The 122,724-nt window shown below is 37.2% G+C and overlaps 7 protein-coding genes and 1 long non-coding RNA gene across 15 annotated transcripts; 2 read left to right on the top strand and 6 right to left on the bottom strand.

The window, feature by feature from the left end:
• Nucleotides 1-10,020: 10,020 nt before the first annotated feature.
• LOC127953254 (zinc finger BED domain-containing protein 4-like) lies at nt 10,021-11,824 on the top strand. Its single transcript, XM_052552264.1, has 3 exons — nt 10,021-10,330; nt 10,711-11,678; nt 11,781-11,824. Exons 1-2 carry the CDS (start codon nt 10,093-10,095, stop codon nt 11,469-11,471), a joined length of 999 nt encoding a protein of 332 aa, XP_052408224.1. The 5' UTR covers nt 10,021-10,092; the 3' UTR covers nt 11,472-11,678; nt 11,781-11,824.
• Nucleotides 11,825-18,339: 6,515 nt separating this feature from the next.
• Nucleotides 18,340-21,676, bottom strand: LOC127953258 (uncharacterized). 2 transcript variants are annotated; one of them, XR_008153125.1, is made up of 4 exons: nt 21,531-21,676; nt 21,117-21,194; nt 20,914-21,023; nt 18,340-20,821 (listed from the first exon to the last, which is right to left on the bottom strand). It is a non-coding gene; the product is annotated as an uncharacterized LOC127953258 (long non-coding RNA). The 2 variants fall into 2 exon arrangements; XR_008153126.1 differs by having other exon boundaries at nt 18,340-21,023.
• A 1,963-nt stretch (nt 21,677-23,639) lies between these two features.
• LOC127953247 (ubiquitin carboxyl-terminal hydrolase 31-like) lies at nt 23,640-44,969 on the bottom strand. 2 transcript variants are annotated; one of them, XM_052552251.1, is made up of 17 exons: nt 43,357-44,969; nt 40,902-41,039; nt 39,383-39,477; nt 39,208-39,300; nt 34,812-34,947; nt 34,406-34,553; nt 33,565-33,739; nt 33,286-33,397; nt 33,056-33,150; nt 32,606-32,683; nt 31,516-31,645; nt 30,654-30,773; nt 29,683-29,908; nt 29,416-29,574; nt 28,177-28,329; nt 27,992-28,024; nt 23,640-27,905 (listed from the first exon to the last, which is right to left on the bottom strand). In XM_052552251.1, exons 1-17 carry the CDS (start codon nt 43,882-43,884, stop codon nt 26,404-26,406), a joined length of 3,921 nt encoding a protein of 1,306 aa, XP_052408211.1. In that variant the 5' UTR covers nt 43,885-44,969; the 3' UTR covers nt 23,640-26,403. The 2 variants fall into 2 exon arrangements, with proteins under 2 accessions (XP_052408211.1, XP_052408212.1); XM_052552252.1 differs by lacking the exon at nt 27,992-28,024 and having other exon boundaries at nt 43,357-44,967.
• A 2,973-nt stretch (nt 44,970-47,942) lies between these two features.
• On the bottom strand, nt 47,943-58,362 carry LOC127953256 (BTB/POZ domain-containing protein KCTD5). The gene is made up of 6 exons (XM_052552267.1): nt 57,979-58,362; nt 56,149-56,257; nt 55,885-55,976; nt 55,309-55,404; nt 51,738-51,863; nt 47,943-50,082 (listed from the first exon to the last, which is right to left on the bottom strand). Exons 1-6 carry the CDS (start codon nt 58,198-58,200, stop codon nt 50,053-50,055), a joined length of 675 nt encoding a protein of 224 aa, XP_052408227.1. The 5' UTR covers nt 58,201-58,362; the 3' UTR covers nt 47,943-50,052.
• Nucleotides 58,363-59,924: 1,562 nt separating this feature from the next.
• Nucleotides 59,925-79,352, bottom strand: LOC127953250 (3-phosphoinositide-dependent protein kinase 1). 6 transcript variants are annotated; one of them, XM_052552257.1, is made up of 15 exons: nt 79,205-79,352; nt 66,783-67,004; nt 66,511-66,553; nt 66,280-66,417; nt 66,024-66,168; nt 65,830-65,927; nt 65,481-65,556; nt 65,322-65,390; nt 64,816-64,912; nt 64,553-64,726; nt 63,450-63,530; nt 63,019-63,215; nt 62,653-62,710; nt 62,326-62,478; nt 59,925-61,416 (listed from the first exon to the last, which is right to left on the bottom strand). In XM_052552257.1, exons 1-15 carry the CDS (start codon nt 79,226-79,228, stop codon nt 61,309-61,311), a joined length of 1,683 nt encoding a protein of 560 aa, XP_052408217.1. In that variant the 5' UTR covers nt 79,229-79,352; the 3' UTR covers nt 59,925-61,308. The 6 variants fall into 6 exon arrangements, with proteins under 6 accessions (XP_052408217.1, XP_052408220.1, XP_052408214.1 ...); XM_052552260.1 differs by lacking the exon at nt 63,450-63,530 and having other exon boundaries at nt 59,925-61,401; XM_052552254.1 differs by lacking the exon at nt 79,205-79,352 and having other exon boundaries at nt 66,783-67,098.
• A 6,722-nt stretch (nt 79,353-86,074) lies between these two features.
• Nucleotides 86,075-90,369, bottom strand: LOC127953255 (uncharacterized). The gene is made up of 7 exons (XM_052552266.1): nt 88,881-90,369; nt 88,684-88,792; nt 88,360-88,526; nt 87,736-88,276; nt 87,543-87,630; nt 87,326-87,410; nt 86,075-86,676 (listed from the first exon to the last, which is right to left on the bottom strand). The coding sequence occupies exons 4-7, from the start codon at nt 87,875-87,877 to the stop codon at nt 86,194-86,196; spliced, it is 798 nt and encodes a 265-aa protein (XP_052408226.1). The 5' UTR covers nt 87,878-88,276; nt 88,360-88,526; nt 88,684-88,792; nt 88,881-90,369; the 3' UTR covers nt 86,075-86,193.
• A 1,308-nt stretch (nt 90,370-91,677) lies between these two features.
• LOC127953251 (interleukin-21 receptor) lies at nt 91,678-98,362 on the bottom strand. Its single transcript, XM_052552261.1, has 8 exons — nt 98,187-98,362; nt 97,743-97,866; nt 97,407-97,515; nt 97,065-97,261; nt 96,376-96,521; nt 96,038-96,288; nt 95,052-95,145; nt 91,678-92,984 (listed from the first exon to the last, which is right to left on the bottom strand). The coding sequence occupies exons 2-8, from the start codon at nt 97,843-97,845 to the stop codon at nt 92,295-92,297; spliced, it is 1,590 nt and encodes a 529-aa protein (XP_052408221.1). The 5' UTR covers nt 97,846-97,866; nt 98,187-98,362; the 3' UTR covers nt 91,678-92,294.
• Nucleotides 98,363-100,298: 1,936 nt separating this feature from the next.
• On the top strand, nt 100,299-115,422 carry LOC127953257 (SUMO-conjugating enzyme UBC9-B). The gene is made up of 7 exons (XM_052552268.1): nt 100,299-100,509; nt 102,531-102,625; nt 113,496-113,579; nt 113,818-113,890; nt 113,987-114,096; nt 114,395-114,474; nt 114,568-115,422. Exons 2-7 carry the CDS (start codon nt 102,560-102,562, stop codon nt 114,626-114,628), a joined length of 474 nt encoding a protein of 157 aa, XP_052408228.1. The 5' UTR covers nt 100,299-100,509; nt 102,531-102,559; the 3' UTR covers nt 114,629-115,422.
• Nucleotides 115,423-122,724: the final 7,302 nt, after the last annotated feature.

Raw genomic sequence — 122,724 nt, 5'->3', positions numbered from 1 at the left:
TTTCATTTCTGTCCCATTTTAAGACAGAGTAATTAATAAATTAATTAAATAATTAAAACAACCCCGCATGGTGGGTAAAAACGTTTAACCCAACCAGCTGGGTCAAAATAACCCAGTTATTTAACCCAGCGCTGGGTTGCGAAGTGACCCAAGCTGGGTCGTTTTTAACCCATCATTTTTCAGAGTGTAGAAACTGTCTCTGTAATAACTGTACTGTAAATCAAAGTCTCAGCTAAAGTGCAAATTAATAATTAGCACTATGACTGGCATGATGTTAGTCATGTTGTTAAAGCTTTGGGCTGGTGTTGTTAGAATCGCAGGTTCAGTTCCAGGTATGGATCAGTGTGAACTCCAAAGTTACTGAGGGAATTTCACCTTCATTGTGTTCAGCACTCAACCCCAGATTGCTCCAGAGGGACTGTTCCTGCAATTAGCAAACTGCAATTTACTTTGGATGAAAGCATCTGTTACATGACAAGTAATGAAATGAGATACAAATGCCCTGTTCAAAAAGGAGAAAAACAGCATAACAACTGAGTCAAAACATGTTTCAGGTGTAGCAAAGATGCCAGTGGCATCTGTTGTTATGGGACCTGGCATTGAAGTTTCTTGAGAAAGACAGTTTGAGTAAAGCGTTTAGTTAAAATTATACCATACAAGTGTTACCTGAATTAAGCCTAATAATTCAGATAGAACCGTATAGAAATGTGTGTGGCCATTGTAATTTGACAACAATTCTGTTTTTAGTTCTTGCAGTGTTGTTAAATGTGTAATGTCTTAAACCATCCATCATAATCAAATCAACTAGCTGTTTAATTTGAGAAATTAACCAATCAGATTAAAATCGAGAGTAATTACAGATATTGTTTGTACCGATTTGCTTGAATACAAACTATCTTCTAGTCTAAGCCTCAGATGGTCCTTGAACATTTCTTGAAGAAAGCACTGTGCACTGTAAAAAAATATTTGATTTCAAATTATTACAAGTAATATTATCAATTAATTAAACACATAAGAATTAATTAGAAATAATTAAATGAAATGTTAATGATTAACCATTCAAAATTTGTAAAAAATATCGGTTTCATTGGACAAAAAAAAAACAAAGAAAAAAAAAACAGGCATGCAAAAACGTTATATCACGTCAACTTTTTTCACAAATATATGTTTTTGTTTATTACAAGGAGATCATACTGGTGGTTTTTTTTTTGTTTGTTTGTTTGTTTGTTTTCTCAAGCCCCAAAAAAATAGTTATTGAAGACACCTGATGTTATCAAACAGAATCACTGAAGGAAAAAATAAAATTACTATTATGTTACCATTATGGTGATCAGTGCTTAGACCCATTAGAATTGTAATTAACAGTCCATCCATAAAAATAAAATCTAGCAAAGCACAACATTCCATAATGAAATTCCCCTTAACAATAGCTAATGCTACACAAATAATGCACTCTATTGTTACAGAGCTTCATGGTTATCTATTGGTACAATAAAATATCTTACCTGTTTAGTTTTACTCTTTTCAGTGGTATCTTATGCCACCTCTAAAAAGCCAGGCCATTGTTGATTCAGGTTTTTTTACGGATTTACGTAACTTTCACTCTTTGCTTGAAGGCTCTTTCCTGTCAGGAGTTTCTTTGTTTTTATAACCAAAGCATTGTCAGTACTTAGTTCTTGCTCTTTTTGGCAACTACAAAATGATTAAATGTAAACTATCAACACCATACATGCCCCTGAATAGTCGGAGATCCATAATATAAACACTATAGGCTTACCTATATAGGCTTACCTCATATATATATATATATATATATATATATATATATATATATATATATATATATATATATATATATGAATTTGATATGTAATATTACTTAAAATGCTTTTTTCAGTCTGCTTGGATTAATTTATATTTATTCAGACTTGTTAGAAGGTTTGCTTCAGTTAATTTGGCACGAAAGAACAATTTGTCAAAGTGTCAAGGTTATGTTGAATGTAGATATATTAGATATGGACATTAGCAAGGATAGATTTTACGACATGAAAGCATATCCATGTCATTTAAAAGCAATGCACTTGTAAGGTTGAGACATTAATAAAAATATTTAATTGTTTTTGAAGAGACAGTGCTAATATGGCCTGATTTATTGCCTCTTTGAGCTCCTGTTCTGGTCCTGAAGAATTCAGCAGCTGCATCCTAATAGAAGTAATGAGAAATCCCTCTTGCTGACAAATCTATTAAAGCACCAATTTACTTTCCAGAGCTGCTGTAGGTGATATTTATGATGCAAATGTGCGAGGGGGAGACAGAGCTGACGACCAAGTCATTAACAGTAAATGTATCTGCATTTGCATTTTGAGTGTCTCAGTTTAAAGATGATTTTTAGACACCCTGAGCTTTTATCTCCTTTATATTCCCCCACAGGCTTGGTGGCAAGAAGCCCTTTAATGACAACCTACCATAACGTAGGTTTGCTTCATGAGTGACAATGAGTTTAAAGGCAGTTTTCTCACTTAGACAGGCTGTTAAACGGCAGCTGTATCAAGGACGCTCATTTGCATATTATCACTTAACAGTTTTTTTTTTAAAGATTATTAGCTATCTATATATACATTTACACAGTTTTCACATAGTGATGCATTAATTTGGTCATTAAACAGCAAGTGGGTGAATGAAATACACATTACAGCTATGTACCATAAGACCTGAAATTCTGTGCATTTATTATATTTCAGAAAATGAAATGAGTCAGTGAACAATACAGAGTGAACAATACCCAATTCAACATCACCTTAATCCCCATGACAGTTAATAGGGTTAATTAAAAAACAGAGAACAAAGACTCTCATACCCATTATCTGTACCGGCTAAGCTCTGAGAAATATTAGAAGAGCCTGAACATATTCGTCCATAAATAAATAATGTTGAGGGCTGCTTGTGAGGGCATCTGGCTCCCCAGCCCAATATTAGCACTCAAGGGGCTATGGATCCTGATAAAGCTCTATTCTGCCTCCATTATGACTGCATGAAAATGAAACTGTCCATTTAGGAAGGCATTGAGAGGATGGGGGATGGCTTAGCTGTGGTCTTAGATGTGTAATAATGTTCGTTGCCTGTTGCAATACATTTTATCTGTAAAGTAATTGTGTGATTGAACAAATAAAACTCAATAAAAAGGACAGCTGGCTCGACTGCACGGTCCAAGATTAACTTTTTGCTACACCTGCCAATGGTGGGTGAATTGAGAGAATTTGTAATAAATGTTCATATGTGTGTGTGCGTACGTACGTGCGTGCGTGCGCGCGCGTGTGTTCAATTCAATTCAATTCTCGTTTCTTTGTAGAGCTTTTAATGATACAAATCATTGCAAAGCAATTGACCTTTTCATTGCTTATTCTGTATATTATTGTATATATCAATAATAAATGTAACTCTGTTGTTACATTATACATGTAACTATTTCCAACATTAGTGTCAATAATATATTTAATATTATTGCAATAATATTGTATTTTTTAATAAGCACATATATTCCAAATACGACAAAATGTGTGCAAATTTTAATAAAAATATTTGCAAACAGTTCAAACTGATTACTTAGCAAAAATAAATAACAAAATAATCATAAAAAAAATTATTTACCCCTCTAAATATAATTAAAACCTTTATTTTTTAACTATTTATTTAAAGTCACCATTGGCATCTTTTAATTAAAAATAAAAATAAACTCAATTTATTTGCTCATTCAAGCACATTTCCTCTCACATTTGGATCGTGGCAAGTGTTCATTTTGGAATCCACTTCAGCCTCTTCTTTTCTTATGATGTTAAATCTTTGCAGTGTTCCAGGTGCACCATTGCATGACCATGGAGACGTTACCCTGTTATGAGCAGTGCAAAGATTTCTATATTAGATGCCAAGGATATTAGGCTACTGTATATGACAGGAAAAAAACAGCAACTGCGTTTAAAGGAGGTGGTGGAATGCATAAAGAGAAAAAACGTGTTTACTCCAGCTATCAGCCTTTGTTTGGAATTATATTAATCAAGTTGTGAAAGTACGAGAGCTGTAATCTGACCTAATTGACAGGTGCAGAAGCTTCATTAAATCTGAGTGAAAGCTTCAGAAGCAGCAATCAAAGCAGACGGCATCTGCTGTCATGATGAATGAATGTGCATCAGTTCTCTGCAGTGATATATATCAGTAGGACTTGTGAAATGCTGTAATTATGCATGGCCGATCAAAAGCAAGTCCATCCCTCTCTCGCACAAACATACACGCTGTCATGATTGTTGCATGAGTCTCTGAAGATGAGATTTGATCCTAAGTAACTGTGTTAGGCTGTTCTACATGCATTAGGCTTTCCAGCATATAAATGAAGGCTAGTAGAAACGCTGTTTGATTATTGATCGTTCCCTTCTTTGTGTACAGAAAACGCACATACTGTATATATAAAACATTGAACTTGTGCACCACTCAGGACCCAATTGAGAATGTCTGTAAAAAGTTCAATTCAATTCTTGATTTCAAATTCAGTCAGTAAACAAAATGTCATCTTGTAGTTTGAATTAGAATTCAAAAGATATAGTAAAATCCTGTCATCACGTACTCACCCTGATGTTGTTCTCAACCATATGAATTTCTCTTTTCTGTGGAACATAAAAGACATCCTGAAGACTCTGCTGGTCCATGCAATTATAATGAATGAGAGATGAAGCATTCAAGCTTCAACAAGGACATAAAAGCAGCATAAAAACAGTCCATATCAACTCTTCTGAGCCCATACGGTAGCTTTGTGTGATGATCAGATTGGAATTTAAGCAGCTTGTGCTGAAACTATTAGAAACCAAGTTGATTCTGCAGAACCGGGTCGATCTGATGCATAAACAAATCACTTAACCCTGTTTTGTGAACTGGATCAACTGATTTGTAAAAAGAGACATTAAAATAATTATTCATTTACAAAATTTATGTTTCTACTATTCTGAATGCAGGAAGGAGAAGGTGGATTTTCAGTGAAGAATATCCTTTAAACATTATCTACACGAATGTTTGGAACAACATGAGAGTAAATCATGAAAGAATTTACATTTTTGAGTAAACTAGTATAATAAAAAATGAAAAGAAATTCAAAAGAAATTCCTGTAACCAAGTGTAGTTTTAAAATTATGCATGCACACCATTCTCAAGTTTGGTTTCGGTAAGATCGTGTTTTAAAAAAATTCCCTATACATACTAGTGATCGACCGATATTGATTTTTTATAACCGATACCGATACCGATTATTTGTATGTTTATGTACCCGATAACCGATATGCAGAACCGATGTTTATTTACTGTTATACTTCTGTTTCTGACAATTATTACAACACAAATGAGCTGAAAAAAACATTTTATTTATAACAATCACTCCCTCCTTGCATACAAAAAAACAAAGCATTATATTTATACACAAATAAATAGAGGGGTCTGAGTCCAAAAAATTTAAGCGCACCGTTACTAAGTGTCTTTGTTTTAAAATAAAAGCTTTGATGAGGTAAAAAAATAAAAACAGGTAAAAAAATAAAGCACAAAAATGATTTTAACATATTGGTGGGGGCGGGAGTGCTATTTAGGAGTGCATAGCTATTTAGTAGTGTAACTTAATACTCCCAGTTAAGCAGAACTAGGTTTTAGTGTAGAAAACAGTCTTTCAGCATTCTGCCCTGTAAGCCTGCTTCCTTCAAAAATTTTATGCAGTGGCCGTGCTTGAGGCTTCCTGATCATCAACCCAGTCAGGTGCTGAGCAATATGAACGAACTTTTTTTCCCGAGACTATATAAAGTTAAACAGCACTTGTCAGTTGGCATTTTATGATCTAGATTCAATCTAACGTTAGATCATGAAATGCCAACTGACAAAGTGCTGTTTGACTATAATTTAATCAACCGCGATCGCGCATGGAGATAATAAATAATTAATTTCCACAAAGCGGTATATGTAGCCTTTGGGCCCTATTTTAACGATCTGAAACGCATGTGTCAAAGCGCGAAGCGCAAGTAACTTTGTGGGCGGGTCTTGGCGCTGTTGCTATTTTCCCGGCGGGATAAATGGCTCTTGCGCCCGGCGCAAATCTAAAATGGGTTGGTCTGAAGTAGCTTCATTATTCATAGGTGTGGTTTGGGCATAACGTGAAATAAACCAATCAGAGCGTCATCCAACATTCCCTTTAAAAGCAGGTGCGCAAGTTCCATTATGGATTGCTTGACGGGTTTTTTTCAGTTTTTAAGTCGATTTTTTTTCCTGGTTCTTGACGGACAAACCAATTTGTCAGATGTCCTCATATACATATATGTCTTGCCACTATTGGGCAAACAGGTCTGATCCTTAATTACTACAATTAGCCTGAATAATTTGTAAGCTAGATTTATGCCTATTTTTTCACATCTTCGTGGCAAACCACAATGATTTCCGTCATCTCATGTGTTATTTTTTTTTAAGTGTTACAATTTATGATTTGCAAAAATAACTGTTGCATCTGTGTAGATTACATGAGCAAAGTGTATGCGCGTTGTGCACGCTATACATTATGGTCAAGCATACGCCCTTAAAATAGCATAATGAACAATGCGCAACGCGCCACTGACTTTAGACTAGTTTTTTTCTGGTCAGTGGCGCAATCGTTTAATGGAACAGCAAAATAGCACCAGGGATTGTTTGCGCGGGAACACGCCTCCTTTTTTGCACTGAACCGCCCAGGGAGCGCAAGTTCATTCACTAGTTTAGCGACGTGCTTCTGTGGAGGGAAAAGCGCGCTTTGCGCGGGTGCAAAATAGGAATGACACATGCGTCGGTGTACAAAGTCAATTGCGCTGGGTGCAAGATAGGGCCCTAAATGTGTATTAGCGAAATAATTGTTATGTAGTAAATGATAATATAATCTAGGGTGTTTAAACAAGATAATCTTGTCAAAAGTTTCATTCAGTGGCATTGCTTGAGGCTTCCTGATCATCAACCCAGTCAGGTGCTGAGCAATATGAACGAACTTTTTTCCCAGAGACTATATAAAGTTAAACAGCACTTGTCAGTTGGCATTTTATGATCTAAATTTAATCTAACGTTAAATCATGAAATGCCAACTGACAAAGTGCTGTTTGACTATAACTTAATCAACCGCGATCGCGCATGGAGATAATAAATAATTAATTTCCACAAAGCGGTAGGCTATATTTATATGTGTATTAGCTAAATAATTGTTATGTAGTAAATGATAATATAATCTAGGGTGTTTAAACAAGATAATCTTGTCAAAAGTTTCATTCAGTGGCCGTGCTTAAGCCTCCAGATCATCCGTCAGTTGCTAAGCAATATGAACAAACTTTCTCTTCTAGACTAATGGTGAGCAAATACAACAGATAGAGAATTAAATTCAACGCTTTTATTTTCAACATGCACTCATTCATATCTGTTTTATTTAATTCATGTAAAGATACGTCTTTATTGGGGCAGGACATGATGAATTACACTACGTGACTCAATGAGTTCGTCTCAATTGTTTAGAAACAAGCTGCATAAATTAACTATATCAGGAATTTATGTCTCAGATCTCATTTGTGCATGTCTGTTATGTTAAATAAAGTTGATTAATTAAAGCAAACCAAGTAGAACATATATTTACCTGTGCACTGAGTTGTTGTTGACTGATCTCCTCAGACGCCCGGGCTGCAATGGCGGAAATCTCAAAACGGCCACAAGATGGCACCGTAAATCGGCGAATCCGATATTACAAAACCGATACCCGATTATGGAAAAATGCTTAAATATCGGGAAAAATATCGGTAAACAGATACATCGGTCGATCACTAGTAATGATTGTAAATGTGTAATGTTGCATATAAAAGTGAAGTCAGACATGAATGCGAGTTGCAGTTGATTGCAGAGGGAATTTTTGGACTTATTTATTAGTTCCTGCTGAGAAATGAGATGGTGACTTTGTCATGGAGGCTGAAGGTCAAGAGCAACTGGACTAATTTCCAATGGTAATGCTTTTTTTTTATTATTATTATAATTTTTTTTGTTATTGCTAAAATCTTTGTTATAAAGTTAGTCATCGTTAATTATTTTGGGAATTAATTTCTCTGGCAGCAAAGAAATACACAGAAACTAATTGGCCAAACGTTGTCTGGAACATATAGCAAGTTAACTTCTTGATCACATAGTAGAACAAAATCACAGCATTTTTTCTCTTTAAAGCTGCAGTAGGTAACTTTTGTAAAAATGTATTTGTTACAGATTTGTTAAACCTGTCATTATGTCCTGACAGTAGAATATGAGACAGATAATCTGTGAAAAAAATCAAGCTCCTCTGGCTCCTCCCAGTGGTCCTATTGCCATTTGCAGAAATACATCGCTCCCGGTGAGAAACAACCAATCCGAGCTGCGGTCCGTAACTTTTTTCAAAATTTCAAAATTAACAAAATGTATATAATAAGCGAGTACACCATGAATCCATTTTCCAAAGCGTGTTTTTAGCTTGTCCTGAATCACTAGGGTGCACCTATAATAAGTGTTTATATTCAGACTATTTTAGATTGCTTCGGGGGTACCGCGGCGGAGTAACCCAGTACCTTTGTGATTCTTCATAGACATAAACAGAGAGAAGTAGTTCCGGCTACGAAGTTCTTCCGAAAGACACAAGCAATTCGAATTCTGACTTCTGCGACTCTTTTTTGGGTCGGCCGGTTTTCAGCATTTTCATGTGTCGTTTGTTGTGTAGTGTTCGTGCAGTGTACAAGGGGAAACGAGAGGCGATTAACCTCTCCCGACCGGCAATCAGTTGGTCGGATGGATTTCTGACATGTCAGAAATTTTGGTCGCCTCTCGTGAGGTATCGCACTATTGAAGCAGGGCTACGAACCGATTTTCCGCATTTCCCTCACTGTGCGTGCGCAAAACCATAAACGAAACCATGGTGACACGGCGTGTAGCGTGGACTGAAGTGATGGAGGGAAAACTTGTGGAGTTATGGCAAAGAAAAAAAAAAAAGAGGGAAGACAACGCCTGCTTACCTCCAGTTCACGTTGCAAAATGGATAAACCATATTGGCCACGGCCTCCGAGCCACCTGCGCATCTAGATATGCCTACCCCTTTTTTTTCTTTGACAATTCAGCACACAGAATTGCGCATATCACCAAAGCAGTGTGTTTATCCTGGGAAACCATGTTTATTCAGAAACCGTCACAAACATCCGGGTTCTGAGGGATCCTACGTGTTGATTCGGTTGATTCCTCAGGTATAGTGTGAGCAGTCAAATCGCAACTCGACGATCGGACCGTACAGTGAGCTCATGAAAATCGTGAGCTTTGGCTTTACATCGCAAGCGATCTACTAGTACAGTGTGAGTTGTTACTAGGGATGGCTGACGCGAAACTAACGTTTCGACACAGTGTCGAGATCCCGAAGCGTAGATGTTTCGAAACACTGCTCCGAACTGTGATTCAAAACACCCATGTCACGTGACTATGGCTAAACGAAGCTTCTGCGTGTTTCATAAGTGTCTCGACCGACAGGTGGCACGCTTGCCGAGTCTGCGTTTGATTGACAGGGGCGGGAACAAACCACACAATCGCACATCTGTCTCAACTGCCACAAAGTTTAAAAGAGGAGTTAATGCACCTTCACCTCGTGGGTTTTTGTGAGAGGAGAAAGATTTTGAGATAGCGTTTACGATTTATTGACATTTATAGTGCGATTTAGTTAGTTATATTTAGGTTACATTTAAGTTAAATATATTTACTGATAAACTAAAGACAGTGACAGATAGTTAGGATAGATATAGTGACACATTTATATAGGCTAAGTTAGATATTGACAGATAGCACAGTAGTTAGAGATATAGAATTTAGATAGATTCATATATATATAGATAGATAGATTCATAGATATATAAATTTATATATAGATTCATATATTCATATATATATATATATAGAGAGAGAGAGAGAGATTCATATATATATATATATATATATATATATATATACTTTCATAAATATATAGATTCATAGATAGATAGATATATATAGACATTAATAGAATAGATAGAAATGGAGGCTCCACAGAAGAGATGCCGTAAATCTGTGGTGTGGGAGCATTTCCATTTGGAAACCCCAAATAAAGTGAGATGTATGTATTGTGATAGGCAGCTAGCCTACTTCAACAATACATCATCCATGATGCGCCATTTGAGGAGCACTCATCCTGCCATTTTGCAGTGTGCAGAGGATGGTAACATTCCCCCTGTACCTAGGCCTGCTACTGACACTGCTGGGCCATCTAAACAAGGTATACATTGTTTGATATAATATGTACTTCATGTAACACTGTTTAGAAAGTCCATAGTTTTAAATAGACTTAGGCTTGTGTCCACCAGCCTTACAACTTAACGTCAATCTTTTCCAAAACTCCCAATCATGTTGAAAACAGCTTCACTCTGAATATGTAAATGTAACATCTCACAAACTTAGTCACTGTATTACATAGATATTTTTATAGGCTTGAAGACAACATTTTGGTTTTCCTAATTGTTGTAATTTTATATTGTATTTGATCTGTCTTTGCACACTGAGCATAAACTTTTCCAAACTTGAAAAAGCTTTTATTTTTTTTGAAATTTAGTTTTGTGAAAGTACTTTTAATCTTTTATCTTTATTTTCTTTTAAAAGGCAGACAGAGGGAATTGGATGAGGCTCTTGTAGACATGGTGGTAAAGGATTTGCAGCCCTTCACTATCGTGGAGGATGAGGGTTTCATGGCTTTTGTGAACAAACTTGATCCAAGCTATGTCCTCCCATCCCGGAAGGCACTTAAAACGATGGTAACCGAAAGGTACAACATTTCTAAGGAGAAGACAATGGAGGACCTAAAAAAGGCAGATTTTGTTAGCCTTACAGCTGACATGTGGTCCTCCATTAATATGGACGGATACCTTGGTGTTACTTGCCACTACATAACACCAGAGGCAAAGCTGGCAACTGTTGTACTGGGTGTAAGGAGGTTTTACCAAACACACACAGCCCAGCATCTCATGGAGGCTAAAGCTTTGCTAATGGCCGAGTGGGGAATAACCACCAAAGTTCAGTGTATGGTGACTGATAATGCATCCAACATGATCTTAAGTGCCCAGCTACTGAACCTTCGGCATGTCCCATGTTTTGCCCACAATTTAAATTTAATTGTAAAAAAGGCCCTAGATCAAACCCCACTCATCAATGAAATACGACAGAAAGCCAGAAAGATAGTGGGGTTATTTAGATCCAGCTGCAAAGCAAAGGACAAGCTTGTGGAGATGCAGGGCTTGATGGGCAGACCAGCTCTGAAACTGATGCAGGAGGTGGACACAAGATGGAACAGCACTTACGACATGTTGCAGCGCTTGTATGAGCAACGAGAGCCAGTGGGTGCAGAGCAGCGCTATCAAATTTAAACAGTGATACTGCTCCGCTGACAAGTTTTGAGTATAACATTATACAAGAATCATTGTCACTACTGCAGCCTTTCAAACTCGCAACGACAGAGTTGTCAGAGGAACAGAGAGTGTCTGCTTCAAAGCTCATACCACTTTACAGGATGTTGCAGCACAAGCTATCGCAGAAAAAAGGCCAATCAGCACAGGAATCAACTGCACAATTAGGTAGGCCACAATGACCATACTACTGTATGTAATGTATTGGCCACAACTGTCATATTATTTTTTATCAATATAACCAATATGGTTTGCTTGTGTTTTGAACAGGCACACACCTGCAAGAAGGTCTGCACTCAAGATGTGGTGGGTACTAGTCATTCAGAGCCTTGGCTCTGGCTACACTGCTGGACCCAAGGTTCAAAAATGTGGGTTTTGGAAATCCTGCCAAAGCCCAGGAGGCTGAAAAGCAGATCACACTGGAGTGTGCTTCGCTGATGCGTTCAAACACAGCAACTCCTGGAAAGCAGTTTCACTCTTCATCTGACATTATGGAGTTATGTCATCTGAATAATTATGTGACTTATACTTCATATATGCTGTCAGTTTAGACTTAGTAACTAATTGTTGTTTTTACTTTCATTCAGAGCCACAGTCAACATCAGGCCCATCATCATCATCATCAACAACAACATCAACAACAGAAACCCAGGACAGTTTATGGGAACTTTTTGATAGTCGTATCCATGAAACCCAGGCGATACACAGTGCCACAGCAGATGCCACAGTAGAAGTTAAAAAGTACCTAAAAGATGCATTTTTGCCAATAACCCATGATCCACTAAGTTACTGGAAAGAGAGAGCTGTGATTTTTCCTCATTTGTATGTCCTTGCTAAAAAATATCTATGCATGCCAGCAACAAGTGTCCCTTGTGAGAGGATTTTTTCTAAGGCTGGAGAAATTATCAGTAAAAAAAGAAGTAGGCTAAGCCCTTCCACAGCAGAGCAATTAATATTTTTGAATAAAAAAAAAATTAGACCATTGTGGATTTATTTGTTTTATTCATTTTTCATGACCAAAATAACCTAGTTATTATTATGATATAGGATTATATAGGATATTATTATAGGATTTTAAAATATCACCACATTAACGAAAACAAAATATTTTTATTTATTTTTAAATGGCTTGTTGTCAAAGTTGTTTCAGATAACATGGGCAATTGGCCACTAGGTGTCACCGTGGAGACGGGTGTCGGTAAAGTTTCGAAGCCTCGAAACAAATACGGCACTTTGCTTCAACTGTTTCAGTGTTTCATGAAGCCTCGCTCTGCCCACCACTAGTTGTTACCTTGCCGAAATCACACAGTGTATGCCCGCCTTAAAGCAGTGGTCTAAAACTCAATTCCTGGCGGGCCACAGCTCTGCAGAGTTTAGCTCCAACCAGCTCCACATCACACCTGTTTGGAAGTTTCTAGTAAACTTGAAGACCTTGATTAGCTGTATCAGGTGTGTTTGATTAAACTGTGCAGAGCTGTGGCCCTCCAGGAATTAAGTTTGAGACCAATGCTCTAAAGCAGGGGTGTCAAACTCAATTCCTGGAGGACCTGAGCCCTGCAGAGTTTCGATTCAACCCTAATTAAACACACCTGATCCAATTAATCAAGTCCTTCAGGCTTATTTGAAAACTACATGGTATGAATGTTGGAACAAAACTCTGCAGTGCTTCGTCCCTCTGAGTTTGACACCCCTGCTCAAAAGGGTGAGTGAATGATTGCTAAATTGTTATTTTGCATGAACTGTCCCTTTACATCAGTGGTTCTCAACCAGAGGGCCGGGCCCAGGGTCTCAGCACACTTCCAAGGGCCACAAGATACCTTATAACAATTAAAAATAATACTAAGTAATACAGTAGCATTAATATAAGAAAACAACACAAAATCAAGATGCAAGCTAAAATCATATTTCTTTTTGTAGTCAGTTCAGTTTTCTTTCTTTCTTTTTTTTAAATAATAAACCAGGGTTCTCATGGTCCTATGAAGCGATCAGAACGAGTGAATCTTACATTGATGTCAAGTAGTTACATCAAGCTCATAAATAAATAAATAAATAATATATTGGCACTAAAAAGTTTCACTTGTGCACAATAACACCAGGCATATGTATTAAGAAAGTTAATAGTGTGGATTTTGATATCATGTTGACTTCATGTCCACCCAGGCCTGGATACATTCCCCGACTATCAATTTCCTGTCTGCCACTTTCTCTTTCCTCAAGTGACTGTCATTCCCTTAGTAGAGTGATGTGAAGAGTAAGAGATACAACAAGAACAAAACACCCAGAGCATGGCCACAGATAAAGAGGTCTGGGATCTGTCTCTCCTGTGGTGCGATGAGGTCAACTGGGCCGACAGCTTTTAGATTGATGCAGGACATCCTCTCAGACCACCGCAGCCCACTGGGCGAGAAAGTGTTGAACAAAAACACGCGGTAAACTGAGACCCCTGCAGGGATTTCTGGACACTAGACTCCCTGTGGTCTTGATGAGCCTCTCGCCTGCTTCACACCCTCATCCTCAAGGATTGTTTCAGGACATTCATCCTCTAAACCATCAGAAAACACAATGTGAGCGTGCAGGAGGGAAATATTTTGGGGGCCATTGTTCTTGTTTTTGAGATGACTTGCTATAATTTCCTTTTCTTTCGTGTCTGATGATATCTGCAGAAACAAAAACAGGGTTTATCTGGCATGGAAACAAAAGCACAGTGTTTGACTGAGATCCCCATCGCAGCAATCCAAACCCAAGCTTGATTTTAATATAGATCTTTGGGGTTCATGTACTCAACCATTAAGCAGAGCTCAAATGCCATATGATTTTATCACTCCTCATACTGGATGAGTTGCTCCAAGATATTGATACTCAATCTGTTTCACTTCATCTAGCATCCGGAGGTTTTTCATTTAAAATGATTTGCTGTAATTCTTAAAGCCTGTCTTAGTCATTGTCAAGATAGTTTTGTGTGGGCAAAAAATTATATTTTAAGAATTAATGCTGCCCACGTCTCACGGGATGTTAAACCACAAGAAGACTTGGTTAAAATACATATGTTTGTGTGTGACACTAACAGTTTAAACATAATGATAAAAAAAAAAAAAGATTTCTCTTTCAAATAAATGTTCTTTTGAACTTTCTTTCCATCAAAAAAATCCTAAAAATGACACAGTAAAAAATATTTTCAAAATTGTAAATAAAAAATAGATTATTGGAGTATGTTTTACAAGAAAATGCTATTTCTTCAAGAAAATCTTTCCACTTTAAAATGTCACATTTACTTGCCATTTCTTTTTCCAGCTAAATATTAAATAGCTCAACTGTTTTAAACTGTGATAAAAATAAGAACATATTTTTTCACTGCAAATCAGCTATCAGAATGATTTCTGAAGGATCATGTGAAACTGAAGACTGGAGTAATGGTGCTTTGACATAACAGAAATAAATAACATTTTTAAAATAAGAATAAAGTATATTCAATATTCATATTTAACAATTTGTTACTGATTTTTATCAAATAAATTCAGCCTTGGTATGTATTAGTGATCGACCGATGTATCTGTTTACCGATATTTTTCCCGATATTTAAGCATTTTTCCATAATCGGGTATCGGTTTTGTAATATCGGATTCGCCGATTTACGGTGCCATCTTGTGGCCGTTTTGAGATTTCCGCCATTGCAGCCCGGGCGTCTGAGGAGATCAGTCAACAACAACTCAGTGCACAGGTAAATATATGTTCTACTTGGTTTGCTTTAATTAATCAACTTTATTTAACATAACAGACATGCACAAATGAGATCTGAGACATAAATTCCTGATATAGTTAATTTATGCAGCTTGTTTCTAAACAATTGAGACGAACTCATTGAGTCACGTAGTGTAATTCATCATGTCCTGCCCCAATAAAGACGTATCTTTACATGAATTAAATAAAACAGATATGAATGAGTGCATGTTGAAAATAAAAGCGTTGAATTTAATTCTCTATCTGTTGTATTTGCTCACCATTAGTCTAGAAGAGAAAGTTTGTTCATATTGCTTAGCAACTGACGGATGATCTGGAGGCTTAAGCACGGCCACTGAATGAAACTTTTGACAAGATTATCTTGTTTAAACACCCTAGATTATATTATCATTTACTACATAACAATTATTTAGCTAATACACATATAAATATAGCCTACCGCTTTGTGGAAATTAATTATTTATTATCTCCATGCGCGATCGCGGTTGATTAAGTTATAGTCAAACAGCACTTTGTCAGTTGGCATTTCATGATTTAACGTTAGATTAAATTTAGATCATAAAATGCCAACTGACAAGTGCTGTTTAACTTTATATAGTCTCTGGGAAAAAAGTTCGTTCATATTGCTCAGCACCTGACTGGGTTGATGATCAGGAAGCCTCAAGCAATGCCACTGAATGAAACTTTTGACAAGATTATCTTGTTTAAACACCCTAGATTATATTATCATTTACTACATAACAATTATTTCGCTAATACACATTTAGGGCCCTATCTTGCACCCAGCGCAATTGACTTTGTACACCGACGCATGTGTCATTCCTATTTTGCACCCGCGCAAAGCGCGCTTTTCCCTCCACAGAAGCACGTCGCTAAACTAGTGAATGAACTTGCGCTCCCTGGGCGGTTCAGTGCAAAAAAGGAGGCGTGTTCCCGCGCAAACAATCCCTGGTGCTATTTTGCTGTTCCATTAAACGATTGCGCCACTGACCAGAAAAAAACTAGTCTAAAGTCAGTGGCGCGTTGCGCATTGTTCATTATGCTATTTTAAGGGCGTATGCTTGACCATAATGTATAGCGTGCACAACGCGCATACACTTTGCTCATGTAATCTACACAGATGCAACAGTTATTTTTGCAAATCATAAATTGTAACACTTAAAAAAAAATAACACATGAGATGACGGAAATCATTGTGGTTTGCCACGAAGATGTGAAAAAATAGGCATAAATCTAGCTTACAAATTATTCAGGCTAATTGTAGTAATTAAGGATCAGACCTGTTTGCCCAATAGTGGCAAGACATATATGTATATGAGGACATCTGACAAATTGGTTTGTCCGTCAAGAACCAGGAAAAAAAATCGACTTAAAAACTGAAAAAAACCCGTCAAGCAATCCATAATGGAACTTGCGCACCTGCTTTTAAAGGGAATGTTGGATGACGCTCTGATTGGTTTATTTCACGTTATGCCCAAACCACACCTATGAATAATGAAGCTACTTCAGACCAACCCATTTTAGATTTGCGCCGGGCGCAAGAGCCATTTATCCCGCCGGGAAAATAGCAACAGCGCCAAGACCCGCCCACAAAGTTACTTGCGCTTCGCGCTTTGACACATGCGTTTCAGATCGTTAAAATAGGGCCCAAAGGCTACATATACCGCTTTGTGGAAATTAATTATTTATTATCTCCATGCGCGATCGCGGTTGATTAAATTATAGTCAAACAGCACTTTGTCAGTTGGCATTTCATGATCTAACGTTAGATTGAATCTAGATCATAAAATGCCAACTGACAAGTGCTGTTTAACTTTATATAGTCTCGGGAAAAAAAGTTCGTTCATATTGCTCAGCACCTGACTGGGTTGATGATCAGGAAGCCTCAAGCACGGCCACTGCATAAAATTTTTGAAGGAAGCAGGCTTACAGGGCAGAATGCTGAAAGACTGTTTTCTACACTAAAACCTAGTTCTGCTTAACTGGGAGTATTAAGTTACACTACTAAATAGCTATGCACTCCTAAATAGCACTCCCGCCCCCACCAATATGTTAAAATCATTTTTGTGCTTTATTTTTTTACCTGTTTTTATTTTTTTACCTCATCAAAGCTTTTATTTTAAAACAAAGACACTTAGTAACGGTGCGCTTAAATTTTTTGGACTCAGACCCCTCTATTTATTTGTGTATAAATATAATGCTTTGTTTTTTTGTATGCAAGGAGGGAGTGATTGTTATAAATAAAATGTTTTTTTCAGCTCATTTGTGTTGTAATAATTGTCAGAAACAGAAGTATAACAGTAAATAAACATCGGTTCTGCATATCGGTTATCGGGTACATAAACATACAAATAATCGGTATCGGTTATAAAAAATCAATATCGGTCGATCACTAATCATTACCCAATAGATTAAATCAAGTCCTGATAATTTTTCTCTTGTTGAAAATCTGTTCTAAGTTTCATGTTGACTTCCATGACAGTTGAAAAATATTAAATAAAGCAAAAAGGGAAACGCAAATGTGTTGCACAATGCATGGAAAGTAAACTTTTCACATGCATACACAATAGAGTCTAATCAAAGATCTCAGAAGCACACCTTCAAATACCTTTTAGAAAACAGCCAGCCTCCCAGTAATTGGGGCTCATCTCCACAAAGCTGTAAATACACAGTTGCTCTGGATCTTTTTGATAATCTGCAGCTGTAAACAGCATCACACTGGTGACCTTTAGCAGTGTTTGTTGTGTGCATGTTAAACCCAAGGTCCTCTTCCTCTCACTCTGATGCTCCTATGCTTGGCTCTGAATAGTGGCCCTCTATGTCTAGCCTTGGAGGAATCAATTATTATTGATTTTCTTACAAAGTTCTGTTCACTCTCCAGGGCCGAGTCAAAGAAAGGGGACAAAGGGGATGAAAACCACTGGTGAATTACTAAAGTAACCTGCTTTACTGTGGGAGAAAGAAATTATTGAGTGCAAACAAGAAGAGCACAGGTGAATATACGTAAATGACGCCATATGCACCACTTAAAACCTCTCTTCGTACTGGAGTGGAGCTAAACCATATGCGGCTGCTGTCTATCTTTCTTTATTGAGCCACCATGGGAAGAGATCCAGACGATGTCTGACTTGTACTATTGAGAAACCAAAGGGAACAGCAGCAGTGTGCAAGCATACTAAAAAGAGCTGTATTTCTCAACTCACAACAACACAGTCTAGTTTCTGACATTTATGTCGTTCCAAACTTGTATGAATTTCTGTAGTACACAAAACAGAAGTTCAGCAGAATTTTCACGCTACCCTTTAACGTATAATGAAAGTTAATCATGACCCTGTATCTCTCGTATCTTGTGCATATTCAAAAACTTTGTGCATCCTAATGCTATCACATACAGGTGCATCTCAATTAATTAGAATGAGGTGGAAAAGTTCATTTATTTCAGTAATTCAACTCAAATTGTGAAACTCGTGTATTAAATAAATCAGTGCACACAGGCTGAAGTTTAAGTCTTTGGTTCTTTCAATTGTGATGATTTCTTGATTAAACAGATGCATTGATTTTGGTTTTCAAAAGACACAATGGACTGTATAAAAACAGAAACGGACTGTATAAAAACAGAAACAGACTGTATAAAAACAGAAACAGACTGTATCAACTTAACACTGGACTTCAAGCAACTTGGGCTATGAGCTTCCCCACCCTTCCTCCAGACTCTAGGACCTTGGTTTCCAAATGAAATACAAAACTTCTTGTACTGACCCTGAAAAGAGGACTTTAGATCACTGGGCAACAGTCCAGTTCTTCTTCTCCTTAGCCCAGGTAAGATGCCTCGACGCTGTCTGTGGTTCACGAGTGGCTTAACAAGAGGAACACAACAACTGTAGCCAAATTTCTTGACACCTTTGTATGCCTTGACCCCAGCCTCAGTCCATTCCTTGTCAAATTCTTGAATCGATTTTGCTTGACAGTCCTCATAAGGGTGCGGTTCTCTCGGTTGGTTGTGCATCTTTTTCTTCCTCACTTTTCCCTTCCAATCAACTTTCTATTAACCAGCACTCTGTGAACAGCCAGCTTCTTTGGCAATGAATGTTTGTGGCGTACCTTTAGTTTCAATTGATGGAATTTGGCACTGTTCAGGTTAACCAAATCAACACATCTTCAATCGAACCTGCTTCAAACATATTTGCCTGAAGGTTTCTAGTGATTCTTAAGACACTGGGTGCTTCTCAATCAGAAGGCTCCATCTTAGTAAGGCTGCAGTCTAAGCTGCCACATCACCAAGCGCTATAGAAGGACGTCTCAGTTTGAAGGATCCTTAGTAGGCATTCTTCATTTCATGTCCTTCATTCACCCTGTTTTGCAGGGTACATAAGGTGTATCTCTCAAGTCCTTCAATCACCCACAATTCTTTGCACACATTCAAATTCATGAAAGCTTCCCGAGCTTGTCCACTTTCATTTTCATTTCATGTAATGCAAAAAAAAAAAAAAAAAAAAAGATTTTGTAGATTAAGATATGTTTTCTGTAATTTTGTTGTAAATTAACTGCATAATGCTAAACGGTGCATAATGTAAACCATTGAGAGACCATAGACAGTTCTCATTGCATGTACTGCATTAAGAAAATCAGTTAATATAAATATTTTTATTTTTTATTTAAACTATTAACCAAATTATAATTTAGTAGTATTTTCATGTTGTTACCCCTCTGTCAGGGGTCTGCTCTGTCAAAAGCGAGTTTCTGCTATGAGGGGGTGGTGTTTGGGGTGAGACTTGGCAACCCTGCTAGACTGTCTCGTTCTAGTGTTTAATGCTGAGCAGGACTCTAGCCTTGTAGCCTCAAAAGGACTGTTCTTGGAAGAATGGCTTGAAAAATACTACATAAATTGTTCAGTCCATTTTTATAATACAATAACAGACATTTTTGAAGCTCAATAGCAAACTGCTGTTTTTCATAGCAGAAAAAGAACAGTAAAAAGAAATGCATCCAGGTCTGGAATGACATGATTGAGTAAATGATGACAGAATTTTTATGTCTTTTCATGAACGACCCTTTATCCATGGTTCTCTAGATAATTTAACAGCTACTATTGTTGGTCATATTGAAACAATTCTCAGTTTTCCTGTTCCTCTAATGAGACCAATGCATTATCTTTCTTAGCGCAGTTGCAGTTAGAGGTCAGCGTTTGCACAAAGGGGCCTCTGTTGATCGGTATTCAACACATTTTTCATCATTTCATTGTCCCTCTGCCCTTGACTTGGTGTGGCGTAAAATGGAAAATTTGCATCTCAAAGGTAAATAAGCATAATATGATGGTCTTATTTATTTTCACTGCTTTCATTGAAGTTAGATGTGAAACAGTTAGGAACATTTAGGTTTGCTCCCTACATCTCACATCCGGCAACAGATATCCTGATCATGTTAAATGTGCAATTAACCCAACAGTCAGGAAAGCGCATACTCACCTCACAAAAAAAAGGAAAGGAACTAATGCGCAAGACTTCCGAGGCAGATTTAAGGCTTCCTCTTTCAGGTCTTGTGGGATGTGGACTGATGCCACAGACAAAGCAGCGCTGCAGGGGAATAGAGGAAGTGACAGACGATATCACCTCGCGGGCTGAGCTCTAATGGCCTGTGAATGACTCTCACAATCCCCACTACTAACTGTCATAATTAGCCAACACGATCGGGCTGAAGGGCGATGAACACAGTCTTCATCTGGCCTGTACAGACTTTGGAGTGCAGGTCGAGCAGGGGAGGGGTAGATGCCTGGGGCTGTGAGTGAGGAGACAGTATTAGACTGTGAACATAAACAGCTGGGTGGGATTTGTAGTGATGCAGTGGAGTCAAATGTTGTGAGATGCCTACCTGCTATGAGTGGTGAAGGCTAAGCTGGGAAAACTTTGTTGGAAGCTCCACATTAGCTCCTGCTGGTAGATGTTGTAACTACACCATATGGGCAAAAAGTGACTTTTTCCAATGACGGTAGAAAAAAAAGCATCTGTATTCTGATTAAATACCTTTGTGAAACATAACAATGGTTTTACTGTAGTCAAAGTGTAGTAACAAAGGTTTTATTTTATTTTTTACATTTTTTTTTACTAATTAATCGACTACCATTTGTTTAACCAGTTTCACTATACATACTATGGTTAGTGTAGCAGAGTCATTTATTTATGATTACCATGGTTTTATTTGTAGTAAACCATGGTTAATTTTAGTATGGGTGATTTTGTAAAGCAACTGTAAGTTGTTGTTTCTTTCGCTCTCGTTTTTTCTTACCTTGAGGTATCAGTTCTTCTGATGTTAACACTGATTTCTAACGAGGCAAATGGCATCTGTTTCTTTCCCACACTCCACCCCAAACGTCTGTTCTGGGAGTAGTTTGGTGAACGGGTACTACGAAAAGCCGCCAAAAGACGAACTGCTTTACGGCAGCAACAAACAAGCGTGCAGAGGTCCACTGTAATCACGACAGTATTATATATTTATTTATAATAGATAAAAAAACATAAATAGGCAAAACTATATACAATTGCTTTAAATATATTAATAAATGTTCATTAACAAATGTATATCAAATAATATATATCTTTATGAATGTATTCGGTAATATATATTATTATATATAATATAATTTTCTTTCTTTTTTCTTTTCTTTTTTTGTCGTTTTTGTTTAAATAATGTTTTCTGCACTGCCAGTAAAACAGTTTTGCACTGTGGTTCAAGCCACATCTTGTTCTTATAAAAGCATAAATACAGATCACGTATTTAAGTACAGCTAAGAAGTTCCTGTTGCAAACATGATTTTTGTTTTTTATACCGGGTTATGGCAGTTTTGTTTGGTTACTTTTGTGGGCCCAGTCTTCTGCTCGTCTATATTGGATGTTTGATTGTACCAGAATTGTCTAGAAATGCTGTGCTGTTGAACAGCTCGCTAGGTTTACAGAGTCACAGATTTTTAAAGCTATAGGATATTCCAAATCTCAAACTAACAATTATCAGAAAAACTATACTTAATGGCAAAACATAAAATGACACAAAAAAGTATTAATGAGGCTCCTCCAATCTGTAAATCATCTATGAATTAAACGGTGCAAAGAGCACTTAGGGTGAGCCTCTTTCTAGACTGTGTAAATGAATTTCGCAGATGTGAAATATTCAGCAATGCATTTGCACTCAACACCCAGGGCACTTGTCAGTCCTCAAAAATAGCTGCTAATGATAACAACACTCCGAAGAACAGGGCTGTTCACTAACACAAATGGCTGTCAGAATCTGTAATGAAGAGGGGAAAAAAGGAGCGAGATGCTGATGATGCTGTATTAAAAAAAGCAAACAAAAAAAGACGGGAAAAGAGAGAAAGGCGTTTGAAATGCAGCACATGGTAATAAATTAAGTCTGCTGCTGCTTCTGAACGCCTTGTCGACGAAGTTTGCTTAGAGACAGCTTTCACCTCTGCTGAGATACGTGGAAACTGAGTCAAGTTAAGCTAAAAGCAAACAATAAATATTGTAGTTGTCCCTGGAGGCTTGGGATGCTCTGGGAGGGATAAGCCCTCAAAAAATGTGCGCTCGGGTTGAAGTGTAGCCTATATCGAGGCCTCACATGAAATAATAGCTTTGCTTTCTCTGCAGTGAGAAAAAAAAAAAAAAAAAAAAAAAAAAAAAACATTTTGGCCGCTGTTCTAGCAATCACACAGAACAACATGAGCTTTTCTTAGACCGAGAGATTACAAATGTGAACATGCACCTGCCATGTGAATAATTAAAAACATTGTTTGCGACTTTGCGTTAACTTAAAGGGATAGTTCACCCACAAATGTAAATTCTTTTATTATTTACTCCAAACCTGTATAAACTTTTACTTTTTCTGAAACTAAAGCATTTTAGTTCTATACTGACAAAAATACAATGGAAGTCAACAGATACCGAAACTGTTTGGTTACCAACATTCGTCAAAATATCTTCTTTTGTGTTCTACAGATCAATGCAAGGTTTCACACGGGTTTGGAATGACATGGAGGTGACATAATTTATGACATAATATTCATTTTTGAGTGGATTAACTTTTGAAGACATGACTGGGTTTACATGAAACTCTTTCTCAAACTACAATGATTCCATTGGTACTCATTTTCATTACGAGTACCTAAATTTATAATTGAAAATTAGTTAATTGCCAAAGGCTAGAAGTCCTCTAAAAGGGGTCTAGGATTACTTGTTTTTCCCTAACAGGAAATCTTCTGTATTGCTGCATATTTCTGAAAGCATGGTGGAAAGCCCCATCTTGTGGTCAAAATTGAATATTACACTGCGTGCTAGCTGCAAAGAAAATTTCAAACCCAAGCTAAGCAAATAAAATGAATCAAAGTAATTATTTTGAGGACAATTTTGAGGTTGGACCTCTAATGCAGGTCTATTTTTTAATCATAATTCAACCGCCAACATACATTTGGGAGACAATGTTATGAAAACAAATAATTCTTCAAAGAAATACATTAAAAATAATAACAAAAAAATAATCATATAAAACAAAACAAAAAAGTGCATACACATTAAACATACAAATAAATTAACAAAAAAATTTTGATGCAGTCTCATGCAACCAAACGTTTACATGGTTTTTCTTTTTTGAACCAAATATTATTTTCCTCTTTTGGTTGACCTAGACTGTTGTTCATATAGTAAAATAACAGCCCAGTTATTAGCCAACCAAAGCATGTTCCAGTTCATGAACAATACATGAAAACTGCTCTGGGTCAAGAGAAATCATTCAAGTCCAGTGTGTAAACCAAGAGCACGCACATTATTCCATAAGACTGATACAGCTTTGTTATGATAAAATCATCTGTCCTATCCAAACACTTGATAAGACCATGTCAAATTAGCACTTGAGCCATTGAAAACATCCCATATGCAGTGAGACTATTGAGAAGGTAATAGCTCTTCTATGAATTCATGGTCCAAGAGCTTCACAACTTAAAACATGGAATGACATGAACAACAAAGTGAATTAAGTGTTTAGTGTATCAGCATTGCAAGCGATGCAGGACTTGTGTGCACTGATTGAATGCTGATGATAAAGTTACATAGCTGATATAAGATACAACATTCCCTACATACTACATGTGAAAGCATGAGCAGACCACATCATGCCAGCGAAATGTGAAAAACCAAAATATGCTGTGACAAAAATATAAAAACTAAATTTATCACATGGAAATAGGGAGGTATTGCGCTAAAAAACAGCTTATGAATTAAAATAATAGTTTTAATAATAAAAAAGATGGGAAAATACAATGCCAATTGCTAATTCTGGAATACATAAATTATTAGCTTTAATCATATGTTCTCATATCGCAATATTTAACAAATTTAAAGTTGGACAAGTGTGCAAAACAGCAAGAAAATGGAAACAATTCATGCTCGGTTTAAAAAAAAAATCAGACATTAATATCTAGACTCGTCTTGTTTAGCAACAGTTACTTGCATAGTTAAGTGCATGCATAAATGTAATCATGCAATACTGCTTTTTACAAATACTTTTTCAGTGCACACACAATATGGGCCTGTCGCAAAAAAAAAAAAAAAAAAAAAAATGAAGCGTGCTACACATTAGGTTGATTACTGAATTATCTATTTTAAGGTAAAGTGTACTGAAAGAGATGGGTTTCTGAGACCGAAAAGCAGCATGAAAATGAGAACTGTTCAACAATGGAGTCAGCAGCGCTTGGATTAATGTTTTAATTACAGGGCAGCAAGCTGAACAGCGGCTGACGTAATGACACCATTATGCAAATGTAACAATAATGACTTGCTTAACCTTACATTTCTGCTGTCGTACATAACATTTTGATTTAGTCCAAATAAACGTATCTGAGCTAAATCAAGAAGAAAATATATTTAGGTGAAGTTGATAGTGTTAACAAGTACGCAAAATAAAGGCCTTTTTTTTTTTTGGCACAAAAAAAAACAAAAAAAACAAAAATTAAACCCGCTATTGTGGTGAGCCATTACAGTCCAGAAAATACATTTTGTATTCAGTATTGATATTTATAATAATTTGTTTCTAAAACAACAACATTAACCAAATACAGAAGATCATATATCTGTTCTCCTACAAAGTGTTAAACTATTGCACTGGTTGTCCACAGATAAATATGGGAGATAAAAACCACTGCGCAAGGGTTTAACCCCAGCTCAGAGCAAGCCAAACGAAAACCGCTCATATATGTTGCCATTGGATTTGGTGGGCATGAAATGGTTCAAGTATGATTATGTGGCTTTTAAACTTTCATTGTAAAAACAAAGATATACAAAACAAATACATGCAGGGCTTACACTGCCTCCATTAATATCCAGATAAGTACATCACACAGCGTTTATGCTGGAATAAACAAAATATTGTTCGTTTAAAGATTGTCCTCCACTAATTTACCATTCAAAAGATCTCAATCATACAGCAGCAATTCAGCTATCGGCCTGTAGTTGGCATTGTTGCGCATAATTATTAATTAATTAATTAAGGGCAGTAATGCTACTGGAACACTTGTAAACGCTCTCGAGTACAAAAGAAAAAAAGTTGGGGTAGGAGAGCAGGCTTTGAGAGGTACCAAAGAGATTGTTCTGACTGCAGATCCCCATTAAGTCTTCGGTCGCAAATTCGGCCAGGTTTCGTGATGTAACTCTTCTCAATCTCATGCTGTATCAGTGCCAGGGGAACACTGGACTGTAAATAGCACCAAGTGTAGATGTGGAGTGAATAGGTACAGTACTCCAAGGAATACAGCAAGAATCTAATTTCATCCTAAGTGACTTGTCCAAATAGAAAGGAACGGTACCAAGTTAAAAAGTATTGTACATAGTATCCATTACATCTAAGCATTATTCAAGGGAGAAAAAATATATACAAAGTGCTAAGTTAAAACATTCCTATTCAGAGTCATGAACAGTAGTAGATTCATATACCATACCTTGCCAGAGGCACCGATTTGGTTCCATGACAGGATAGAAAGGCGCTTTCTGATATTTTTTTAAAACATATTTTCTTTGAGAAAAGTAAATTGCAGGTATATACTATATACTTTATATTCTTCTTAGGCACATCAAAAAATAGCTGCATTACAGAAAATAATGGAACTGCTTTTAAAATTTCATTGAGGCGTCTGTGTTGGACGTGCAGAGGATTGCATGCTGGAAGAAAGCTTTTTAGAGGATGAGATCTTTTCAAGATGCCTCTTCCCATTGATGGGAGACTGAAGACTAGTCTCAGAATTGGAAGACTTGGACTTGCCCACTTGTAAGAGAGAGCGTTTGTTGGGGGTGGAGGTCTTCGAGGACTCTTTCTCATTGGCGGCAGCCTTGCAGGAGCGCGGCTCTGGAGAGACCTGCTGGGAAGAGTTCCCGGAGCCTTCGCCCTCTTCAGCATCGAGTCTGCACTGGCTGCTGGACTTTGCAGTCCTCTCGACAGCCTTCTTGGCGAGAAAAGTGGTCTTACCCAATTCAGCTGACCGCCGATTCTCTTTCTGCCGAAGTGCGCTCTTAAAGAATGAGAGTCCCTTGTCTTCGGATTTGCTGCTGCGGCGGAGGTCTCTCGAGGAGACGCTTGGGGAGCGCAGGCTGGTGACTGAGGAGCTACTGCTAGAGCTTCTTACCGGCCTCCTTTCGGGCCGGCTCACCTCTGCAGTTTTAGGTTGGGATGTTCGCAGGGTGGCACTGACTCTAGACTTCTCTGCCAGAGGACTGGTGTGCGCCAAATCCTTGCTGGAGCCTCTCTCCACCAGCTTCTTCTTGCCAGACACTGAGTTCCTCTCAGCCACCGAGGAACTCTTTTTGGATGTGGGCGAGGGAGAGGCAGACGATTGGGGTGTTGAAGTAAGGGACGGCTTCCCCTTTGTGACTCCAGACACTGGAGACTCCTGTGCCTGCAAAGACTCTTTCCTTCTGGAGGGCGTTCCTGAAGGTGTACCCTTGGTACTCTTGGGAGAATCGCTCTTCTCTTTTAGATTGGTCGCTTTGGTGCCCTTCACTTGAGGGCTGGAAGACACTTGGGAGGATGGAGACTTGGTGACAGAAGAGGTGCTCTGGCGCTTCTTGGAGGGCTTCTCTTGGTCCCCCTTGGCTTTGGTGGAGCTCTTCTTGCTGGAGCTCTTCTCATCTGCTTTCTTCACTGACCCGGAGCTCTTATGCTTCTGCTCTTTGGTGAGCGTTCCGAGAGCATTCTGGTCCACAGCATTAATCTGGTTGTTGTTGTCAATGGGCTCACCTTTAGAGCTCTTCCGGTCGGACTGTGTCGGAGCTCTGCAATAGGCCTCGTCTAGGATCCGTTTCCCACTGCCTTCATCACTGCCATTTCCCTCCATCATGGCCAGTGGGGCCTTACTGCTGGGCTGACGCTCATGTCTGCTGTAACCGCCGAAGCAAGACGTGGACACTTTGTCGTCACAAGTTTCACCTATCCTCTCGAGAGGAGGGGAGGAGCGCGAGTCCAAAGAGAATCGCGAGGGTGAGTTGGATCTCATTTGTAGTTTCTGTGACAGGGACCAGGAAGGTTTCGACCCGTTTTCACTGAAAGCCAGAGGGCTGGTAACCGACGATCTAGAGGACAAGCTCTGCCGCTGGATGCTCCTCACGAAGGGCCGTGTTGAAAATCCTCCTAAACAAAAAGAACAGGGAGATTTAAACTAATGTGCTGATACCAGACCGAATGAAAAGAGCATTGGCATGCAGTTTTGTCTTAACTGAGCAAGGCGGGAGATCCTGTGTTAGTAAGCGCTAAAGGTACAAGAGAGAGAAGACATGATAAAGAAAGAGTAAAACACTGACACAATACACAGAATAAGAGGACACAAGGAAGATGAGGACAAAATACGGTACTACTCAGCTTTACATGAGGCATAAGGAAGAGGCATAAGGAAGCTCCTCACCATCATCTTCACTGCGATCAACCGGAAACTCCACTGACTCTGCCAAAGAGATCAGAGATGTGCGTCTTGAGGAGGCTCCGGAGGCCAGGCTGGGCGGCCTGCTGCCCTGAAGCCGGTTCACCCAGTGTTCACATAAAGATGAGCTGGTGGAGCCTAAAAGGGTTACACAAATCCCAAGTTTAAGTTTAAACATCCAATTTACACCCCTACAAACTATACCCAACAGCTGATTTCACTGAATCAACTTTGAGTTCATTTCATTCAACTACATCACACAATACCCTGTGAAGTTAAGTTTAGACTTTATGGATTAAGTTAAGAGTTCAGTAAATCATGGACAGATGTGATCACAACAAACCATAGTGCTACCTAACAGCATGTGCTATAAAAGAAATACTAAGGTTTAGATTTAGATTACCGTATTTTTCGGACTATAAGTCGCACCTGAGTATAAGTCGCATCAGTCCAAAAATACGTCATGAGGAAAAAAACATAAGTCGCACTGGACTATAAGTCGCATTTATTTAGAACCAAGCACCAAGAGAAAACATTACCGTCTCCAGCCGCGAGAGGGCACTCTATGTTTATTAGGGTTATGCTAAAGGAGCAATAAGCAGCATAGAGCACCCTCTCGCGGCTGTAGATGGTAATGTTTTCTTTTGGTTCATTTCTCTCGGTTCATGTCAAATTAATTTTGATAAATAAGTTGCACCTGACTATAAGTCGCAGGACCAGCCAAACTATGAAAAAAAGTGTGACTTATAGTCCGGAAAATACGGTAGTAAAACTAATAAAAACAATAATAAAAGCACCCTTAGAGTAATTTACAATAATATTTTTTTTGGTTCCTCAGTATAGAAAGACAGTGAGAGATGTTCATTGTTTGGTGAACTGTTCCTGTAAAGTGCTCATGAGACTGATGTCAATTCTATCATGGTTTTAAATCACAAATCATTTTCTAACTTTAGTCTCCGTAAATGAGCCGGAGGATATGTCTAGACAGTACATCAAACTATTTTAATTATCTGTACTTTTTATTTTATTTTTCTCTGAAATGAAATCAGGCTCTACTAAAATTCTCATCAAAGAGTGCCGTACTAATATGAAGCAGTATCATTGGGCTGGAAAAAGAGGGTCACTTGGTTCACATGCCAGCACCTTCACAAGCTTCCTAAATGAACAAGACGAATGAGTCAGCAAACTGTGTCAACCCAAAACTCAATAAGGAACAAGAGTCACCTGCGACAGAGCTGTTTGCCGACCAAGAGGGGATAGTTGTCCTCCTTTGATAGAACAGAATGTATGCGGTTTGCTGACAGACATCCTCGTCAGCTACAGGCTGAACCTCACTGTCATCGAAGCAATACCATTGCCCATCAACGGAGTTCTTACAGTATGCTGTTAAAATTTAAAGGACAGGGACTGAAATATCAAATCCACTAGTCAAGAAGGTAATACAATGAAATTTTGATGTAAATCCAAGCACTTAAGTTCATAATGCATTACCTGTGTAATGCCCTCCATGCATGTTGCCATGATGGTTACACACAGCATAGAGGTCATAAAGGTAATCATCTGGGTTACGGCCAAGTCCGTAAGGTCGCCTCCATGGGGACCAGTGGGAGGGTAAGCTCCAGCTGCTCTGGCTTCTCTTCACCACATGAGGCGCCATATCCATGCCAATCAAAGGAAATCGGACCATGTTTTGCATCTTTACCCTCCTGTCCCCTTCCTTAAAAAAACACAAGGTCCACACATTAGTAAACCATTTACACACATTACGCATTAGTAAGCAATTTACACACATTACGCATTTTTTTTCCAAAGACAGTGAACCGGAATGCTAACACACAACTCTCCAGGAAGACCTTCATGATATTTAAAGGATCGCCCCATGGTGGGATTCAGATTTTAAGATACTATCCAAACGTTCACCACAGGCCACTCTACAGGCCTGTTTACACCTGGACACTTCATGCATTTTCTCTGATCGGATATCTATCCGTTTTGTTAAAACGGTTCCATTTACACTTGGCCACATAAATGTGTCTTTGTGTCTTTAATTCCTACACTGTTTAACAGAGTTCACGTCAATGAAAGCAACAGATATGCATGGCAGTTTATTCATTATCTAATTTCTAGACGAAAGATCGCAAAAGAAGAGGGAGTGGCATCAGCACTGGAAAGATAAGTTTGTCTAACTACTTTTAATGAGGATGATTGTGTGTTGAGTGTCTGTGACTTAATTTCATAATCTGGAATGTGTCCTAGACCACCTCCTGAAGTTGTTTGAGCGATGGGATTTAAATCTGTCTTGAAAGCATTGCGGACGGCATTTACACCTGGTCTTTTCACGATTTGATAGCCATCCAATCAGAAAAAATGCACAAAGTGAATAGGTTTAAACAGGCCCCATCACACATACGCATGCAGAGAGCACCAGTTGTGCAGGGAAGGTGATTTGATCAATACAGCACCTGTCTAAACCTCTTGAGGTGCAGTATGAGAACATCCGGCAGGGTCCACAGGCTGAGTTTGATCTGCCCCTGTTGCAGTTGCCTGCAATGGGGGCAGCGCCAAGCATCATCTGGGGCCAACTGGAAAGCATACAGGAAGCAGACATAAACAAAATCAGTCAGAGAGGTTTTACATTTACAAATCTGGCTGTTCCTTCATTTTCCTTAAAGCACAGCCAGTTCCAAAACCCTTCCTTAGCTGCCCAAGGCCAGCTCTGGCTAACCACAGTGTATATTTATACGATATGTGGACCGGTTCCAGGGTTAAAGATGTGTTCGCAAAAAAACTAGCAATTTTAAAACAGCACTGACAGCAGAAATGGAGTAAGACTGACATATGCACCCACAAAGGCAGCTCTGGAGAAGTGGAAATGCAAGAACTTAAAGGGGCGTGAGGGCTCTTTTAAAGGAATAGTTCACACAACAAATCAAAAGTCTGTCTTCATGCCTCACTCTCATGTCATTCAAAACCTGTATGACTTTCTTCCATGAACACAGAAGGAGAATTTCTGAGCTGCTCTTTTCCATACAAAGAAAGTGGATGAGGGCTGTCAAGCTCCAAATATGACATTTAGACATCATAAATCACCTCTTGTGTGAGGAAGGGAAAAACATTTAAGTCATTATTCATTATAAATCTTGTTCGACAACCTTGGACTTTTTTCATTTTTTATTGCACGGCTTAGTTTTGAAACTTCTCCCTTTTTTAAGTCAAACAGGTTTGGAAAGACATGATAGTGACTGCATGACAGAGTTTTGATTTTTGGGTAAATGGATCCTTTGTGGAGGTTAAACTTGCATGTGTATTATGCCAGCCCTTTACCTGCTCCTCTTTGGTGTAGAGCTGGAAGCACTGAGCGAGGGTGCAGGCCTGCGGCTGATGGTGCTGCTCTCTGTGCAGATACACACTCTCAGCATCAGGGATGTACTCTTCCTCAGTGTGTCCAAACAAACTGCGGGAATCAGAAACCAGTCAAGCATGTCTGCGATCCTCTCTGTCACTTCAACAGACATATTTATTTGATCTCTTCAGGATATTTTCTCTAGCAGTCTGCCAGAAAATGTTTAAAACATGCACACATGTGGTCAAGAAACTCCTTTGACACTTACAGTGTCGAACTTCAAAAAATGTTTGAAATGACCCTTCCTTTCTGGCTGCGCTGAAATGTCTTGCTCGGAAATTTTTAGCAACACATTCCGCTGTGGAACTGATCTTACCACAAACTATATACAGGAAGTGTGCAGCAGTATAACGTTTCCGTGCATTAGACAAACAAACAAATAATTAAACCAAGTGGCATCTAAAGGGCTCCTTCATGTTTTTATTATGTTTTTATGCAGCGTTTGCCAAACTTTACCTTCAACTAAACGCATTTGACCTAAAATATTTATTTGAATTACTCTCTATATAATATTTAAATTATTTAACAATACACTTGCATGTTCATGGTTAATAGGAAATAAAGGGAGATATAAAGAAATAAAATATATAAGAAATAAAATATATATAAAGAAATAAATATAAAGAAATATAAAGAAATAAAATATATATATTTTTAAATAAGTATTTTTATTTATATAAAAAGAAAATTTTATATATATATATATATATATATATATATATATATATATATATATATATATATATATATATTATTATTATTAAAAATGTATCCGTTTTAATTTTCATTTAATGATTAAATTATTTTAAACTTTTCATCAACTCATGAACACTCGCAAACTTCCAGGGGTTTTCTAATCCCAGTTTGGGAAACCCTGATCTAATGCAATGATGTTCAGCAATTTTTAAGCGTGGTTAAACTGTCTAAATATTATTTTGGGGCCACTGCAATAAAAAAAATTTAAAAAAAATACTATAGATAGGTTATAAATTATGGCTCCATTTTACTTACTATTCCTTGGTCTCTTTGTCCCACTCCACTACAATCTTAACATGAGGAGGTCCACCGGGCCCACAGGATTTATATGCTCTAAAAAAAAAAAAAAAAAAAAGATTGAAGGAAAGGCATGATGTTTGCCAAGAAAATAACAAATTGAAGAATCAAGCTTTGTAGTATTTTGTTTTATTACACGTGTTAAATTCAATGATTACAATAAAGCAGTTACGATAAACTTTTCAGCTACACTCATTAATTCATCTAACATAAAATAAAATGTCTTTGGTTTGTGTAGTTAAAAATGCTGTTGTAATAAATGTATTGACTATCTGGTTGCCTGTGGAAGAATGATCTACAGTATGTGCACTAATAGTAGAACAATATACAGGTCTAAATCAGTCAGCAGGGCATCTAAAGTTTAAGCTCACAAAATATACTCTGAACACATGGTTATGCATTACAAACCTTTCCACAGTGGGGTGACATAGTGGCTGTTCCTCCTGTGGCAACAAATATGTGATTCCAACTACTCCGACCACACGCAGACTAAAGGGTCCAACCTAAAATCACCAATCCACTTTGTCAGAAGTGTAAGTTTTATGCAAGGGAAAAAAGTCATTTAATTGTACTGACTTCGTAAAAAAAGCAGTATTTCTCAAGACCTGTATTTATCAACAAGTAGAGGTTTCACTGACCTGAATGTAAACCCCTGGCCTTAGGAGGTGACGCATTTTCTCCAGAATTTCTTTCTGTAACACATCCCATGTCACAGTGCGCTCTAGATACAGTACAAACGGAAGACCGAACCTGCAACAAACAGAAAGTACTGTATTGATTTTCCAGTTCATGCCACATTGCAGTCTTATATTGTATATAATGAGATTACTACATTTTCTCTATGTACTGTAAGATATTGTGTCAAAAATAATGGAACTTCAACTCATGTGAGCATGTCGGAAAGACACTGATTATACCTCCGTCCTTGATGGCCAGTGCAGGCTCGGTTACAGATCAGCAGAATCATTTTCTCACAGCCAGTGTTTTTGTTGGGAGAAGCTGGATTCAGCGCACCCTGCATGAAAGACGGCGTTCGGCTGCTCTCCACTCCAGATTTCAAATTGTTCTGATTCAGATTAGCAAGAAGGCTCCCTGGAAATGGTTAAAAATATTACTTGCATCACTAAAAACAAAAAAAAAATTGCTTTTATGTTCTCAAAGACAAAGCACTACCTTTAGCTCAATTTCCCACATTACATTTTCAAGTTTCAATAAATGGTGATTGCTTATAATTAGGATTATTTGATACACATTCAGTTTTTCTTAAGCCCAAAGTATACTTCGGTTTTTAAATGTATGCTAGGGTTTGCGTACAGTTGCGTAAATACTGTTAAGAGTTTTCTAACCACATATACTCTGTATGCTCAGCATGCACATGTGCCTTGAGTTTTATTTTTATTTATTTTTTTGCATTAATTAGTTGTTCCAAAAGGGGACAACACTGGCCCGGCCGAATTGTTTCACGGTTGAAAAAAAAACAACTGATTACTGGAGATGGTGACAAGAATTAGACGCCCACCTAGATGAGCAACTCTAGTTTAAACAAGTACAAAGACATTTTCATTGGTCAAATTCTGGAGAGAAATGGCGCAGACCAACACTGGACAAAATGAAAACTTTCTAGCACACGTGTGTTTGCGTATGCTATCAAATAGAGAGTGCTATGAAAGCAAGTGTGTTTTGCCGTACGCTAAGCGTTCGCGTCAAAACTGATGTATACTTTGAGCTATAACCAAAGTGCAATGCATGAAAGAGTACCTCTTTTAGAGCGAATGTTTTCTAATCTAAAAGTCTCAGGGGTTTCAAAAGCAAAGACTGAGTCACTTTCTTGAATGATATCAAGATCGTCGTCATCGTCACAAAAGGAGCGGTGGAAACCGTCGTAATACATTTCAGTCAGGACAAACTGCACAGACATAAGAGAGACGGATGGTCAGAAGTGGTACACACTCAACATCTCGGTAAAACAAGGCCAACAAACAGGAAACGGCTTTGGTTGATGACGTTATGTTGGGAAGACGAACATACAAACGGCAATCGAGCCTCCATCAGTGTCCACACCTCAGTTTTAATGGAGAATCAATATTGAATTCAGGGAAACAGTAGAGATCTTAACACCAAGACCGGAATTCGATGCAAAATAACATCTCGGTAAAAACTGCACCTGGTCTGGTGGGATCTTGGTCTCACGTGACACGGCCTCTCTCAGTCTGGACACAGTGCTGTTGAGTGGTACGGCCACACCGATCCTCATGCAGTGAGAGTACTTGCCTTGATAAACCACAGTCACATACAGAGGCCTGAGGGATGCCAAATGATACAACAAATTAATGAAGCAACCAATGGCACAACAATGAAAGGTCATGCATCACCCCATGCAAACCTAAAGGCTCCACAGATATATGAAAGTCATATGGGTTTGATTTAGGCAATACGGCAATTTTCAATTTTGGTTGAACTATTTTTTTTAAAGACTAATGCTAATGCAACTACATTCATCTATAATTCGGGTGTGGATAAAATTAATTTAAAATACAAGCTGATACAACGTAACACGCTACTTAAGATCCTTTTACAGCCTTCAGCAGCCCGTAAGGACTGAAAGCATTTGGAAATGCTCTAACGATGCTTGATCACCTCTCTAAACGCATTAGGAAGCAAACCCATCTCTAAAGAGCAGAAGCTGTGTGCAGTGGCCCCAGAAGGCGAAGCAGACTAAATCAACAACTCTTCATCAATATGTGCCCATGTGAAGAGGCATATCAGGGAAGCATGGAGAATAAATGGCCTATGAAATAATACGCAGAGATAACAGAACTTGCTTAGCATGGATAAACAGAATTAAGGAGAGGGCAAATGAAATCTACTCCCACAGACTGTGACGGCCAGGGCAACTATCGCTTAAGTCGCACATCGCTGAACTACCAGACGAAGTTTCCTTTTCCTCAGATCGGTCATTCTTCATGCTGGGAGAGCATAAGCTCCAAATCTAGTCTTTCTCTGCACTAATGTTTTTTAGAGCAGGGAGATGCCGACAGTGCAGAAGGGGTCAAAATAACCCCCGATTCTTCTTTATGATGATGTAGAACCTCTTGGATTAGGGATGATATGAAGGCACCGGCAGGGTTTTACTCAATAACGATGTGGAAGTGAAACCTGTCCAGCTATTCTACTCTCCCAGGGACTATTATTCGCTGGTTCATCATCTCTGCAGTACTATGAGGGGCAGGTGTGCTGTAAATCACTTTCTGTCTTCTAACACTACGGCTTCTTTAATCATTAATGTGTACTAATGAATTCAGCAGCTTAAAAATGCCTTTGGATTAAACCAAGTGCACTCCTTGATCAACCACTACACTGGCCTCCTAAAAATAGCATCAGAGCACCTCCGGAGAGAAGCAGAAGAGGAGGATTATTTGAAGGGAAAAGTATATATTTAGCACCTAAAACAAGGAGAAAGTAGCAACTTTGGAACATTTTTATGTTTATGAAGAAATATTGTGAGTGAAAGTATATAGGTATCCATGACATGCTGAAATCAATATAAAAAATATTTGATGCAAACTAAATACAACTCCAGTAAGTTCAAGGTGAAGCACTAAAATGACTAATACTGAATTTGAAAAAAAAAAAAAAATTCTAAATATACAAGAAATAAGCACAACATTTTTTTTAAATGAAAACAAAAAATACAAAGTTTATTCAAAATATTAATAAATACTATAAGCAGTTTTAGACAATGAGAGGTGTTTCACTTCTTAACCTTGCCAGTGTACATTTAAATGTAATCTTTCATATATCATATCATCATATCCACATTAACTTGGTAAAATATGTAGCTTTAGGATGATATTGTACAACTTAGGTATTTATAAAACAATATTTTACATGAAATAAACATGACAGAAATATCCAAAGGAATAAACCCCCCCTAGAAAAGTAGTCCTGCCTCAAATTAATGGTTCCTGTCAAATATGAGATTTACACTTTTTTTTTTTAAACCATCCAGTTTACTTGCCCCATAGACGTCTACTGTAAGCGTATTTTTGTATATATATATATATATTTTTTTTTTACATCTTTGTTCAGAAATTATTTTCTAGTGTAAACAATGATATTGATGCTCTCAATATAGCTGTATTTAATTCTGAATTCTCAACAAACAAAAAACAAAAAATCATAATCAAAGAATAAATACCCTTCGGTTTAAACGTCAGTAAAGTATTTATTTATTATTTACTTTTTTTTAAAAGAAATTAATACTTTTAACCAGCAAAAATGCATTAGATTGATCAAAAGTAACCGTGAAAACATTTATAATGTTACTAAACATTTATATTGTATATAAATACTGTAATTATGAACTTTCTTTGCATCACAGATTACAGGGGAATAAATTACAGTTTCCAAAAAAATATTAAGCAGCACAACTGTTTTAACACTGACTGTTTTGAGCAGCAAATCATATTAACATGATTTCTGAAGGATCATCTGACACTGAATACTGGAGGGAGGAATGATGCTGAAAAATCAGCTTTGAAATCACACAATGTAAAGCTGTGCTAACATGTAATATTGTTTTCACTGTATTTAAAAAAAAAAAAAATTATATATATATATATATATATATATATATATATATCAGGGTATATGCAGGAATCTTGAAGTTAATTTTAATACCTTTTCAAGACTTTTTCCAAGACCATCTCATTATTTTTTAATACCTCACCGCCACTTCAAGCTGTAACCATTTACATCAGTGATACTTTTAACGTAACAGTTTTAGTTTGTGATAAAGACTATAGACCACTCTGATACAAAAAAAATCAAATAGGCTGGGATAGTAAATCAAAGCAAAGTTTATAAAAAAAAAAATAAAAAAACTTTGCTCCACCCACAACAACAATCATGCTGACATGTGCCTCAGTTCTTCTGATTTTGTTCCCAGCAGCTCCGTGCGTTGTAATACGCACTGGGAACGCCAGAGCGTACTTTGTGGTTTTGAACTTCCGCCCGCCTGCCTGCTCTGGTGATCTCAGAGGCAATTTACAAACACACCCACAATAGCCTAGTTTATGTACCTGTTAGGACTGGGATAAACCATTATTTTTTAAACGATTAATCTAGCGATTATTTTTTCGATGCATCGATTAATCTAATTAATTTTTTCAGACCGATTCGATTTGGATTATCTCCCCATTAATTGACTACTAACAATTTATACATGTTGATTTACATATCTGAATGAAAAAACATGAATTCCTTAACATTGCAATATATGTTTATTGCTCTTAACATTACAAAATAAAAGCCTGACTAAGAATGCATTACTTGGCACTTGTATAGAGATAGGATTCAATAAACCTTCAAGCCTTGAAAACACGTAGCTTACTGAAACAAGCTTACTGAACACATAGGGCCTAGCTTACTGAAAAAAGTTCTTCTTTCAGATGAAAATAAAAACAACTTGATGTCTAGCATTCAATAAAAAGGTCACCCAAAATACTTGTTTAGAGCAATTTAAAGAATACAGTAACCAATGTAAACTTGAGGGCTTTAAGCTAATACAGAGTGCTTTTCCAAAAAAACTAATAAAAAAAAATTAACAGTGGGAGCCAGCAGCCTGTCATGGAGAGAAAAAAATCTCTGAATGCTCCATGTGAAACATTGGCGTTCCGCCCTTTTTCTAATGATTTTGGAGGGAGAGAGAGAGAGAGAGAGAGAGAGAGCGTATATTCAGCGCACATAAGGTAAACGTTTTGCAAACTTTTTTTAGAGAAATAAAAACAGGTCGACGAATCGATGCGCATATTTTGCGTCGACGTATTTTTTGCGTCGATGTCATCGATGACCTCGACGCGTTGTCCCAGCCCTAGTACCTGTTCGTTTTTTTAATAAAAATGACTAAATTCACACACTTTTACGATGTTTTTGGGACTCAAATTTTGAAAGTATTTTTTCTGAATTAGCGGTCTAACAGTTTAAGACTTTATAAAGCCGTGATAAGACTTTTTAATACTTTTTAAGGGTCTTAATTTTCCCAAAATTGATTTATCACCTTTTAATACTTTTCAAGACCCTGCGGATACCCTGTATATGAATATTAATAAGTAATATATACAAAATGAGCATAATGAGCACTACATTCAATTACATTGCAACCCGAAATTTCAATCGGTGGTGTATCTATATAGTTACTACTGAGTGACAACATGTTTCATAATTGGTGATAATCTGTGGTTGGGCAGTGTTACAGATCCAGCCCAAAATATAGTTAAGAATCAAATGAAGCCATTAGTTTTCTATGACATGGAAAGTGAAAGTACATAGCAGCCTAAATTGACAACATCATTCCAACAGTCGTGAAATCGAACACTTCATCTAAGCTCAGGTGTCTGAGCATATTTCTTAATATTCATCCTACCCCTGTTGATCACTCACGCCATTAATAAAGACATGACGGCCGTTCAATCTGCCTTCACGTCTAAACCTACAGATGAAGCATGATGCTGTCACACAGAAAGGAATTAAAGGGCACTCTCTCTGACATCAGTACTCACCGTGTATGAGGTAATGGTATTGGGAGTGAGATGCAAAGAAAAGGATCAAAAGTGTTGCTCTGTTTCTGACAGTGCGGACAGGTAAGTGAGGATCTGGAATCAACAGAGGACACAGTGAGAGATTTCAACGAAGACTAACATTTAAGATTTACAGCTGACTGACGGTGTTTATTACCTGTACTGAGCTTGAAACAGCTCTTGAACAAAGGAGCCAGCTGAAAGAGGAGGTGAAGGTCCCTCTAACACTCCACCGTCTTCCTCAGTTGGAGGCTACGGTGACAAACATGAGAATGTTAGGCGCTTTTTAAATATACTAACACCAGTAACTCGTAACAAGCCAACAGAAGGTCAATTATTAAATATGCATGATAGACTTACATGTCATGTATCAAACAATAATAATAAAGAAATACTAAAATTTGTCATTTATAGGCTAAATTACAAGTCAAGTACATAAAGCAGGGCCATAACTACAGAACCATTCCTAAAACTTTTGAAAACATGATATGATCGCCACGAATTGTGGCAAAGTAAATTCTCCAAATATTACACTTTGTTGATTTTTTACTTGAGAGTTATGAGCTACAAACTGCATCATATACACTAAAATTCAGAAGTTTGGGGTCAGTAAGATTATTATTATTTTTTTTTTTATTCAGCAAGGAAGCAGTCAGTTGCTCAAAAACTGAAAGTAAAGACATTTATAATGAAGATGAAAACATTTCCATTTTTAAATGCTTTTTTTTCTACTTTATACTAATCCAGAAAAAAAGTGTATCACTGTTTCCACAAAAAAACATTAATCAGCACAACTGTTTTAAACATTGATAATGTTAATAATAATAATAATAAATGTTTCTTGAACATCAAATCAGCATATTAGAATAATTTCTGAGGGATCATGTGACACTGGAGCAATGATGCTGAAAATTCAGCTTAATAAATTAATAATAAATTACATTTCTGTTTTTACTGATCAAACACATTCAGTGTAGTTAAGAAAAAAAAATCCCATAACACAATAGTACTAGTATATTTGCAATTAAACCGTCTAAAATGCTGTGATTTAAACACACTAGCTACACAATCCAAGTGTACAGAAGAACTGTTGACAGAAGTCAGATTAAAGGTGCATATGATTATGCTGCACCGTAACAGAGCTTGAGTCAATAAATAAAACCCTGATACACTGCCGACAGTGTAAGTGATTAATAATTTGAGAGATTGGCGTTCATCTATAAGTTTAAGATTCCAGCTAAGCATCTCGCTCCTCAGAGCAGCGCAGTCAGTCAGCCAGGAAACTGTCAGCCTTGTGCTTCTCTGCACTAACCCCAGGCAACCACAACATACATCTAAATCAGTCGGACAAGCTGAAAGACCTCATGCGCGTATGCAAGTGGCTGACCCTGTCCAGGATACCTCAGGCTGTAACAGAAACCGAACAGGCCATAGGATGTGACTTAACCTCACATGCCTGTTCTGCTATTTAAACGATTGAAATCCCTAGCTTTAATGGAGCTGCTGATATAAATGGCATTCTGTGCAACCTCTGTAAACAGCTGGAGTGGTTAACGGGTCTCCTTATTCAGCCGACCTTAAGAGGTGAACGTACTGTGGGACAACTTTAGACCAAACAGCCAAACATTCGGTCATTAAACCCCAACTGTGTCCGTTCAGGGAGATATCAGCCATACCTTTATAGAGGCTCTGATGTTAGGGTGCACAAGATGGTTGAGGTCTTCATGGACACGGTCCAGGAGCCAGAGAAGGAACTCCTGGGCATCGTGTTGGGCATTTCCTCTGTACTGAAGGGCACTCCTGGCCACTGCATTCTACCACAACACACACACACACACACACACAGAGAGAGAGAGAGAGAGTGAGTATTAGTCGAGTTTTGAACAATGAGACATGAATGTTTCTAATCTACAGAAGCAAGATCACATATGGAAAACGTATATTTAGTGTTGACAGCTGTGCTTCTTAGGGATTCACTATTTTTTTTTTTTTTACCATTTAAAGCCTACCGAATCATATTTTATACAAGATTCAGTAAGGGCTCTAAATTATCAACATGTTCAAACCTTGATGACTGATAATAATTTCATAATTTTATTTAGCAAGAAAAAGGTCTTTCTGTATAATTGTCAATATTTCTGCCTTCAGGTTGTGTCTTTTCGCTGTGAAATCTTTAATGATTTTTAGGAAGTTAATGAACATTTAAGATGGACATTTATTGGACTGCGGAAACTTAGGTTTACTTGTCATTTTTAAGAGAAATCATTCAATTGTGAGTATCAGATAAGAAACATCAGGCTTTTTGAGTAATGCTTATTTGTACATTTCTCAATCAGAATCGTAGTTTTGTAGTTTTTCTTTCCTTGAACATGAGCTTCATACTGGTAAAAAACTGAATGCACTGTAAGTCACTTTAGATAAAGGTGTTTGCTAAATGCATAAATGTAAATGTCATATTCTCACGATATCATACTATGTGTTTTATAACATAAAAATCATATGCAAACTTTTTGTTACACGCTTTGTAAAATTACAGTAAACCATTGTAATAAAAATAAAAATAAACAACTGAATTTTTTTTTTTTTTTACATGTCAGGCTTTACAGGGTTAATATGACACTGAATAAAACTCATATATTCTGCTCCACCAGCAGTGGACTGAAATAATGCCTAGGCACCACTTAATGCCAGGGTTAACCAAAGGGAAACAAACAGGCTGCCCAAATTCTTGTAAAGCACTTTTCCATGAAAACTACCAATGGCTTGCTTATGGTTGTAAAGTGGGATAGGAGAAACTATTTGCATTTAAACCTTAAAGCAGACTAGCAACCAACAAAACGTCATTGCAAACATAATCACTGTTTGGAAGAAGTTCGACACATTTCCATGAATCACTTCTTGCGAAAAGTGTTTCCAATAGTTTATTACAGATTAATAAAACTACTAATTCCCCGTTATAAATCTGATTCTCAGTTCAATGAATCAGCAAGTCATTGACCTGCTCAAACCGGTTCATTCCAAGTCGTGAGTCGTGAACAACTTTGTGAAGCGGGGATGTTGAATTCCCACCATTCAATGTGAAGGTAGTCTGGTTCGATAGTTTTCCTGAAAACAACACTTTTGAATGTGTTATTAATTTCCTCTTGCATTTTGGTAAGTGCAGATGGCTTAAATATAAACCCAACTGTATCAAAAGGTGTAACTAGGTGAAACTCTTATATAAATCTTTCAAACTGGTTAATAACAAGAAAGCCCTTAAGTTGACTTTTCTCTTGGATTTGTTACATTTCATTTAAAAGCCCTATTTTATTTTTTTTAAAACATCTCATGTATTTATTTTATTTTTATTTCTGGTTTAGCAGATAGGTAAAATGTGACCCTGGACCACGAAAGCAGTCAAAAGAAAAAGCTTAAAAAAAAATAACTTCCCAATTCCCATTGATGTATGGTTTGTTCAGAAAGTACAATATTTGGCCGTGATTCAACTATTTGAAAATCTGTAATCTGAGGGTGCAAAATTTTTTTTTTTTAAATAATAATAATTTCAAAGTATTGAGAAAATCGTCTTTAAAGTTGTGAAATTAAGTTCTTAGCAATGCATACTAATCAAAATTTAAGTTTTAAAATATTTACAGTTAGAAATTTAAAAATATCTTCATGGAGCATGATCTTTACTTAAAATCGATAATTTAGACCCATACAATGCATTGTTGGCTATTGCTTCAAATATACCCTGCTACTTATGACTGCTTTTATGCTCCAGGGTCAGATATTCTTATGTGACCTAACCACAATCCTCTGTGACAACTTACTTTAACGTATGTTTCTAATAAGTTGATCAAAACTAGTAATTTTCCGTTATATGTCTCGGAGAATTATTAAACTGGCATTTCCGATTATTAGTTCAATGAATCAGCGAAGACGATTTAAACCAACTCGTGAACGACTTTTGTGAAGCGGCTAAAGTGATTCACTGAAAAGATCCGACTCAAGAGAATCATCAAAACATCCCTAGAGGAGTCATTCATTTCCTCAGGACTCATATCGGTTAACGTTAAAACTCTTTCATGCGTTACAGCAGACAGTTAAAATATCCCCACGACGTCACCACACTCGTCCGCGTGAACTCACTTTGAAGTCTCGGCTGTGCTGCGGCGTGTACTCAAAGGTCCACAGGGCTCGGACCAGCCCCGACAGCTGCTCGGTCACCTCTCCTCTGTCCGGAGCGCCCTTCCTCTGCACGACCCCGTTGGTCTTGGGCTTCTCGTCGTCCGTCTGGTCGCCTCGGTACTGCTCCAGCGCCAGATACTCGGCGAACAGCTCCGTGTTGCTCAGGCACTGCAGAATAGCGTTCATGAAGCACGTATTGCCGTGGTTCTTCAAACCGGCCACCCCGGGGATTTTGTCCCCGGCGAGAAACCCCCCGCAGTCGCTGTCATCCGACGCAACGGATCCCTTGCCCTCTTTCTTGAAGGCCGTGAACCCCCCATCGTCCTTGTCGCCCTCGGGCGCGTGCAGCTCCGATCCGAAATGAGAGAGCGTGGAGAGGGTCTTCAGGACTCTGCTCATGAAGCTCCCCACGGAGCGCACCGAGCCCCGGCGGAACAGCTTCTTGCTGAAGCCGGACTTCTTCTCTTTGCCCGAAGCTTTGCTGGACATGTTTGGAGCGTTTAGGGCATCCCCTCTCTTCCCAGCGGGAATCTAGCTACAATCGCTAAAGCTGGCTGCTTATTTAGAGATCCACTCAAGATCTGGCATGTTGTCACATCACAAAGTCACGGAGAGCTAGCTAACCGGAGGCAGTGCCTCTGTTATACAAGCGTTTGCTCCAGTGGCACAATCCGAAGTTGCCTTGAGAAAATGCATTGTGAGACGCGCGCGCCTGCCACTTTTTTTTCCAGATATTATAAAAACCTGTCAAGTTGGCAGTAACCCGGCTATTAACTCGCTGTGCATCTATAACACACTGTATATTAATCGCTCACTGGATGCACCCTGTAAAAAAAACTGAGGGTTTGCATGCTGTTTCTAATCCAGTGAACTGATTTTTTTTTTCTTACTAATGAACACGGTGGCTAGCTAGGCCTGCCCTGGCTAACCGTTTGCCGTGTCAATGAAATGACGGGCAAAAGTGAATTTCTACCGGAGACCATCGCGTCTAGCACCAGCATCAAAGTCAAACGCGCCGGAGCGCCACGCGTGCTGATCAAACGCTGTAGGCATGCAGATCACTGTCATAACACGGGACAGTGGTTAGCTCGCGCTGCTAGGGCGCTAGCCGATGCCGCTTCTTCATGCATAATTGAGCGATGCACTGCAACTCCACCCAGGCAATGACGCTCCGACCGCTAAATATGATGCATTCGTGCTCGGCCGAGATGCTTGGGCTTGTTTGTCTGTTTTACATCCAACAGTCGCAGCGACCGCTATCCAGCGCGAGACCGACGCTACAGCAGCAGATGCGCGCGAGCCAGCGAGAGATCGGCGTGCATCACAACTCCCAAAACGTTTTCGCGTGTACACAGTTTTCTTCTGGTGTCCGGTGGGTTCCGATCGTGAAAGTGGTGTGTCGATGGGCCGTCGCGTCCTCGAGCGCTTTAGTTACTAAAATCACTGACACACTGCAGGGCGGCGGTGCGCCCGTGACGTCACAGCCCCGCAGTAACTACTGTCCGGGTGTTCATGGTTTGGGGTGTCCTCCTCAACCTTTAGAGAGCCGTAGAGCTTAGATTCAATACTGTGCAGTGCACGACATAAAAGTGTTTTAAATCAGTTTACTTACTTTTTATCTCCACAGTCCCCCAGTAAGCTCAAGTAGCCCTTAAACATGAAATAAGTTCCTTTCATTAATGTTATTAATTTGTATTATCCTTAATTACATTAGCTATTATTATTATTATTAGCTAAGTAAATCGTGACATAATTAAAGGCGATTCAATTTAAATGTTAATTTAAAGGAAAACTTTTATCCATTCTGAGAAGGGCAATCATTAAGAAAATTTGTGAGAAAGATTTTAAATTTAACAAATTTTCCTTCAAATATTATTTTTGCTTTGCAGCAAAGACAGTGAACGGACTGGGACTCTTAATGTGAAGACTGTATGTGTTATCCTTGTGAGAGGATCTGAAATCTGAAGACACTGAGGCGGTTACATTAGACACAAACCTGTTCTGGATTCATTTAAAAACCTTGTCAAACAGGATTTTAACCCAACTGACTTTTATGCTTTGGGAAGTGTCCTACTGTACTTAGTGGATTTGCATAGTATATTTACCACATAGAGTATTTACAGAGATAATTTCATATTTATTTTTTCTTTATTTAATTATAAATAAATGCCTAAAAAAATTATGCCAAAAAATACAGTATACTGTAGCTGCAAAGTGAAAAGTTCTACTTATGTAAAAATGCTGTAAAGTGAGGATTCTTTCAAAAAATTTGTATCAATTAACTAAATTATATCAACATTTAGTTTGAGCATCCTTTGTGTTTAAAGCAGTTTTTGTCCTCAGTGCACGTGCGTAGAGTTTTTCAGGGAGCATTGCAGGCAGGTTTCTTGAAGTGTCTTGGGAGCTCTTCTGGATTGAATCTTTCTCAGTTTGGTCTGTTCACGTCATTCCTGACAGACTGATAGTGAAGAGATCAGATCTCAGTGTGCAGCAATGGCTGTTGTCAGACAAAAATCTCACTGGATTATTAAAATTAATGGCAAACTGAATGTTTGGAAGCAAGCCTTTGAAAAACACAGCGTCTCAAGACTTTAACACTATTGTTTGTCTATCTATCTATCTGTAATATGATTGATGTCGATACGATTTATTTAAATATTTATATACTTTTTTTTTTAAATTATTTAATTCTTGAATCTCTAGTACAAATACATGTAGTACCAACATAGAGTACCAAGTGTGACCCATCAGGCATTGCTCCTGGCCTGCCTCCACAGCTGATCCAGTTGTTACACATTCAAGGTCGTTTGACTGAGGTCTGGTGTAACATGAGAGCAGCATCTCAATCTGGCAGAAAGCTCTCTGCTCTTCCCCTGCAGCCCATCCATCCTCCATTACACTCCATCTCCACACAAAACCCTTCTCTTCTGCATGCCCATAAAGAATAGCTGGGATGCTCAATATAGGCCACATATTAAAAATGCATGACCTTTAATGACTGTTCATTTATATCGTCATTGCTTTTTTCCCTGTGGATTGTGATAATTCTGTGGATTCTCAAAGCACCGTGTAATGTACGCCATCCCAGATCAGAAGCAGAAAATGACTCCTTTATTTCAAAGGCAAGTCGTTTATCATGTGAACAACATGAGATAAATGACTAAACATAAAAAAAGATATATGACATATGTAAGCGCATTCAGAATGCGATCTCACGAGGGAGAGCTTTCTTTACCAACAAAAGCTTGGTTTTCCTTACATACCTGGCTTTGAATCAGCCTAAGATGCAACCGGGCTGTCCTGTTTGGGCAACTTCTCTAATGCTTAGCTCCCCAACAAATCTATTCCTTCTCTAACATTTTGGCCAATAGAAATCTGAGCTTGGTGCAGGTTGTATGGAGGGATTGGCTGGCTTGTTGCTAAGAGTCAAAGTGCAGTAACTCATCAGAAGGACAGTGCATTCCCACACTGCTGAATAGAGCACGCACCCAGTTAAGCAGAGACACATACACAAAGGCAGACAAGCGTGTCGCAGCTTGTTGAAATATCATGGGAAATTGCACAAGTGCACCTGCTACAAGCTCCCTGGATGTGCATGAGCAGAATGATTTGTGCAGTCAAAAACATAGAAAAAGACACTACAAACTAGAATTTAATAAGTTTAATAACATTTTCTTTGCCATGTGCATACATTCAAGAATTAGCAAAAATATTTATAATGTAAATATTCAGATTCCCAACATTATCTCTCTCTCTCTCTCTCTCTCTCTCACACACACACGTATATGAAATATATTTGATGTATACAGTAAAAACAGTATAATTGTGAAATATTATTGCAATAAAATTAGATTTCTATTTTAATATATTGTATAATGTAATTTCTTCCTGTGATGCAAAGCTGAATTTTCAGCATCATTACTCCAGTCTTCAGTGTCACATGATGGATCAGAAATCATTCTAATATGCTGATTAAGACATATTTATTATAATCATCTATGGAGACTTTTGTTGTTGTTGAAACCACGATACAAATTCAAAGGTTTCGGATAAAAAAAAAAAAAAAAGAAAATTCAATAGGGTTGAATAATAATCAGCATATTAGAATAATAAGGCCAAGACACCTATGAAAAAGAGGCTAATCTAAATATTTAATCTCAGAAAGTTTATTTTGCTCAATAAATTTAAGGACAATTTACTAAACATTTTGAAAAACAATTAGAAAATAATTAATTACTTTTTTAAATATACTTTGTTTTACTGTGTTTTTGATCAAATAAATTCTGCCTTGGTGAGAATAAGATACTTTTTTTCAAAAACATCTTTATTATGCCAAAGTTTTAAGCGGTAATTTAAAACGGTTTACAGATTAAAATGCTTGGCTGCTTATTGTTCCAATACCCACAAATGCCCTCTGCTGTGCTAGTTGTGTCACTACAGCTAAAGACACTTGAACATTTCTTTGCATTCAAGCCGGGATAAAGAAAAATGCAGAAAGGATGAATATCAGTATATTAATAAATAAATAAAAACACACAGAAGAAATGTTTCAGAATTCAAAAGTGTTTATTTAGTTTGACCAGGTTCTAGCATTACCATCATATACATTTTCCCCAGTCGTAACTTGCAATTACATATATAATATACTATGTGAATACACAAATTGTAAGCATAAAAAAATACAAATACAAAAACATGTTATAGGGTAATAATAAGTATAGGAACAGCAGTGACAAAGTGGAGCAAAAGCCAATTCAGTCTACTTTTGCCCGTTTTCAAAATACATTTTGCAGATTGCACGCTTTAAATGGAGAGAGAAAAACAAATCTGAGGTGAGATGCCACCCTCAGAAAATAAAAAACGAACTCACCAGGGCCCATCAGAAACAAGTTTAAGTAAACAGGCAAGTGAAATGCAGACCGTGGCTGAGAAAGTCCAGCAGACATAAAGGAGAAGTGAGATCGGTGCATCAGTGTGCGCATCCTACTTTATCCACCAGGAACTTGGAGGCAGGACATGAAAAAACAAGTTTAAGGGCTGCAGTGCCCTACACAGTGATGACCATCACTCTCCAGTGTCACGGCCTGGACGATGGAGCCGTTTCACTCACTGAGCAAGCAACTTAACACTCCACCCATACGAATCCAAACCTCCTCTCTAGCTGCTAAGACACAAGGTTGACCTTATCAACTAGCTAACAGAGAGGATATGTAAACATACAGGTCTTGAAACCAAACTAGAATGTGATGTCACATAGTCAAGGTAAGTAAACGTGTGGTATTATTGTTTAGAAAACACTAGCATTGTAAACTTCGCCTCGATCAGGCAATATTAAGAGATCGGATGAATCTCTGCAAAAAATTATAGCTTGTATTCCACTAGTAAAAGCCCTTTGTGTGTGTGTGTGTGTGTGTGTGTGCGAGGATTAGGAAAAATAACATGCACTGAATATGATGCTCTTTAGTCTATATACAGGATGTCAAATAGATATGCTTGAAGCCTAGCAAAGTGATGCGTTACTTCCCTGACTAAAATTCGGTAAATTCTGATCTTGTGTAGGTTTATTAAAGGCAACATTGTCAAAATGTTTTTAAATAAACTACAGGATTATGTATATTTGGAATCTAGTTTCAAAAAGCTGAAGCAAATGAAGAACTGCAGTGTTAAACTGTGTAGATGTGAATTTTTCTCTCTCTTCTAGAAGTGCCCGTTCTGTCTCCATCTCTTACCAAAGTGTCAACAAAATAAGCCCTACAACACCACTAATTAACAGTCGCCGTCATGGAAGTAAAGCCTTGTTCGAAACGGTATTGCCAAAACGAATCAGACCGAATGCCTTCGTGGCTTCGCCGTAATTCTCCAATTAAACCAAATCTAGCTCTGTCACAAAGTCAACAGCGTAAAAAAATTGTTCCAGTTTATCCGAAGTCCAAGTAGAATGAATGTGGGGAGGAAGACAAACTTTTTCTGTTCTGTTCTGTTTTTAACCAACTCAAGGCAGCAGCAGTAAAACCTCCCAAAACGTGAGGTAACTTTGAGGCAAACTGTTACGGATGGGCTTTCACCCTTCTGGTATAAAAACTAACACTATACGAGTCAAAAAAAATTCATAATCCCATCTGTTCTTACAAACACGCTGAAACAAAAACCCTTGCTGTAAAAATCCACTGTCCCTCACCTGTCAGTGTTACACACAATCCACCTCAATAATGTAATCTCAATCAAAAAAATACTTTTTACTTTTTTTTTTTTAAAACTCCACTCTCTTAATGATAATTTTAAACAACGAGGTTTAACTTTCTGGCATAATATACAGTTTTAAGATTTTTTTTCTTTTTCTCAAATGACATGATAAACAGTAAGAGACCCTGAGTAAACATGATTGGACCAGGCGTGATCGAGGCCCTTTTTGCTCAGCTTACTAATGACATGCATATTCCTACCTTTCAAACCAAACAATTCGGAAAGATCTGTCGATGTCAAGAAACAACAGTCTGGTTTAACTGTGCAGGCACAAACAAGTGTCGATGAATCTAAAAAAAACAGAACATCCATTCCAAATAGGTTGTCATTCCGCTTGACAATTCTCTCTCTGTGTGATATGGTGCGTGTCGTTCTGCCTGGCAACTGCAGGACCAGAGCGTTAAAACAGCCGTTTCACATTCGAGAGCCTTGTTCTTGAAGAATCTGCAGGAGAGGAACCACTGTTAATAGATGGGTTGGATGATGAAAGTGAGCATGTCTAAGTAAAACAGGGAAAGGCATTAACTATTCAGTATATGATTTAGAATTATTCACAGAAATAAGGGACAGCTCATTTCTGTGAATCAGTTCAACAGTGATTTCACTTAAATGTTGATGGAAACACCTCCATAATGTATGTGTATATATATATAGGTTTAAAAATATAAATCTTAAAAAAACATTCATTTAAATAGTAAACAAACACTTAAATAAAATATAATAAAATGTATATAAATACAAAATCTCTCAAGTGCCATGATACCATTATAATTTATATTGATTTTCAAATTCATTTTTATATTGTTTTAATTTAAATTCAAGTTCAAGTTTTAGAAATGTACATGATTTTTTTTTATATCTATATAGCTTTTATTCATTTTTTTATAGTGATTATAGTAGATCAAGTTAAACAAAACTAAATTAAAAATGGTTTCAGATGATTTGAATGTTTTAGTTAACATAAACCCAAATTAAAAATATTCAATACAAACTGAATATTATAGTTAATTAAAATGTTTGATTAAAAAAAAAAATATATATATATATATGTGTGTGTGTGTGTGTGTGTGTGTGTGAATGGTAATGAAGGATCAAATATCTTTGTTTTAGGTTTATTTGCATCATTACAAAAAGTACATTGTTGTAAAGATTTAATAATAAAAGAAGAAAAAAAAACACGTCTTAGAATATATTGAATTAAATTAAATCTCTATATTGTAAGAAACGGTGTGGAAAAGAAGCCTTGATTGTTTTTTTACTACGGTGTTTTGCTTATTGCTGTAAACATTTTTGGCTAATGGCAGTTTGATCGAAAAAGTTAATTTAACATTAAGGCATTGCAGAGCAAATAAATATCAAAAAGTAGACTAAACCTCTTTAAAAACCTGAAAATGTTCCCCATAATCACCAAGCCCTAAACGTGAGGCCTTTGCTTATTTTTACGAGCGACTGTGTAGCCCTCACAGGAAGCGTACGACAATGGCTTGGTGAAACCTCCCAAAATGTTTATTACTTTGCATAACCACTGTTGACCTGATACAGCATTACACTATCACAAAACTACTGAAACAGAGCCAATTGAAGCCATAGATGATTTTCAGAAGCGGACCTTGATGCTGCAGCATCTGAAGGGGAAGCATTAAATATTGAGCAGGTTTTCCATCATTATCTGGGATCAGAAAGCAGACTAGGTGAGCTGAGGATATAATTGTAGGGCTTTCTAATAGGCACGAGTACAGGCAGACAGCATGCGTCAAACTGAGCATTAGTAACAGAGATTCAGAGAGCGCCACTGCCTTCAGCATTCAGCAGAGACCTAATTATCAGCTTAAGTGAAATGTAAATGATGCCTCACCAAGAAATCAAATAAAAATCTATATCCACATCCTCAGTGTGCACGGCATGCATGGAAACAAAACACTCAGGCATGAACACATTTGATCTGGTTAATCAGCTCTTTCAGTACTGTTATAGCATGTGACCAACCGAAGAGCAGAGCTGGGAGATATTTTCTTACGATATGTGCATAAGTGACTATTTCTGTCCAGGCACGAGGGAAGAGCGCACCAGAGACTATGAAAGGGTTCTGTCAGCCTCACCTTGGCCTTTTCACTGGGCTCGCTGTTTGTGCCGTATGACTGATTGTGCAGCTCCTTGGAGACCACGCAAAGGAACTCTGCTTGATCCTCATTTCCGTAGTTGTACGAAGAGCCGATACTGACCAACTGGTGGGAGAAAGGAAGAAAAACCCATGACAACAGCATTTCCATAGTGAACCCATTTGACTACATAAGATGTAAATACAAAATACACTTCCTAGTGATATATTGTTGTTGGTGGTGATAGTGTGTAAAAGAGCACATGTAAAGCATCCTATGATGCATATATATATATATATATATATATATATATATATATATATATATATATATATATATATGCGCATGTAAAGAAAATTCAAATTATTCACAATCAATCTTTTGTTTAGACCCTGAACAGGAGCATCAGCATCTCAGGACAGCCATCATTGACTCTACTCGAGCACTGATGCTTTTGGGGCCCTGTCCCAAATGGAACACTTCATGTGCACTTGTGGACTTACAATGGCCGCCACGCGCAGCGGTGTCCGTTAAATCCGTAAGACCGTAGGGTGTCCTATTCTTCTTTTTAGCGTTTAAAAGGGTACTCACTAGGGTTGTCACTTTTGTGAAAAAATCATTTTCGATTTTTAAGACATAAATGTTCATTGAATCGACTGTAAAATTGATTTTCCATGCCTAAAAAAAAAAGTTTCCTTTTTCAACGTCAAATAACGGATGAACGTAAAGAGAGTGCTGGAAACGTACAAGTCAGCAATATTTCTTATGACATGAAGTTTCGCGCAGAATAACAAACGGCAATGAGGCGAATTCACGTCTACCGCGCCGCGAGACCTCAATACGCATGTAAACGCGTCTTAACCCTGACTTAACATTGAAACCATTCGTGCCAGACGCTCTATTCGCGTTTGGTGTGAACTCAGAAAGGTCGCTTTCGACGTCACTGGGTCTTATAGGCGCGTAAAATTGCTGGTATTTTATATCTAGCTTTCGCAACGCATACTGCACTTTTGGATTTCTTTATTTTATTTTTCTGCTTGTTTATGAGTTTTGTTACATCTATATTTTTTAATTGTTTAATTATTTTAAATTGAATAGTGTACATATTTGGTTAAAATCGATTCCCTATTTTCAAAACTTTTTTTGGTTGGTCCGATCGATTGTGCAATCGATTTTCGAACTACTCACAAGCACTCTCTTTTGCTGCCTTTATGCGACTTCTACCCAACAGTCAAAGCACCATTATGTCATGAAAGTGCGGACTCCGAGGAAGACTGCAAGGGTTTAGAGGTGCCTTTTGGAACAGGGCCTAACTCTTCATTTTCTAGTGAGCGTTCAGATTGAGCCACCAGACGCTCCCCTAGATGCTTCACTACAGATGAACTCATTTGAGCACCTAACCCCACCGCACCACAAATTATAGCTCGTCCCTCAAACGCCTCAAGCGTAAAAGCTTCACATGGTTTCTGTGCCTTAACCTTCCACCACATGAGCATGTATATGCAAAAATAAAAGCAAACACTATTTAGCATGCTAGTCAAATAAAAGCAAACTTCCAATAAGAAAATCTTCCACTGCTCCTAGATTCCCTTAAATGATATTGATCTCAAAACGAAACATTTCAGACTGCACTCTCATGACAACATCACATTTATCAAAGCAAATATAATTTCTCACTATACAAACATAATATACACTTTTTTTCACACCGGATTTCACACACTATCGCGCCATTACGTAGAGGATCACATACGTAAACAACATATGCAATGTTCGCAGATATATTGTTTACGTTCAGATCAAAGTGTAATCAACTTGTCTACGAATGTGATACTCTACAAAGTGGTGCTATAAGGTGATGTGAAGGAGACAAATTGTGGAATTAAGTCATTATTTTTTGTTTTCTTTGCGCACAAAAAGTATTCTCGTAGCTTTGTATTATACTGATGTTACATTTTTGAGCCTTGATCGTGACAGGATCCTTGCTGTCTATGAGAGGGTCAGATGCATCAAAAATATTTTAATTTGTGATCTTAAGATGGTCTTTCAGGTCTTTCAGGTTTGGAATGACATGAGTAATTAATGAATTTTCATTTCCCTTTAAATTGTGAATTAAGAACACATTAAGGTCAAAGCAAACATTTAGCTTATTATTTATTCACTTTTTAATGCCATGCCAGCATCAAGGCTAATAATCAACTTATGATCAATGGTAACATCTAATGTTGATGAAAACAACAACCCAACACTGTATCTAATGCAATTTCTACGCACAGTGTTTTTAAAAGGTACATTTACAAGGAATGCCTGGCATTCTGTCACTTACTGCTGCCCACATAAGGCAACACATCAAGACGAGCCAAAAGCAGGTCAGGAGTGCACACACACCCCTCACTCACTGTGCCGGGGAAACCCCTCCTGTACCACATGGTTCATAGATTGACTAATACCACCTCCACACCACAGGAAGACAGCAAACTTTCTATTCGCGACAGATTTTGCTTTGAATTTTCAATGGATGGCTGTCAGTGCATATAAACCTGAGCTGATTTAGTTCACGTTTTAAGAGAAAGCACATAGCACACTGAACACAAATTGTTTTGCAAACTGGTGTAACCGTAGTAAAATTAGCATCCCTACATTTGAATCCGTAAGTTAACTTCTAACCACTGAAAGCAGCAGAAGCACTCATTTAAAACACTGGCTTTAGATCATCCCAGACATCCAAACCATTATATTTAAAGAACAGCATATTAATGTAAGTTGTTACACCCCGTCTATAACAGACACAATTGATTACCACAGATATATTGTTTACATTCAGATCAAAGTGTAAACAACTTGTTTACAAATGTGATACTCTACAAAGTGGTGTTATAAGGTGATGTGAAGGAGACAAATTGTGGAATTAAGTCATTATTTTTGTTTTCTTTGCGCACGAAAAGTATTCTCGTAGCTTTGTATTATCACAATTGATTACCACAACAGCTGGAGTCAGTCCATACTAGAAGCTGCAAGCTATTGTACATTGTTCACTAACTTACTAAAATAAATGATTACTTATATATGCACAACTAAGCTGCAACAACTGATACATTTTAAAGATCCTATGCCGGGAACTTTAAATATTTCACATACTTTTGAAAATCCAACGTTTAGTCGATCCTGATAAGCGCTTGACATCACAGTTGTAAACATGATGGCTTTCTTCTTTAGGGAGGGGGTTTGGCGGCACGTCATCTTTGTTTCCAGGCGGAACGTAAAAGAATGCGACACACACATCTCCCAGAAATCCTGTAGAATTCTACCAATCTGATGACGACTTCGAAACTCCTGAAGTGTTTCCACTTTTGTGTGCCGTATGCATCAGACATTTAGTCAACGGTCCGTGGGCATGACGTCTGAGGCTGAGACTATGGACCTTACTGTAGTATATTTAATCTATAGTATATTTAATTAAAATGAATAATATCAACCAGTAACCAATATTGTACCGGTATATTGTGCATCCCCAAATAAAATTATACGGTTTTCCTAAAAAGCTGAAACAAGAGAGTAATCCTTTAATCACCTGTTCAAACTTCCAGCCATCTGACATGGTGGAGACCATCTGTGTCAGTTCCTCCTCCTGACACTGCAGGACTCTGTAGACGTGCTTCACAGGGAGCTGAAGACACACGAAAAGCATATAAGATGTACTCATGTAAAAGAAAGGTCTTCTTTTGAACGCTTAAAGAAAGTTACATTTTTTTCTGACTGATTAACATGTTTGAAATCAGTGGGCCTCATTTATGAAACATGACCAGAACAAATGTGTTAATAATCGGTTTAATATATAAAGTCTTTAATATATGTGATGTGATCTGGGAAAACCCGTCGGTTTCATGAAATTCGAAAAATAGGTTGTATGTAAATTTTATGTTAAAACTAGGGTTTCACTCAATTATTATTCTATAAAATATCTCTGAAAATATCGGGGCAAAATTCACCTGTTTAGTGCAAATAGCAATTTATTGCAGCAAAGACTGTGTCTTTCTCTCATGTCAAGAAACAATAATTACAATAATATATTTAAAATCTTGTTAGATATGTAAAGTAGCATAACAAAATCAATCAATATCTCATTCAAGCTCCCAATGTGACGTACCTGAGCCGTCTTACAATCCCTCTCCCTGATTTTGTCTTTGACCATTTTAATCAGTGAAGTGATATTGTAGAATTCGGCCTCTTCCAGCACGCCTGACGGATGAAACAGATGAAATATTGAATCAAAAACCACATATCATACACAAAAACAGCTTCATGTCAAGAACATGTAACAAACAAGTTTCAACTGAATTTAGCTGCCGATGAGAAATCTAACACCATGTCAAGACAGATTTTAAAGCTCTTGATGGCATTCCCATCATACCTTCCTCTGCTAGGCCTCGGTTCAACACCAGCTTCCCGTGTCTCAGATAGTTGAGCACCGGACCAAAATAAGTGGGGTCGCGGTCTATCAAATAAGCACCTGTTTCATCCTGGTTGATGAAAGAGCATTGTTAGTACATCTTCTCCAAATATTTTAAGCATAATAAGCATAATTTATTCAAATGTGGATTATTAAATCAGGCTTAAATGAGTCAGCAGCTCACCAGAACTTTTGTTTAAATCAGTATCAGTACTGAAGAGTGTCTGTGAAGACAAGGTGTGGCTGGCATTTAACAAACATGCTGCAGAGCCCATAGGGACGCTGATCCATCTCTAGCACAACATCATTACCACGGATCAATACTGAGGTCGGAAAAGTCAGCTTTGTTCACTCAGACAAAAGCAACTGGCAAATGAAACGCAATTTCTGTTTTGTGATGAAACCTTCTTAACCTGTAAGAAATATTTTTGGCTTCGTCTTTGCAGCGGCTTTAAACAGACGTTGCCTTAATAAATGATGCATACTGACCTTTAAAAGTTTAAAAGCATCCAGGCGAACCTATTTCTTCTTCTGTCACAAAGAAGAAACTAGACGATTTGTTAAAAAGAACAATATGCTTGTTTGGCATGATAAATAATAAAAATCTGTGCACTTAAAAATGATTAGCACTAATTAAACCAGTTTATTTAGTTGCCAATTCTATTCTGCCTCTCAAGTATAGCGTGTTTTAAGTATTAAAAGAGTTATTCATGTCATTTGGTTATTCATGTCATTATTTAGTTTCCTTTTTTTTTTTGCTGGCAATTAAAAAAAAAAAAAAAAAAAAGGAAAGTCTAGCAAAAATATGTTACGGTTTACTAGGATAATTAATATTAATACAGTTCATATTTTGTAATCTGATGAGCATTAGTAAAATAGTTGAATTGGTTTAGAACACAATTCTAACACAATAGTTCATATATCCTTGGTTAATTCAGATAAACAGTAGTATTAATACTTCATATTTTGGTAATACTACACATAAGATAGCAAAAGACAATGTGTCTGATATAATGAACTACTAATTTACCGATAAGCGTTTAATAATCTTGTTAATTGTCATACATACATTATTATGAATTGTTAGCAAATGTGAAAATATACAATTGTACACATAAATGTACAATAAATGCTGTAAAGGTATTGATTATTATTAGTTCCTATTAATTAATGCTTTTAATCGGAGTCTTCTGAAGAGTTACCAACATGTAAAGAGTTTATTAATCAGATAATAGCTAGTCACTTAAGTTAGTTTCTAGACGGACAGACGGTTACTAACAAAGCCTAGTGATCTTAATAATATATAAAGTTAGTTTGGACAAGCATTAGTAGTTTGTAATACTTTTGGTTTAGCGAGACCACCACTAACGTTAGTATTCATTTATACAGTTAGCACTTTACACGTAACGTTAACGTAGCTTGCAAGCGTTTAACGTTACTAATAAAAAAAATAATAATAATAAACGAGGTGTTCTCATATTGCAACATCAAAGGCTCAGACGATCTAATGCCATTTAAAAAATATACACATTTAACTAGCTCTGACTTTATTTGGCGGACAAGCTACATCAAGTGTTATCAGTTCACGTTAGGCTAAGCTAGTCAGCGGAGCTCCATTCACTGTGACTTCACCAGCTAGCCGTCTAGCTACAATATTAAAATACACCGATATAACGAGATGAAACACTACAGACCCGTCATTTTGAGTTTTTCCAGGTTAACCGAGCTGTTTAAAGCCCAGATACGCGAGGTGTCGGTTAATGTATGTTGTCATGCTAGCGGTGTAAACACCTTGTCGGAGTCGAGGTCGGGGTCGGCCTGGCACAGACGGTACAGGAAAGACTTCGGGTCTCTGCACAGCGTTTGTGTCGTCGTGAGAAAGTACGTGCCGCCGACGTTCAGACGAACCCATTTGGACGAGCCTCTTGCAGACGGCTGCAGTCTCTCTCCGGGAGAAAGAGCGGGACACTTGCGGGCGCTCGAGCCGCTCGGGTCAGGGCTCTTCTCCGCCATCCCTCCTCTGCTCTCCCGCGGACTGCCTTCCCTGATGATGGAGCTGAGCGAGAGCAGGAAGTGTGTGTGGAGTCTGAGAGCCGTTGTGCCCTCCCATCCCAGCAGGTTCCAAACACACAGTGCTGACTATCCAGACCGCGCACTTTCGGCACTCAAGAATGCCCTAGAGTCCCACCTAGATAGGCAGCTCGGTAAATTTTGACACGCAAACATGATTTTTTAATTCAAGCTGTTAAGACTTTTTAAGACCCTACACGATTTTTTTTCTCTCTCTTTTCCTTCCATCCACCCCCAGACTTCTTCTTTTTTAGTTCTAAGAAAGTATGTAATTAAAAAAGCAGAGGTGCACTGACAAGGATGTCAATGCTTTGGTAGATCTTAAATATGGCCATTGTGTTTTAGGGTTAAAGAAAATGTGTCAACTTAAAATAAATTGAAAAAAGATAAGAGAAATAAAGTCAAAATTCTAAGAGTCAGTTATGAGATAAAAAGTCATAATTATAAAATAGAGGTCGAAGGTCAAAATAGAACAAAAACTATGCGATTTTTCATATTATATAATTATGAGATTAAACGTTGTTATAAAAAGGCAATTAAAACAAACCAAGTCAAAATTAAGATGTACTAAGTCATAATTGATACAAGACAAAATGATGTGGTAGAGCTGTAAAAATTTAACGGACTACATTTTGACTATTCATAATTTTATGTCATAATTATGATTTACAAAAGCAATATAATTTTTCTTATTCTGTGAGAACAGGCTCCCAAAATGAAAAAGGTAGTGTTTCATACTTTTCTGGAAATTGACAGTGTTATTTACTTTATATACTCTATGGGACAGTCACATGCAAAATATCTTAAATTGTGTTCCGAACACGAACAAAGCTTTTAAAGGTTTTGTCAAAGATTGTGTCAAAGCACTTTACGGTATTAAATAGGAAATAGTGTGTCAATAATGCGAAATGACAATAGTAAACACTCAATTTTCAGTTAAAGACAGTTCATCGTTGAATTCAGTGATGTCATCATCCAGCATAGTTAATTTTAAAGAGTATCTGTGCAATAAAATCAACGATATCGCTGGATATTAGTTTGCATCGAATAAAGACTGTTTTTAGTGAGCCACGCGAAGACTGATAATACAAAACACAGTACAGTGAATAGTAGGCATTTATGGGAAGTTGTGGCCTAGTGGTTAGAGAGTTTGACTCCTAACCCTAAGGTTGTGGGTTCGAGTCTTGGGCTGGCAATACCACGACTGAGGTTGCCCTTGAGCAAGGCACCGAACTCCCGAATGCTCCCCGTCACTGCAGCATAAATGGCTGCCCACTGTTCCGGGTGTGTGTTCACTGCTGTGTGTGTGCACTTTGGATGGGTTAAATGCAGAGCACCAATTCTGAGTAAGGGTCACCATACTTGGCTGTAAGTCACTTCACTTTATTTTTGCTACAGTATAAAGTGAGATGTGTTTCTCATAGCTGTTGTTTTTCTGTGTAGGAAAGCCTGTGGGCGTTCTCTTACTGTATGTGTTTACCTAAAACCTGTAAAGCTGAATAGTGAGTTCATTCGGTATGATCTCATTTCAGCAATGCAAGATGTTGAGAAATCTAAACAGCCAGCATGCATGAGAGAGCCAAATGGACAAGGCATGGAAAGTCTTTTGGGAGCGGTTGTCTTAGCACTGCTGTCTCACACATGTCAGAAACACAAGCAGAAAGATCTTACTCTTCATATACACTTTTATTATGAGACTTAGCATGATTTTTCTCCTGGACAATCTTCAGTATCATTAAGGTGCACAGATATCCAAGGGCAAAAACGTTGAATCTGATATAATTTAAGTGACCTGATTAGGACATATACAAATCTTGCAAAATAATACAGCCATCATTTACATTCAAGAGGTTTACATCTCAATATTTACAACATGTGGCCCCTGAACATGAGTCAATTAAAATCTCTTAATATTAGAATTTAAATTATATATTAGGTACTACAGGCTGAGCCACTGCCAGCAAATGCTCTTATACAAGAATAAAATTATACAAGGTGCAAATCCAGTAACACTGTGTTACTTTCTGAATAGCTGTACATCACAGTTATATTCGATGACAAACCTAGTCGTGTTATAAACACACGATTGAACAATTCCTCAAAAAATGCAAGGATAAAACACAACAGAAGATGGTAAACACACTTCTGAGCTCGGTTCTCACTTAGTTACAGCATTTTCGTTTGTCTGTGCTGGACCTACATCCTTTTAAATGTACAATAAAGTGATCAGAAATTGCTTCTGCAAACACAGCTCTTATTTACGTTGCAATCCTCTTCCCGGCTCAATTCCCGTAGGTATAACACCATATTTACACTGCAAGAGAATCACCCGGCACCACCAAACGTGACTGTTGACAGCCATCCGCTTTTGTCGCTGCTCGCTTGCTGTGTATACTGGGTAACGTACCTAGTCAAGTACTTACTTTCAAATCAAAGTATAATATAAATCAAATATAAACAGCAGATTTAAGGAACCCAGTGCAAGTTTCACATCTGAAACCACTAATAAATCCACTGCTGGGTACATTTCAGACTAAATATAACGGCTCAAAAGTGATTCTTTTTCAGATGATGATAGTTGCATGAAATATGATAATATAAAGGTGGACAACATGACTTGGAGAATAAATATAAATATATTAATGATATGTGTATCAATTTAATATGTACTTGACCTGTAGGATCATTTGAGTGTCCTCTATAGCTATCCTTATTATTTTTTAAAAGGCAACAGATTGAGTGTTTTTTCCCCAAGCTCTTGTGATACTTCCTATATATACACATGTATACATATCTACATACACATATATGGTGTACAGATTGTGGATTTGCTGAGTTTGACTAATCTTTGATTTTATATTACATCTGCTAAATATGCCAAAAACACTAAGAAAAACATATTTTTACTTCAAGAAGGAATACTGATGCACTAGTCCCATAAGTACACAGTTGACTAGCTGATTGATAGTTGAATGGTGAAGGACTCAGACCTTTAAGACTTGCCTTGACTCCAGTGGTCTTCTGACGCCCCAGCATGCTGGTAGTTTCTTATTAGTGATATACTGTTCCCCACACCTCTTGAATCTTCTTACACCATTTGTCCGCATTACCACTGGGATCCATGAGATAATATGTCCTGTTTGGCTGCACATGAGAAAACTATGAAAAGATTTAGCAGTATTAAGTCCCAAGAAGTACCATGATATTACCATGTTTCTCTCTGGATATGTAACCTTGGAGCACCATGTTAATACTACGTCATATAAATTACATTTACTAATCATTCAGTATGATGCATTTATCAAAGTATGATACATTTAAAGAGACACTTCACTCCAAAAATAAAATTTAATGAAAATGTACTCTCAGGCCATCCTAGATGTAGACGAGTTGTTTTTTTGTTTTGTTTTTTAATCCAAACAGACTTTTAACATTACATCACTTGCTCACCAATCGATCCTCTGCAGTGAATGGGTGCCGTCAGAACGACATTCCAAACTCCAACTCAACTCCAGTTCATCAATTAACATCTTGTGAAGGGAAAAGCTATGTGTTTGTAAGAAACAAATCCTGATTCAGACCAGATTTTCACTGGAAAAAATATTATGGATAAAGCACTCATATTTTAGCGGGAAGCAACATTTTGAAGTTATAACCTCTTAATGATGGATTTGTTTCCTATAAATAAATGACGTTTTTGCTTCACAAGATGTTAATTGATGGACTGGAGTCTTGTGGATTATTGTGATGTCTTAATTAGCCATTTTAACTCTCATTCTGATGGCACCCATTCACTGCAGAAGATCCATTGGTGAGCAAGTGATGTAATACTAAATTTCTCTAAATCTGTTTCCGAAGAATAAACAATCTCATTTCCATCTTGGATGTCCTTGGGGGTGAGGGAGTACATTTTCAGAAAATGTACCTTTTTGAGTTAACTATTCATTTGATACCATCCATAAAGCTTCTAGTGAATGCAATATTAGTCAAATAACTGTAACATCATAGCCTACAAATAAATTCTAGAAATATCTATATAAAACTACTTATGTATCTTTATTAAATTACCGTATGGACAAAAAATGTCTTAAAATTCTTGGCCTCGGGACGCAACTCTGGAGACCATGGAATTTCCCCCTTTAGTATTTTATTGACAGGATCCACATAATATAGATGTGGCCCTTCTGTCAGTAAAAGCTGACGGCGTCGAGCAAACAGTCCCTGTCAAAAACCACAAGCAAAAAAAGGGTAAAAAACATTTACTGTCATTATCAACTACAGCCAAAAGAGGGTGCTATTTGTTTTTGTATTCAACGCTTTAAAAAAGAAAACCATGCACCTGTTTTTCACTCTAGGTACCATAAAATATAAGAACTAAGGATAAAAATATTTTACCTTTCGTTTGTCAACTGGTCCCATTTTATATATCAAGTTATTTTCAACAAATTGGTGCCTTTAAGACAGAAATAAAAAGGAGATGTTAATAAAACGCTGGCATTTAGTCCTACTTGGTGTTGTTGAAAACAGAACTATAATGATCAAGAGTTCATTTTAATACATGCAATAATAAAAACCTAACAGGAAATGTAAGAGATAAAAAAAGATAATTATTAGCACATATACACGCAACCCTTTATAATCTCTATTACTATGTGTAATAACTAAATGAATGTGGTTTTAAACTGCACTGTCACTTAATATTTAACCAGAATGAATGTTTATGAGCAGGAAAACTAATTTCTGAATGAATTTATAACATACCAAGGGTTGCCACTAGTTTGCTTCTGCAGCAGAAGTCGTTTCTCTTCACTGGAGAACTGCAGGTCCAGTTCAAAGGAGTTGTTGTCCAGGTCATGGACATACTGCTCAATATTGCTGCAGGATCTCAGTGGGACGATCTGAGATGAGCTGGATGGGACCACCCGCAAGCTGCTGAACTGACTGAGGAGATCTTCATACTGCGGGATTCAAATAAAACAGCAAATCAGTACACAGTGAAAAAAAAAACAGCGAGCCTGCATTTATGAGCTCGCAATTTGTACTATTAACCAACTTTAGAAACTTAAAAATGTAACTTTAATTTAACCTGAACTTGTGGCCAATTTTACATTGTATCAAAGAGTGAAAAAGAAAAATAAATGAGAAAACAAAATAGATGGCAGGGCTTGACTTTAGCACCATCTCTAGCTCACAGCAGGTTGACGGTCAGATGAGAGGGTATAAGGATGTTCTGCACAACCCGTCAAGCTGACGTCATTAGAAGAAACACCATTCTAGATGGGAAGCATATTTTTAGATTTTGACGATATTACAAAAACAAAGTCATTTTCATTGGATTAACTTGCACAAGACTATTAATGTGTGCTAAGTAAATAGGATCAATTTTGATTTCATCCAGCCTTAAGAGAAACAATGTTAGCTGTAAAGTGTAACCCAGTTTTTATAGGTTTAATAAGTGATCAATTTTGATTTCTTAAAACATAATGCATGAGGTTATTTTCAAAAACAATATAAAGCGAAAAACTAAATAAAACAAAAACACAATGCAACAAAAAACATCCAAACAAAAGACAAAACAAAGAAACAAAAACAACTACCGGTAAATAAAAAAACAACCAAACGAAACACAAAACAAAGAAACAAAAACAACTACCGATAAATTAAAAACAACCAAACAAAACAAAACAAAAAAACAAAACCAACTACCGGTAAATTAGAAACAACCAAACAAAACACAAAACAAAGAAACAAAAACAACTACCGATAAATTAAAAACAACCAAACTAAACACAAAACAAAGAAACAAAAAAAACTACCAGTAAATAAAAAAACAACCAAACGAAACACAAACCAAAGAAGGAAAAACAACTACCGGTAAATAAAAAAACAACCACACAAACACAAAGTAAAGATACAAAACAAAACCAAATGAACATAAAACAAAGATACAAAAATAATAAAATAAAAAAGCATTAAAACCAAATGAAAAACAAAAGATACAAAAAAATTAAGTAAAAATCATAACAAAACTACCAAACTAAACAAAACAAATAAACAAAAATAACAAAATTCAAAACAAAAAACAACCAAACAAAACACATAAACCAACAAACAAAAACAACAAAATAAAAACCATAACAAACCATAACCCAAAAGTAAACAAAATAAAAAAAAAAACAACGGAAAAAAGAAGAAAAGAAAAACTACAAAAACAAACAAACAAACAAATCAAAACACTGTATATATATGTAATTTTGTAGTATTGTGCATAATGGATATGATAAATCTAACTAACATTGCCATAGTAGTCTTCATCATCTTCAGCCATGGCTGGTAGGTAAGGGGTCAGCTTGGGTGGAGTCTGAACCGGCAAGTTCTCCCATGAGATTGTCTCAAAGAACATGTGGCCTTTCAGTGGATTGAACCCACCCATTTCTTCACATCCTAGCCGCTTTCTAGGGTCCAAAGACTGAAATCAGAAGGAAAACAATGAGTGTGCTTCAACATAACTCGTGTGGCCTGAAAGTGATGATAGGTAATGGAAACAAAGATCCTTACCAAGAGTCGCTGTACCAGATCTTTAGCTTTAGGGAAGAACTTTTCAGGAAATTCATATTCCAGCTTTACTATCTTTTGGAAAATCAAGTACTCATTCCTATTGAAAGACAAAAGTAAATGACTAACTGAACTCAATATCAACGGAATGGTTTGCAGCCAAGAGCTCTGAATCAGCTGAGAGAACGAAAGGGTTAAGTTAGTCACGTGGTTGAGTGTTTTGTTTTTAACGGCTGTCCAAGCCAATTTATTGGTTGTAATGTAACCAAAACGGCAAGTGGGTCATGTGACCCAGTGGTTGGGGTTTCCTCAGAAGCCCTCTGTACTGTCTACACAAACAAGTCATAAACACCAAAGCCAACACTTCCTGTTATTTCACACCATGTTTTTTTTTAAACTGCAATTACAACAGTGATCAACCACCAGCACTTCAGCTGAAGTGCAAAGCATCATCACCACATTATTTTGAATGTTTAATTGAACTGAAGCTAAACTGATCAATAACTTACCCGGCTCGAAACGGAGGTAAACCAGCCACCAGCTGGTAGATTATACAACCCAGTGCCCAGAGGTCAGAACTAAAAGAGAAATATCACAGAAAATAAAACAATTTCAATGCAACTTTTTGAAATCTTAATCTAGTAATAATGCACATTAAATCCCCAAACCTTTTGCTGGCTGATTTTTCAGTCAGCAGCTCTGGAGAAACATACTGTGCAGTGCCAACAAAAGAATTGGCTCTTGCTGTAAAGACAAGTCTTGATATTAAGAGCAGATTTAGGTGTGCAAAACATCATTACATATCTTCAGGGGCCATAACTGTGCTGACAACTCATAAATGTGCACAAAGAAAAAATATAGTCCCATATTTATGTTATTTGAGAGTGTATCTACAGATAACAAATGTTTCATGCCTGACCTACGAGGGGGTTGAAGGAAGTTAACGACAGTCGTTAGGAAAAAACAACAATCAGAGCAAAAAAAAATTCAACAAAATATTTAATAATGGTGCGTTACTTTGAACGTTGTCTGCTGACAACTGTTTTGCTGTCCCGAAATCCGTGATTTGAATGTGCATGTCTTCGCTCAGTAAAATGTTCTCTGGCTTAAGGTCCCTAAATAAAAAATTTTAAAAGATTCAAATGAATATTTAAAAAATGCATTACGAAATTATTCCTAGGGTCATATTGTTGGTCAAAAGTGTAAATTACCTGTGAATAATTCCCATTGCATGCAAATACTCGAGTGCACAAACTATCTCAGCAGTGTAGAATTTTGTGCAAGTCTCATCAAATGAGCCTATTTTGCAAATGTATCTAAGTAGTTCTCCATTCTTTGCATAACTGAGGGCGAAATCTGATGGATTAGAAGTTAAGAACATTTTAACAAAGTAATAATGAGTTTCACAACTGATTTAATTTCACAGTCTCACAGCTCAACACTATAGTTTTACTCTGAAAAGGATACATAATTTATGGGAATCTTGAAACGTGAAGAAGAGCTTTACGAAAAATGGATGATCTATGCTTGACAATATATCCTTCTCTCTGATCACATAGTGTGCTTTATTCTCTTTCCTGATGTGATTTTTCTCTAAAATCTTCACTGGAAAACAATTGTACATCAGTTTAATTCATTGATTTACGATCATATAAATATATGTATATATAAAATTTAAAACAATATAATGCCCATTACTTGCATATTCCTTTTCTGTGGCCAGTTCCTTTGCAAGCACAACCTGCAATTAAAATATATACAGCTTTTACAAAAAAAATCAATGAAGCCATTGTAAACTTTTACTTTTATTCAACTAACAAAAATACTAACTAAACTGGCTATTTGGACCCACCAAAATAATATAAATCTGTTTAAAAATGGTTAATTATGAAACAAGTATTAAACATTTTATTGCATTTTATTTAGAAGTCTTCTGAAATGCAGGCTACTTAAACAAAAATTGTACCTACTGTTGAGAAGGAACCCTCTCCTAAAATTTTCCCAAAGCTGAAATCCTCCTTCTTGCGTGATTGTGGAGGCTTGATGGTAGATGTCTTTGGCTGAGCGCTTGCCTCACCCCCGCGGACCTCCATACTGAGACAATGAGGAAACCTGGAGTTCAGCTGAGTCCTTACCATTGAAGAAGCATAGGAACATAACACCACGCTAGGCTTGAGGGGAGCAGCATCGTACTGAATGAGCAAAACACACACAGAGAGCAAACATAGCACAGACTCAGACATGTGGCTGCATATGCAATGAGGAACAAAACCACCTTGGAGGCAGTAACCAGCAGCTGATAAAGTACAGTAGAGCTTCCGCAGAGGGGAGGGCTGTGTATGTTTTCACCCACGATTACGAGTACACACGTTCATTCACTCACACCTGCCTTTGTTTATGCTGCAGAGAATGCTAAATATTTACCCTGGTTAAGTGTAATGTAGATAGACAAGAGTCGTGTGGATTATTGTGATGTTTTTATCAGCTGTTAAAACTCTCATTCTGACTGCACCCATTCACTTCAGAAGGATCTATTGGTGAGCAAGTAATGTAATGATCCATTTCTCCAAATCTGTTTTGATGATGAAACAAACTCCTCTACTTGGATGGCCTGAAATTGGGAAACCCCATATTCAGCAAATTTTCATTTTTGGATGAATACTGGATGCTTACTTTAAAAAACATCCAAGCCACTACAGTAGAATTATTTCTTGTAAACAAATCTATCAGGGCTCGCAAAATTGCTGGCCTGACATCCCAGGGCTATTGTGTTTTCCAGTCAGGCTACCAAAATGTATGGCCGCCCCGCCCAACGCCCTATCTTGAATAATGATATAAAATTCCTATCTTGATTTGCATTGTTCACTCGCTTGTAGGGGTGAATCGGATCATAGATGATCATTTGCACTTGTTTCTAAACCAATTTAAACATTCATGCGTTTTAAAACATTTGTGTGCATTCGGAGCTACACGCTGGTTTCTGAGAGAGTCGCGTTTCTGCGGTGCCCTGAGTTGACATGGTCGTTTAATTTAGTTTTGTCTTGGCCACAACATAATAACTCGTGGGAACGTGATATTATGTCGTGGTCACAAGATCAATTTGTCGAGGTAACAACATCCTTATATCGTAGCCTCAAGATGCTATGTTTTCTCAAGTATTCTCATAAATACAGTCGGTTACGTCTTAAGTGAACGTATACAGTGGAGAACAGAAATCTCCTGTGCATCATATTTAGTGATGGGTCGTTCTTATGGGTCGTTAAAGGATCCGTCGTAGGTCCCCCTCCATTTTCAATTTAAATGTTTCCCATTGGTAATATTATTAGAAAATACTGGATTAGTTTCCACTGTTATGCTGATGATACTCCGCTATATATCTCAACGAGACCAGATGAACCTTCTAAATTATCTAAGCTAACAGATTGTGTTAAAAATTTAAAAGATTGGATGACCAATACTTTTCTCCAATTAAATTTGGATGAGATAGAGATATTAATTATTGGACCAAAAAACAGTACACAGAATCTAGTAGACTACAGTTTGCAACTAGACGGATGTACTGTTACTTCCTCTACAGTCGAAAATCTGGACTTCAGTCAAATCTTGTCTTTTGAAAACCATATTTCCCATCTTACAAAAACTGCATTCTTCCATCTCAGAAACATTGTCAAGCTACGAAACATGTTCCCCGTTTCTGACGCAGAAAAGCTAGTTCATGCATTCATGATCTCTAGACTGGACTATTGTAATGCACTTCTAGGTGGTTGTCCTGAATCTACAATAAACAAGCTACAGGTAGTCCAAAATGCAGCAGCTAGAGTCCTTACGAGGTCAAGAAAATATTATCATATTACCCCAATTTTACAGTCTCTGCACTGGCTACCTATTAAGTTCCATATCATTTACAAATTATCATTAATTACCTATAAGGCCCTAAATTGTTTAGTTCCTGCGTACCTAACTAGTCATAGTTATAGAATCTGGCAAAAGTGGATGGCGACGTCCAGTCGGCAGCTGCATAGATCTCAATGATATATATGCCACTGGACCACGCGCATGAGGAGGCCATTCCCCTTGTGAAGTGGGCTCTCACACCAATAGGGCATTCCAGTCATTCTGATGCATAATCCAGAGCTATTGCATCAACAATCCAGTGAGACAGTCTTTGCTTGGTAGCCAGCAGAGCCATCTGGTGGCCTCCAAAGCAAACAAACAGTTGTTCAGACTGCCTAAACAGTTAAGAATGTTCCACATAGGCTCTCAGAGCCTTAACAGGGCAGAGAGCATTCGGCCCCTGCTCGTCGTCCAATAGGGATATTACTTGCACTCTAAAGCGAGTATAGAGCACTTTAGGAACATAACCGTTTCTCAGTTTCAAAATTACCTTGACACGAGGCTCTGACCGACAGCACTTGTAAGTCACCCACATGCTTAACCGATGCCAAAGCAACGAGAAGGGCCGTAGGACCATGGATAAGTCCCAACACGGCACAGTCCGAAGGCAAGGAGGATTCATTCTCCTCGCACAAGTCGTTTCTGCATATTGAATGGCCGGCCTCTGGAAACCAAGCTTGGTTCCCCCAGAACAGAGCTACTAAGAGGAGGGAGCATTTGGTTTCCTTGACCCGCCTGATGATCTGGGGAATCAGGGCGATAGGAAGAAACACATACAGGCGAGCTCTGGGCCAGTCGTGGGCTAGGATGTCTCTCTGTATTGAGAAAAATGTTGGACGATGAGAATTGTCTTTCGAGGCGAAGAGGTTGACCTCTGTCTTCCCAAAGACCTCCCAAATTCATCTCCCAAATTCGCTGTACCGTCTGAGGTTGCCGCGCCCAATCGCCTCAGCTACCTTGCCTCTGGACAGCATGTCCGCTCCCAGGTTCATGTTTACTGGCACATGAACCGTCCTTAGCGTGAGGAGTTCTTTCTGTGCCCAGAGAAGGAGGCAACGAACCAATCTGTATAAGGCGTGAGACCTGAGACCACCTTGGTGATTGATATAAGGCACCACTGTTGTGCTGTCTGAGCGGACCAGGACGTGGTGGCCTTTGATGGCCGAAAGGAGGGAATACAGGAGACTAAGGAGACCATCCTCACGCCTGTCTGAAACAGGTGAGTGGTCCACCAGGGGGCCACAGCTCTGATACAGTGGTGGTCCACCCTGACCGGAAATCTCTTTAACCGCAAAGTGTGGGGTGGGACCATACACTGTATAAAAACATGGATATAGTGTCCGTGATGTCACCCGTAGTCTCCTGAAGTGTGTTTTTGAAGCCTAAAGTGTGCAGAGCGGGCCGTCGCCATCTTGGCAGCGCGTCACCACAAGACTCGGGAGCTACTAGCTGAAGCCACGGTCACCTTGTGCGACGGCAGTGTCAGCAGCGGCAAAAAAAACTTTAAGTCTCAATATAATTTAAACGGATGAGTTATATAAAAATTCATCCCCCTCACAGTTGTCATAAAGGGCAAAATTAGCTATGTAGACCAAAATAATTTTTTTAACCAGGCTGTAAACATATTTTTTTCTGCTGTAAAGTTGGGCATTTTAACATGGGGAGTCGATGGGATTGACTCCCTTTTGCAGCCAGCCTCAAGCGGCCAGTCGATGAATTGCAGTTTTAGTCACTTCCTTATTAGCCTCACGAGAGAGAGCGGGAGGTTGACGCTCGGTGGGACTCAAAATTGGAGGGGCTGCATGTGTAGCAGGCCCAGTGGAGTTACAGAGGCGACAGTGGCCATAAGGCTGAGCAGCCTCTGAAAAATCCTCAGGGGGCGTGTCGTCCCTGGATCGAGGGAAGCCGTCAATCACGGATTTATCAGGGACCGATCCGGCGAGATCCACGCCTACATTAGGGCAGAGTCTAGAACCATTCCCAGAAAGACATTTTGTCATCTAGGCAACAACTGGCTCTTGCATGGGTTGATGACCAACCTAAGGCGCTCTAAGTGAATGAGCAGCAGCTCTTTGTGAGCATTCAGTTTCCATTCTGATCTGGCTAAAACCAGCCAATCCTCGAGGTAGTTCAATAAGCGGATTCTCATCTACCTGAGAGGGGACAGAGTCGCGTCTATGCACTTCGTAAAAGTGCATGGGGCCAGGGACAGTCCAAACGGAAGGACTGCATACTAATAGGCCACTCCCTCGAATGCCAATATCAAGAACGGTCTGTGACAGAGGGCTATGTGGATGTGAAAGTAAGCCTCTTTCAAATCCACTGTCAAAACAATCCTCGGGGCAAATATGTGTGAGAATTTTCTTGACCAATACCTTTGTTGTCCGGGACAGAAGTTTGAACAACGCCTCTGATGACCTTGACCCTTCGGGAAGGGAAAGCGTTTCACCAGTCTGGGTTGCTGTTTCATCCCTGGCTCCATCTACGGCTGAGGCTGTTGCTGCACTGGCTTTGCAGGCTGAGCGGCGGGGCTCTTCAGGCGGCCCACAGCTGCGGTGCCAGGGCGTTTAGTGAGGAAGTGATGCAGCGCCTGCGAAGTCTTCTGAGCCTCTGAAAACCGTTCAGTGAGCCCATTAACAGCGGAGCCGAAAAGAGCACGAGCCATCAGCGAGCTCAGTCTCTGCGTGGGTGAGGCCAAGGCAGGTGGTGCACTTGCTGTGCCCATCTTCATCGAACCACACTAACCACACTTGCGGCGCGACATTTGAAGCAACGCATGCTGAAATTTGCTCTAGGAAATTTGCTCTTTTGCTCCGGATGCCGGATGCCTGCAGTGATGCTTACGTCGCTGCTTTCGGCTTATTCCATGGCAGTGAGCAGAGCAAGAGCTTCTTCATGGCTTCTTTCTTGCAGAAGAGTCAGCGAAGAGATGATCCTCTTCACTGAAAGAGAATAATCTGATGAATAGCGCTACGGACCGACTTATAGAGCGGTCTGCCCCGCCCCTTTTGGTGGGCTGAAACACCATTGGTTTGTGCAGCTACACAAACATGTACAAAATCAGCAGAAAGGAAAACATTAGTTTTCCCATACATACATAACAAGAATGAACATTCAAAAGGGAACTTATATTTAACAAACAAAAAATTTATCAAAATTAACTTAATAAAAAAACAATATGAAATATAATTTTGCCATTACATACAAAACTATTTTTAATAGCTGAAACAGTAGCTTGTTTTGGAAGAAGGGGGGAAAAAAGGCGAGCTCAGGCCGGTAATTCTGATAAGCTGCCGGACACGAGCCTGAGCATAAATTTGAGGCCCATGCAGGGCTCTACCTACTGGTCTCACTAACACCTCTTCCAGCATTAACAGATGCCATGGTTCCACCAAAATTACCTGGAAGATTTGTACCAGGAACTATTTTCCCCCCAGACCTGTTGCTTGCTGCGTTCCACCGTGGTGTAAAGTACCAGGAAGATTAGGCAAAAAGAATGTTGACGTATGTCTGTGCGCATTTCTCAATACAAAGTATGCTGATTTTGGACGTGCATCCTCGGTAGTTCAGACTTTGTGCATTCGACTCGGGAGTGTGATGTCCTCGATGACGCAAATCCGGTACATCTGCAAACATCAGAGTACTTGATAACTTCAGTCAGCTGACCATGGCTACTGCAATTTTCCCCACTGTATATTTACAATAAAACAAAATAGGATATCAAACCCCTCTGCCTCCTTTCGTTTTCATTTAAACATAATCACAGTTGCAGAAATGTACTTAATTCAGGGATATGTGTATATATACAGCCATTACAATGAAACTAAATATTATATAAATTTGCCTTTTTTATTTTCATTTTAAACATATAGATAAATTAAATACAGACCAAAGATAACCTGTTAGAGTTACCCAAAACAAATTACATTTTATGTTTTACCACTAAAGAGACATCAGTGCCAGCGGCATACATCAAAAGGTCTAGCCGAGGTGAGGCTGCTCTCGGCGGATACATGAGGACTGAGCGCTCACTGATTGCATGGAGCTCACCGTCTCCGAGATCGGCGAAACACATTTTTAAATAGACGCTGTCTTTATAAATAAACCACAGATTTGAGTTTTAAACAACTACATTCTCGCCCGAAATACTTTTAAAAATTAAATTTCATGACACAATAACAGTAATATTTTGAAAATGATCCGAATAAATGGTGGTTGAACTCAACCAATGCTGCATGAACTCAACCAATCATGATGTTTAGCGTCCAAGTCCCGCTTCCCCAAAAGTTTCGGAACTTTGAAAAAGTACCACCTCGCCAGCAGGGACTTTCTGAAGGCCATATTTTAGCCATAACTTTATTTAGTTCCTGGTTCCTTCAGTGGAAACACCAAGTACCAGGCCAAAGTCCCTAGTTCCTGGGTAAAGTTCCTGTGGTGGAAACGCGGCACTAGTTTTCCCAGGAGGTCTGCCATCCAGGTACTGACCAGGCTCAACCCTACTTAGCTTCAGTGGGCGAACAGTCTTGGGCTGCAGGGTGATATGGTTGTGGCTGTAAGAGTAAATAATAATAATAATAATAACCATGCACCCGTTTGTATGGAAACTTGTAAATTAACGATTTTCTCTATCCAAATCTGTCACATCATGTGACAAAAGAATGAAAGATTCAAAAGATTTGAGAGATTAATTTATCAATTTTCTTTCCAGCTCAGACTGCATTGGTTAAGTTTATGGGGCTGTCAGGTGATGAACGATCGACTCAAATCCAAAGAAGTCAGATATGAGGTGAAAGTGAGCTAATCATAGACTTAAAACCCAGGTAAACAATGAATATTTTCAGTTTCTTATAGCGAGTTTTTTTTATTGTTTGTAGTGTATGAATGAAATGTCTCGAAAAAAAGATTTATTAATTTTACTAAATGAGACTCAAAGATCTGAGTCATTAAAATCATCCGAACTTCCCATCACTAATTATATTGGATATGTGCATTCAGTCTATAAATACCCGCTGTTCCATAAGTGCCACCTGCTGTCAGAGAGTGGCATTTGCGTCTCATTCAACAAAGCTAAAATCAGACCTTTCTGTTTTTACTTCAAATTTTTAAATTATACAACCTAAACAACATGTATTTAGCATATTTTTGGATAGTAATTCAAATGCAGTTGTTGCCTCTGATTTTAAATAGAACACAGGCAAAGCCTTTGTTTATATGAAGAGATTTCTTTTAGTTTAGGATTTGTTTTCAAATTTCAAGTTAGTTTTATTATTTAACATTTAAATTTCACAAAGAAATATGCAGCATTTTGTCTGAGAAATAATAAAAGGACACCTTTTAATTTATAATTGGTGTTAAATCTCATTTTGTAAAAACATTTGTATATAAATAAATTGTAAGAAAATTATATTGTGTAATCTGTATTGTGAATTGCATTGCATCGTAAGTTTAGTGAATCATTAAATACTTATATGCTACTAGTTTTTGCTGATCATGCTGATTTGTTCAAAGTAAAGTTTAGCCAATGTCTTTTTTTTATTGGGGCTAGTTAAATTCATTTTGGGCTACTAAAACCTGAAGAATGCCTGCACGTACTTTAGAGCTACCAGGGATTTAGAAATTTTGCATGCCTTGTATATCTTTATCTATTTACTTGTAAATGCCATTTTATGTTCATATGGGGCAATGTCGCATTTATAGACTATCAGTGTCTATCTTCACAAAGAGGAACCTGAGAGACAAGACTAATATTATAATTCATCTATCTAATTAGGAGCATGTTGTTTACTGGACTACTATGCTATATACAGTGTGTGTGTATATATATATATATATATATATATACATGCGCATGTATGTATTTTTGTACACATAAAGGTATATCTGTATCAACATGAGGCAGTTGAGCTTTAAGATAACACCCGAAGCCATGCAAATAAAGGAAGACCTGCTTCCCCACAACAAGCTGATCAGTCCTCATTGGTTTACTATGAAAAGTGTGGAGAGAGAGAGAGAAAAAAACTTCTAAAAGGTTATGTTATTAGTGTAAAACCCTGGTACTTTCCAGACACCTGCTACATAAGGCACTTCTCCAATACCACTTTGCCAAACACACTTAACCACAGAAACTAAAGAGGACTGTCCCTTTGCCAGTAACTGACAATATGGATGCTGCAGGAGCTTTACACACACACACACACACACACACACAAAATTAGATCATGCCATATACACAGAGTATTATGATACATTAAAAGCTAGAAGGAATTTAAAATGCCTGCAAACAGCACTAAAAATAAAATACTAAATAAGAAAATCTACTTTTCTAAAATATCTTTCTATATTTGGAATAATAACTGTAATTAACTCATTGATACTTTCACAATTTACATACTTACTGCAAGCCTTACCTTCACCTGATACATTGTTCATGAAAACATATGAAAAGGTTATTTTTAATTTTATTTGGAATGGTAAAACTGACTAAATAAAACATACATATGTGTGTAATACACGTGAAAATGGAGGTTTAAGATTGAAGAGTCTTGCAACACTTGATATGGCTTCAAAAGGTGCTTGGATCCAACGATTATATAATAACCAACACTGGTTTTCATCTAAATTATTCATAGCGCAATGTGGTGCATCATCAATAGCCAAAATTTATCCCTTTTTCAACTTGTTTGTTTATGTGCTTTTGCTTTCAGTTTTCTACGCCAGATAATATATTAGAGATTAAACAGCAGATATTGTGGCTAAACGCAAATATTTGCATAGATAAAAAACCTGTATACTGGCAGTCTTCTATAGATAATAATGTACTTTTTGTAAATTACTTACTGAATGATAAAGGAGATTTTCTTAGCTATGAATCCTTTACTTCAATATATGGAGACTTTTGTTCAAAATTACGGTATCTGCCATTTCTCCAGCTTGGAAAACAATATTAATTGACTCAAATACACATCTAGGCGTTTGCGTTTTTTGGCATAAGGTGGCAGCTTGGTTATATGAGCAAGGACTTACTTTACTTATGTCACAAATATATATAATTTGGGTTGTGTATGAAGAAGAAAACATGTGGTTAAATACCATTGTGCTTCTTGGTAAATATTTTATTTTCAAAAGAGAGAAACATATTAAATTAGAATTATTTGTTATGTTTCTAAAACATTATTATTTATTGACTAAGAATATGACAAAAGATAAAAGCAGGCCACAATCAGATAGTTGGCAAAAATTAGCATTAACAAAAAAATGGGACAAAGAACAATAAAGGCTTTTTTTATGCTTTTCAATTTTTATTTTATTTAGATTTTTTTTGTTTCTAGCTGTCATAGAGTTAATTTTCAGTGTAAATGTGAAAATGGCTGACATAATAAGGATGTATGTATTAGTAATGTATGTATTTGTTTTTTTTTTTCCTCTTTGTATTACCCCTGTTGATTTGTTTTTTTTTTCCCTGTTGTACATCGTTTGTTTTAAGAAAAAAAGAAAAAATAAGAAAATCTATGACATGTGCAGCACCAGTCAAACATTTTTATAAACCATCTAATTATTTTATTTTATTTTATTAAATATTTATTTATTTATATTTATTTTATTCATTCATTCATTTCAGAATAATACTATTTAGAATATTAATTTAGTATCAACTATTAATAAGTCATTAATAGTATGAGAAAATGCATTATGCATTTTTGGTAAACAGCCATTCTACATAATCTTAATTCTTAGAACTATACATATATTTGTTTTAATTATTACTATTTATATTTAAATGATCAAAATATGTACTGTCATATTATATATCGAATAAATAAAAGACATTTCCTCCACATAAATTCATGTTTTGGTAAATCATAATTATGACATAAAATGTCATTTACAACATAAAATGTAAACATTATGAAATACTAAGCCATAATTATAAGAAGATATAAAATTATAAATTATGATTTATTTCTAATTTTTTTAACTTCATATCTAATAACTTTGACCGGTATTAATGACTTTTATAAATCTTTCATTTAACTTTTTATCTTATAATGACTTTTTGTCATAGTTATGTTATACCAAAGTTTTATTATTATTTATTATTATTTTAAAAATAAATGTGAAATTATTTAAATTATTTAAATTTCAAATATTTGGTTTCTGAAGAGATACAAACATAGTCATTATGTTTGTCAGTATATCAGATCATGAGAAACTTGACATGTAGTGTGTGTTTATATAAGGATCAACTGAACAGATACTTCAAGTATTAACAGGTAACATCACTTCCTTTGTGGCACATTAATAATATAAATGGGAGTGGCATAAACACAATAGCTAAAAGAACATTAATGATTACAAGCTGTGGAATAAGTCCTCCACCTCCCTCAGGATCAATGCCATCAAAATGGTGTATCACGCTGTAATCTGATCGCTTAACGGACATCTTTCCTGGAAGTCACATTTACAACTACATTAGGAAGTTGAGTTTTGATAGAGTCAACAAATACAATACCCTGACATGACATCTTTAACAGCCAGCATTGGGTGACTTAAAAAGCAAATAGTGGCACTGTATGCATGAACGAACACTATAGTAAAGGTTGACAGGCTGCCAAAATAAGCGTGAAAGCAAACCAGTTCGTAAGCCTGGTCATAAAGTGCCTTCACGAGGAAAATACATTCATGAAGGTCTAGACAAAGACCTTGCATTTAGGTTTTTTTTAAAAAAAAAAATCATAATCTTAATCGAACACAGAAAAAGACAGATGACAGCATATATTTAGACAATGTCTAGCCTGTCTGCATATTGCTGTTAAAAAATTTGTGAGACACTGAGTGACAACATCTCTGTAGATGCCAAATATCTCGAGACATACAAGCTGCAAATGTCAGATTGTGTCTTTGAGAGTTTAAACACTTGTTTAGCACACACACAGCTGTGCACAATGACTCTGAGTAACTGTTTTATTCAGCTGAGTAACTGTTTATTATTTATTGTGCTGTGGCTCATTATCAAATAGGTGGACACACAAACAACAACCTAACACACATGTGGTAACACAATTTTCAGAGTACAGCTGCATTAGTCTAATTAAATGTAGTATTAATTAGCGCCAGGCTATTGATCTGGTGGAAGTATTTACAGGGTCTTTTCTTCTAGCTCCTAAATTTTAGTGAATTAAATTGGGATACTGAATAAGAAGTTTTAAAACATCAATGTGTGGATACTGCTGTGGTGTATTTTCCATCTAAATCTTAGAATGAGATATTTAAATTATCTTTTTTATTTACTGCCAGATAATATGTAATACATGAAATTCCATTTCTGCCACATAAAGTCATAACACGTAAAGTCGAAATTATGAGATATAATAAGGAGAAGATAAAAAGACAAAATTACGAGATAAAAATAATGACTTCATTTGACAGAATTTGACTGCCGTGACTTAAAACCGCATAATTGTCAATTTGTCATAATTTCAACTGTTTGTCAGAATCTTATAATGACTTAAAATATTTAATTTTACTTATGATAAATTATTTTTTTTCTTTTCTTTTTTTTATGTGGCAGAAACACACTTATTTACTAAAAAGAGACTAAATGCTTCTAAAGAATTGTAAAATGTTGTTTTCTAAATTTTGTTTTGTAAGTTTGTGCAACAAATATCATTAGAAAAAGTAAACTGTAAAATGTAAAACAATCATTTTAAAGCACCCATAAAATGCTAAATTGACGAGAAAAAAAACAACAATGTAATTTTCTTCAGTTCTGCAGCCCGTTTTACTGTTGTATCCTAGTAAAACTGCTCGAATCTGCATATGGGCTAATTGGTGTTAATAATCAGGTATGACTAACTAAGAGCAATATTTGTTTACATCATGTCGGAGTGGCCTTTTGAGTTGTATTAGCTGGTGTACAGCCGTTTAAATATCATGTTGTTGTTTGTCTAGTGTTAACATGTCTCTAGTGAGAGCGGTTTCATGAGTTGACTGTACAGACACCTTAAACAAATTAAACAAATCCTTTTTTTTCATTGACCGACTGTGCGCTGCTGCGTCACTTCCTCTGGCATGTTCACGAGCACTGCTGCTTGTTTTTAGCCTGTCAGCTGACAAACTACGTTAAAAACAAGCACAGTAACTACAATAAAATTACACTGTATATAACTAATGGCATAACTACATGCAATAACGATGAACTATGTTAAAGCACGGAATTTATTTTATTTTTTCTATGATTTTTTCATAACATAAAAATTGGGGAATGCTGAAACATACAAGCCCGTGCCCCTTCGTCTTCCAAAACGCCTAAACAAACAAATTACTTAAATTATTTGAATTACATTTACAGAATAAGACTAACAAAAGTGAAACCCCTTCCAAAACACTAAGCTGCTTAGCTAGAAGAAGCAAGTGGCTAATTTAGACAGTGTGAATGAAGATGCGGCTCCAGGACATCCTCTCATTCAGTGTTGTGCTGTGTTCTTCATCATATACTCACAGCTTGTCTCTTGGTCTTGGCCATGGAAGGCTGCAGGCGGATGATGTCTCAGTAATGTTGTCATTACAGAGCTTTAGTGGATGGCCGCTGCAGCTCTGACGTCACACCACAACAAGCGCTCGCGCGGCGGAGGGACAAGCGCAGTGCACGCTCTAGACAGCAGAGGGCGGCACAGCGCGGCTAATGAGGGAGACATATAAAAAAAAGAGATCGCATTTCGCTTTTCTGACGGCCTTGAGCCATCCATCTCTCCAGCTAGCCTATACTGTGGATAACTTTATTTTTGCTGTTGAAGCAAATGTGATCGCAGGCATGCATTTGCTATGCTCTCCCATGTACCACGATATAAGTTTACCTGCTCAAAGTTATAGTTACATATGTATTTATTTGCACTCTTTCATTTACCTTTATAGAAGTTTGCCCTCTTAACGTTTATTTATAGTTACTTTCTTATTTATTTATTTATTTATTTATTTATTTACTTTTTGCTTGTTTGTTTGTCTACACTATCCCTATGCAGTCACATGACACGGTCACACTCTATTTAATTCCATGGTTTTCTGTATCAGGGCGTAGTACTATATATATATATATATAGTACTACGCCCTGATACAGAAAACAGATATATATACAGATATATAAACAGATATATCTTCCTTGGGTGGTCTTACATTTTATAAACGAAACCTTCAGATGAACAAAGACGCAAGACATATTGCCCTGTCATCTTTATTTATTTAACAAAAATAATGCCAAAAACTCTTACTGTTAGTATAGGAATTAAGAGTGTCAGTAGCAGTCAGGCACTGCTTATCAAATATCTTTGATCATCAGCAAGAGTGAGCACCTCTAAAAGCAGAAGTTTTGGTGGTTTGCTGATCTGGAGCCTTCAGGTTTGTGTCAACACAATGCCGAGAAAGGAAAGACATCAGCAATGATCTTAGAAAAGCAATTGTTGTTGCCGGTCTGGGAAGAGTAATATGGCAATTTGCAAACAAACTGAAGTTGATCATTCCAGAGTGATGAAGATAATTCACAAGTGGAATACAAACAGACTCCAATCCTAACAGGAGTAAACACCCCAGCAATTTCACCCCGAGATCAGACCATGTAATACTTATAGAAAAGGCAGAAAGCCCAAGAACTTCACTGCAGAATCTACAGGCCTCAGTTAACATGTTAACTGATAAAGTTCATGTCCGTACAATCTGAAAAATATGGGACAAGTATGGCATGTTGTAAGGCTTGCCAAAAGAAAGCCTCTTCTATTTATATATATATATATATAAACAGATGTAATATGGATAAACAAATGATAAAGCTTGGCTTATTCAGTATCAGGTCCCTTTCTACGAAAGCACCTTTTGTAAATGATATGAACACCGATCATAACCTAGATGCACTCTGTTTGACAGAATCCTATCTAAAAGCTGATGATTAGATTATTTTAAATGAGTATACCCCCCAAGATTACTCTTATAATAACTACATATAGCTAAAACTATAAATTCTAGACCTTGTTCCAAGTATGATAGAACCATCACCACAAAAGACTGCTTTGTAACTAATCTTCCTGATTTATTTCAATTCTTTAGCACAGACAAAAACTCAGAACAACTTGATATAACAGAAACTATGGACTCTCTCTTTTCTAGCATTTTAGATACGTTTGCTCTTTTATGCTTAAAAAAGATTAATTAAAACAGTCTGACACCGTGGTATAATGAGCACACTCACACCCTAAAAAGAGAAGCCCTGAAAATGAAGCGCAGCTAGAGGAAAACAAAACTAGAGGTATTTTGTATTGTTTGGCGGGAAAGTACCCTACCCCTACAGAAAAGCATTAAAAACTGCTAGATCTGATTACTTTTTTGTCTCTTTAAGAAGAAACCAAACATAACCCCAGGTATTTATTCAATACAGTGGCTAAATTAACAAAAAATAAAGCATCAACAGGTGTTGACATTTCCCAACAGCACAGCACTAATGACTTTATGAACTACATTACTTCCAAGATTAATGCTATTAGAGATAACCATCCATCTGTCACCTACAATATCACATCAGACAGTGCACTATAGACCCTCTGAGGAACAGTTCCACTCATTCTCTACTATAGGAGAGGAAGAATTGTATAAACTTGTTAAATCATCTAAACCAACAACATGGATGTTAGACCCCATTCCATCTAAGCTCCTAAAAGAGGTGCTTCCAGAAGTCATAAATCCTCTTCTGCCTATTATGAATTCCTCATTGTCATTGGAAAATGTCCCCAAAACCTTTAAACTGGCTGTAATTAAGCCTCATCAAAAAGCCACAACTTGACCCCTGTAACAAATGGACTCAGTGCAGATGGTTAGTTGAATGCAGTGGTTTATTGAGACGGGTAATTTGAAAGACAGTGGGAGAGATGCAGGTACGTGGATTCTTCGGTGAGATGGTATGGAGATAGTTTGCAATAGGATAACCACAGTATTCTTCTTACAGAGAAGCGGGTGACCAGGGCTGCTGAACGGTTCCTAGAGTTATAAATGACCTGCTCTTATCATCTGATCGTGGTTGTATCTCTCTATTAGTGCTATTGAATCTTATTGCTGCGTTCGACACTATTGACCACAACATTCTTTTGACCACCCTTCGGGGAAAAGGCGCCGATCGCTCCCCAACCTCCCAGTGTTGGGTGGCCTCCACCAGCTCGTCGACATTGGTGGGGTTCCTCATGCCGGCTGCCTGACGGAGAGAGTGGGGAAGGGCCCGATAGAGGCGGTCGACTACTATGCGCTCCGCTACCTGGTGTGGGGTGGGACCCCTGGCCAGTAGCCAGTGTTGGGCGAGGCGCGAGAGGTCGGTGACTTGAGCAGGGGCCGGCTGCCGCGGGTTGTAGGTCCAGTCATGGAAGAGTTGGGCTCCACTAATTGGCGATAATCCAACCCGTCCTAGGATCTCCTTTTTCAGGTCCTCATTTGAACCAATCCGGGGGTAAGAATAAAGTATGCCCATTGTGCCTCTCCCGTCATCAACGGCGCCACAATCCGTGCCCACTCGTCCCTGGGCCATGCCTCCCGGGTGGCGATCGTCTCAAACATTTGGAAGAACGTTTCGATGTCATCATGCGCCGTCATCTTGGGAATTGCTGTGCAGCCTGGGCACGGGGGTCAGGTAGCGCAGTTCGTGGGGCAGCGGCAATGCGCAGTGCGGCAAGCTCGCGATCAGTTTCCCCTTGTCGGGAGGCCATGTGCTAGATGATCTTCTGCTGGCGGATGCTCACCCCAGTGAGGTGCTTCAGCAGGTCTTCCATCTTCGGGGTGGGGGGGGATCTCTCTCTCTCTCTTTCTCTCTCGCAGGTGTGGCCACTCAGCCTGTGACGAGCAGGTGTGCCTAAGTTTCCAGGGTGACGCTGACGAGAGATATATATACATTTTCATAGCTTGAGTAGCAAGATTGTGTTCAGTTTTAACTATTTCTTCCATTTTGTATTTTTGGGTAAGTTTTACTAGCACTTCATCCGTACTTAGTGTCTTTCATAAGATAACATTTCTGAAATCTGCATCTGAAATAGCATTTAGCCTACAGTTTAATGTATTTCAGTGGGGCATGGATGAATTTAACCTGCAGTTACAGATGCATAAATGGGCAAACGGTAAATACTGATATCTGAAATAATTTAATTATTCAACCGCCAGTAGGTGAAAACAAATGAATTCATTCAAACAGCTGATTCATTCAGAAACAAATCATTGACCATGTTAATGAGTGAATCACAGAATCATTTATTCAACCGATTCATTCAAAAAGCTGATTCATAAGAAAACACTGTCCATCACTCAGGGATGCAAAACAGTCCTGTGATCTTTGTTTGGAAGTATTTTCGTTAGCAAAATTATTATTAAATGTGTTAATGCATGTGCAGAAAAACGGTACTCTATATAAATTATATAAATATAGAAAACACAGAAAAATTATTATTAAAATTATTGCCGTCTACAATTTAGAATCCCTGTAATATTGAGTTTTAATAGACTAATAAATCAATGTGCGTTCACTCTGTGTATGGTTTGATGATAGCCTACTTGATAACATCAGATGCATCATTACAACAACACTTACCATATTATCACAGACGATGCTGTATCGCACACCCCTCACTCGACTTCAGTTGGAAATTAAATTATCCGTGGTTGTGCTCGGTGCGCACACTTGTTTGCACATGAGCAGAGGTGTTTTTATGAGTAGACCTTGCAAACGCCAGACCACTGATTCGTCACAAACCTGCTTTCCTGCAGTCCGTGTTCTTCTGACTGTTTTGTAGTAAGTAACGAATATGCTTTGGGGAAATGTATCGGAGTAAAAGTATAAATTGTAATTAGGAAATGTAGTGGAGTAAAAGTAAAAGTTGGCTAAGATATATTAACTCAAGTAAAGTACAGATACTCCCAAAAATACTTAAGTACTGTAATGAAGTATTTTTACTTGGTTACATTACACCACTGCATCTACGCTAATATAAGTCTGTTTCTCTCTTATTCCAGGCTCACCGTAGCCACCAGATAAAGTCTGTATCCAGATCAGAGGGTCAATGCACTCTTTATAGCTTATACATCATATAATCTGCTAAAAACATTTGTTTTGTTTTGATTATCATATCTATCACACTGAAATCATGCATTTTAAATCAGTTTAAACTTCTGACATAGGGTTTTCTTTGCACACATATCTGAAGCTTCTGTGAAAAGCAGCTGTGACATGGCATGTGAGAACTAAACTAAGTTCTCTTTCACGTCTTATTGCAAGTTTATGTTAAAAACAAACATGACATACAAAAACAGTTGGTTATGTCTGTAACAGTTGGGAAAAAATTGCATGTTTAAATTAGATCTGTGTGGCAGCAGCAAAATATAAGGTAAATAAATCAATAAATCCATTGCTCTCTTGTATCCTCTGAGGATGGGTCTCTAAATAGTGTTCTGTACTCGTCTGTGCAGCCAAACACAGAGCATGCTTTACTCTTACTTATGGCATGTCGCTAGAACTGGGCACACTGTTGTCACTTGTGAAAACACAATGTTGTTGCTGTGGATGGAAACTTGCAGATTAAGGGGTGGTGTATGGAGTCAATTTAACGCCGTATATATATGCAAAAAAAATTAAATTTTATGTGTTCAAAGAATGCTTCTGTGCGCTGGCGTCCTCCCACAAGTTAAGAGATTTTAAACAAACATTTGCAGTTAACCAAATGAGACAATACACATGTTAATGCTATAAAAGTGTGCACATCGAGAGAAATAAACAGCAGATGTTCATGTTAACAACTTTTTTAACGCGAGCAAACGCTGCTAATACACATACATTTGTTAATAAAGTAAATGAAATGAAAACATGAATGTTTTAATGCTATTGAATAAAAAGAAAAGATGCACTCGAAAGTCTCGCTCATCTTGACAGAACCTGAATCAGTGAGCTGGTTCTCGGGCCGATGATGTCACTTCCAGGGAGGCATGTTGTACACGCCCCCGTCCCTTGACTCCGCCCCCACGTCAAAACAATGCCACAAAGAGAGACGTGCAGAAAAGTGAAGCGCAAAAGGGAACATGGTATCACAAGCTCAAACTAGACTGAGACGCAAAATAAAAGCAGCGTTGCAAATAAATTAATAGATATGACCATGGTAAATATGTATTGCAAAATCATTGCTTTCACGCTGTTTCATTTATGCAATTCTTAATTTTTGTTTGCAAAAAGCAAATTTATTTTCCTCAATACTTTAATTTTCGTTTGCAAAATGTAATTTTTTTTGTGTATATATGCGGCGTTAAATTGACTCCATAGTGGTGGTATTATAATAAGATCCTCTTTCTATGTCACAGAAAAGAGAAATCTGAGTGGTTAGTGTTTTTTTTTTTACAAGCCTAGAGAGAAAAGCTTAAAAAAAGGGGGGGAGGGGGGTTGTTATTATTTCGTTTTCTGGGTTGGTAGATGCACCAGTAACACAATTATAGCAATTAAATATAGAAAAAACCTGCATGTCATGCTGTCCCTTCACTAGAAGTAAGGGTACGTAGATGTTGACACTGGAATATCTAGCAGGAATGACATTTCACAAACTGACTTATTGCAAATGTGGCATCCTATCACAGCACCACACCTAAATTCACTGAGGTTTTTCGGAATGACCCAATTTCTAAATGCCTGTAAATGCAGACTGCATGGTTAGGTAATAACAGAACAGTAATAACAAATTTTATATGAAGAGGTGTATATTTATAGTTTTCATTTCATACATTTAGTATTTATTTAACTAAATGGTTATTTACCCTGGTAAAGTTTACTTAAATTTATTTAAACTGCTAAAATCTTTCTATTCTTCTTGGTGAAATTGCACTCAGTTCAGGATTGCCTTTAACAGTCTTAACCACATGAAAAACATATTATTTTCTTCTCAGTAAAAATACCCCAAATGGAAACACAATACATTCAATGCCAATATTGCTTGAGGAATGAAAGAAAATGAAAGACACAAAATCATATAAGTAGGTCACACAAAAACTCAAACCTCAACTGAAGTAGTAGAGGGAGTATAACAGCTAATTCACCAATGAACAACTTGTTTTCATTTAGGTACAGTGTGAGAATGTCTTGTTTATGTTATTTGAAAAGGCCTGTGCATTTAGTTCTAGAACATAAATTACATACAGTCATACTTCAAAAGTTAATAAACGATCAGCATTAAATTTATTTAATACACTCTTAAAAAAGGTGCTTCACGATGCCATAAAATAACCTTTTGGTCTAATTTAGAACCTTTAACATCAGAAGAAATTTTATGTTTCAAAAAAAAAAAGTTCTTTGTAGCGAAAGAAGGTTCTCTGAATGGTTCTTCTATGGCATTGCTGTGAAGAAAGTTTTAAGCACCTTTATTTTTAAGAGTGTATCAATTTAAAATGTCTACATATCTACAGAAATCCGTGGTGTAATATCTTCCTGTATTTAATCATTGGCGGTGTTCATCTCTGGTGAAGGTGGGAACGGGGCCTGTGGGAGTGTTGGTAAGAGTGCAGTAGTCTTGTTTGAAACACGCAGGCACTGGGTTAATGATAACCGCTGCTTCAGAAGTCTCGCAGCTGTTAAGACACTCAAGACTAAGAGTGGAGTCCTTCAGAGACAGAACATCCCCACTCAGACACAAGTTCAGAGACTGGAACAGGTTTTCCACTTTATCAGGCAACTCTTCGCAGAACAAAGGAAATTCCTCACACGGGATGCTTGTCTCACTGCGCGTATCAGGCATTTGGCACGGGGCCCAGACCTCAGCTGTGGGGCCCACATAGGGTGTGTGGCATTGTGCTGTGGGATACATGCCCGTTGACTCGACCTGATCCTGTAGTGTGGTAAAGACCTCGGAAATCTTGTCGATTTTTGAAAAGTCTTCCGTAACTTGAAAATCTTCTAAAGGAGTTTTTGCCAAAACCCAACACTTGGGAAAAAAAGCAGGACAAACATTAGTATGATCTGAATCTATGGATATATCTATATAATAATACAATTTAAACTACATTAAGTTTTCTATAAGACTAAAATGTAATTTATTCATTGTGATATCAAAGCAGAATTTTCAGCATTATGACTCAAGTCTTCAGTGTCACATGAAAATCATTCTAATATACCGATTTGCTGCTCAAGAAACATTTCGGATTATTCTCAATGTTGAAAACAGTTTTGCTTTATAGTTGTAAGTGAGTTTTGTAAGCTGTTTTTTTTATATAAATTAATACTTTGAGCAAGGATTAATTAAATTGAGAAAAAATGGAAGTAAACACATTTAAAATGTTAAAAAAAAAAAAAAAAATTCAACAAAGGATCAAAGAATCCTGGGGTAAATCTTACAATGCTCCATAAAAATATCAAATAGTTTTTTTTAACATTGATAATAATAGCAACCATTAATAACTGAGCACCAGTTGATAAAACCTGAGCAACATTAGAATAATCTCTGAAGTATCATGTCAGCCTGCAACATAAAGTACCCACTCTCTCACAAGCCCCTTTGAGTCATTTCATGAAACCCCAAAGGGGTTAAACCCCTGGTTATGAAACCCTGGTCTATTTGAAGTGTGAAATATTACCTGAAAATTGCCATGGTACTTTTGATAAAGTGGCTGGAAGTACGTTTCTGGTGTCGGCACCCATGAAATATCTTTCATCTTAAATCTGCAATGCATAAATATCACACAATATTCACATCTATCTTCTCTGTGACACCTGAGTTCCTCATTATATCTTATTTTTCACAATTGCGCAATAAAAACTTTTCTGCAATAGCAGAATATGATAAACAATTACCTGGCAGCAAGAAAGGACATAAGCAGAATTAAAAGTCCAGCCACTGCAAACATTCCAATGACAATCGTGATGTCTTGACTGGGCTCATCTTGTACAATCAACAGAGCAAACATTGATCGATTGAGATTTTACGTTAACAGATATATTAGAAATGTGAGTGTACATATAAAGCAGTATATAGCGCAGTATTCACCTCTGTATGCTGTTTTCCATTTCACAGCACTGCTCCAGTCGCTCCACGTTCCACTGTAGGTCCGTCTGTCATCTATCTTACTCTTCACCATCACAGTGTACACAGTGTCCGGATCAAACCTCATTTCTTCAATCTGAATCATTTCTTCGTCTAGTTGAAAACTGACTTCCTTAAAGAAAAAATGTCAATGTTAACCCATTCATAGAACACATTTATTTTACATTTAGTCATGTAGCTGACACTTTTGTCCAATTTTCACAACAGGAATACCCAGAAAGATGGTGTCACATATGTTTCTTTGATGTGGGTGAAACAGAGGATGTTCTCAGAGAACATGTCCTATGAATGGCAGACATTCATAATTGAATCATCACTATAATCAGTCTTACACTTGTGGGATCTCTGTCTTTGTAGTAGTTTAATTCATATTTGATAGGTAGAGCTTTTCGGTAGGTATGATTTTCATATCCACTCTTCCAAAAGAAATGATACGTTCCATTTGCATATTGTAACGTCAGATCAAATGGGGTTTTTGGTTTAACTGAGAAAAAGAGAGAAGCATCATGTATGTGAAATATAAACTGTGCAGATCACTTTTTTCTTTGATTACATACAAATACTCACTATTTGTTACTGGCTCAAAATAAGCATCCAACAGAAATGAATTCACAGTTCCATTTTCAAAATAAAGAAGTTTCATAGAATATTCATCAAGACTCCTGAAGCCTGATTCTACTGTGATATTGCAGATGTGATCTTCATGTACTCTCTGAAGTTGGCATCTATAATTCCTGTGTGTGAAAATCCATGTTTAGGAAGATCTCGCAGTGCACACATTCATTCGCATAAAAAAAAAAACACACACACACACACACAAAAAAAAAAAAAAACACTGAAAAATAGTGAATGAATTACTAAAGAGACAAGGAATAACTGGAGCATGCTTACTGATCTCTGTTATGAGCCTCCAGCCAGTATGATATGTTTCTAGTGGATGTGATTGGTAGTTTTAAAGAGCAGCTGATGGTATGCCAGTAATCTGTCTCACAGATGTACTCTTTTGTCAGATATAAAACAGAGAAATGGTCATGCATTTTCAGAAATCCATTGTGACTAAAACTGCAGATTTAAGAAACATGATTTACCCTGTGAAGCGGCTTTAGCCTGAACTGAAAAAGCCAAGAAAATGCTGAAAATCCCAGTGGGGCTCATTGTTCTTTAACAAAACTGTAAGAATGCGCTCTTCCAGACTTCAGCTTGGCCAGAACTCACACAGCTCCGCACATGCAACTGACAAGACATGAACTGTTTAGCATAAATGCAACAATTTATTCATGTAGAAGACATTAAAGGCGACTTACAGGTGAGGAATACAAGAACGATTCATCTTAAACCTTCGATATAAAACCCCCTCAGATTCCATTTATTAAGTGATACATAATCAGATGTTCATTCTAATGAGAATAAACTGCAAAAGTCAAAACACCCAGATGCTTAAAAATCAAGTATATGTGTACGCTCAAATTTGAAAGAAGACTCATATTAACTCACCTAATTTATTCTGAAGCATTAGAGAAACATTACATAAAAGCGTGAAAGCTGAAGTCTGAGGCAGTGAAGGGCATCAACATGACTTTATATACAGAGAAGTTCCTGTTTATGTAGGAGGTCTTAACCTCAAATTTTATCAAAAAATCTCTCATTAGTGAAGATGGTATCTCAAGGTTCTCACTTCACCAAACTCCACGAATGGAATTACACACTAAACTTTCACAATAAATGAACTTTTGCAGGTTAACACATTCACTTAGGAGATTTTAAACCATATAAACAACATCATGTAACTGTAGCATTGAGAAAGTTTGCCCTCAAAAGAGTTCGCATATAGGTATTATATCAGAGGGAGGATCTGAATGCATTTTGAATAGGCCTAAACATAATTCTTTATTATTTTTTTATTATACTAAATTGTATGAATAATGCATCTGAAACATTTCCAGTCAGAAACATATCGATGTGACTTTCCCCATGTATGACTGATTCTATAAATGACTGCAGCTGACATTTAGCGCAGTGATTTAAGAGATTAAATGTTACAAATGTGAACCTTCATTTGTGGCTTTCTACTGTATGTCACGGTGTCTTTTTCTTCTTTCACTTTCAGCTGTTGCAGAAAACGTTTTAAAAGAGATCCTGCATATACAGTTAGAAAAATAAGGCCACAAATGTTACTATACAAGCCGATTTTTCTTATATAAGCAAAAGTTAATACTTGTTAATACTTATTTGGCTGAATAGCCTATTAAACAAACAAAGTGTACAGTAATAAGGCTGAAAAGGAAATGTAAGTTTGCTTTCAAACCCTCCATTCTAGCTGCAAATAACATTTGTAATCACCTACAAATATCAAAGTGTCTGCTTCCTTAGTAATAAATAATGTTATCATTAAAATAAAGTGCATGAATCATTTCATGAAAATCAGAGCATTAATGGAAAAATGCAAAGGTTAAAAAGCACTTGACAAAAAAAAATTCCCAAAACAATTCTAAATTCTTCATCTGTCTCCTGAACTAACGATTTGTACAAAAGATCTGAAATGTAGAAATACCCGTAGTATTATCAGGAGGCTGTCATTTTGTAGATCTGTCTGAAACATGCCTTATCTTGCTCAGAGAAAGCTCTGATAACTGCAACATTGTGTGCAATGACAGAAGAACCTCATTAGATAAACAGTACCTAAACACTGGTTGCACCTCACGTCCCATACTTTTGCTACATGCCAAATGAATTTACTTCAACTGCTGCTGGGAAAGCACAGAGCTGCAGCTGAGTTTGTAGTAAGATGATATGCCAGTACTGACATAACACCACATCATAAAATCACCACAGACTCCTGTTGTGTATTATTTGTGTTAGCATGTAGCTATATGTGTTACTTATCTTAGGTTCCAAACATGTTTACACATTCTGTAAAAACTCTGAATATTAGTTGATTAGTATGGGGTTTACAAGCGAACGAATCTTGAACTTTAACTTATTATAAAAATACAAATAAAATGTATTATGATTTTGGCATGCACTAATTCTACTCTTGCACACTAAATGTTGTGTGGTTAATTTGGCAAAACTGTAAATGCATAATGATAATTCAAAATACTTTACATAATTCACACCCAGAATGCTAACTATATTAGCATCCACGCCAATGCACAATAAAGTTGTTTTCATTATAGAAGCATGCTGCAGTTCTGTCGACTGCACTTTAAAATGCCTGAGCTTGTTAGAGCACGATGGATTCTGATTGGCTGCCAATGCCTTTATTGTTCACCAGATGGAAAATATCATTCTGAAAGTGGAACCGTACCACTATAAATGTTATTGTTATAGCTGTGGTATGAATTCTCTTAAATGTAAAATGATTTTTAGAACTTTACAGTTATCATTCTTGGTGTGAGCGGGCCTTAAAGGACACTAATCATGGAATCCTGCCTCAGAGTACAAATCAATTATTTAAAAAACAACTACGATTTAATTTGTTGTGAATCTGAGCTATAAAGTCACAAATATCTTTTTATGCATTGGTTTTAAATCAGAGATGTTATTGCATGTAATTGTGACTTTATTTGTTGTGACCTCTTATCTCACGGTTGTAATACATCTGAAAATGCAATTAGGCCTATAAATATTTTTTATCTTTAACTTTCTCACCATTACTTCAGGTTTTTTTTTCTTCCTTTTACTCTCAGTCAAAAATGGACTCCAGTAGTCCAAGAGAAGGAAAAAGGTTTTAAAATGTAGTAGGATTTCAAAAGTAGGATTTGAAGAGTGTAATTCATGGGATTCTGAAGTTCTTGTGACACAGTCACATTAAGATATCGAGTGTAACAATATTTTACTGAGATATAAAAATAGAGTCTGACAGAAAAAGTACAACCCAGTCCATTAGAGTGACAAATAATTATTATTAGTAGCACAACCTCTGACTACAGAACTGAATCAGGTTAGACACCATATAGAATGTAACACAGATCGAAACGAAGCTGTGAAGGACAGGCTTACATACTGTCCAATGTCACATACACTGTATAAAAGGTCATAGGTCAGGTCTTTTTCACAATGCACAACTTTTGAAACTGTTTTCTAGAAATGTTGTCAACTAAAAAATGGTTTTCCATCAGTTGAACAATTGTTATATTGTTAAACAACACTACAATTCTTTGAATTCTCTCACAGCCTCGTTTCCAATCCTGTCATATTAAATATGGCACTAGCTTGACTAGTCTATAGACCTAAAGGAATGATAGTTTGCAAATTGAGATGCAGCCACAAATACTGTCCTGCAGTCTTAATGTAGAGCAATGTCCTGTGAATGATCACACAGCTGATGTCGAATGAGTCCATTTATGCCACAAATACAGTTCAGTGCAATAAAACACATTGTGCGCAAGTTAGGTCCGACTAGTGAAGTCTTCAAACACTTTGTAGATGCTTTCACTTTCTATCGTCTATTATTCAGCTGTGATTTAGTTTGTTGCAGCAATAGAAACTCCCACGAACAGCTACTTTCCATTGCTCTGGGCATCAACTTGAACTGATGTAAAAGCCAACCACTGTTTGACATAATTTGAATGGGAGCGTCCCACGCCATCCAGCGATGAAGTATCGATCTGCTCGTTCCCATCGAACGCAGAGGGGCTGGAACAATCAGACTCCAGAAATCCACTGTCTATGGTGTCCAAATCCAAACCCATTTGTGGGTAGCCGTCATCGGACTGCTCATTAGAACCGAAGGAGTCCAGCGAGACCTGCTCCATGTTCTCCAGATCGTGCTCCTGTAGATGCCAGTCATCAAAGTCTGAACCCTGTAAACTCCTCCTGCCGTCCGGTACAAGAGGCTGTCTGTCATTCATCTCAGCCGCTCTCTGATCGGCGTCTTTGTCGTTGAGGAAGTCCTCTAGGCTCCGCCTTTGGATATCACTGGACCAGTCAGCCATGACGCCCTCCTGACCTGATACCGTAACGGTGTCCATCGATATGTGGCCGCCGGAGTGTGCGAGGCCTTGACTGTTGCTGCCGTGGAAGTAGAGTTTAGATGAGTTTTGACCCGCCGGACCAAAGTCCCGCTCGCCGGTCCTGTTAGCAGGTTCCTCTGAGCTGTCATTCTGCTGCTTCTCACAAAGCACCTGCAGAGTGGTGCTCTTCTCAAGGACATCAAAGCTGTTGAAGGTCAGGACTGGTCCGACCCACCTCTGAAATAAAACACAAGAAGATCCTTTGTCATAAAAATACATTTCTGTATGCCCCTCTCAAAAATCTAAACACAGTTTAATTCTTAAAATCATTTTCATCTCGAAGAGTGGTGTGAAATATATACACTATCATTCAAAAGTTTGGATTCAGGAAGTCTCTTATGCTCGCCAAGGCTGCATTTATACAGTTTGTATTTCAATATTTCAAAATATTATTCTATTTGAACATATTATAAAATGTAATTTATTCTTATGATTTCAAAGCTGAATTTTCAGCATCGTTACTCCAGCCTTCAGTGTCACGTGATACTTCAGAATTTATTCTGATGATTTGCCCCATGAGAAACATTTATTGTTATTATTATTATTATTATTATTATTATTATTGGAATGATTGGTGCTGCTTAAAACTTTTGTGGTGAACCGTGAATGACTTTTTATATATATATATATATATATATATATATAATATATATATTTGTATATATATATATTATATATATATATAAAATATATTATTTGTATATATATATATATTATATCTATATATATTTGATAGAAAACTTCTATAAAATTATAAATGTTAGTAATGTCGCTTTTGATCAATCTGATGCATCCTTGCTCAATATGAGCATTCATTTAAGACTTTCCATATATAAATTACATATCTTAAAGCTGTATGAAATTCTAAACCAAATGAACTTATGAACCCATGAACAAATTAACTTGTTAAAACACAGATTAAGATCAAACCACTTCGTCACAAACGACGCCTACTATAATGCAAATGACTTCCCTAATCAACTTAACCATCATTTCCTGACTTTTAAAAATGTGTTAATAAAAAAAAAATTTAAAAATAAAAAAGTTAATTCATTAAATGATTTTACATCCGTATGAATGGCTAGTAAATGCTCCTTAACACATTAATTCATAAATCACAAAGCAACATTTGTCGAGTGTTTGGTCCACTCAGAATGAAAACAAATTTTCTAAACACGTAACTGTACAACGACACATTAAATAAATAAAATAACACAAGGTTAAAAAAAAAAAATCAACGTTCAGTTATTTTAATCAGTCAGTTTGTATCATATTCTCAGAAATCTATTTTAGAATAAGAACGGTAGGAAAATGGAACGGTGTCATGGAACAATTTAGAGCAAACACAGAGTAGATCAAAAACACTTATCCCACGAACACTACTGTTTTGACACAGTATGTAAAATTATTTTAATTATAATTATATGTCATTTAATTTAATTATATTAAAGTAAATTCTTTTGGAATTATATATTTAAAAAAATAATAAAGATGACAATGTTTTAAACCTTCGATTTGATGTCACACAGACCTCGCTGTTGTTGATGCAGCGTGTTACTGACCCCTACCGGAAAACTTGTTCAATTGCAGTTATAAAAAAATAAAATAAAATCATACAACTGCCACAGTTCCTCAGTAAGAGTTTTACCGAAACAAAGCTGGTGTCACAAGTCTTGCAGGTTCAGGATACGGCCACATTTCATAACGCTTAGGATTTAAAGAAATCCTCAAACTCCTCAGAAATGCTGTTTCTATTAATATCTTGTCAGAGTTACTAAAGTCCTCAGAGGGACAAAAATAACTCAAGAGGTAGCTCTCAAACCTTTTTATTATATTTTTGTTGTGCCAAGTCTGAGATAAAGGGTAGTACTTTCAGCTCACTCTAGCCTACCCAGCGGAATGTTCACTAAATTCCCCTTTAGTTAAAAACAACTATTTATAACTACCCACCTTATCAGAGTTTAGGTTTGAACTCATAGTACTTTCCATTAGAGGGGAAAACTGCTACTTTCAGTTTTCATGTTTAACGCAATCTCAGCCAAATGTTAAGTGAGCCCTCCTGTTCCTTTGAAGCCCCTACAGTCTGACTCATTTGACAAATGTCACATTCCCCTCTTGCAAGTGAGGTTAAGCATGTCGCACTTCTGAAAGTCCCCTGATAAGACATGTTATCGTGCTCACACACGCACACAGAGACTTCTGCTTGTGCACCAGAAATGTATACAAAGTCAAAAGAAAGCATACCTTAAAGTCTCCTTGATGTGAATTGTAGAGTGGTGTGAAGTACTCATGAGGGCTTGGGATGTGTTGCCATAAGAACAGCTTTTTGATGGCCCCTCTGTAGATGCAAAAAGACAAATGTTACAGGGCTGAAGTGTAGTTTGGTGGGTGCATTAACAGGCTGCTTTTCTAGGACACAAAATCAACTCCGCATTATTTTTTATAGCGCTTTATACAACAGAGACTGTTTGGAAGCAGCTTCACACAGCATTAAAATGTGAAAGTAGCCGAATCAGTTATGCACACTACAAAAATGCGGCAAATCCAAACTCTGCTAAAAACACATGCTGATTGGGTGCCCTAAAAAAGAAATGGAAACCGTGGCTGTCATGAGAAACATCTAGCTTTATCCGCTTGCAGAGCTTGTACGTTCGACTTCCTCCAGTTTTTGGCCTACATGAAAATAGACCGTCTGCAAAAACATATCTGCTGCTGTTGTGGTTTTCGTGAACGTGGGAGGTGAGAAAGAACTATTCATATACGGTAAGTGCGTCATATCGATTACTGGAAAACTCATTTAGAGGAGGCACTATCGAAATGTAAGATCACACTCGTCTGTAGTCTTTTATTCAGGCCGCCACTTTGTGGGATATCATCTCAGTACATCATCTTTTAAATTTTTAGGAATGAGTGAACTGATCTAGATCGTTTTAAAGGTTAATACGGGCTTCACAGATGTATGACTTACAGATAATAAAAGTGACTCATGTGACTCATAAACTGACTAACAGTCATAACAAAACAGGTTTGAGTTTGCTTCACTTCTGCAATTTGTACAATTCCCTAAATGTGCCTCATGGCCTTTACAAGGAGCCAGACTTCTTGATTTTAATTTGGACTTTCTCGAGTAAACAGTTTGTACTGAGAAAGGTCATTTATTTCAGCCTAACGCATATCTGAACTGAAACAAAGTGAAATATTAGACAAAATAAAGCAAGATTGATACTCACAATTTCCCACTGTACACAAGCAGCACCACCATCAAAACAGGAAGTGCCAACAGCAGGAAATAGAACTGTTCTGACTGTGAAGGGTCAGATGTCCATTCAACACTGTTGCTCCATTCACTCCACATGGATGGAAAAGTTGAAGGATGCACTGCAACCTTAACTTCTGCTACATACTGCCTTCCTGGCAGGAGTTTTTCACCGCTGATAACCAATGATTGTTGTTCCTGCTGCAGGACGTAAATTTGTGCCGTCTGAGGAAGCATCACACCGCATTCAGAAAATGTCAGTTAAAGATTTTATAGTATGCATATAATGACACACACATAAACAAGTTTTACCTTCTCTGGGTCACTTTTAGTTCGTAACCGTACTGTGTAGTATAAGTCTTTATACAGAAAGTTTTCTGTATAAGCCACATCCCAAGTTAGGTTATAATCTCCACCAATTTTTGTAATATTTAGGTTGAACGGTTGTTGTGGTTTAACTATGAAACAAAAAGAAAACCAATGTTAGTGCACTGTACACAAGTAACCAAGACTATTAAATTACAATGGGGTCCAAAAAGCCTGAAATCGCATTCAAAATCTTGTACCAAGCTCTCATTTTAACCAGAATGTTTTAGGATTTTTACATTTGACACCAAAAAGGTTATGTTCATTAAAGCTCAAGACTGCTCTTCGGAACAGATCATGCTGGAGAACATTTTGTCAAAAGAGGATAAACCAAATACTATGAGAGCACTGGCGTTCTTGAACATTTGGATCTCCCTGTATCCACTGCATTATGCAAAGCAGAAGTGAGGTATTTTTTTTGGTGAACATTCAAGACTTCTGATTCACTAACCACAAAAATAGTTCGATAAAAAAGAACAGTTTGCTGTGTACAGCATTATAACATCATTTCTGTGCTGCTAAAAAAAATAATCTGAAGCAATCGACAGCGGAAGTCTCCGAGTTACAAAAGCCCACCCACGCTCTAAAAAATTAGGCGGATATGACGTTTACACCAAGTAGATATCAGGACATACCAAATCTGTATAAAACAATATTTTCTGAGTGACTCTTTGCTGGGGTCTCCATATTGCCTTGTTTGGTTATTTGTGTGACTATGATAGAGCAATTAGTATCATAGGACATTATCATTTCCATATCCTCTGGCTCCATTGTGCACCAGGACTGTGGCGCTTTGATAGTGCAGCTCCCATTTGTAGCATAATATTCATCCCTGGAAAACATGAAAATGTGCCAATTAAATAACATGTAGCTCAATTGTATTGGCGGTTTAAAAACAATGAACAGTCTAGACTAGGTTCCAGCAAAATGAGTCACTTTCTGACTTCAAGTAAGAACACGTTGTGCTAGATCTGTACCTGCAATCTGCCGCAACATGACAAGAAGCTGCTCCTGTCGAGTCAGAATTGGAGCAGTTGAGCATGGAGATAAAGTCTGTGGTGCAGGTCACGTTGCACACGCCATCATCTGCAAACAGTGATGTGAGAGGAAATGTGGTCAATTGAGCTACAGAAACGGTACCATTTCTCCTCAAAGCAACACCTGAATAGGTCAAAGGACACCCAGCTAAATCACTTTTACTGCTACATCCTTTTGAGGGTGTCGTGTTTAATAAATGCTACGTCTGCACTTGTTTTATAAGATGGTTGATGTAGACAAGAGGGATGTATGTATTGCAAGAAATATACACTTACTGCACTTAATAAGTCCACAAATCCCAAGCAAGGCTATGGCTTGCCATAGAGCCATCATGTAGGAACAGGGAAAAAATCTGCGGTCAGCCCTGCTCAAATGCATTGTAAAGAGTCCACATGCAAACTGCAAAATAAGTACATACGTTTTTGTACTTCTGTTATGTTTTAATTTGTTGTCATTTAAATTCTAAAGTTAACCAAAACATTAAAACAACAGCAAATGTAAGTAAAAAAATATATTAAAAAAATAACACACACTTTACATTTTTTTATACATATAAAATGTACGACATGACAATAATGTATGAAATATTTTTCCTCTTAAGCCTCAATACGTGGTTTAGTCTTTGATCAACATATTTGTATTAAACAAGAAGATATTGTAGAGTTCAAAAAGATGCTCGAAAGTGCCTATAAAAGAAGTAGAGGAACATTAAAACTTACCTTGATATTGTTCCCATTGAATCTGTTTACAAAGATCTCAAATCGGAGTGAAAATATTCAATTCTTTTGTTCTCAATCAAACACCAGTCGTACATAGCATAACTCTTGACATTTATACCATGCCAATCTACCGATCAACATGCACAGTCAGAGTGCTTGTGACGAAAATATGACATGAGGGATGTGGTTGTGGTTAAACAAGAGCCTATTTTCAGATGCTCCGCCCCTGGTGAGACCAATTAAGGGTATTTCCTGTTATGTAGGTGTTGTCCTCAAGGGCCTGATAAAAGTGCAGTGTCATAAAATTCTGATTTTAGGGGGGTCTGGACAGTTGATTACAGATAAATCATGGCTTGGCATGAATTAAACAACACTGAATAAATATAAATGAAAAAGCAGTGATGATGTGTGACATTTTATATTGTGGTGTCAGTGCTGATGTGCAGTACTGAATTAAACAAAACACTGTCAACAATTACATTATGTTTGAAACATTAGACTCTAATTGTTATCTCCTCAGTCATATTTACAAAAAGAATACATGTGCGCTTAAGAGCTAAAGCTGCGTCCCAAATGACATACCATACACTCTGAGCTTATGCACTATGTACTCAACCATGTAGTGTTTGAATTATCAAAGGTTATTTTGTCATTCATAATTGGAGTATGATAGCCCCTCCCACTTCGCTACATAATTAAAAACAATTGAGTGCATGAAGTGTCCGACATTAAACACTAAGTTTTATTTATTTTTTTGTTGTTGTTGTTGTTATTTTAGTCCATTGTCCGGGTTTTTAAAGTGCATTAATAAAAACTTTTTATTTTTGTATATTTCAGCGTGAACGCACTACTCGCACTATTCATACTAAAAAACATCCTAGAATAGTGCGTAAGTACGCAATTTGGGACGCACTCTTAAGGTCCCCTGAAGTGCCTCAAAACAAGCAGCTTCTATGTGGTGATGTAATTTAAACTGAAACAGGAAGAGAGGGCAGGACATATCGAGCAGCCCCGCCCCCTTTTTAAAGTGGCTCATAGCATTTTGATTATGCTCGGGCCAGGAACATAGAGCTTGGTATAGCCGCATTTGACATTCGCAGCATAATAGATTACCCCTAGATTCAATACGAAACTCTTAGTAAAGAAATAAAATTAAAAAAAATTGTGATCATGATGAGGCGTTGTAGTTGCAAAAGTATTTAATAAATGCTGACTCACACATATGAAATGCCCCATGCAATCGCATCTCTGGATCAGAGCCAAAGTCTGGATGTGCGCTGCCACAGTTCGCGTGAAACAATGTGTAACCAGACCTCATTTGCACCAATCGAAAGCATATTTACACTGTCTGAATCGTTCCCTATCACCTACAATGTGCACTACTAGCCATTGCATTACTTTGGTTGACTAAGTATTGTATTGTATCGTCTTGTATTATTTTTTTTTCTGAAAATTTCTGTCATATGCACACAAACTGACAGTCTACTGATTGATAAACTACTACTAAATATTATAGAAACTTAATTTTCTGTACAGTTGCTTTGCGATGATTTGTATGGCAAAAAGCGCTATACAAATAAACTTCAATAAATTTCACTGTACAGGAAATACTACACTGTGAACAAGTGACTGATCTCAGCCACAGCTTCGGCATCTATTAAAAGTGCAGAAGATTTTATGAGAAGATGAAGAAAAAAAAACATTGAGCAGTTGTGGCTTATATCTTCTTAATCCGAATTGTGTCAATGTTTTGGAGCACACTGCCTTATAGATAACCTTAAGACTAACATATTGATGCTAACATCCAAAAACCTGGTTTCATGGGGACTTTAAGAGATCCTATAGGTGTCTTAAGAAATGCCTGACCAAAATGTTTTAAAAAGTCTTAAATCAAGGGGTTTCTCTAACTCAGTTTGTAAAACATGCAGTAAAAAAGTTGAAACATATTGTTATTGCACTAATCAAATATTATTAATGATTATATGTTAATCAGTTTAATTGTTTTATTAGTCAATTATCAATTATTTGTTCTTAGTTTGCCCTGATTTGGACATTCAGGTGATAATCATCAGCTTGTGTTTATAGATAATAGCTTGCAACTCATTTGCTTCTAATTAAAGTATTCAATCCATTCAGTTTAACTCGTTGATGAAAGTTTCACACAGGCATCTGCGTGTGTCCTCACGGGTCCTAATTATCGTGGGTAAATGTCTGTTTTCTTTTTTCCAGGAGGGAAATTTCGATAGATTTTTGCTTTGAGTTTGCCTTGAATTCTCAATTAAACGGTGCTTGGTCTGGAGTACAGCACTCTCCTTCACTGAAGGTATGTGATGTAAAAACCCGAGTTAATTTCTGAACATGTACTGTAGTTTGCGGTGTTTTTGTTTGCGGCTCTTGTTAGCTAACATAGCCAGCTATGCTAGGCTAACAGTGTATATTCACACCTCTCGTGACGCGAAAAACTACAGCACCCATGCATTATAATTTAGTAGATGCATGCGTGTAGAGTAAACCGTTATGTCCATGTAGTTTTTACGCGAGCAGTTAATGGCAACAACGCGTGCTTTGGCTCATTCAAGCGGTTAAAGTGCGCACTGAGGGATGCTCGTGTGCGGAATATGCGCATCTGACAGGTCCACGCGTTCAACGCGCGTTATTCGCTCATTACTGTAATCAAACCTAGATCAGCAGGATCAGATCGCTTTATGCTAACTATAGAAGCCCTGAGTTTAATGTGCATGTTTAAACCTTCACGCCTTTGCAGTCATGCCGTGTGTGTGTGTGTGTGTTTTACATCTATCTATTTAAGATTTTAAGTGTCCGCAAAACACATTGGATAATGGTTATCACTTCCTCCTATTAAGTCACCCCCCCCCCCAAAAAAAAAAAGAGTCACACTTTGTTTTGTTTGATTAAACGGTGGTTTTTGGATGCGTTGGTTATGAGAACAGCTCACATTTTTAGCTTTTTCGCTTCTCCATTTATATATTGTTTTCTCACGAGAGACTTGTACTGTGCATCTTCGATAAATTTTAATTTTCCCCAAATGATAGCAATGAACACGCTTGTAATGATCAAGTCTGCATGAAATAAATTCACCTCCTATGCTTTTTAGATTGAATATTTTACACTGTAAAAATAGGGATCAATGTACTGAATTACTTTTACAAGTGTATAGCCTGCAGCTTTTTTTTAAATTGTGTTTTAGGGTTAATAGAATATCAATAAAATTAATGAGTAAATTGGGTTTTTTTTTTGTTTTGTTTTTTGTGCATATGTTCAGGGCCTTGAGCTTTTGGTGAAATGTCAAACTTGCATTCATTTGTGTGCAGTGCCAACACTTCAATATCGTAATCAACAGCCACTGGACAGAACCAAGTCCTTTCCTACTTATTACTGTTTAGATGATCCATTATGCTGTATGTCACAATACTGGCCTCCGAAGATGTCTAAAAATGTCACTTTAAGGGGTTGCATTAGTTTTTTCTGTGTGCATGGTGCACATTTCTCTTCCACTTAACCTTGAAGTTATTTTCTTACAGTAGTTTATTTGTCTTGAAAGTTTATTGTAAATCATACCCCACTCTTATTGGTTCTTTTTTGACTCATGATGAGTATCTAACATTAGATGTTATTAATCTGGAAACCTTTTTGCCATTTCCTGTTTTTCATGTCATTGCATTGAAGGGAGAGCTGCACTATTCCTCCTATTAGAAACCCCATTGGACCAGGGTTCAGAACTGTATTAAATCGGGAAACCTATTAAATGTTTGCTGTTGTGAGTGTATTACACAACCTATTAATCACTTCTGGTAAAATTAGAAAGTAAAGTAAAAGTTATACTCCTCATACGTAATCAGTAATGTTGAGAAAATTCTTATTTGTATGACAAAGCCAGATTGTGTACTAATGGAGATTTGTGAAACGCACTATCATTCTGCACTAAACAGTGTAATGTTGCATATCATTATTGCTGCAATTTCACTGCTGCATGTTCTTACAAAATAGAAACTAAAAAGCTCTCTATATTTGAGACACTATGGTGACATTTATTCATTGGTGTGAACCAATGTGGTTTTAAGTTTCACCTTTTATGGTAGTCTCAACCAATTGTATGAACAAGTTTCCAACTTGATTTTTAAGATCAGAATGCAATACTATTTTGAAAAATAATATTTGGAGTCTTTTTTTTCTTCTCCTCAATATTCAGTCTTGTAATAACTTATAAAGGCTCAATATAAAGTTGATTATTGACATAATGCAGTTTTTGTAATTGCACACTGATTGTGTAGCTTTACAGACCCATGCAACTTATTGAAGAGACATATTTTCCATGTTTTCCAGATTTTCAATCATTTTGTGGGCCACAAGTCATGTCTGGTATAGCGTTAAGTCGTCTCGCCCAAGAACGGAAGGCTTGGCGGAAAGACCATCCTTTTGTAAGTATGCAACGTTTCCGATCATAGATGTGCAGCTGTTCTACAGAATTACAGAAAGGGAGAGGTTTAAGTGTTTCAGATTCAACAGGTTTAGAGCATATGTATCAGTTTCTAATCCACGTTTGTTCGAAAATTTAATTTAGAGTTTTTCGTATTTTCGGAGGAAAGGCACTGAAGGGGTTAATGAAGGGGAGTATGTTCCATCTGTGGAGGAGAAACTGCTATTTTAAGATGTCTATTATAACTTATTCTGCTGAGACGTCATTATTGAAATTGTTGGGGCGTATTTGCTCTCACAAATGAGACCACAGATTAAAGAAAGTTTCTAGAGACTGACATTTTAAAAACCTTTGCAACCACCCACAGGAATTATAAAAAAAAAAAGTATATCAGTGCAGCTTGAAAGTTTGTGAACCCTTTAGAATTTTTTTTTTATGTGCATAAATGACCCAAGGCATAAATCGATTTTCACACAGATCCTGAAAGTTGACAGAGAATCCACTCAAAGGAGACAAATATATACTTTATTTATTTGAGAAAAATGGTTAGTTGTTAAATATTTCTCTTTAGCAAAAGTAGCTGAATCTTTGCCTTCAGTATCTGCCAACCCCCCCCCCCCACTTGCTGCAAGTAACCGTATGTAATTTTTCTTGTAACTGCTGTAAGAATTTTAGCCCATTTACTCAGTACAGAAGTTAGAAGTTAGCCTGCAGTCCTTTTTGAAACCTTATGGACTTTTACATGTCTTTTTATGGTGCTTTTCCACCGTATGGTACGGTATGGTTCGCTTTTTTTGGGGGGTTACTTTTTTTTTTTTTTTCGGTATTTGTGTTCCCTGGGAATTGAACCCACAAACTATTTGTGCTGCTAACACGATGGTCTACCACTGAGCCACAGGAACACCATGCGAACAATCCCACCCACGGTGATGTGATACTACTGCAGTGGAAATGCCAACTGAAAAAAAAGCATCATTAGAGTGTTAGTTGGTGGACCACTCCTGTGGAGGGTAACAGTTAGTGGTTAAATGGATCGTATTTGATCTGTGATTCGTACTGCCCAAGCCCCATGGTTCGGCATGCATGTTAACTGGATTAATTATAAAATTAAACCATAATGAAGTGAAAGTTTAACAATTGTACGAGTTTGCGTACATAAGTGATGTTAAACCATTTTAGTGAAAGAAAAGGCAGAATGGAACTCTTCGTTACTTGCCCACGCTGTTTTCTATCACAGTCACACAAACATGAAGCTTGCACACGCAGAGAGGTGCGTTTGACTGCGCACAAACATTGAACTGAATTCTCTTTCCTGACTCATTCACTCCTTACCTTACATTGCCGCCATCAAGAGTGTCAAAAATCGCTCCGTCTGTGCTGCCAACAATGCTGTAGTAAGATTTGTGGACCTTCTGATGTAGATCGAATGCTTATCTTGTATTTAAAGTGGCCGCAACTCAAACAGGCTTGTTGATCTTTTGCAGACTGACGAAGTATTACGATCCTTTACCTAATGTATAAAGCACTAATACCACACTGTAAAAATACAAGTAAACTCTTGATACAAGTAAAAGTCCTGAATTGAAAATGTTACTTAATTTATAATCAGGTATAAACATTAATTAATGTAAGTATAATCAGGAAAATTAATTTATCCTGTTAGCCAACACCCCCACCCCTTCAGCGTGTTACACGCATAATTTTGGTGTCTTTTGGAAAGAAGCCCCTTTGGGCTGTATTGAAGGGTTCTACAAACTATTTTAGTCACTGAACATACCACTGCATATTTTTTTTTGTTAATTATTGAACTATAGACAGAAACTTAGACATCATAAAAGTGATTTATTTGAGCACATAGCTCAAGAGAAAGATACAATAATAATAATTTGAGTAAGAAAAGTAAGAGATTTAACTTTGTATGCCAATTACAGAACATCCTGAGATTGCTAGAAATGCAGCATTTACAATGAAAATACGTGCTGATGGCCAGTTAGAGATGGTAATCATATAAATGGGCCATAAAGTCAATAAAAATAACACTATTCATATAGATGGCGTTCACTTTGATAGCCGTGAGCTGATTTACAGTCAAACAGATGGTAATCATGCAGCTACAGGCACATTTAACAAAACACACTCCCACATACCATATTTTTCGGACTATAAGTCGCACTGGACTATAAGTTGCATTTTTTTTTTTTTAGAACCAAGAGAAAACCTTAGTCTACAGCCACGAGAGGGTGCTCTATGCTGCTCAATGGTAGGCTACAGGAGCACTGAGCAGCATAGAGCGCCCTCTCGAGGCTGTAGACGGTAGTGTTTTCTCTTGGTTCATTTCTCTTGGTTCATGTCAAATTAATTTTGATAAGTCGCACCTGACTATAAGTCGCAGGATCAGCCAAACTGTTAAAAAAAAAAAAAAGTGCGACTTATAGTCTGGAAAATAAAGTATATAAAAAGTTGAAAAATAAAGAAAAAGGACTATCCTTACGTTCCACCTCCATCAGATGACTGGTGTGTCAGAGCGTGTGTCGCGAGACAGCACCAGAATTCAAATTAACAATCTTCTGTCTATCTTTAGTTCGGTGGACCCTTACCTTTCTAACTAAACTGGAATTTACAGCTGTGGATGTGTTTATGACTCGTTATTACGACGAATCTGGTATGTACTGCGTTTTTCGTTCTTCATGTTTTGATGTGTACTGCTTACACAATTCTAGCAAATAAATTTCCAATGGAAAGCTTAAAGAGAAAAACCGCGATCTATTGTCGATGATTGAGGCTTAGATCTTTATGATGGGACAAAGTTTAATCTTGACAAACTATATATCATTTCTTTTAATATATTCGTAAATATTGACAAGTGCAAACAAGGACGTCGGGGTGCAAGTTAACAGGTTAAAGGTTTAAAAGTTAACTGGGACTGTAATACTATTATGATATCATTGGATTTTTATTACTATAACGTCAATGCACATCAGCAAGACAGCAACTCGCCAGGAACACCAACACCTTGGTCCACGCATCATTTTTATGTCCCTGTACGCTAGAGCTGTAGTCAAGTCCGGCTTTGTCGAGTCCAAGTCAAGTCCAAGTCCAGGACTAGTCGAGACCGAGTCAAGACCGAGTCCAAAGAGGTTCGAGTCCAAGTCAAGTCCAAGTCCAAAAGTTTCGAGTCCAAGTCCAAGACCGAGTCCAACTGAAAGAAAAAAGGGTCCTCTTCAAGACCACATACTTAACTACTGATAATGTTTATGATGCGAGAGAAAGCATATCTCCTATTCTAAGAAAATAATTTTACATTATTATTTGTAATGATCAAAAAGCATGTGCAAAGTAACAACTCTGTAGGACAGGGGTCTCCAAACTACATCCTGGATGGCCAATGTCCTGAAAAGTTTAGCTCCAACTGGCCTTAAAACACCTGGAAGATTAGTGTGTCTAGTAAGAGCTTGATTAGGTTCAAGTGTGTATAATTAGGGTTAAAGCTAACAGGGGCGTTAAACAAGATCCTGGGCCCTATGCATAGGCAGTCCTGATGGGCCCCCATGGCCCCCACCCATGAAAATATCCAGGTAAAAATATATATATTTCAGATTCATACTTTTCAAGGGCCCTCTCTTCCTTTGGGGCCTTGCTAATGAGTGGTTTTACCCCCAGTCCGACCCTGGGAGCTAAACTTGGATAAACAAACAAAGTTTGGAACTGTAAGGTCAAATAATTTTTATGTACTTTATTTTTTGTTGACATTATATCTGTGGTCAAAAATGTATATGACTATGCCTAATTGGCACAGTGCACAGACACACGCAAAGCTCGGGATATGACAAATGCGCCCAGCAAGGCTAGAATGGATACGTTTGGCTCTACTGGACATGCGCACATAAATACAGCGACATTTTTGTCATACTGTGCTAGTGCTTGCATAGACTAGTCGAGCTCTGTCGGAAACAATCGACTACTCCAGCATGTACTATTAACCATAATTCACACAAAGTGTTTGCAAGTACGACGTGAATTTTAGAATTACAATATTGCGTGGAGCTGTTACTATATGACCTTATCTATGTTGCATGTAAAAATAAAATATGTAATGTAATAATTAGGGTTGTGCCTGAAGCCGAATACCTTATTCGGAATGGCAAGGATAATGACTTAAAAAACGAATAACGCTCAAGGAATAATTCTGCCTGAATACTCGGCTAAAGCTGACAGAGTCTGGTGTTTGCTAGATAACATGAGCCAGGGCATCAGCGCCAGAAGTGAATGAATGTAAACTTTATGAGTGAAAAGAGAGCAAATCAAACACCGCATTGTTGTCGCCTCTCTCTCTGTTTATCTCTCAGAAATCAGAGCGTTGCAAGAGTAATTTTACCTATAATAATACATCATAGCTACACGTTATATTATTTGTATATATTTAAAAGGCAAATATTGAAAGCTTAGGCTACCATGATACGAATGAATGGAATAAGCACAGCGCGCTCACCAATCAAACAGCCGCGCTGCGCGTCTCAGTCTCTCAAAAACCAAATCAGTTCTCTCTCAAGAGTAGGCTAATAATCAGCTTAGATACGGATACATTGTCTACTTGTCCTACATGTTTGCATATTTACCTTTTGCTGGTTTGCTCGGCACACACATCTGTTTAGTGAAGTTCATTAACATTAAGACTCGCTTAAAATGTTCTGCGTAATGAGAATGTGTGCATTGAATAGATTCAGTCGTGTTCAAATGATCACTAAACGTTTGTCATGACATCTCTCTGCTTGCATGATAAATATTATTTTAGAAATTAATAATTATTTCAGTTTAACACGACATACTTGTTCAGTGATAACTACGAAAAAATATATAAAATGTCATAACAGTCTTATCAAATAACTGTACGATGTTGTATCCGAATGCAGATAGGAAAAAATTTGTGATTGTTACAGATACAAATACTGGCTGTTACATGAAAATGTAAATATGTAATGTCATATATAAAGTTTTTAAAATTTACATATGTAATTGTTGCATAAGGCTATACATTAATACGCGTTTATTGATAAAAAAAAGGCTATATAGGTAAAACACAATCTAACAGGTAGAAAATTAAATTAGAAACATCTAAACTTTTCAGGTCGCAGTATGTGCACCAATGGTCATGCACATCCTTTCCCGGAACAATACTGAAAGCTAAGGCAAGATGGAGAAACAGATGATCATAGTTGTACAAGGATAGCCATTTTTTAAATGAATCTATTAGCAGAGCTACTGCAAGTGATTTTAAGTGCTGGAATTCCATTTATTCTTTGCTGAAACTTCTGCGTCATCATGGAGAGCGGGTCATGGTTGCCCAGCAACAGCAGACGCCACTGGAGCGCAAGCGGAGGCTACAGAGTGCTTTGGAAATAAGGAGAGCGGCGTGCCTAGCGTTTTCCACACGTTTTCAGTCGCGACATCATGCAAATGTGGTTTTGTTTTGAAGGAGAAATTTTTTATTTTATTTTTTTGCTGGACTCGGTCGAGACCAACTAGAAGACTTGGCGAGTCCAATGGCCAAGTCCGAGACAAGTCCGAGTGCAAATTCAACGAGTCCGAGACAAGTCCAAGACGACAGAAAAATGTCTCGAGTCCGGACTCGAGTCCAAGACCGGACTCGAGTACTACAGCCCTACTGTACGCAAACCAACGTATATTAATGGGAAACCTGCCACGGCAATAATCGACATCCATTTTGTTTTGGAACTAATGTGGTCAGAACTAGGGTTGCAACTAACGATTATTTTGATAATCGATTAATCTGTCGATTATTTTTACGATTAATCGGTTTATGTACTTATATTTTAGTTTTTTCCATTTTTTCCCCAAGTAAATTATTAATAAAGGGTCTTTATCATTCAGCATAGATTTTTAAGAGATTTTAACCATTTTGCATTGTCATATCCTCATCAAAAATATACCTGGAGTTGTTTTATTATGTTAGTAATCCTTTGTAGAACTCTTCTGCAATCAAAACACTGACCCATACTCTAGCAAAATTCACAAGGAGATTTCAAATATTGTTTTCACCATGGCAGTCCTTAGAGCTCCTAAAGTAGTTTAACATCCCAAACAAAGCTTAAGGAATCTTTGAGAACATATTTTCACGAAGTATAAGGATAAAACATAATAAAATTGCAGTGCATTGTATTTTATTATTTACTGGGAAAAAGCTTTATAGCTTATGCTGTGAAATTGTAAACAATCCTTCGAAAAAAAGTGCCAATGGCATGAAACCTGAATGGAACTCACAATTTAAAGTAAAATCCATCAGAAGGTTGTCCAGAAAAAAAAAAAAATTGGGACACACAAAAAACCTGCTGTGTGAAAAAGAGCAGTGAATACTTAGAAAAGAAGTGCATTTTAAATATACTCAAACATTTACCTCTCTCATTCAGTCATAATTAGGCTGCAAGTCTGAATTATGAACTGGTAAACGACAAACTGATCACATAACATGTTTGTAAAGCTTTAAATGTTAACTGTTAAAAACAATGTTATCAGCTTTTACGACTAAACATTTGCAAACAACCTTGTACTGGAGAATCTGCACAAATAAAATTCTTAGGGGCCGTTCACATATCGCACCTGAAAACGCGTGGAAAACGCTAGTCGCGCCGCTTTCTCCTTCTTTCCAAAGCGCTCGGGCAGAAGCGCCCCTGAGGCGTCTGCCTTTGCTAAGCAACCATGACGTGCCCTCTCCATGAAGACCCGGAAATTTCAGCAAAGGATAAATGGATGCGGTGTGGACGCGCCTGGAAAAAAGGGCGCATCGCACCGCGTCCGTGTCGCAACCGCGTCGCTTCCATTATGAGAGTGCATACTGCGCGCCTACATAGGAAATAACGAACTTGAGCACGCAAAAGACACGATACGTGAAAGGCCCCTTAAACAGTTCAGTAGTGCAGAGTTTACAGGTTACTCTTCATTTTGAAGGCTCAAAGTAAAGTACTCCCACTTCCCGCTGAATGCTGCAGAGACGCTGTTTGGGAAGCACGTGACATAAAACGAGGCCAGCTATTGGCTATTCGCTACTTCACCTGCTGTACTGGCTGAGTAAAACCTCCGGTGGCTCATTACTGCCACACTTTGGTCACCGCAGATTTGAAATATGCACGAAATGAGCCGCTTATGGCAAATAAAATTTATTTAACGACGAATCGATTACTAAATTAGTTGAGAACTATTTTAATAATCGATTTTAATCGATTAAATCGATTCGTTGTTTCAGCTCTAGTCAGAACCAAAGTTTACAAATCTGCGTTTTCTGGAATCCTCTCAAGCGGTGGACTTCTATGTTCTGATTTGTTGCCACCAAACCGCGTCATAGCTCACTACCCTAAAATTAACCTGATTTCAACTCTCCTTGACGCTCTCAATGGCCAAGTTGTGCAGTGCTGCTTTTCGCCACTTCTTGACTCCGGCTCACATTGAAAATAATGACTTCCGGCCACTTTGACGCTCTCATTGGCGGCGGAGTGAACGCACAGTTCAGTTCAGCTATATTGGATCTGTGTATCAGGTCTTAAAGAGGCAGCAGCCTTATAATACCTGCTGCTGTCATTATGCTGAAATCACAAAACGTCAAATCACAATGTTTTTGACAGCTTAATCCTTTTTATTTTTTATTAGTAATGTACACCGTGAACACTGAAGTTTAATTTTACACATTACTTTTCTGTATGTGAATACTAGGACTGAATGATATATATATATATTAGTAATCGAACCAGATTTACTGACTAGATGCTCATGATCATATCGTTAGATATATCGCCCAGCCCTAGTAGTAAATCCCCTTTGTTTGCCAAAAAAAGTTAGCGTTATTTTCAGTAATTTAAAAGATTAAATTAAATGTTTCATGCCTTCATTTGATAACAAGAAAAGTTGATACACAACACAGAATTTGAGGAAAAAAACGAAACAAAAAAAATTTAATGGTTAATTAGACTTGCTTTTTGAATAATGCATTTAAACAGAAAAAAACTGAATCCAGAAAAATTCAAATGGAAATAATGGAATCTGGAAAAAATTCAACCTAATTCAGGGAAAAAAAAATAACAAATTTTGTGGTAATTTCAACATCTACTAGTAGTATGAATCAGTTTTTTTTTTTTTTTTTTTTTTTTTACACCGATCTAGTGAATAGCGACCTTATTTGTAACCTTGTTCTATTTTTAACATTTTAACTGTGTTCCTGTGGCTCAGTGGTGGAGCATTACGTTAGCAGCACAAAAGGTTGTGGGTTGAATTTAGGGCTGAAACGATTCCTTGAGTAACTCGATTACAAAAAATGATCCAGGCAAATTCCTCTGCCTCAAAGCCTCTTTTAATTTATTTTAAATCACACGTCAGGTTCTTTCGCAATGATTTTTGTCAATGTGACAGCGCGTTTACGTCACCCACAAAGCGGAAGGAGACACAAGCGCTTCGTCCGAAATCGCATACTGCAAGGAGTCAGCAGTGTTTTGATTTGAGGGCATGGGCAAACGTAAAGAGAACATCGTGGCGTGTGTCCACTGCAAGATAGAGCTGGCATACCACAACTAGGGCCCTGTGATTTCCGCGATGCAGAAAACGCAGAGGTTTAAGGTTTAATCACACAACATTTCTTCCATGTTTTATTTTTAATAGTAAATCCCCTTTGTTTACTAAAAAGTTAAGTTTGCTTAATTTTCAATAATTAAAAGAGAAATTAAATTAATGTTTTGTGTTTAATGTCCATCTAAGAAAATGCTTTTATTTACTTAAATGTACTTTTAAAACTTTATTGTCCTTGTTCACAGTACAAGTACAGACAGAGAAACAATGGGTAATAATTAAATGTTTATTTTTGATGTATGCATTGCATTCTATGCATTTAAAAAATAAAAATTTCTGAAAAAGGAAACTTAGTAGTTCATTTTAAAAGACCCAGGAGGCTTATTTTCTCTTGCATAATTAATTTTGCACTTTAAGCAAAAACACATTTATCCGATTAACCGATGAAATTTTTGGTAGAACACTCGATTACTAAAATATTTGATAGCTACAGCCCTAGTTCAATTCCCAGGGAGCACATGTACTGGTCAAAAAAAAAAGTGTGCACTATAATTGCTTTGGATAAGTGTCTGCTAGATGCATAAATGTAAGTTGTACTTAGTGCTGTGTTCAAAATAAAGCTGGCCCTGTATTGATATTGTGTAACGTGCACGGCAGTGGACAGTGCTTAATTTGAATACAAGAACACGGTTTAAAATTTAATGGGAAAAGTGCGAGGTTTATAATAATAATAATAATAATAATAATAATAAAATGCTGCATAATATATAGGCTACAACAAAGTATAATCTGGCCGCAAAGGAACACAAACGGGGTTGCCTGATATAAAGAGATGTTATCCATGTTATCCAAACACTGTGCAATATGGAAATACCTGTTAAGCATGTCACTAGTCTTTGTCAAACTGGCAACCCTGTGCAACACGCTTGCTTTGTGAAAACACCAGTTGGCTTACAGTTTAGCAATCTCCACTTCCCCACTATTCTCAGAACATTGTAGTTCATCGTGTTTTATTTACACGAGAGGGAAAGAGAGGAGGGAGGCTGTGCACGTATGAATTGCCTCCGTTTTGCCACATTTCTCTATTAACAGTGAAGCTGTGGCTCTAATTCCTTTTAGAAACAATTGTTACCAGCTCCATGTTGAGGAAGATAATGTAGCTCTTGAGCGATTAAGCTATTTATAGGTTAATAAAATATCGGGACAGTGCTAAAAAGTTTGTTCCTGAATGTCTGATTGCATGCAAAGCGTGATCTGTGTGAGCGTGTGTGTGTGTGGGGAAGATACAGAACACTTTCAGAAGACTTTACAGAGGAATTAGTTTAAAAGTAGAGTGCATTAATTTTTATATATATGTGTGTGTGTGTGTGGTACAGTTATTGAGGCCCTTCATATTGCAGAGGTCAACTGCTTCTAGTTAGCAGGGTTTCATAAATGGCTGTTTTACTAATTTCTACTGTGGTTCAGTGCTGTCCTGTATCTTAATCTATCGTGGCCTCTGTATCGTGATTCATATTACATCGTGACTGCTGGTGATACACAGCCCTAAATGTACCTGATGTTCACTTGTCTCTTTAATGTTTGAACTTTCTTAGGCTGAGAGTTTTTGCTGTGGTATCATACTTGCGGAAAGCAAAGTTACATAGGTGTGTGGGTTATTATTATTTTTTTTAAGTATTTTTTTTTTAAACTATCCAATCAGTGACTCAAAAACAGTAATGTGATGTGAACTGTGAGATTTGTGATCAGTTGAACCACTGGTAACGGGGGTCTTGAATTTCCTCCATTTGTACACAATCTGTCTGACTGGATTGGGGTCCAGACTCTTTAGAGATTGCTCTAAAGACATTTCCAGCTTGATGAACGTAAACTCTTTTTCTGAGGTCCTCCGATCTCCTTTTTTTCATGCCATCATACACATCCACAAACATGACCAAACTTTGATGGATCCCTGTTCTTTAATCAAAACCGGACACATTGACACCTGTTAGTCATCTCACAGATTAAAAAAAACCCTCTGAACAGATGGACTCTAACTTCACCTTCAAATTAACCACAAATCCTAGAGATTCACATACTCTTGCCGCTCACAGAGATGTAATATTGGATCATTTTCAGTATACATTTTCCATCTCATTTGTTTGATTGGGTTCTGTCAACTTTAAAGACTTGCATGAAAATTTGATTTGGGTCATATTTGTGCAGAAATGGGGATTATTCTGAAGGGTTCACAAGCTTTCAAGAAGCACTATACAATATAATTCTGTGTGTACATTTTTATTTAATTTTTTCTCTCTCCTCAGGGTTTTGTAGCTGTACCAACAAAAAACCCAGATGGAACCATGAACCTGATGAATTGGGAGTGTGCCATCCCTGGAAAAAAAGGGGTAAGTTTCAATCTGGATGTAATGTTTGTGTTCTATGAATACCACATTAATATTTCAAGTTTGTAAGACCCATTACTATTCACAACTAGTATTTTCTTTCATCTTAAATGTCTGTGAACTCCTTGTATTTGTGTGGTTTGGAAAAAAAAGTTTTTTTATTTTTGTTTTAAGACCTTGTATGCCCTTGTATTTATTATGAATGAAGATAATGGTAACTTAATTACTTTTTCCTTTTCAGACACCGTGGGAGGGAGGCTTGTTCAAACTCCGAATGCTGTTCAAGGACGACTACCCTTCCTCTCCACCAAAGTGTAAATCAGATGTTTAGTGGATCTAATTTTGTTTGTACTTTGTAATCTGCACATTGTGTCTAATTCTGGCTGGTTTTTATAATGTGACTTCTGCAGGTAAATTTGAGCCACCTTTATTCCATCCGAATGTATATCCGTCTGGTACCGTATGCTTGTCTATATTAGAGGAAGACAAAGACTGGAGACCTGCCATTACAATCAAGCAGGTGAGCTGTAAAGGTTGGATCCTTAAAGGTTGCACCACTTTGTAAATGGATGGACGAGTTTTTAAATGCTCTTTAAATGGAGCAGCCAGTAACAAAGTGTAGTTCAAGATTATTATGTTTAAGGATGAATTATAATTCATTGGATTTCGATTTCAGGGATTTATTTTTTTCTAAATTGAACTTCAGATGTCATTGATTTTGTGGTGCATCTTAAATTCTCCTTAAACCAAATCTTCCATGCAATCCTGAAGGGGGCAGTGTTATCTCATAAAGCTCTACAACTGATTTATGTTTCTAGATCTTGCTAGGAATCCAAGAACTCCTTAATGAACCAAATATTCAGGACCCCGCACAGGCCGAAGCATACACAATTTACTGGTACGCACCTCCAGTTCAAATCTAGTCTTGCCTGTTGAGACCGGAAAGCTTATTGCCTGTGTTATGAATCTTGTGTTTGCGTTTCTGTTTCAGCCAGAACAGAGTGGAGTATGAAAAAAGGGTCCGAGCACAAGCCAAAAAGTTCTCGCCGTAAACCACAAGATTTCGCACCGTATTGGAAATGGGTTTTGACCAGGTCTCCCTGCCCCTGTAACTCCCCCCTTACAAATCATATCCACTTTGTACTAATGTACTGCTGGGCTTAAAGAAATGAATGTGTCGTGCCATTGTCAATCCACTGATTCTCATCATAACAGTCTCTTCCTGGGGGTTTTAATTTTGGCCTTTTGTATAGTATCTCTTTTCTTCATATTTGGGCAGCAGAGATGCTCACACAAAGTTGTGAGTTATGGAAGTTTCTTCTTTTTTTTTTTTTTGGGTGGGTAGGGTTACTTGGTAACAGTGCTACATATTTGCAAAAAAAATAAAAAGGCACAATAAACATCATCCAGGCAGAAGAAATGATATTCCACGGATGCAGGAGGTATGAGCATAAAACTGCTTTCATTTTGCTTGATCTTTTTTTTTTTTTCTTTCAGACTGGCCTCCTTAGTCTCTTTCATAGTTTTAATAATTTAAACCTTGCTATTAATGTCAGTATTTCAACTGCTGTAAAATGATACTTTTATACTTTTCTTTACTTCGTGTCAGTAGCGAGATTTCCATTCCTGATGCAGGCAGTGTACTAAGGAAGCATGCATTCGGTATGATAGCATCATGCTGCCTCGGCCGTCTGTGTTTTGCAAAAGAAGGAAAAAAAAAGACTTAACGTAAAAGGCCTCTGAATCAAATGGTTGGTTAGTTAACCGCTGCATCAGTCTCTTTGTGTTCATATGGTGTTTTGTTCATGTAAGTGTATAGAGTAAATAAAATGTTTATACAAAGCCAGTTTGAGAATGCAGGCATGTTCTTCTCATGAACAGATTGATGTCAACCATCTTGAAAGGTAAGTCTTCTCATGGTTCTTGATCATGGTCACTTAATGTTTAAATGGCTCTGGAATGAGGTTTGATTTACTGCCATATATACACGTATATATTAGTGAATGATGGCAAAAACAGAAAGTTGTGAATTTGAGTTAAACATCTGGGAAGAGCTTAAATTGACATGACAACTCTGGAAACGGTTATTGATTTGCAGTTATTATATACATTATTGTCAATATTCTTTTATTTAAGTATGAAATAGGCAGAAGTGAGGAAACATTTAAAGTCTGATTTAATAATGTAAGTGTTTTATAAAATAACTAGGAGACAGGAATTGGAACAATTTTATAAACTTGGAACTTAAAGTAGACACCAGAAAATGGAAACTTTTAATGTTTAAATGGTTAAAGACGCTTCATTAAATGTGTTGGTAATTAATAATAATTTTCAAATTCGTAGTATTTGTGATATCAGTAGTTTCAAAGTTATAATACGCGTGATCTCTTTACTAGTTTTATGAATCCTCCTGTTTTGAACGTGATGGTGATAATATAACCAGTCTGACAGTGCCATCTTGAGTGCATCATTTCGTAACTACAGGAACACTGGTAGTCTATAAATTGGGCTTTATGTATACTGAGTGAGACTAATTGTTATAAATTCAAGGCAACGTATGGGATTAGGTGGAACTTTTGTAGTGGTGGTATCTGGTTTGAGAAACAACCAGATTAAATATGATGGTGTTTATTCATTATTGGTATCAGATTTAGCAAAAGCGTTCTAGGCTCGATGCTGCCTAGCAGCTGCAGACCAGGACCCCTGCTTGGAAGGTCAGTGTGTTGTTGGGCTGTTTGTTAACAGCCAGACACCCATGAGAAAAAATGCTCTCTATTGAATGTTAAAGGAGTAACAATGGCTGGCCTTGAATTTGAAAAGACTCCCCATTGAAATGAGAAGTTAATGCAGGTGAATTTCCATGCTAATTATGTATTCTTCCTCACAAAGGTAATGTTTAATCACGCTGACATTAACCTGGTAAGCTGTTCTTACTGCTCTCATTCTCATGAGATTTGCAGGTACTGTGAGCTTGTCAAAGCTGTTCTGATAGAATGAGGAAAACCCCTGGACTCCAGCCTCTCGCGGGGTCAGCACGATTATGAATATTTTCTGCATGCTGTCTACAGCCTGAGCTGTAAGGAATCTGCTAGAAACTACTAAGGGGGGAATCATGTCTGTATGGAGACAGAAAGACCCACTTACAATGTTATTCTGCTAATTGCAAGAGGAGAATGCTACAATTTATTGGTAATTACTGGGTTTATTTAGCTTTTTGAAAGCTACTTTAAAATTCTTGGCTTTATGGACTTAAAATTAAATAAAAAAGCTCAGCTTTACTAAAGCTGGCACACTATAATTAGTGGTAATGTAATGGTAAACTGCTGTTGATTAAAAAAAAACGTATCAATTATGGTATGAAGCTCATGCTTTTATCAATAAGGAAATTCACAAGGACTCGCAACAGTTTGAAGTTAAAAACGTCTTAAAAATGGATTTGTTTTTAACAAACATGCACATTTTCACTTCACATGCTAATAAATAACTAGCAACCACATAGCAATGCACTAGAATTATGCTGGCTTGTTTTGCATTGGGGGGGGGGGGGGGGGCGGTCTTGGAAACTAATTGGACTAATATCATGGCCCGCTATAGGCTTTTAAAAGCAAGTATCAATTTGCATTTTGCTAATTACAAAGTATAAGACAAAAATGTCTCCAGAACCTTTTAGAGTCATTTGTCTGTCTTAAGGGGTTTCCTGCAGTAACCTTGTTGATTTGTCATCTTTGAGTAGCTGGTTAAATAAGATTAACACACAATGCAAATGACAGTTCTGCAATGCAAATGAAATCATTAGCAATGTTCTACCCACATCTTCGACATCATTGATGCAATTCTCTCCCCATTTCTGGAAAGGTGGCGTTGATTATTTTTCTCAGTCACGCTTCATAAATGCTGATTGCCATTTAGAGACCTTTAACTCCTGACATCAATTTCATTTCTAAATGACTTATTTTCTCTGTATCCAGAATCGCTGCATGTAATATCTTTTTAGAAATCACTCACGGAATGTAATGGGACAATTTTAGCCTACATGTTCAGGTGTCACAGATTGGTCCGAGACCAGGAATAGATATACCTTTGATGCGTAACTGTATTCCCTTTCCAAACCATTTTTTTTTTTTTTTTTTTTTTTTTTTTTTTTTTTTTTTTTTAAACTTTAAAAACTGTGGGGTCGGTGTTTCAAATCTTGATCCAGCTGGGGCAGTGCACTAATGATGTGCCCATGGAAACAGACATCATTGGGTCATTGTGAACCTTTTCTTCTAATCAAAAACCAACAGATATCTGCAGTCATCCACCAAGGGATCTACCACACATTATATAAGGCCAAGAAGCTGTCATTTAATATAGTGGGAATTTAATTATTTGCATATATCGATGTCTTAGATTAGAAGTATGAGTCATTTTAATATCAAGAAATAACTTCCCTGCATTTGTGTCTCATTGTTTATTGAGCTGAGCTTTGTTATTCATCACCTTAGATTTGACGTTCGTTAAGCCTTTCGAATTAACCGCATTTCTGCATGAATGACTCATGAAATGTGATTTCAGCTGCGCCCAGGTACAATAACAGACTTATTCAATTAGCAACATGCACAAATTTGGCAGTTCTGGGTTTTTAATGAACAAATACTTTGTTGAACAATTAACAGAAAAAGTTTGTGAGCCCTTATATCTAGTATCTAACAGAATTAAACTGCTTCAGCCATTTGTTTGGCCCTGCAGTAGACTCGGAAAAAAGGAATAAAAAGCTGACACTGGGACAGTACCCTTTCAAAAGGTATAACTTTGAACCTTATTTACCCACAAAAGGTGCATTAGTGGCTTAAAGGTACATATTTGTACCTACACTGTTCAAATGAGTACCTAAAAGGTACATAGTGCCTTTTGAAAGGCTATTGCCACAGGGACAGCTTCCAGTTAAAAAAAAATAATACATAATATAAATAATATTTAGCTCTTTTTAAACTCTAAGGTCTTAAGAGTTCTGTAGTTTAGGTAATGTTCTTTGAGGCTCCGTCATACAGTCACTTGTGGCAGCACTGAATAACCCCCTAATATATGAATGCTTACTATTATTCAAAATGAGGAGACGCCTGTACGATTAAATCCATGAAAGCTTTGAGTGACGGAAGCTTGAAAGAATGATTTCCATTTGATCCTTTCAATCTGTGATATGTTTGAATACAAAACAGTACATTGCACCACAAGTGGGCTGGTGGAAGTGGAAACCTAGAGCTTCAAAAGACCCATCAATTGCAATGAATGGCTATTTATAAAGTCCAAGCCCTGATTCTCCATGTGACAAGCACTCAGCGTTTGCAGGTAAACAACACAGTAGCAGCCAGTTCAAATCTAATTCATTCTGGTCCGACCACTTAGCACGCACTCAGAAAGTAAGAAACCTGTGTGCTGTTGTCCAGTGGATCTCATTAAATTGGGTTATGGCTTAAGAACGGTGCCTCAAACTCTTAATTATGGTTTTTATGACTTTTAACGTGTTTTAGTTGTTGTGGAAAGTCTGTTATAATGCTAATGCATCTATAAATGACTAAGTTGGACATTTTAGATGTAACTAGTCAGCACTGGAGCCAGATGCATCGTAATAGAATGAGCTGTTGGCTGTAAATGGAGTTTTTCTGTGCTTTTAGCTGCTCCATGTTGGGGAGTAAGGTAGTAATGCTACTAAATCAATTAAAGTAATTTACATGTATTCAAACCATACTCTAAAATAATGGTGCTAAAGATGGTTCATGGCTCATAATCACAGGGGAACCAGATTAAGTGTTATATAGTCTAGCACCTATCATTAAAGGTACTCTGTAGAACCATAAGATGAACTCCTTTCTCCTCCTCAGATTTTAGATATGTTACTCTACTCTCATGTCAAATGGTGTGTGGGGGCAAAAATGTTGAGAACCATGTTATCTTCAGAAAATACTCTGCATGTTAATGTTGTGTTTAATCCCTTCCCCAGCTAAACTAAGAGACTGTTAAAGAATCTTTAACTTTGTGTGTGAGTGTGTGGATAGTGCAGCTTTTCTGAAAATGATTATAACCCTCATAATGAATGTAAAATCTGCATAAAACATTGGCATTCTGGGAAAAGTTTGAACCCAGTTTGAACAACAGCTTACAAAACAGTCACCTAAAACAAAAACCGTGTCGCATCTGATCAATGACTTCTCATCAATGAGAAAATTTACACAAAATATTTAAAAGTTACCATAGTTATGAGCTATTTCAATTTGATTACTACAGTAAATTTAAAGTAATTAACATTTTTTTTCTTAAAATGTTTTAAAATATCAAACATTATGTACTATGAAAAAACTGATACAAGATTTTTATTTATTTATTTTTTTTGTATCAGTATTTTCAATATATCATTATAGGTATAAGAAAAAATTTAAGAATTACCAATATCAACTGGATTTACTTTCCTTTTATTTAATAAATGACTGCCCAAAAAGAGTCAAATTTATAAATGTTGCATATACTTTTTCTAATAAAACAACACAAATTTTACACTGGAACATTAAATATATATATATATATATATATATATATATATTTTAAATACATTTCAGTTGCATAAACGTCCAGATGAATAAGATGCTGCTTGGTTCATCAATAAGCAATATAACAACATTTTATCTCGGAAGTGTGTGAGGTATGGAAAGAGACAAAATCTTTTAAAATACTTTCGTGTTTCAAAGCAGCTTCCCTAAGATGTTGGATGGCGACAATCCCAATCCATTCCGGCATTCAAGCCAGGTGTTTGATTTCAGCACAGCTGTGAAATCAATGAAAGTAAATAACCGTTGGACACATCCTCCTATCCCCACCTTCTTGCAAGCAGGTAAGCCATTTAGAGCTTCTTCCAGCCACTTGGAAATCCGTTGCTGAGAAGAGCTGCCCGGCTGGTGCTTTGTTTTATTGGCTCTGCTAAAGAATAATTCCAGTGTACTGAGAGACACCTCACCCCAGCAGCTACGTAATTAATGTGTCCGAGCCTATTTATAGTAGCGCGGAAAGGCAGTGGAGATGTGGGTGGTGTAGATGGGTGAGGGCTACGGGTGGTGGTGGGGTATTAGGATCCAGCCGGAGGGGGTGAAGGGACACTGCGTCGCCTCTTCGCTGTGAATTCAGAGGCTTCATATGTGGATGACAAATAGTGAAATGTCCTGAGACAGGTTCTGATGTAGCAATAAAAGACAAATTGAACTGAGTCTAGAAACATCTAATCATCTACTTTTACTACTTCTGTACAATTTTATATATATATATATATATATATATATATATATATATATATATAGAAATTGCTGATACAATAAAAGTAAAGAGCTATAAAATGAATGTGGATAACATAGCTGAGATTTTGATGAGAGTTCATACTGAGATCTGACATTAAATAGCAACTTAGCAAATCAGAGCATACATCGTTTTTAAAGGAGACACATGTGAAGATCTTTTTCTGAGGTGAAAAATCTAAAAATTAGACTTCAAGACACTCCATTCAATCTCATTACTGTTGGATAAACAACTGAGATGCCAACTCTATAAACTGTACTGTATCATATTTGATATGCACATTTCTAAGATCTCAGAATGATCAGCACGATTGAAACTGCTGAAAAACCTGTTGTATAAAATCTACTACATGCATTATCAATTGACTTATATTTTGGCTGTTAATATAATTGTAAAAACCTTCTCTGTCATGATTATTTTTGTTGTGCAAACTTTCCTAATTTTTTATAAAGTAAACATAAGAATATCTTGCACATTGTTAATAATATTTTAAGAGTCATCACCACTGAAGCAACTTACTTATTATCCATATAGTTTTCAGAAATAATATTTTGAGGAAAATTTTTGTTTGTGTGTGTGTGTGCTACATATCTTTTCACCCCCACAATACAAGCTACAGAGCTTTGATCAGAAAACTAAGAAATAAAATATCATCTTAATAAGAAATTTATTGGGAGATACAGTGACAACTGATATTATGATGCATTTTACATTTGTTATACTATAACTATCTTACTTAGCTGAAATTTCATGTCTTTTGCCCATATAAATATAAGCAACTTTATATATATATATATATATATATATATATATATATATATATATATATATACATTGTTTTTTCAATAAACCGTTTAATTAAAAACAGAATTAAGGAGGACCTTCGGCCCCAGGTTTCCACAATTCTTTAAACAAAAATGGCCCGTGATTGAATCATCGGGGTTCTTCTTGAGTTTAAAAGCTCTTGTGTGGGACATTAAACAAAATGAACAACTGGCATTTGCCAAGGATTGTGTTTTTATTCCCTGATCCGACTCGCCAGATCTGTCTTTTGAGACTGACGTTGGCTCATCCGATAGCTGTGTTGGCACTAATCTAATCTGGTTTCCCACGTTGAAAGACCAGTAATCAATAACCACAGCTCAATAAGATCAGCCTATATTAGTGGAGGAGTGGGCTAATTTGAAAGAACTCACCCACATAGCCTGTCACGTGCACATCAATTAGAAACACAACAGAAAAAGCAACAAAACATCTCAGCGATGTTCTCTAGATAGATTCCCTCAGATGTGCTCAGTTCTGTAAATCTTCCTCTTGCGATCCTCAATGTTTTGTTCTTTTTTTTCCCTCTGGCCCCGAGCACTAAAAGCATCGTGTTTTCTCATATTCTCACATGCATGTGCATGAACACACTTTTGGTCTGTGACAGCATGAGTCACCGCACTGTTTGGGAGCTCGGCTCCACGCTTCTGTTTTACTCATACTAATGTCTCAGATGTACTGTCTGCAGGGTAGCACCTCCTCCTACTAATTGGAACAAAATAGAGGAGACCTAGATAAATGCCAAGTCTTGGCTGTGGCTTTCTTTCAGTGAGCTCTGAAAACAATAGCCTAGTGGTTTTATGGAGGTTTTGTGCAATTTGCCCTAGTTATACAATGCTGGCAAACCCTCAGTAAGGGAGAGGCTATTATTGGGCTGATTTATAAAATTGTAGGCTGTCCAGACTGTGATATTCATCTGTTTGGCAGGCGATACTCATGCAACCCTTATAGAGAATCTATTATTCTCCATACAAAGCAGATGACTTGCTCTAGCTGCAAATATGAA

This window comes from Carassius gibelio, chromosome B3 (assembly GCF_023724105.1).
Source record: "Carassius gibelio isolate Cgi1373 ecotype wild population from Czech Republic chromosome B3, carGib1.2-hapl.c, whole genome shotgun sequence".
Taxonomy (NCBI): Eukaryota; Metazoa; Chordata; class Actinopteri; order Cypriniformes; family Cyprinidae; genus Carassius; species Carassius gibelio.
This window is presented reverse-complemented; position numbering and strand designations above follow the sequence as displayed.

What these genes read in the sequence shown, in the direction of transcription:
- LOC127953254 (XM_052552264.1), top strand. Translation starts at nt 10,093, where the DNA reads ATGGAGGCTCCACAGAAGAGATGCCGTAAATCTGTGGTGTGGGAGCAT. An exon ending in TGCTGGGCCATCTAAACAAG is followed by an intron (nt 10,331 to 10,710) that starts GTATACATTGTT and finishes TTCTTTTAAAAG; the next exon opens with GCAGACAGAGGGAATTGGAT.
- LOC127953247 (XM_052552251.1), bottom strand. Translation starts at nt 43,884, where the DNA reads ATGTCCAGCAAAGCTTCGGGCAAAGAGAAGAAGTCCGGCTTCAGCAAG. An exon ending in ATACCATTACCTCATACACG is followed by an intron (nt 34,948 to 39,207) that starts GTGAGTACTGAT and finishes GGCATCCCTCAG; the next exon opens with GCCTCTGTATGTGACTGTGG. An exon ending in AAACATTCGCTCTAAAAGAG is followed by an intron (nt 33,740 to 34,405) that starts GTACTCTTTCAT and finishes AACCATTTCCAG; the next exon opens with GGAGCCTTCTTGCTAATCTG.
- LOC127953256 (XM_052552267.1), bottom strand. Translation starts at nt 58,200, where the DNA reads ATGGCGGAGAAGAGCCCTGACCCGAGCGGCTCGAGCGCCCGCAAGTGT. An exon ending in CCGACCTCGACTCCGACAAG is followed by an intron (nt 56,258 to 57,978) that starts GTGTTTACACCG and finishes TTCATCAACCAG; the next exon opens with GATGAAACAGGTGCTTATTT. An exon ending in AGCCCAGTGAAAAGGCCAAG is followed by an intron (nt 50,083 to 51,737) that starts GTGAGGCTGACA and finishes CCTCTCCTGCAG; the next exon opens with ATTCTTCAAGAACAAGGCTC.
- LOC127953250 (XM_052552254.1), bottom strand. Translation starts at nt 67,055, where the DNA reads ATGTCTGAGTCTGTGCTATGTTTGCTCTCTGTGTGTGTTTTGCTCATT. An exon ending in TTACCTCCGTTTCGAGCCGG is followed by an intron (nt 64,913 to 65,321) that starts GTAAGTTATTGA and finishes GTCTTTCAATAG; the next exon opens with GAATGAGTACTTGATTTTCC. An exon ending in ATCTGGTACAGCGACTCTTG is followed by an intron (nt 64,727 to 64,815) that starts GTAAGGATCTTT and finishes TTCTGATTTCAG; the next exon opens with TCTTTGGACCCTAGAAAGCG.
- LOC127953255 (XM_052552266.1), bottom strand. Translation starts at nt 87,877, where the DNA reads ATGATTCAGATTGAAGAAATGAGGTTTGATCCGGACACTGTGTACACT. An exon ending in ATGTCCTTTCTTGCTGCCAG is followed by an intron (nt 87,411 to 87,542) that starts GTAATTGTTTAT and finishes TATGCATTGCAG; the next exon opens with ATTTAAGATGAAAGATATTT. An exon ending in AGTACCATGGCAATTTTCAG is followed by an intron (nt 86,677 to 87,325) that starts GTAATATTTCAC and finishes TTTTTTCCCAAG; the next exon opens with TGTTGGGTTTTGGCAAAAAC.
- LOC127953251 (XM_052552261.1), bottom strand. Translation starts at nt 97,845, where the DNA reads ATGCATTTGAGCAGGGCTGACCGCAGATTTTTTCCCTGTTCCTACATG. An exon ending in CATGTTGCGGCAGATTGCAG is followed by an intron (nt 97,262 to 97,406) that starts GTACAGATCTAG and finishes CATGTTTTCCAG; the next exon opens with GGATGAATATTATGCTACAA. An exon ending in TATTGTTTTATACAGATTTG is followed by an intron (nt 96,522 to 97,064) that starts GTATGTCCTGAT and finishes TTTGTTTCATAG; the next exon opens with TTAAACCACAACAACCGTTC.
- LOC127953257 (XM_052552268.1), top strand. Translation starts at nt 102,560, where the DNA reads ATGTCTGGTATAGCGTTAAGTCGTCTCGCCCAAGAACGGAAGGCTTGG. An exon ending in CCATCCCTGGAAAAAAAGGG is followed by an intron (nt 113,580 to 113,817) that starts GTAAGTTTCAAT and finishes TTTCCTTTTCAG; the next exon opens with ACACCGTGGGAGGGAGGCTT. An exon ending in CCCTTCCTCTCCACCAAAGT is followed by an intron (nt 113,891 to 113,986) that starts GTAAATCAGATG and finishes TGACTTCTGCAG; the next exon opens with GTAAATTTGAGCCACCTTTA.